This window comes from Cucumis sativus, chromosome 7, assembly GCF_000004075.3.
Source record: "Cucumis sativus cultivar 9930 chromosome 7, Cucumber_9930_V3, whole genome shotgun sequence".
Taxonomy (NCBI): Eukaryota; Viridiplantae; Streptophyta; class Magnoliopsida; order Cucurbitales; family Cucurbitaceae; genus Cucumis; species Cucumis sativus.
The window spans coordinates 15,796,137-15,940,315 of record NC_026661.2 but is presented as its reverse complement, the minus strand read 5'-3'; the positions used below and the strand labels follow the sequence as shown (position 1 = coordinate 15,940,315).

The window sequence follows — 144,179 nt, the reverse complement described above, 5'->3', positions numbered from 1 at the left end:
TCTTTCAACTCTATCGAGGCCATTATGTATGAAGCTTTAGATATAGGAAGAGTACCTGGCTCCAACTCAATCACAAAACCAAATCTACCTTTGAGGAGGCAAACCTAAAAGTTTCCTTGGTAAAACATATGGATAATTTCTCGTCAAGGAAACCTCAGCTCCTCTAATATCCACCAGACTAACCAAGATACTCCAAGTATACTAGTTGAGCAGCTTACTGGCTTTCAAAAGCTGAGATCACTTTGGACAATACCCCTTTATACTTGAAAGGGGTTTCAATATGACATGCTTTTATGTTTTATTTTGAGAACACAACTTGTGTAGATGGACATGTGATGGTATAGATTATAACATATAATTATATTTATTTTAATATAAGCATAACTGAGCACATTTGAAAGTGAAAATTGAAGTAGGTTTAATTTGAAATAAAATCGAGAATGAGTAGATATAAATGAGGTGGTGTATTAGTGATTTTGATTTGATTAGAAGAAGTGAAAAGGGTGGAATAATGGTAAAGTTGAGAGAAATGGAGAGGGAGTGTAGAAGTTTGGAAGAAGGGTGGGGGTTAAAAAAGGAAAAAAAAAAAAGGGAAAAAGGGGGATAGTGGTGGGAGGAGGAAAAGAAGATAAGAGAAGCGTCCCAATCAATGTTGTTTGTTTATAGTAATGAATAGTAATGACTATTTATAGTCATTACTATTATAATGACTATTTATAATAATTACTATAAATAAGTTTTGAATATTATTTATAGTAATGACTATTCATTTATCATCCACGTGTGCCATCTCTACTCGCCGCATTTCTTATCCACTTTTCCTAATTTTATGTCCTTATCCTCTCTTTTCTTTTCTTCTCTTTTCTTTTCTTCTCTCTACTTCTTTCTTTCTTTTCATTTTCAAAACTTAACGCTCTTATCCTACATTCTTCTTCTTTCATTTTACGCCCTTTTCCACGTCCAAGTAGTAACAATTTCATATTACCTTCTGCACCGGACGACATCTTTCAAGCCGACACTACCTACAAATCAAATACTACTCCCTTCCTAATCCTCACACTATAACTTCACCACTAACCCTTTCACCTCTTCCTTTTATTTATATTCTCACATTTACACTTCACTCTCATTCTTATCTAACATTTTTCTACTTACAATCCATACTTTTTTCTTTCTTCCAGGGTGTCTACCCAATACACTAATAACTCATATATCTCTTTCAATTCTTTTCTATTATCTATCTTTTATTGCTTTTTTTAATATTCTTATCACGCTCTTTATTTTAACTCTTCCATTTCAAACCCATGCATACCAATCATGATAAAAAAAACTTGATCATCAACTTTACATTCATAAGGGGTTTTCATTAATTGATACAAAATACTTCCAGCTATATTTTGATAATTTTCAATATGGTAAAAAATAATATCACTTAGAGTATTTTTTTTTTTTTCATTTTAAAAAAATGAAATTTGAGAGGACAATAAATATTTTTAAAATGAAATAACATTAACAATAATAGCGGTACTCTTTCACAGAAATTACAAAATAATGTTACATGGACCCTTCAATTTTTATATATTATCTGTAACGTTAGTTATAATTCTTTATTTTGACCAAAAACAACATTTTTTTAAAAAACTATCTTCAAAGTTCAAAAGTATATTCGGTTTTGCAAAATATTTTAAATTCAAAATAAAAATGAAAACATTTCTAATGTCTTGACCAACTATAATTTGTTTATTCCATATAATTTGACAAAAGTTTGACTGAGCCTTAAATGGAGTTTTTAATATAGATCTAAATAATTTTGTGGATCAATTATGTTAACTAGCTCATTTGGTAACCATTTTAATATTTTTATTATTGAAAACAGTAATTAATTAAAAACAAAAGCTTTCTAAAAATTTAAAACCAAAAACAGAAAATAATAAATTACCAAATAAATCTTTAAATATTTGTAGATTCATGCCTAAGTCTATAGTTGTCCTTTAATGAATTGAAATTACATTCTAATAAAAGGAAAGGTCAAATGCAAAAAAAATATATAATAAAAGTAGAAAAAAATACACTTCTTTAATTGTTAAAAAATAAAAACTAATATTAATTTAATTTAATATTAATTAACATGATCTTTCATTGAAAAAATAATAAGATCAATGGTATGGGTATAGATACATTGGTTTTATCTTTTAGGTTGAACCCTACCTTGGTTAAATTGGAACTCATATTAGAACATATTATTATTATTATTTTGATATTTTCCAAACATTTTAGAACGTGTACACAAATGACTTGAAAGTTCAAAAATTATTTTATAGATGAAGGGATTGCTTAAAAAATTGAAATAAATGGAAGATTGCTTTAAAAAATGAAAATTCTTTCTTATCAAATCTTGGATATGTTCCTTGTTTGGTAGAGCCAATCCCCCTCTGTTTATTTATTTAATTTACCTTTTTTGGAATTTAGGTGTATTTAAAAAAAATAAAAATCATTATATATAAGTAAAAAAAAGAAAAAAGAAAAAGGAAAAGAAAGAAAAACAAAAAAGAAAGGGTTGCTTGTTCACGTTGCTGATTTCCATTTTGCTTTATTCTGATTTATTATCATTTCAATCCTTATCATCTCGTCCGGACAAACAACTGTCGATTCATATTCACGTCTTCAAATCCTACACATCGATACGCCGCGCCGACGCCCTCCGTCGCCCCCGCCCCCGCAAACGACTTTTCCGGAACCGGATTTACTGTCCGACGGTAAGGTCCAAACCATTTGTTCTGTACGTAACGATTCTTCCTCCATGGAGAAACCGACAGATCTCTACTCCGAAGCGATCTCCTCGCTCCATCGCACAAAACTCTCACGATTCTCATCAGTTCCTCCGCCGTACCAACAAAAACTCTCGGCAAACACTGCAACATTCTCGAGTATTGAGCCGTCGGCCTGGCGATCTCAAACTCCGAAACCAAATCCAGTTCAACAAAATACCTAACCTCCACCTTACCACTAATATTGAATCGTACAACATCGATAAACTCATGGTTTCCAGAAGTTAAAGTACCAGAAGAACTCCACTTGGTTTTACAGACCGCAGCATTGTGGCCTAAGTCACGCAGAAACGCCATAACATTTCTCAGAAGCACAGATTTGTTGGATTTAAGAAGAGAGAACTTATGGATCGCATTAGAGATATGGTGGAGAAGTAATTCCCTGTAGGGGTCGACAATGTTGGAATTAAGAGAGCTGATGATTTGGTCAAGAGGTTTTTCACGATCGGGAGTGGAATCGAGGAAATCAGAGTCGGAGTCGTAAGAAGTAGTGGGAGCGTGAGATGGATGATGAGGATGGTGATCATCGTGAAGGAAGCCGTGAACGAGTTCGGATAAACAAGGGGAACCGTGGGGGGAATGCTCACTACCGCTGCTAACATAACTGAGTTGTTGAAAGTGATGGGTGGCGAATAAGCGAGCTTTGGCTTTGTCATCGAGTGGATCAGTGACTCGCTTGGACCTAGAGAAAAGCGCCATGGGAGAAGGAATGGAATGGAATGGAAATGAGGGAGGAGGTGGGGAATATAGAAGGAGGAGGAAAAGGGGTGAGGTGGCAAAGGGGGAAGCATATGCCAGAATATCTGGAGGGATTAAAAGGGAGGAGAGGGGAGGGGAGAGTTGGTCGTCACGTGAAGGCACGTGGGAAGAAGAGTGTTTGGATGTGGAAGGGATTGTGTTGTTATGTGGAGTGCAAAAACTGAAGGGTTTTTAATTGTCTTTTGGTGATTGGAAAGGCTGAGGTCTTTTTTATTGATTTCAATTTTTCTCTATCTACAATGGATAATGTAAGTCTACATTATTCCTTTTCCTTTTTCTTATATATATATATTCTTTGTTATGCAAACACGTTTTTTTACATAATACGTACTTTTTTTATTATAAAAAAAAATACAAAATGGGTTACTTCTACTTATTAGTTGTCTTTAAATATTACATTTTCAATAAATATCTTTGGATTTTGTTCAGCTTAAAGTTCCAAAGTTTGAATTTCTGTTCGCTTACAATTCACTGAAAATCTTTTTCTACTAACAATTTTGTTTCATAACTAAAATTTATTTCATATACACAATTTAATTACTCTCTTTCACTATTTAAGTTTGTAAAACTTGTTTCTATGGCCAAAATTACAAAATTATAATTCTCAATTTTTAAATTATGCAACTGATTTAATCTTCATAATTTATAAACAAATTTGTTTCTTTATCCATTTACCAATTGATCAGCGTCAAAATTTCATTAAATATTAATAATATTTTTCGATTAAACCGATACTACAAATTACATAATAGAGATTCAAAATTATTGATTTTGTAGAAGCTCATTGTCAGAAAAATGAATTTTAACCTTTTCGTTCTACATTTAATTTTATGGTTAACTTTATTGTTTGATAATTAAACACAATGACATGTGTACTTTTTTTTGTTAGATTGAAAGTTGAAACTCTCCTACTCTTGCTTTTAAACTAAAAGATGGTTTGCTTATTTAGTGGAAAGATAAGTTGATAAAGTTAACTTGATGATGCTGTCTTTCGACTCAGGCCGAATTCTATGGTCGAGAAGGCTGTAATAAGAAATTGGCCATGAGAGACCTTTTTCAGTATTGCAAATGTTAAATCCAATAACAAACACATGTTATTCTATAAATCTAAATTTACAAGTGTGCTATCTCATTCCATGTTCTAAAATCAATCACTAAATTCTAATCTAAAACTCACTCCCTTCATGCATAAGATTTAGAGAGACAATAATGTATTACCAAATTTCTTTTGTTGTTCCATTTTTGCCTCGATAAAAATGAAAAAACAAACAAAACCCTAAAACTAGCGAATTACATGCTATTTATGCAAGGATTTGAAGTAGAATTTTATTAAAAGCTGGTGAGTTTTGTTGACAAATTAGAAGAAGTTAAAAAGATTATGAAACAAAAACTTAATGATGACATCAAGGAATATAGAAGAGGATCTTTATATGGCTTATTAGTTTGGTGAATTAAATGGACCAAATTTGTGAAATAGTAATGTAAATGCAATAAGTTATTGAATAATAATAATGGATGTAATTAGAATTTGAGGAGTCAAAAGAGAAGGGCAGACATCTTTGGAGAGAGTAGGGGGCCACGACCCACCCCTTCACATTTCTTCAAAATTTCTATGTTTGGTATCAAATAAATTTAATATCTAATCATATATAAAACTAAAATGAAAAAGGTTCATTTAAATTAATTAAATGTATAATGTATTCTAAAAATAAATAATTAATTAATTAAAGTGATTTTTTTAAAATATAACAAACCAAAAATTTAAGTATTTTTACATTTTTTTTTTTTTGGTATAGTTGTTTCTTAAAGTTAGTCCTATAAATATAAAATTGTTGATTGTTGATCAATCTAACTTGGAATAAAATTTTAATAAATTATGTATGAGTGGATGTGAACCTAGACGTTATTTTTCATTTCATTCATATCTTCTTTTCTTTTATTTTTGGCTTTATTTATTTTTCTCTACTTTTTATTTATTTATCTCATCAATATTTGGCATTTTCTTTTCAAAGGCCACAAGAATTCAGTTACATTATTCTTTGTCATAGGAAAAAACAAAAGCTCCTCTCCTATTCTATGCAAGAGAGAAATTATTCCTACTCACAACTTTAGTTCTAACAATAATCATATTGAAAATGTGATTCGAATCGACACCTATATGATTAAAATACGTGTATGGAGTAGTATTGCTATTCTTTTCCACCACACATTAAGTTTTAGATCGAACAACGTTACACGTGATTAATTTTTGGACCACATTTTCTTTCCTATTACCTTGGAAAATCTATGAAAATCTTACACGAATTTCAAAAACATCAATTCGTAACATATATTTACCTCATACACATATTGCCGTTGAAATATAGAAACTCATTTAAAAATCATATGATTATTCAAATTTTTATACCTAAGCTAACTAAATTAAGTTTAAATATCTTATCCACTCTTAACAGAGTTATACCTTAAGGTTCAACTGGAGGTTTTGATTTTATGAAAATATCAACTTCGATGAAATATCGAGGTCCTAATTTTATGAAAGTTTGATGAAAACAAATAAAAAAAATTAGAGAAGTTTGTTATTACGTAATTTTACCTATTATGTTGATTGATAATATTCTTCACGAGTTTTTTAGGTCATTTTTATAGTACAGTTGTAAGGTTGGAGATCAAGTCTTCAACATCTAAAGAAAAAAGTCAGGTTAACTATTCTCTCGAGCTAAGCTCGAATTGATAGTTTCGAAACCAATAAAATAATTTCGAAAATTTTGACACAAGAATTCAAGATTTTAATTGTTGAAAATTTGGAAGCCATTAGCATACACATACTATTATGAACAAAATGTACATGTTTTTTTATAAATTTTTGTGAGACTAAAAGACTTTAAAGACTTTAAAAGTCTTTATAAAGTCTAGAAAGTGAAATGTTTAACAAATAAGAAATTTACAATAAATGAAACTTACCTGCACTCTTTATCTACAAGTTAGACAACAAATTGTGACCATTTTTTCCACAACCACTTACAGTACTTTTTGTCCTATCAAGTTTTATGAGATTAAATTATCTTATCCACCCAACTTGACTTTCTTTAATTTGTTTTCAAGACATTGTTTGGGTATCAACTAGAAATTGTTGGAGTATGTTACTATAGCTCACACTAATTGCTTCATAAATAATGTCTTTTACTAGCAGATAGAAACCTCCAAAAACACTGTGTTACTAGTAAATTTCAGTAAAAGAAAATAAAGCATAACATTTTTTTTAAAAAAAAAACGTAAGAGAAACAATCAATTACACCTGGAGACCATTATCGACCTCAACAACAACAGCAAGCCATTCTGGCACAGCAGGGTCCCAATTGGAAGACAATGCAAACTTAGCCAACCAGTGGTCTATACACAATTACAAGGTGTAGGAGCAAACTGTACACCCAACATCCCGATTGATTTAATAATAAAGCATAGGCTTCCACATACACCACTCCAAACCAAAACTAACAACTTATTAGTAGCAAGAAATTACTAATGAAAATGAAGAAAAAAGTAAATGGCCTGTCATACTGGTCAATAGTACCTACATTACTAAGTAGTATACTATTAGCTTCTTTTTAATTAAAGAAAAACAAAAAGATTTTCCTTTTAAAAAGGTTAAGATTCTTTACTTTTTTAGAAAGTTATTTAAATTTGGAAAGATTTTTGAATTACTGATCATCTATTTCTTAAACTGCTGGTAGTACTCTCTTTAAGCAATGGAAGAAGAGCCGAGCCAGTTTCCTTTTCCTTGTCCACTTGTATCTTTCTCCGCATCATAAAAGGAGAGGTAATTAGCCAGTATTCTCCGAAGACGTTTTCAGAAGCTCTAAGTTCGTGAAGAATCTTTACAAATGTAAGTTATTACTTTTTTGGAAGATACATAAAGACTGTGAGTTCTTCATAGTTGATTTAAAAGTGTATTATAATTTATGTTCGTTAAACTCAAATACAATACATGTTAGCTGAGTTTAGAATGGAGTTTTTACTCCCAGCATTTTTGTTATAAATTTGGATATCTTTCCAATTCAAATATATAAGAAAAATGCCAAGGTTTTCCATTTTCAACCTTTATTCTTCTTCTTCTTTACACTGTGACAGGTGCAGACTATTTAAATAGTATCTGAACACCGGGGCAAGCAACCATATGTATGAAGTAAAAAGTATGTTTGTGGAGTTTGATGAATGAATGAGTGACAATGTAGCATTTGGCAAGGAATCCAAGGTAGAAGTAAAAGGAAGAGCTAGCATTATCATTCGAATAAAGAATGGTAAGTACCAACTTATTTCAAATGTCTATTATGTGTCAATTACAACTCTTAGAGAGAGGTGATGACATTCGATTAAAAGATAATTGTCTTCGAATAAGAGATAATGCAAGTAATTTGATTGCTAAGATGTCAATGATAAAAAATAGAATGTTTGTGCTCAACATTCAAAATGACATTGCAAAATATCTAAAAATGTGCTACAAAGATGTGTTTTTTTATGTTATATTTCTTGGAGAGTGACCAAGTCATCATCTAGTCCTCAGTTAAAAATACACGTTGTCCCATTCGAGGACCTTTCGTTTGCTAGAAGGTTGTTTAAGGGAATCATTTATCATTCAATAAGATTTTACCAAGTTCCTGTGTGTATAAAAGGGAAGCAAGTGTTTAGTGTTATAGCCACGAGAATTGAAGAGCTCTCTTTGTCAAAATATAAAATCGTGCAAATGGAAGAGTAATGATTGAACTTTGTTGAAGGAGAGCTTAAGTATTAGTTTTGGAGTAGACCCACAAGTTCATCATTTCGACTACATTTTTTCTCCTATTACTTTCTTTCCACAATCTATCGAATCTTAAGGCATCTTACACATTTTTTCTAAACTCTCAATTCCTAAGTTTCACACACTGTACGTATCCAAGATTCCAAACTGTTGGAAGCCATATATATTGAATTCATTTTCTTATTATAGAAAATTAATGTGATTGTTTTTTAGCCTATGTAATTTGAGTTCCATTTCATTTTAGAATTTAGTGGTTTTAGGTTTATTAAATATATTACAAATAGGTTATAGAGTATCAATTTAATTATTACTTTTTCTTCAATAAATTTGAAATTACAAACATTACAATTATTACATACTTAACTTTTGATAGTAATGAATGAAACGACTATAATTAGGATTAATTTCATTAACTAAATTAGAAATTTGAAAGTGAAAAAAAAAAAAAAAAACCTTTACCCTACATTCACTGATCTTGAGCTACGTAATGATAACCCATGGTGTTATGAAATCGATATAGGTTTTGTTTGATCCCAAATCAACTTAGAATTAATCTATTTTATTTTATATTTATCTTATCTTATTCCACCACTCTCATTTTAACTTAGGGTCAAAGTCGAATTTTGTAAAATTAAACTTGACACAACCATCTATCATGTTTTTAAGGCTAAAATTAAAAATAACAGTACATCCACAATTATTAGAATATGTTTGATGTGGATATTTCAATTTTATGAATATATATATATATATATATATATGATATATTGATCCTAAAATATTGGTATTAATAGATATTAATATGTATGGCTCAAAAAATTCAAAAAATTTATTTACATTAACGTGTTTTTTACTACAAAACCAAGTTATTATGCATCGTTATTAATATTTCTATTCATATTAGACTAAATACTTTTTACTTTACATTTTATGATTCAAGAATATTAATGATTACGTTTAATATTGATATTGAACCTTTTAATCTACAAATATGTCTATAGACATTTTCATCAGTGAATCGAGTATGGCATAGATTGTCTCTCTTCCTCTTACCTGCCACGTTTAGGTTGTGAGTATTTTTACCATCGTTACTAAAAGTTGTGTAGAAGGCATTTGAGTTTAAAAAGCATACATTGTTGTGGCTCTCTCCTATTTTTCAATCTTCATTGTTATGCCCACTTTCCTAAACATAAGATATAGTGTTTTTACTATAATATTCTAATGACTGAATGAAATGTGATGAAATCAAAGAGAAGATGAAAAGTAGACAAAAAGATATATATAATTTTGTATAGAGATAGGTCAAAATTTCAAGTTAACATGTGACTTTTACTTGACTTGACTAATTGGTAGGATGAGTTGGAATTAGAAAGTGTGGATGGATTGCTAGTCAGGGACATATGGAGTTTGATCGATGCATAAACATATGCATATGCATATGCGTGCACCATATGGAGAGGAATGGAAAATAATTTTCAGAAAAGCAAATACAATAAGTATGTTTCCAGATTTAAAATTAAAATATTAGTGAATAATAAAAAGAAAAATTGAAAACATAAAGTATAAAAATTAAAATTGAAGATGCAAAATACATGAATAAAAATATTGTTTAAGATGGTATAAAATTGAAAATTTAGAGACTTATTGTTGAAAAAATGGAGTTTGTAGAGTTGGATAATTAAAACTCATACAATAATTTGGTTAAGGCATGGTCCATTAAGCTTGAGCTTTTACGGGTCATGAGCTTTTGGACTTTTATTTATTTGGACCTTTGATCCAATCGACTATGTCATGAAGAAGAGATAGTGCCACTATTATTCGGTTTCCAAAATTTCTATTTTCCTTCCACATTCATCAACTTCTTCCTTAATTTTTGAGAAATGATTTGTTCATTTTTCATTTTGACAATGCTCTAGTTTTTAGATTTAATTTGGTAGTTTGTAATTTCATCCAGCATTCCCATGACTAAATCTGGACAAAAATAAATAAATAAATAAAACATGAATTTGATTCATACATTTTAGTTTTAGTGTTATATTTATTTGGCATTTTCTTAATGTCAATTCATCACAATACCCTACAAGAATTTAAGGATCTCTCAACTTTTAAAAAGGTTGTTGGGATATAACATGGCCGGAGAGAGACCCTATCACCCAAAATGTCCAAAATATAGCGTTAGGAGTAAGACACAACTTCTGATGTTGTATAAAGGCATCGACATCTAAGAACGAAACTTAGAGGAAACTATCAAAAGCCTTATGTGTAAAGCGTAGGGAGAGATAGGGGTAACTCCCAATAGTTTAACTACTCGTCAAAAGTAATAAAGAACTTTCAATGCTTACCGTGCTGCCAAGAGATCTCTTTTAAAATCCCTCTTCAAATATGTATTCAATGGATTCGATAAATTTGATTGATGTTTCTCTTTTGATTTTGGTTGTGATAAATTTTGGGATTATTTTATCTTAGGTTTTTTTGGGAATAATGAGAGTTATAGCAACATTTTTAGGGTCATTTTGAAAAATGGCAAAACCAATTTTTTCTTTTGATTTTCAGTAAATGACATTTTTTTGCACGTGCAGGGTATTTTACAAAATACCAAAATACTCATATTTCTCAACTGTAATTATTTCGTAATTAATTTGGGTTGTGAAATATCACGAACCTTTAATTATTTTTCACCTTCTAAAGATATAACAACTTATATCATAACTTCTTCCTAATATCTCGGGACTCAACTAATTATATAACTTTTTAGCGACCTTTCATTCAATTTAATTTGAATTTCAAAATAACATTTCAAATTATATATTTTTTTAAATTACGTTTCAAATTATATAAAAATTATTGATTTTTTTAGTTGATTAACAAAAAAAAAATTTATTATTTTTTAAAATTGATTAGCATTCAATGAAAATTAGTTGAGATTCCACGTGAAGTTTTAATCATAACCCTTAACTAAATTTCAAAATAACAAAATATCATTAATTATTTTTTTTAGATTAACTTAGCTAGATTATCTCAAAATAACAATAATGGTTTGAATATGAAGATAATCCAATTATTAATTATTTTTTCAAATTAACAAAAGGATATTATTTTTTAAAATTTGAGAATCTAACTTATTTTCTATTTTATATTAAATTAAGATTAATTATTAATTATTTTAAAATTGAGAGAATTTCAACCATTCATTTTGTTTGTAAAGATAATGTTTTAATTTTAACCTTTAATAATTATCAAATAACTTTAATGAAATTTCGAACAATCTCAAATTTAATCTTAATCCTTAAAAAAAGCTACATAAAAAAATAATGTTTTAAAAATAGTTTTCATATTAGAGCCAGCTTCTTTTATATTTTAAATTTGAAATCAACATGTGTTCATCCTCTCCAATAAACTAATTGCCTGTCATGAACCCTAAACTATATAGAGTCATGTTCAATGGTAGATGAGATGAAAACAATAGTTGAACACTGTCTTTCAACCACCTTGTTATTCTAATTCCATCTTCTGAATATTTAATTTCTCAAATTACATTGTATCGTGATGGTTGGAGCAATCCTAATGTCATTAATATTGTTGAAGACAAGAATGTGTTATGGTTATTGTCTCTCATTTCAGATTCCTCTTTTGATCCTGTTTCTGTTGTTGTCGATCATGTTCCATCTTGTTCATCAAATTTTCCTATTTCGGGGTCCCCATCAAGAACTTCCAACTGCACATCTAATGTCGTTGATTTAGTAAATTTGGATTCATGTGCTGTAGACTTCGACATAAAAGAAGGTTTAATTTTTAGTAGCAAAAATGCCTTGAAGAAAGTTTTTTATGACATTGTCAATTATATCGTCTGGATCTTCGACATTCTATTTCATGACATAAGATTATCAAATATCATCGACTGATTTATTTAAACAAGATCATGTTGTATTTTATTACCTCGTGGCTTGTGTTTCTTCCTCCATCCCTTTTTGATTCTTTGTCTTCATTAGGTTGTTCTATTTGTTGGTTGACTAGATTAGGAGTTGTTGTGTGGTGTTGTTTATTTTCATCCCCTTCATCTCCTTCATTTTCATCATATTTTTTTGGTTGAAATTTGTCCACCCCACAAGATGTATTAGCATCTAGGTTTTTTTCATTCACGTCTTCTTCTTTTTCTATACTATCAAGCCTCATTTGAAATTCAGTAGCCGCCTGTTTAGATTTCAAAGGCAATAGTATGTAAATATTTTTATTGAGTAATATATGTAATAGAACATGTAATTAAAATGTAATTATACTACATACCATAAATTGTTGGTCGTTAACTTGTTCCTTTACATTCCATTCTATATTTTCCATCTTATTCACCAATAGATTCGTTTTCTCCATCAGTAGTTCCATTTGCTCTTTCAGTAAGGTTTGAGTCCTCGTAAGAACTCGTTGGTTTTCATTCAACATTTCATTTATCACTTGATTTTTCTCTATTCTTTCTAGCCTTTCCAATATAAGATCATTCTCAACTGAGTAGTACACCCTCATAAGAACTTCTTCCTCTCTTGGTTTCTGCATTTTTGGTTAACAAACTGTGAAAATGTATGAGTTTTTTTTTTCTTCCTCACTCGACGTGGCCAACGTCAGCATCCTCATTTGCTTCAAGTTCCTCTTTCTTCTTCCCACGGACTCTTCCTCAAAGGTAAAACTCAACCTTTTCTTCACTTCATCAAACCACTATGATTTTCTGTGTTTATTTCCTGATTTTTTCAAGTATAATAAAAAAATTTGGTGCAATCAAGGATTCTTGAAATTGGAAGAAGAAAAGGTTATGAAATTGTAAGTTCTTTTCTATTTTACTTGAGAAAATAGGGTGTAATTCATTTACATAGGGGTATTATTGAAATTTTCAAATTTATATATATATATATATATATATATATTTTGCCCTTTGCCATTTTTGAAAGAAAAAACAGATTTAGCCCTTTTCAAAATGACAATTTTAAAATTGCTATTCTTAATTTTGATTGTGATTGAAATTGCTTTAACGTATGAAATCCGTTTACATTGATATGAATTTGGGGTAAAATAAAGTAATTATTTGGCATAAGATTTCAAAATTAATATAGTTTATGGTCAACTTAATAAAAAAAAATTAATTTTGGACGAGGGTAAAACTCTATCAAAATTTTGTTTGAATTTGGAGTGGAATTTGAAGTTATACGATTGAATGAGAAAAAGTAGATGTCGAGTGAACAAGCATAGGATTTCATACGATTATAGAGATGTGATATTGTCAAAAGAAGGACCTTATTTCTAATCTAAATGTCTAAGTTAAAAAGAAAACGTAATAAACAAAAGAAGAAAATAAGACTAAAAGGTGATTGAAATTGGGTTATGTATAGGAAGTCATATTTAAAATTGTAGGAATCATCATCATTGCAAATTAGGACTTTCTAAAAGAAAAAGGGTGTGCTAAACACGAAGTTTCCTTTTCTATTGATGCTTGAAATTAAAAGAAAAAAACAATGATATATATATATATATATATATATATATATATATTTGAGCCTAAGTTTAATATCTTATTTTTGTTAGCTAATTTGGGCATATTTCATTTGGTCCAATTTTATCTAAAAGATAAAAAATTAAGTTATCAATCTTAATCAGTACATGCCTTTTATTATAACAATGTGTGCACTGGAGAAATCGAACATTTGTCTCCATAATTGATAGTATAACTGAATGTCAATTAAGCTATGTTCATTTTAACTTTAATGTATATGTCTTACCTAGTTTAGTTTTGAATAACAATGTTTTTTATCCTAAAGGATAAATTATAACTTTAAAAGAAAATAAACAAGATTGAAAAATAGAATATCTCCAAAAATATATATTTTTTTTTATAGAGAATGAAGAATACCAAGATAAAAAGTGAAATGCAAAGGTAAGCATCAAATTGTATTATAGAGCCAAAATAACACATAAGAAATAGACAATATATTTTAGTGGAAAGGAATAGTTGAAGTTGACGATGGTTGGTAAATGAAGAGATTGATGGTTATTATAAAACAATAAAATATACATAAATGGGAATCTTTAAAAGTGAAAGTCATGTGGAATAAGTTTGGTATTTGCCCATATTGTGTGGCCTCAACCTCACATCTCATTTCATGGTTTGTGGATTCCATTTACAAATATTTTTAAAAAGATATGGTAAAATAGTAATTAATATAGTAAATTCTATCTATCATATCATAAATTTCTGTCAATGATATGATATCACTAATAGTCAGAAATAGAATTTACTATATTTATAAATTTTAAAAAATGTTGTTATATATATACTTAATGATTATTCATACCATTGCTACCTATTATAAATACTAAAATGTCCTCATCTCAAAAATATATATAATGAATATTTGCCTAATTATTTTGACAACTAACCTCCTACATTCTCAATCACAAATCTCTCTTTGACACCAAAATAATAATTATCTTATCACATTGAACCATAAAGTTAGATGTGTGTTTTTAGAGTGTAGAGGGTGCAATTATCATATAACTCCAAAACCCATCTCTTTTAGCTCTCACTATTCTCTAACAAGCATCTATTATACCATAGATTAGAAAATTGGTTTTATTGTTTAAAGGATGGTAACATCTCTATTTTGTTAAAAGCTTCAATCGAGACTTACGTGAGAATCATTTGTCCATTTATCAAATAAAAAAAGCATGATATTTAATATTGTTATCCATTTATTGTTAATGTATCCATGTAAGAATGTTTCCTAAACTTGCCAATTTAAATGTGTAAAGAAAAACAATTGGTTTGTTAGGAACGTTGGTACTCATCTTCACTCCACTCCAATATAATTTTTGTCAATTAAAAAAAGTGGTTGCACAAAAAAATTAGCAAGTTGAAAAGAATCATATAGACAAATACGGAATCTCGTTTAATAAATATTATTGACAGTTTTTATATAAATAATGATTTACTGACAATATACATTATCATCTACCTAAGTTATTTAGGATATCCATCGAAACTTTAGAAATTCTAAACCAAATTTACTTGTAATATTTTGTTTGCTTGAGAAAAATAAAAAATTTAAGTTTGGGGTCTAATATATAGATGTAAAAAAGTGTATGATTATACCATCTATTTTATCTAATAAGAAAAAACTCTTAGTATGATGTTTTGTCCCCAAAAATGGTGTAAAGTGAGTAAACACATGTCTTTGGTATGTTCTTAATTAGTTTTAAGCAAATTGAGAATGATTTGGACCAATTTTACGAGCATTTAAAGTATTGTTTGGATGTTTCTTTTTTTAGGCAATTCAAGTTTTGCTAATAATATTTTGCTCCTAAATTATTTCTTTGATCCTAAAATCAACTAATTAAGGTTTCATGGAGCATGGATTTTGATCAATACTCACCCACATATACTTTAAATAAGGCATTACTCTACTCTCAAGTCATTCTCTTTGTCCCTGAAATCGATTAGGGTTTCATTGGAGCATGGATTTCAGTTAATACCCAACCACATAGACTTTGTATAAGATGATGAAATCATAAAAAAAATAAAGAAGGAAATCATCACCCCTTTGAAGAAAACCCATGAAATTATATATACTTTCTCTCAACAACAAAAAGCTCCTCTTCACATCAGTAGGCTTCTTTAAGTCAACCCTCTCTATGTGACAGTGTGCTGTAGAGTGGGATTTTTCAAAGAAATGATTGAATCCATCTCTAGAGAGCACCTAATTAGTTTGTTGGCTTCATTCAAAACCCTTTGTTTACTATTTTCCAGTTTTTATCAATTTATACTCTTCCTTGTTTTTTTTTCTTATAAAATTTCTATCTTTAACCTAGATTGCTTCGTCCTACTCATGACATTTTATTGAATGAAAGTTTGTTGATTCCTTTTTATAGCTCTCATAAATGATATCTAATACAAGAAATTTTGGCTCTCCTAACATCGGTTTACATCGTCAAAAGAATAGGCATTAAGAGATATGTGGGAGAACTTTTGATGCTTTGGTGGTGGCGTCGGGAGATATCAAAACATAACAAATATCATAGAGGTTCTTCCGACGACTAGGTTTCAACGTTGGGGGTTAGTAGGGTTTTTGCAACATCGTACTAATGGTGTTGTGAAATTTATGGAAACTCTCAAGGATTATCCGTGGTACATCGAGAGTTCCATTATAAAAACCCTCATTAAATGAGTATTTTCCATATCTAAGAAGGGAGAACGAGAGAAGTGAAGAAGATATACGTTGTCATGCCGTTGCCCTTGCCCTCGTCTATGTTGCCCATGCCATACGTTGTCATGCATTTCATTATTGTTGATGATGATGGATCCAAATAATGAAATGCATATGTATGATGAATGCATATCTCTATTGAACATTTATTATGTGATGTTAGTAACATAGAAAAATTTGTTTTGTTGGTTAAAATATTAGGAACCTAGGAAATCTGGATTTGTCAAGAAAAATAGGAAAGCTGGCTTTGTTGGTTCTATTAATGACATAGGAAATTTAGCTTTGTTGGCTACAAACGTATGGGTTGTAATGGTGTTTATAAACTTAATTTTTTTTTATATGGTTCAATATTTTATTACATATTTTCTTAATTATATATGTGTGTGTGTTAAGAAGGTTGAGAAATAACATAAAAGAAGAAAAAATTTGCAAAAATCATATTGTGATATTGTTTTCTTTTAGGATGACCAAGAAGTATGTTCATATATATGTTATAAAGAGAAGAGAAATTTAATAATCAAATCTATGGGCTTTCTCTTTCTAATAATTAATAATCAAATAATCAAATCTATTAATCTTTTAAGTCTTTAATTAACTATGAACAAGGGTTTAATCAAACTTAAAAATAAATTGTTAGTTGAGTATAGAGAGGGAGTGTCACAATTTTTAGAAGTTGCAAAGTTTTTGTTGATTATCACGAACATATTTCTTTTTTTAGATTCAGTTTAGAATGTTTTCGTTTGTTTAATTTTGGTTTTTGTGTCTACACAGGTACTATGACATCATTCTCGAGTAGTTTCCATGAGCCAGATGATTTGTTCGAGGAGTTGAACATATCCCCTCACATGAGATCCTTGGTGGGTCACACTTCAGGTTAGTATCGTTACTTGGATGACACTTTAGGTGAATTTCATAAGTTTACATGATGAGTTGACACTAATAGTATGTTTTTTCTTAGTTGGTTCTGAAACCACTCATAAGACACATGACCACTCCTAAGACATGGAGTTGGAGAAATACGTCTGCAAACATAGAAAAATTTCAATCTCCATCACACCAAGAGGAGAGAAGCCAATCTCTCCATATGATGTTTGAAATGTGTTTTTGAACTAGTTCTTATTAATTTAATATTAAATACGATTGTATAAAAAAAAACAAGCAAATGAGACCTCAAGAACGTTTTAGACTAAACATAAATGAAAACAGAGCAAATAGCAACAAAAGAGGCTAAAAAGACAAAATTACCATTAGGGAGTGATATAGCACTTGAAATATCATATCTTATTTCGCTTAATTTGAGCTTGTTCCATGATTTTACGTTGATAAATAATTAAAGAGGCCAACGGGCCCTTTTTCGGGTTTTGGGGATAGAGGGACTTGAACCCTCACGATTTTAAAAGTCGACGGATTTTCCTCTTACTATAAATTTCATTTTTGTCGGTATTGACATGTAGAATGGGACTCTATCTTTATTCTATTCGATCTGATTAATCAGTTCTTCAAAAGATCTATCAGACTATGTATGATGGAGTAAATGATTTGATCAATGAATATTCGATTCTTTTTTCAACTTGGAGGTCTTGGAATCGATTCATAACAATTCGTTCATTTTTATATATAATTTTATATATCTATATAAATAAAAAAAAATATTTCTTGATTGATTATTTTATAAGTTTTCAGCAATTTAAAGGTAAAATTTGGGCAAATATGAAGTCGAATAGCATCAATCGAGGGAAGCGAGCAAAGAAAAGAAGCTATTATATGCTTCTACCTTGTAGCACCGCGAGACATCCCATGACGCTCTGTGCGGCTCTATAAGGCATAATAGAACGTTTTTGTGAAAAGAACACAGTGTCGCGGCGCAATCCCAAAAAATGTCGCAGTGCTCCTAAGTTTTGTTTGCGCACGTGTTTCCTTTAGCGCCCCAGCGTCATGACAACTTTATGAAAGCTTTATTCCATTGTCAACCATGACCTATTACGAATTCCAGCCGACTTCCACCTTTTTTTCTTATCTTTTTTGTTGGTTTATATTTTCGAATACTCCTTCATCATCTGACATTTGGATGAGAGGCTAAGGTACTCATTCTAGCTTGGGTCATTAGGATTTTTCCTTCTTTCATTGTATTTGTGACTTTTTGAACTAGATGTTCTCCATTGGTTAAATTGAAATCTAATTTAAATGTTTTAATATCATGTTTTCGGACTCTATAAAACCTTCGTTCTAGAGTGAAGAGATTGTGAAGAAGGAAGCTATAAACTTACTAGGTACAACACATTTTGAAGTAAAGGAAGTTATAAAAGTAAGTATAAGAATGATGCGTTTAGAGCTAGGAGCATGTGTTCTGGCAAAGCAACACGAGCAAGGGAGGTACTCATAATAAAGCTATGCAACGCGCTAAGACAAGATAATGCGAGAAGAAAAGAATAGTAAGTGTTTTAAGATAATGAAAAAGAAAGTTGAGAAGGAAAGGCAACAACAAACACTTAACACATTTATCAAAAGATGAGATCGGTTAAATGTTAAACCTGAATGATCAGTCAGCTAAACACGTGTTAAGCATGATTAGAGAAAATATTAAACCTACATGTGTAATGTCCTAAGTTAGGAGTTGACAATTTAAGATGAGTTTAAGGATGACTCATTTGGTTTATGATTAGTATAAATGAGTCTTATGAGTTTAAAGGAGGTGATAAGGAAATTCAATGTGTTGAAACACTACCAAGAAATCACCAAACAAGAAGGAGAAGGAGGAATTAAGAAAGAGGTTAGTATCGGCATGCAAGTAACAGGACTAGTACACGACCAAGCAGGGTGAGGCACATTCCTAGGCCATGCAACATGCGCTCAAGGATGCATGTAACGTGCAAGGCAAGTAGCCATAGGATACATAGCAAGCCAAACAAGAGGTTAACATGCGACCAAGCTTTCTCGTAGGGGTGTACAAATATGGGTTCAACCCAAATAACCCGGACTACCCAACCCATATTATAAGGGTTGGGTTGGGTTAAAAAATTTTGATTTTTTTGGGTTGGGTTAGGTCTCGGGTTGGAGGGTTGAAAAATTCGGTTCAACCCAACCCAACCCAACCTAAATTAATATAATATATGAATAATAAATAAATATATATATTATTTTAATAAAAAACAAATTAGAGGTATATAAATTTTGAATTATGTATGTTTGAAATTTAAATGTAACAATTTCAAAGTTTTATAACCATTAAAAACTAGAAAACGAAAAAAAATGTAAAAAAAAACTATTTATATATACAACCCGGCAACCCAACTCAACCCATATTTTACGGGTTGGGTTGGTTTGAGTTAGAAACTAAATTCGGGTTATTCGGGTTGTCAACCCAAATAACCCGAAAATATGAGTTAGATTAAGAATGTCTTCCAACCCAACCCGATTTCACCCCTACTTTCTCGAGCCTTGTGTGTGGGTTGGCCACCTGGTCACCTGTGCCCTACATGGGCCCTACACATCAGCCATGCCAAAGGGCATTTTTGAGTTGTTATTTATGTTTTTGCCATCTTTGAGTGAAGTTTATATATTTTTTAAGGTAAGAGGGTTAATTAAGGCTTAAATATGATTATTTCAGAACAAGAAGAGCTAAAAGGATTTTTGAGTCAAGGGGTTTAACAATAAGTTTGTGAGTGATAAAATGAATTTCTATGTTTACTTATGAACATGAATTTAAAGCTAATAGTTTCGTTACATGCTTTGAGTTGTTAAATGATATTCCTCTACTAATTTAGTAAATGGTTTGCGAATTATAATTTATAAACTATTTTCAAGCATGTCTCATGTGAGATCTGAAAGATAGTCTCTAACGAGAATTAAAGAAAACATGTTTTTAAGCTATCAAGTAGTGCAAGTAAAGCAGAAGATTAGTCAAGCATGTGTTTAAGCTAAGATTTCAAGTGTTTCATAAATCTATGCTTGTATGTTCTATGTTACTTTCTATAAGTAGTTTATGTGCAAATAGTGATTTTTCGTTACTGATGTGAAGGTTGATGAGCCTATGTTTTTCTTGTACATTTGTGAAGGTATAATTCATTGTGCCTATACGAAGGTTACAAATTGTGCCTATGATAAAAGAATTACGTCATTGACTGTGAGGTGTACTAACACTCATGTTTCATGTTGTGGACGGGTTATAGAGCTATGATCAAGTAAAGTTTATGATATGTATTTACAACGTTGGTATGTTTCAAATTATGTATTTATGAAATGTTATTTAACTATTTGCATGTTTCCAAAAGCTAAAGCTTTATGCATAACTATTTAGAAAAGCATTTTTTTTATAAAATCGTCTTTTTTTTATAATAAGAAATATACAGCAAAATAAATTAACTATTAACCAACAAATTTGATTTTCAGTTATGGAAGATGAAGTGTCTATCAAAATCATAAATACACAATTAGATAATTTGAAACACTAATTAGAATAAAAAGAGTAAATCACAAAATAAGTTAGCTTTCCTTAATACAGGAGAATCAATCCCCCTAAGATTAGTAATTTATGAAATTGGAAAAACAATGACATTCAAAAACTCTAGCACAAGTTAAAAGAGAAGGAATGAACTTACTTACAACATGGGTCCAATTTTACAAAAGAGTGGATGACCACGATTCATAGACAAAGGGAAAGAAGAAGCAACTGAGCAATGATTCAAACTCTTACCACAAATTAATAATGCAAAACCCCTTATCCCTCCCTCTTTAGAACTGAAAGTCTCATTCTTGGGTTATGAATTAAAGTACTCGTCAAATAATTATTACCCCAAACGTGAGCTTTGGTGTCTCCGTCAGCAGTGGGTCGGTGTCATGGGTCACCGTCGATGAGAAGACGTCAAGGAGTGGGCCGACCGAAATGTGAGAGCTTTAGAAAGGTAGCCATCAGAACGTAGATTGCCAAAACGTGGGACGTCGCCGAAATGTGGGTTGTCGTGGGTTAGAGAGGGTGGTCGTTGGTTGCAGTTGGTTGTCGTGAGCCAAAACGTGGCCTGCCGATGAGATGGAGAGAGTTGGGGATTTAGGGTTTTTTTTGTTGTGGAAGATGAAGAGAAATTAGGGCTTTAGATGAAAAAATATATATGTTTAATAAATTGTTAATTGAAAGGTTGGAGGGAGATTTTGGTAGAGATTTTAACAACATTTCCATTTGTTGCTAAAACTATTTAACTTTTAGTCACATTATTTGTTGTGTTACTAATTATTTTAGTGACGCAGATTAAAAATATGTTGCTAATAATAATATTTTGTGACAATTTTTTTTGTGTTACTAAAAGTAACCATTTACTAATAAAAATCACTTACACCACTAAAACTTTGTCACTGAATAATAAATTTTCCGTAGTGCACTAAGTCTTTCGACTTATTCTTTCAAACATTTTCTCACTTTTCAGGTGATGATCATCCTGTCGAGCTTGCCTTATAGTTGTTAATCGTTATTTATGAGTTGAGGTTATTTTATCCTTATAGATAACATGTTTATGTGTTTAGTATGAGTTGCAAGTTGTGGTCGAAGTTAGTAAGTTGTTATTAAGTTTGTCAAGGGTTGGAATTGGTAGTTTAGGTTATTAGTAAATATCGAAAGTAGAGACAAAAAATACTCAAATTTACGTGGAAACCCTAGTACGAAAGAAAAATCACGATATTTTGTTCTTATTATGTTCTAATAATAACAAATGATACAAAGGGGAAATATATAGGCTACGGTAAGGAATAAAAAATGTAAAAGATATTAGGTCAAATCTTCCTTTGGGCCAAACCCAATAAATCTAACACTCCCCCTCAAGTTGGGACTTAGATAAAAATGAGACCCAACTTGCTAACACAAAAGTCAAAGTTTTGTCTAAGAAGTCCCTTGGTGAGGACGTCAACAACCTGTTGGCTTGAAGGAATGTACGAAATGCATTTGCTACGTTGTCCAACCGGTTTTTTTAATGAAGTTTTGATCAATCTCAACATGTTTAGTGATATCATGTTGAACTGGATTGTTGGCGACGTTAATGGCTGCATTGTTATCACAAAAATTTTTTATTGGTATCTCACAATTCTAATGAAGTTCAGACAAAACTTTTTGGAGCCAAATTTTCTCACATATCCCCAAACTCATAGCCCTATACTTAGCCTCAACACTGCTTCTGGCATGACCCCTTGCTTCTTACTCCTCTAAGCTACAAGATTGCCTTATTCAAACATACAATAATCAGAGGTAGATTTCCTGTCAACCCTGTCCAGTTTGAGCTAGTATAAGCCTCAATAGTTTTTGTCCTTCTTTCTGAACATCAATCCTTTTCTAGGAGTCGTTTTTAAGTATCTTAGTATTATGATTACAACCTCCATGTGTTCCTCGTAAGGAGCTTGCATAAACTAGCTCACAACACTTACAAAAAAGGAAATATTTAGTCAAGTTTGGGACAAGTAAATCAACTTACCTACAAGGCGTTGATATTGTTCTTTATCAACAAGAACTTTATCATCAAAATTTCTCAGTTTACAGTTCAATTCAATGGGAGTACCAATAGAACGACACTCCATCATACCTGTCTCAGTCAACAAATCAAAAGTATACTTCCTCTGAGATATGGTGATACCTTCTTTAGGTATGGCTACCTCTATCCCAAGGAAATATTTCATTTTTTTCAAGTCTTTGATTTCAAACTCATCACCAATCCTTTTTTTCAATTGGATGATTTCAGTGTGGTCGTCCCCAAATAGAACGATGTCATTACCATAAATAATCAATACTGCAACCTTCCCAACCTTGGAGACCTTTGTAAACAAAGTATGGTCAGAGTGCCCTTGACTGTACCCTAGAGACTTAAGAAAGGAAGCAAACCTAACAAACCATGCTCTAGGTTGATAGACTAATCTCCTGACACGATTTATACACAATCGAAAGATGGATTTTATCTTCCCACACCTAAGATGACCATCGACAAAAATGTTATCTCCCGATCATTTTCTTTCATTGCCTTTTTTATGTGTCAACGAATGGTTTTTTTCTTGGAGTGTCTAGAGAAAAAATAATTTTTTAGTCCTTAAATCTTGAGTTGAATTTTTATTTGGTCCTTAAATTTTAAAATGTGTTATAGTTTTAATTCTTAAGTTTCAAATTTGTTTTCAATTTATTCTCTAAAGTTCAAAATGTTCTAATTTTACCAATTAAATTTGAATTTTGTTTGAATATAATCTATAAGTCTCAAAATTTACCCACTCAACTTCTTTATTTTTCTTTAAAATAATCACCTTCAATGCATAATCTCTCTTAACTTTATTATGGTTTATTTGTAAATATTTTGAAGAATTTTATGGTCTAGAATAATTTTTTGGAGATGAAATGAGAGATGTGAGTGAAAAATAAAGTTGAAAGAAAACATAAAATTTAGTATACAATTATAACATTTGAATGTAAATGAAATTAACTAAATTTAAAATATGTAAAAAAAGAATATTGAAAGAAAAGAAAGTAACGTTCCTATTATATATATATATTAAAAAAGTTGTAGTTTTATATTAGGAATTGTTGATTATTGGCGCATGTTAAAATTTGGCAATTTCTACTTTCTAGAAGCGAGAAATGGGAAGATTCAGAGAGACCAACATATTGTCCCAATTTTTACATCATCCATAGCGTCATCTTCAACACGCTTCCTGTTCCAAGATCTCGCCACCTCATCCCTAGATCCACGTGGCTTCATCTCATTCCAAAATCTTAAAATACCAAATTACCCTCATGCCCATCACCCCTCATTTTAATACAGTTAAATTTCATTTTCAGGAGTTATAATATTTTGGAATCCTTCGTCCCCAAGCAAATTGCTTTCACGAGTCACAAGGACGAACAAAAATCAAGTATATATTCATCCCCATCCCACATTTCCCCCAGATTCCCTCTGCCGAATGATCTCTATTTTCCGCCATGAACCATGTGAGGGATCAACAACAAGAAATTCCTCAATTACATTTTCAAAATTTGGAAGTCCTCACCGCTCTCGGCCGTGGAGCCAAAGGAGTCGTCTTCTTGGCTCGAGACCCCACGGAGGATCACGGCGAATGGTTGGCCTTGAAGGTGATTTCCAGGGAATTAATCCAGAGGAAGGCCAAGATTGTCAATAACGATGGAGCTGAGTATCGGAGAGTTTGCTTTGAACGAGAAGTCTTGCGGCTTTTCCGGCATCCGCTTTTGCCTCGATTGCAAGGAGTTTTGGATACTCAGAAAGTTGTAGGCTACGCCATTGATTATTGTAATGGTCGAGATCTAAATGCTCTTAGGAAAAAACAGACGGAAAAAATGTTCTCCGATGACGTTATTAGGTATTTATTGATTGACCGATCTCTGTTTTTCTTTTTTTTTTTCTTTTTTTTTTTTTGTGAATAAAATTTGATTGTTTGAATTATTTATTTGTACTGCAATTGATTTGTTTTTTCTGGTAATTTTTGAAGATTTTACGCAGCGGAATTAGTCATGGCCTTGGAGTATGTACACAGTTTAGGAATAGTTTATAGAGATTTGAAGCCGGAGAATGTTATGGTTCAACATAACGGCCATATAATGCTTGTGGATTTTGATCTCTCTACAAGACTCTCTCAAAGATCTCCCAAATCGTCTCCGTCGCCGGCGGCGGAGGTTTTGACGGAATCTAAATTTGTGATAGAAGATAAGAACAGCAAGAAGAGAAAGAAGAAGAAGCGATTCTTTCATTTTCACCGGTTCTGCAACTCCGGCGTATCACCGGAAGAATCCGATCAGCAGGCTACGGCGACGGAGAAACCAAGATCGGAGGTGGAGTCGGAATCGGAGTCGTCAGAGAAGTCGAACTCGTTCGTGGGGACAGAGGACTACGTGGCACCGGAGATCGTAGCCGGGAAGGGACATGACTTCGCGGTGGACTGGTGGTCACTGGGCGTAGTTTTATACGAGATGCTGTACGGAACGACGCCGTTTAGGGGAACGAATCGAAAGGAAACGTTTTACCGGATTCTGACGAAAACGCCGGATCTGTGCGGGGAAGCGACGGCGTTGAGGGATTTGATCAGGATGTTACTGGAGAAAGATCCTGGAAAGAGGATTGAAGTGGAGGAAATAAAAAGGCATGAATTCTTCAAAGGAATAGAGTGGGATATGGTTCTTGAAATTGCGAGGCCGCCGTCGCTGCCGGAAATGGGGGAGGAGGAGAGAAATGGAGAAAAGATAATAGATGTGGAATCATTTGTGGAAAACGTATTTTGCAGCGAAATAGAGAAGAAGAATCAAATTAAGGGTGGTGGTAGTGGTGGTGGTGGTGAAGGAAAAGGGTTAATTCCTAATTATACGGATTCTGACATATTTCATGTATTCTAACCATTTTTTCTAATATATCATTTTTTCTATAAAAATATATATATATATATATTTTTTTTCTTCTTCTTCGAAATATAATAATTAAATTTTGAAAACGAGAAGAGGAAAATTGAAAGTAAAAAGGTGATTGCAGTGGGGAAAAGAGAAAAAACAGCAAAAGGAAATCACGTCTTTGTGAGTGGAACAAAATAATAAAAAAGTAAGGAGAAAAGTGATTAGGTGGAAATGTCCTAATTGGGATGAAAAATGTATGATTCAATTTATTGGAAGGAAAGAAAGATCAATACTTGGTGTACTATCAAACCACTCTTTCCGTACCCCTCCCCTAATTACATAATAAAATAGAGTTCTAATGAAGTATTATTGTTTTAATACACATACAAACTAAATGTGTGTGTTATGTCACAAATATAACTAAGGGAGCTACAAAAACATAAATGCATCTAAACACACTTAATATCCATTTTTTAAGTGAAGAACGGTAATTAAATAGCATTTATATTCATGCATCCTTATGAATTAGATCGTAAAATAAAGTTTAAAAAAGATTTAAGTGAAATTTGGAAGACACATAGATAAATGAAAAAAGATATCATAGATATTGTTAGTTGTCACAAGTGTGAGACAATTTACCTTTTTTTTCTCCTAATTAACTTCCTTATTTACAGGGCTAGGTGGTTGAATTCCTTTTCCTTTAAGATTTTTCCTAGATTCTCACATATTCTCCTTTTCTTTAGAAAGCTCACATGAGCCTACACTCTACATGAAATACACAGTGTAATGGACTTATAAGCCTCAACCACTAACTAAACTGAGTTAAAGACTAAATTAAGAATCTCTTGCACTCTTCCGTTGGAGAAGAAAATTGTCGTTGCTTCCTTAATTATTGTAGTGATGTTAGATGTTATTTTTACGATTTAGGAGAAAGAATCACACGAAAACAACAAATAAATGTTATATGGTAATAAATAAGAAAGAATTAAGAAGTAGAATAAATAGAAATGAAAGTAGTTCACTTGGTAGGAGTGAGATATATAAGAAAACCATAAGCAACCAACCAAGCCAACTAACTAGGGTTGGTGGGCGTGGGCAGGAAGTTAAGGATCCACACCAGAGTCAAAAGACAATTTAGAATTTCAATTTTAAAATATTCAAATTCAAATTTTATTTTTAAAATAAAAAAAAAACATAGAAATTCGATAATGACTTTTATACTTTCTGACTTTTATTTTAAAAGTGTTTCGGTCATAGCCACCAAAGTTCTCTCTCCAAAGCCCCATTAACAACTTTAAAACTATATTGTAAAAGAAGACGTTATATTAAATTATATCTCTCATACTCAAATGCCCGTCGTGGCCTCGTGTTTTCAACTTTGAATACCCCAACCTCTTCTCTTTATTACAATCATAAATTTTATTTCTTCTCTATTATGAATTCCACTATAATGTTTAATCTCTAAACAAAAAGAAAATGCAAGTTAATTTTTAAGCAACATCAAAGTTAACGTATAAAAATATAAACTTTCGACCCTCAAAAGAAATAAGTATAGATTATTACAGTTGATTTCTTTTTTACTTTTCTATTTGTTTGTTTTAGCCTTCAAAGTATTGATACCCTAAAAATATTGCAAATAAATTAGTTCATTAATGATGAAAGTTCATAAACTAATATACTTTTGGCGTGGCTATATATAATTAACATATACATGTGCATGTTGTTTTCATAGAGTGAGATTTGTGTGGTGATTAATTATATTATTTGTAGTACGTACCAACCCATGTCTTGTCCAAAGACTCGTTGATCTGGACCCATCACATCTCACACCTTTAATTCCTTAATCAACTATTTATACTCTCTTATCTCTCTCTATATATATAGTTCATTTTTATTTATTTTATTTCAGATATTAATTACAAATATAATATATATATACACACACATTTTCTTAATATATTTTTTGTCTATGGTAAATAATGCATGGAAGTTGTACGAAGGTATTATTGGTAAAAACTAATTTTGTATAGTTTTTATTTCTTGCGACTGAATAGTTGAATTTCTGACAACTCCATAAATATGAAAAATTATGGATATTTTTAGATAAGTCAAAATTTAAAAACTAACAAAAAAAAAAAAATGTAAAAACAAAATATTGTCTTTTATATAGAATTTTGTAAAGAACTCAAGTGTTTTTTAAAGAAATGTAAAATATGTATAAAAGTGAATAGGAATCAGAATTTTGGGAAGATGAAGGTTGTTGGTGTTTGAAGTTACAAAAATGTTATACTACAAGAAAAAGAAGTTAAGAATTGAAAGGGGTGGACTGAGGTAATGTAAAAGAAAAGGTTAAAATGAAAAAAAAAAAAAATAGAACCGACAGAGGTAAGCAGGAAATAAATGCTAGAATTCCCGGTTTTAGAGGTGAATAAAAGGGAAGTCGTCCTTTGGTGGATGAAAGAGTTAGGTAAGGAATTATACAAAACAGTAAATGGAAAGAAGAAGAACCCCACGTTAGTAACCACCTTACCCTTCTCAAACGGGTAGTTTTGGAAATACATTTTTAAATTCCCAAAACTATTCTGCCTACTAATTTTCATTCTCGAATATGCTAATCCTTTTACGAATATTCTACATCAAACGCACGGTTTCATTTTTATAAAAACACTTCACAATTTTCTTTTTATAAAATATAAAATAAAGGAGGATTCATTATGTAATGTCAAATCATTATTGTTATATATATTGAGTAATTAAATTAGATTTTTTGTTACTTTAAATTTTGGTTGACATTACCATCCTGTAAGTCGTAGCAGTAGTAATAATAATAATAATAATTATTATTATTATTATTATCAATTTAATAATGTGTAATGAAAATTTAGACGCCGGCCATTCAAACAAATTAATGTTCCTACTATGTACATATTTTGCACGTCTATTTTAATCTATAAAAATTAAAATAGAAATTTGTTTTTATTCATTTATCTTGATTCATGATATAAATACTCTTTTTTAATATATTATATCCTATATTTTATGTGAAAATAGTTTAAATCTAAGGAATATACTAATAGTGTTTTTAGTCAACTTTGTAACAAAAATTAATAAATATTAAATTTATGGAAGAAAACCTCTTTTGTTATTAAATCAATAATTTTAAATCAACAGAAATATATTGTTATTTAATTTTTAACTTAAAATTAATATTTCTTTAATAATATCTTTTTGTTTAATGACTCTATAACGCATGTTATTTTTTATTTTATTTTTTTCTATTATAATAAAAAGTTATATTTTTATTTACTATAAACTGTTTCATATTATAAAATTGATAAACCTATTATATTGTAAATCTACAAATATATTATTAACAATCATCGTTATTATAAAAAAAAAATGCTAAGATTTTAAAATTTACCATGGTTTTGGTTTATATATAATTTAATTAAATGATTTTTAGTATTGGTCAAAACATAATTAATAGGATATGTATTATTTTAGTTGGTCAACTATTTTTTTAAGTTTTATCCTATCCTCCCAATCTTAATTATTTATTAGTTTCTTTATATTCTCTTATTATATACTTTATTTTATAACTTTCTTAAAATAAAACCTTCCAAACACTTTTGAGAATGAATGTAATATAAAACTTTATAGCTATTGCAATCAAAAATAAAATTATAAAAACATCTTGACATATAAAATATATCGATATATTATAACTTTTCACATTCCATTCCAATCCGTTAGTGTTTACAGATTTATTAAAATCACATTCTTAATAAATTTCATACAACATTTTGTTTTTCTTAACCTAAATTTAAAAAAAATGCAGTAGTATCATCATTTTGTTTTTTATAGTATATGTTTGTTAGTTAAATTTTCCTATCCAAACTTCTTTAAAGAAATCAATTTTTACTTTTAAACATCTTAGGTGCATGATTTTAATTTTATGATCATAAACTTCATTTTGATATTATGAAAGTGTAATTTAATGAAATAATCACTTAAAAACGAGTAGTACAAATTGGAATGAATATTTGCTATAATTTTATTGAAATTAAAATTTCATAAATTATTAATTTATATATTAATCTAACTTATTGTTATGTAAAATTTAGATTTATTATGATAGACACATTGTGCGTGCCATATTATTTGGAATAAACTTTTCTTAATACAATTTTAAGTACATCATAATAAGTATAACATTTAAACCATTTTATTTACTTCTATAATAAATATAAAATTTTGAACGTAAAATTCAAATTTTTTGTTTATTTCAAATTAGAATATGAGTATAATTGTAATTAATTAAAATATTGAATGATAAAGTTGTCTAAAAATATATATACATATTTTGACTTTATATATATTATAGATATAGGTTATAGATGTATGATGTTATAGGCAGTAAAGTTAAGATCAAATTGACATATTTTTTTAATTAATTAATTCCTAAGTACAACTCTCTTTTATTTAGTTAATACTTGTTTTAAGTGTTGTGAAAAAAAAATTGAAGGACCATATTCTTTTAATATCTAGTCCATATTTATTAATAATGGATTAATTATACTATAGAAAACTTAATTGTGTGTAATTAGCATCCACATAATTATTTGTATTAAATAATAATTATTATTATGAAGACCAAATATTTCCAAGGGTACGCATGGTTTTATTATCACTTAAAGCATTACGATAATTAAAGAATAGGGGAGAAAAGTTAGATTATTAATGACCGAATAATTTTATCAATTATATTTTCTTTAACTTGAATGACTTAATTATACCTTTGAACGACTCATTTTTACATTTCAAGTAAATTAGTTGAAAGTATGTATTTTTATTCTAAAAACGAAGTTTCTTTTTTAGTGTTAAAATGAATAATTAGGTGCAATTTAGTTATACCTAATCTTATGCCTCATTTTATTTGCATAAAGATTTTTTTTAAAAAAATTATTAAAAAATATATCACGTAACATATTTATGTTGAGTGCTAGTTAACCCACAAAAATATTTAGGTTGTGCCCAAACTTTTTACTAATTTTATTGACATATATATATAGGATATGTAATTTCTAAAAATGGATTAGAAGAAATTTTTTTAAATTTTAATTTGAAACATAACATACATACACAGTCAAATGCAATTGGTTGGTTAAATAAATTAATTAACATATTTTTACCATAATTATCGTTTTTGATACATAACAACCCTTTTTATCAAAATATTTAATGCATGTTCATTCAATTGATTAGTTATAATAATAACTAACAACCATTAATTAGAATTTATGCATTGATGTTATTAATTGTAATCACTAACCTACATCTCTTCATTCTCACTATATATCTGTATTTGTAATTATTTTCTACCCATAAATTTTGCAATTTTTAAAAGATAAATGCAACAAAAATGGGAAATATAGATATATTCAATTTTGTTCCCTTTAAGAAACATTGTTTTCAAGAGAAATATCAATTTATATTTTAGTCAAAAAAAGAAGGAAAAAAAGAGAGTAGTTTTCATACTAACATTCATTATTTCTTAGAAAAAAATGCCTCAAAAGTAGTTTTGTGTCCAAATCTGTTGTGGAAGGCTAACAATAAAGATGAAATAATATTAAGTAGGGGATTTGAAAAAAACAGGAAATTTAATTTAATTTTGAGAGTGAGGTTTGATTGAAAAGCAAAATAAATGGAATGAGGAGGCCAAAGAGACACAAAATGTTGGGCATTTCTTTGAATGGTTGTTATTATTATTATTATAATTATTTGAATTTGAATGGTTGTATTGCATTTTGAATTTATTTTTAATTTTAGAATATAGTTTTGAAGACATTATAAATATAATAATGGTTGTCACATGTGGTGGAAATTAATATCAAACTAAAAAAAAAAGGACAATACAGACACACAAGGCAATGACAGGCTACAACCAAAGCCATTTAAACTCTACTTTTTCCATCAACTTAAAGACTGCCAGCCCATTTTCATAATTCGAATATATACTTTTTATTTATTTCTTTAACTATAAAGTAAAATTTGTTACCTAACTACTTTTATTATATATGTGTGTGTGTGTACTATAGTTTTTCTTTTTTTCACACTTATATGTTTTGTGTCAATTTTATCGTCCTCAGTTTGCCACATCCCCTGGTAGTTGGTGTTGGTGCAAAAATATTGGATTAAATTTGTAAGATGAGTAGTGAAGTTTGCTTTTTGGACGAAAATAACTATGCGCCCATGTATTGTTAATTCACACACATTTTGATGCTAAGGAGTCTAATGATAGTTTAGATGGAAGAAGTTTAACTTTGGTTGCATCGTCATGCAATCAATGCCGAGACTTCATATCCTAACAATCACGTTGGAATTCTTGAGCTATTAAGTGCCAAATGAAATGGTTGCAATTGAAGATGTCTAGAAGGTCTTTGGACTATTTGACTTAGCTTATTGAGCCTTGGTTAAATTCTAGGGTGTTTTTATCCTAAACAGTTTCGAAGTAAGAGTAGGAAAGTAGTGAATTATGAATTTCACTCTTTGTTTGGCTCAAGGAGTATGCGGATTTCACCACTAAAAATCATTAATTTTATACATTATAAATTTCTTACATTGTGAGTTCCAACAGTTCTCAACTCTCTAGACTTCATAACTTTATACTTCTCACTATTTAGCTCATTATCCTAAACACTCAAGAGTTCGGCCACTTAAGTCTTGGTGTTGACCTCATCAACCTACTTTAGTGCCCTTGGATTCGTTATAATGGTGAATGTGACCTCAACTTTGGCGTTTGGGTTATATCCTTAGTTACGACCACATCTCAACCTATTGAATTGTCATTATCTAGCTAATTTCACATTTAGTTTTTGTTAAGATGTCCTTTTAAACTATAGAAAAAATAGCTCGGAATACTTTTGTCTTGGCCAACTCAAGATTGGATTTGTGACAATCGATAGACAACTCTCACCAAAATCAAATGGATAAGAGAGAAAACATAACCATGATCGTTGAATATTGTATTATTGTTAGATTTTTTTAGGAGAAAACTTAACTAATATAATTATATCCAAGTTCAAACCAAGATACATATATCTTAATATCTCCAACTATATATATACAAGCAAAATAAATCGGTAAAAATAAGCAACATCCTAAAATAAAATAACCCAAAGATTAACTTTGCAAAATCAAAGGTTATTCTCTTTAATCAACCCAAAAAAACTTCAATCAACCCCCAAAGAAAAACTTCATAAAAAAAACAATTTCAAATCAACCAAAAACAACTTCAATAATAATAAAAAAAGACTTCCCTTTACACACTATAACTTCAATCAACCTAAAACAACTTTCCTCAAATGTAGTGAGGGCAACATAGAGGATTGAAGAGTAACAGGCTTAGATTTCTGAACAATATGTTTGAGCCTTGTTTTGTATGACATCTTCTGATGATAGATCACATCTCTTTATAATTTAAAACAGAAAGGTCTAATATGACATTTTCTACCACAGTAATGGCAAGTCCAGATCCTTGAATTTTTATAAATAGGTTTATTTTTTACTAACTTTGCTAAACTCTCCTCAAAATCTCTCTTAATCTTTGTCGAAACAAGTTGAGTTTTTCTGTTTATCTGCATGTCCCGATGAATTATAACCGAGACTGTGCTTATTTGAACTCAATTTTTTGGTATTGAGGATTTGATTTAGATCATCCGTGCCAGAATTCAACATTTTCACTAATTTGACATGTGTTTATACTCTATTTGTACTTCTTTCAGTTTCAGTTTTAATGAAGATATTAGTCAACAATCGTTGATTTTCATCGAGCAACTCCTGTATCTTCTTCTTCTAAGCAACACGGTCTAATGAACCTTCCTCTCATTGATGTTACAATTGATCATATGACATGATATTTTCTTTATTTAAAATTGAATCTTCAACCCAAGATACAAAATCATCTTTACATAAAATACTGATAAAAGCTTTATTATATTCTTCCTCATTATCATCAGACTTTTCATCTGAGAGAGTAGAACCAACACTTTTCTTCTGTCTCCTAGAAAAATGAGGGCATTCAACTTGATAATGACCATACCCTTCACACTCCCTATATTCAAAAGATCTTATTTCTCTACCACTTGACTTGTCAAACTTTTTTCTTTTATAGTTGTTCTGATCTCTACTATTAGAGCCATAATTATTTGTGTTCCTAAATTTCTTAACAACTGTAGCAGATTGTTTGGTTAACATGGCAATTAACTCATTTATGTTATTGTTCGAGGATTTACTTTTATCAAGATTTACCCCCTCATGAACAAATTGAAAAACAATTTTTTTACCCTATCTAGTAATAGTAGGTGATTCCCAATCGGAGATGACAACTTTCCAGGTTTTACTGTCAATTGATTTGAGAAAAGCTGTCAATTGATTTGCGAAAAGCTATCATATGAGACTTCCAATAAGTAGAATTTGTAATTTTTTTTAAATGTTATATCCTTAAATATTAATCCTAAAATAGACATCAATTATAATTATTCTTGTGATAAACATGTCACTATTAATGCTCATGGAAGAAGCCCATAAAGGAAGAGGAATGCTCAAGTAGACTAGCATATAGAATATGCAATTCAAACACATACAAAATACATTGTTTCAAGCAACACAATTTCATCGATAATTAATCCCACGCAAATTTACCCTCATTTCAATTTTCCAAGCAAGAATCGTTAAATAAAACGCAAGAATCGTTAAATAAAACAAACTTATAAACTCTTCGAGCAGTGAAGATATCTAACAAAATTATCGATTTCTCTAGAAATGAAGCTAAAAAATGTATTTTAAAAAATCATGAGTAAATAAATATAACTTCATACTATTTGTGAAAAATGTTAACGTGCTTAGCACGTATTACCAACTAGTACATTATAAATATGTTAATTACGGATTAATGATCTTTACAACAATCTTCTGATCCACATTACCAAACTTATGAGCTTGACCCTAAATTGTTGAACTCATGTCTAAGAAACTGAATTATTGTTAATAAAAAAAACAACTTATATATTAATGGAAGGCAAAAAATTAAACAAACTACCTAATTAACACAAAATATTTGAAATAATTCTCCAAACTTATTAAACTTTGTTCTCGTCTTCTAAATTTAGTTTTTCCATTAAACATGCATATATAAATACTTCTGATCATTGGAAATAAAAATCCAGGGGGAAAAAACGCTCCAATTTGCTATTGAATCCAAATTATTTAAGACACTTAACCATCAGAATGACAAGAAATCTTAGCCTCATTCAAATCCTTCTCTTAGTATTTGCTTGGCAATGTTGTGCTGTCGTTTTCGATGACATCACCGGCACTCAAAATCGTCTGAAGGGGATCGTACCAACAACAAATGAGCAGTTTCTTCGTCCTGCAGAAGCACCCCGGCGTCTTGGCTTCAGTACTCTTCCCAACATTGGCGGCACGGTGAATGACATTAAGGCAAATGTTGATCTAAATCAGAATGGTGGGTCAGTTTTTGATGTTACAAAACATGGAGCTAAAGCTAATGGAAAAACTGATGATGCACAGGTGAGAAATATCAACACACACCAACTTCAAACCTTTTAATTTGAGTTAATTATCTTTAAATTGATGACTATAGGAAATTGTATATATTTTTTGCTATTAAATTCTACTGTTATATTATTCTAAACCGATGTCAATTTTTCTTCTATTCTATTTTGGTGGATATGGATGGTACAATTATTTCAACATTTTTTTGGCAAAAAGAGTTATAATTTTTTTTTATTTTTCATTTGGCAGGCATTCATGACAACATGGATTGCAGCTTGCCGAAACACAGTCGGTCCGGCCAAGTTCTTGATCCCACAAGGCACATTTTTGGTGGGTCCGGTGACTTTCGCCGGTCCTTGCAAAAGCTTTCCCATCACCCTTGAAAATCAAGGAACTGTAAAGGCCACCACCGATATTAGTGCATATTCTTCTCCAGAATGGTTCTCCATTGAAGATATTACTGGTTTCATCCTCACCGGCTCCGGCGTCTTTGACGGCCAAGGCCTCTCCGTTTGGCCCTACAACGACTGCAAGAAAAACAACTTATGCCAACTTCTTCCAATCGTAACTATATATTTTTGCCTTTCATTTTAAATTACAAGTATTTTACACTCCAAACTTTTTGATTTGTGTCTAACACGTATCTAAAAGAACTTGCGATAGACCAAACATATTTAAAAATGAAAAATTATTTTAAATTACATAAACTATTAAAATTATTTAGAAAATATATAGCAAAATTCCATATATCCTCTCGATAAGAATATGAAATTTTACTTTAAATATTTTTACTTATTATGCGATATTCAAAAATGTCTTTTGAACGATGGTGATTAATTCTTTGATTTTTTTTTTTTTTTTTTTTTGCAGTCGATTAAATTCACGAGATTAAATCACACCATTGTTGATGGGCTCACTTCGGTAAACAGCATGGGCTTTCACACGTCTGTATTCTACTGCTACAATTTCACTGCTACTAACATGAAAATTATAGCTCCGCATAATAGTCCCAACACCGATGGAATGCATCTTAGCACCTCAAAATTGGTCACCATTGCCAATAGTGTCATTGGCACAGGTGATGATTGTGTCTCCATTGGTCACAGTACAGAGAATATAACCGTCACCAATGTCACTTGCGGCCCTGGACATGGCCTTAGGTAAATAGTACACTTTCTAAAAAAGAAGTGAAAGATTAAATAGACACAAAGGAGAACACCTAAAAGCTTTCCATTATTCATCTTTTTCAGTGTGGGCAGCTTGGGCAAGTACTCGAAAGAAAAGGGTGTCTATGACGTTCTAGTAAAGAACTGCACCATTTTCAATGCCACCAATGGTGCCAGAATCAAGACTTGGGCTAGCCCTGTCTCGGGGTTAGCCTCGAGAATTATCTTTGAAGACATTGTAATGTACAACGTAAAAAATCCTATAATTATCGATCAAACCTATGGCACTAAGAAGAAGAAGGTAAATAATAACAATAAAAACTAACCATGTTATTAGTTTAATCCAGTCGAGATGTCAAGAGCATAAACTGAGAGTGTTAAGAAAATGTCAATCGAAAATTGAGATGTGCACTGTCTAATGTTTCTTCTTCTTGTGTATCTTATTAAAAGAAACAGATGATCTTAATCTTTAGAGTTTAATAGTGATTTAACGATAACGTACGTGCTACTAAACTTACATGTGCATGCAGGAATCAAATTGGAAGGTTAGCAACGTACAATTCAAAAACATTCGGGGAACTTCGACAACGAATGTGGCAGTGTTGTTGGAGTGCAGCAAATTGTTTCCATGCGAGGGGGTAGAGTTGAGGGACATTAACTTGAGTTATGGAGGCACCAACTTGAGGAATACAACCATTGTTTCTTCATGTTCGAATGCAAAGATTGCTACTTTTGGGGTTCAAAACCCACCACCTTGTGTTGTATAACATTGGGTATACAGATTTATTCATTATTGGTGATTTATAGAGATTTATGAATTGGGGATTGTATATAAATATTCAACACATTCTATTCTCTGTTTTGAATCATGAATTCAATGTGAAAATTATTGGTTTTTTTTTTTCAATCTTGGCCATCTCAAGCTAGTTAGGATAATCCAAAATTTCTAATCCTTAAACAAATAACTCTTAATTCATCCATCAAATTAATTTAAATCAACTGCTAACTTCTTACATTATCTTAATTTTGGTTCAAAAAACGTAGAGCACTAAGAGAGGTAGTTGGACAGCTTAGGCAGAGGAGGAAGTGCTACCTTTATACCTCTAGGTATCCTCTACATGGAGCAACGTTAGTGGCGAGAAGCAAGAAAGAAGAGGATGATAAGAATTGTCATCCTGTCTACGTCCATACACACACACATATATATATATAATCCCAGACAATCACAATATGCATTCAACATCAAGTCTATGTCAATTCATGTATATATATGTTTCCAGTCATTCACAGTATACATTCAACACCAAGTCTACATCCATACGTATATATATATCGGTGGTGAGTCGAGTAGTAGAGAATCCCTTACCTTAAATTTAGGTAAGCCCCTTAACCACGTTGAGGTCTACGAAAAACGAACCTAAACATTAAGACAATTACTCAATATCTCTCTCCAACGTATCATTCATTTAAAATCAACCCAATGTGATTTTTCACAACTTACCTAAATATTCACGAAATGAGTTCCAACTAAAATCTAATGTTTGTTGCGAACCCAAGTAACTCAAGCGCTACCTTCAATACCTTCAAAAAATCAATTAACAATTTCAACATTAAATCCCAAGAACCACACCTACGATAGCAATGGAACAATCTACAAAATTTCACAATTTTTCACTACCAAATAATCTTACAATAATACAGCGGTAGTGGTTCTGAAGATAATGCAAAAAAAGAAAGTGCAATCGACTTGGGCGTGGGTCGAATTTGGAAATCGCGGCTAGAAGGGAGTCACATGCGGTTGGAAGGAAGGGAAAAACACACGACGGCTTTGCAAAACGGAGGCAGATCGGATCGTAGCGGCGAAGTGGCTCGGGTCTGAAAGACAACCGCTTCCACTAAGTAACGAAGCCGGCGAGAAGACAGAAGCGACCGACGACGTCCCTGTTCGCCTGGAGCGGAAGGCGACAGCTGCTTTGTAAGCGTGAGGACAGTACAGCGACGGCGCTTTGACTCCAACACGGTGGAACGTCTGCGGTTCGGACAAGAGGGGATTTGGGACGGTCGATGTTTGCAAGCAAATAGAGAATAAGAAGGGAGAAAATTTGTAGGGGAACCAAGAACTAGGGCTTGAGGAAGAAACAGAGAAGAAAAAAAAAAACTATAAACTTTCAAATGTATTATACAAATTCATGTTCACCATAAAATCTACAAACTTTCCACGATGCATTAATAACAATAATTTAAATAAGAATTCAATAAACTAGGATAAATCTAAAATTCATCTAACACGTGATTTTTTTTATTATAAAAAAATTCAAGGATTGACATATATACTACAAATGAGTCAATTTAGTATAGAAATGGAAAACTGATTTGCTACGATAGATATGTTACTTTGTTTGGCTACATGGTTGATGGAATTTGAAATATTTGTAACCATTATCTTACTTTTTATTTTTATTTTTTTAGAATAAAGAGACTTATCCAAACTCATTCATTCTCAAATTTTGAATTAACCATAAACCCATAATCATAAATGTCCACCAACAACTTATAAACTTATATCATTTTTTTTATAAAAAATGTTAGATACTAATTACTTACCTAAAACATTTTAAGATAATAAGAAAGTAAAGATAAGATTGTTACTTTTTCGAGAAATTCAGACTATAATTATGTACGACTAATAATAGTGTACTACGAATTAAAGTTTTTTTAAGAATTGGTACAAGTTAGAAAAGTTCATTAGAGTATTGAGATTATTATTGAAAAGAAGCTAAATACATCCCAAGAAAGAACCTTTGTACACTTAACTCAAAATACTAAATCAAAGCATGCACTTATTGCTATAAAAAGAAGTCAGAATTCTTGAACTTAGCTTTCCTAATGACATTGTTTCAATTTTGTATCTCATACATGTGTTCTTCAAGTCTTCCTCCAAAGTATTAACCTATTGCAATTGCAACACAAAAGTATATATCAATATAAACGAATTAATAGAAAAAACAAAACATAGTGAGTAAAAAGATTAAGAAAACAAACCTAAGTAGAAGAGAAAACTCAAATATCTATTGCAATTGCAACACAAAAGTAAATATCAATATAAACGAGACAAAACAAAACATGGTGAGTAAAAAGTCCAAGAAAACAAAACTAAGTAGAAGAGGAAATTCAAATGTTTATAAGAAAGATGGAAGAGAGTTCTTTATATAGTTATAGAAGATAAAAGTTACAAAACCTGTTGGAATCTCATCATTAAAATATATTTATAAATTTTAAAAATTAAATTATAGAAATAAAGAGATAACTTTTCATATTCTAGCCACGCATGAATGTGAGAATTTGGAAAGATTATAATTGGTTAATGATAATTATATTTTTTATATTAATTTAATAATCATAAATGAAAAAAAAACAATAAAATTTGGTTGATAGTATAAAATTAGAATTTAAGAAGGGGTAGAATGATTCAAAAATGATGAGCCACTTTTAATTTCCCAAAAATAACGATAAGGATATATTATTATTATTATTATTATTATTACTTTATTACTATTATTTCTTTTTCCACTAAATATTAAAGGTTATATATTTCCTTAACCCTTCTTTTCCCTTAATTAAATTTTCTCTTTCTTACCAAACTCCAATAAATTAACACCCAAAAATTTAAAATCTTAATAAAATAAGACAAATGGATTTAGAAAATATCTCAAAAAATTGGAATTTGATTACTTTACTTGAATTAATTTACTATCTATTGCAAGGTTGAGATTTTGCAGGATAGGGTTCAATAGAATGATTGGTTATGTGCTCTCAAGTGTTTTTTCACTTAAAAAATTGTGAGTAAACTGATGGCAACCATAATATTGGACATGCCCATTTCATTGTATTTGACAAAGGAAATGGGCAATGTCATCAAAATTCTAGGTTGGTTTAGAAAATAGTAACTTGAAAAAAATGTTGCATTATTTTTAATCTTTCTTCATTCTGTCTATGGTATCTATACATAGAATATAAAATCATTTTTGGTTAACTGACTTATTGTAGGAGCATGATAAGTTCGGTCATAGGTGCTAAGACTTTAATACTTCGTGGGGACATTACAATGGGGTGTAATCCATTATATCGCATGATGTATTAAAATCCGATCCATTATATCCATGAATATGTTATTATATTCTAAATGTCCCTAATCGATTATTATTGTGAGAACAATAATAAACTAAGATTAGTATGAATTTTAATTGATAATCATTGGATGATTATATATGTAGAGACATAAATTATAATTATATTCTCTTATTAGACAATAAGAATTGGACTAAGCCTTTTTTTAGATTTTTACATGGATATGTATCATAAATAATCTCAAATAATTGATTGTTTTTATCTTTGACCTGAGATTATTATAGTGGCAAACATAAGAATTAATCTCTTTTGATGCAATCAAACGTTATCTTTAACCGGATAATTATAAAGGTTGTACTCGAATATGTTATGCATTTTGTAGTGGACAATGATTAATCAAGATGCCCTCTTGTTATGGAGATATATCTTTGGGCCCCTCGATTAAGCGTGACTGTGGAAATGCATGGTCGTGCTATAAATGCATGGTCTTATATTCAATTATAGATATCATGTGATAAAAAGATTAAAGCAATAATTATATTAGGTTATGTTGGATCATCGACTTAATTTAATATGGGTAGCCATAATGTCTTCCTAGAGACTAAGTATTTCTTATGAGCCATCAACAAGTTATGAACTTATTGCCATATTAAATTAACCTAACGAGTCGCACACAAAAGAACTAGGTCGAATTTGTCTTTGAGCTAGATAATTAACAAGCCCAATTGGAGAATTAGAAGCATATTAGGAAATCTTAAGCTTATTAGGAAACCTGGAAAGTCTATAAATAAAACCTTAGGCATCTTATTTCATATACACGCAAAAGACAAAATTTTGTTCTACATCGAGAGTAAAAAATCCCACTATGTGAGGTTCTAGCAGACCCGAATTCAAGAAGTTGAGTTCTCAATTCATGTGTGGATACTACCAGAGAACGCTTGTGATTTCACAGCGTTTTGGTGATACAAATTTGGAGGACCGTTCTTATCGAAACAAAGACAATTCGAATTTGGAACATTGACATAAGGGTATGTTTGTAAGTGATTTAACTATTTATGCACGACATGTTTACATTTTAGGGTTAGAGATTTTTTTATGTTAATTGTGTTGCGTCTAGCCTAGTTCATTTTCCAACATTTTGCTGATTAGTTTTGGAATGTTTCAATTGCATTCGTTGTTATGTTGAAAAATTATTATATGGCTATCACATTTTAATATATTACTCGTTTTTGTGTTTACTTTATCTTTTTGCACAGGAGGGTGAAGTTACTTTTTGTTGAACGATGTTCTGAGTTAACGACCAAAGGATTGGAGTCGATAGTTCTTCAATGGAATGATCTTCGAAGCCTCGAAGTAGCATCATGTAAGAATATAAAAGATAGTTGCATTGTCTCTCCTACTCTTTCTAAATTCTTATCTGTTCTTGAGAATTTGAAATTGAGGTAGGAATTTGGTGGAAGAGCTCTTGACAGCTCCAATGAAAAAAAAAAAAAAAACGGGTATATATGGGCAAAGTAGATAATTTTGTTAGATATCTTCACTGCTTGAAGAGTTTATGCGTTTGTTTTATTTAACAAGATTCTTGCTTGGAAAATTGAAATGAGGGTAAATTTGAGTGGGATGAAATTGTGTTGCTTGAAACATTGCATTTTATATGTGTTTGAATTGCATATTCTATATGCTAGTCTACTTGAGCATTCCTCTTCCTTTACGAGCTTCTTCCATGTGTATTAATAGTACATAACTGCGACATGTTTATCACAATTACGGCTTGCCATCTCTTTGCTATAAAAGTGAAAAAAAAAATTGTACTAAACGTATACTTGACGGTTTTTAGTGTAAAGTAAATGTATACTTGACGGTTTTTTAGTGTCAAGTAAATGTATACTTGATGGTTTTTAAGTGTCAAGTAAACGTATACTTGACGGTTTTTTAGTGTCAAGTAATTTTACTATAATAGACAGCCGATTACTTGACGCTTTAAAAAATGTCAAGTATACGTTTACTTGACACTGTATTACGTCAAGTAAACCAATTTCTGTAGTAGTGTAGTGTTTTTGTTTATCATTTATATGATTTGTCATTGAAGGGCTTGATGGTGAACACTAATGGAGTCCTTAACTCGTGGATGTAGTTGAAATCTCACCCAAGAAAAATCCAAAGCTAGAGAATGGAGCCTTCGACTTGAACCCATCGTGATGAAGGAAAAGAATGGTATGAAGGTTTTGTTGGAACATACTTTTGATGATTATATCAAACATTTTGAATGAATATAGTGCTTTATTTCTTTTGTTTGTTATAAATTTGTAGATTTCCATTATAATTATTATTGTAGATTTTGTTGAAATGTGAATTACATCTTTCTTTCCTAGGCAAATAACTTCCATAAATATGTATATGGTTATAATTTGATTTTACAATGTTATTTGCAAAACAACTTGTAAAATAAAAGAAGTCCATTAACATTAAAATCCATCCTCATTAACATGAATAATGCTAATAAAAATAAGAGACTTTCAATAATGTATCTAAAATAGCTATAGAACATCTTTTATAACTTTTTTTTATTGCTATAAAAAGAATTATAGTACTTTTTAAAAAAATAGAATGGAATGTTTTTATACCATTGACTTAAAGCTATCATTTATCAAGTCTTGAGTAAGAGATCTCTCTAGAAATGATATAACAAATGTATTTTAAAAAATCATGAGTAAATAAATATAACTTCATACTATTTGTGTGAAAAGTTAACGTGCATAGCACGTATTACCAACTAGTACATTATAAATATGTTAATTACGGATTAATGATCTTTACAACAATCTTCTGATCCACATTACCAAACTTATGAGCTTGACCCTAAATTGTTGAACTCATGTCTAAGAAACTGAATTATTGTTAATAAAAAAAAAACAACTTATATATTAATGGAAGGCAAAAAATTAAACAAACTACCTAATTAACACATAATATTTGAAATAATTCTCCAAACTTATTAAACTTTGTTCTCGTCTTCTAAATTTAGTTTTTCCATTAAACATGCATATATAAATACTTCTGATCATTGGAAATAAAAATCCAGGGGGAAAAAACGCTCCAATTTGCTATTGAATCCAAATTATTTAAGACACTTAACCATCAGAATGACAAGAAATCTTAGCCTCATTCAAATCCTTCTCTTAGTATTTGCTTGGCAATGTTGTGCTGTCGTTTTCGATGACATCACCGGCACTCAAAATCGTCTGAAGGGGATCGTACCAACAACAAATGAGCAGTTTCTTCGTCCTGCAGAAGCACCCCGGCGTCTTGGCTTCAGTACTCTTCCCAACATTGGCGGCACGGTGAATGACATTAAGGCAAATGTTGATCTAAATCAGAATGGTGGGTCAGTTTTTGATGTTACAAAACATGGAGCTAAAGCTAATGGAAAAACTGATGATGCACAGGTGAGAAATATCAACACACACCAACTTCAAACCTTTTAATTTGAGTTAATTATCTTTAAATTGATGACTATAGGAAATTGTATATATTTTTTGCTATTAAATTCTACTGTTATATTATTCTAAACCGATGTCAATTTTTCTTCTATTCTATTTTGGTGGATATGGATGGTACAATTATTTCAACATTTTTTTGGCAAAAAGAGTTATAATTTTTTTTTTTATTTTTCATTTGGCAGGCATTCATGACAACATGGATTGCAGCTTGCCGAAACACAGTCGGTCCGGCCAAGTTCTTGATCCCACAAGGCACATTTTTGGTGGGTCCGGTGACTTTCGCCGGTCCTTGCAAAAGCTTTCCCATCACCCTTGAAAATCAAGGAACTGTAAAGGCCACCACCGATATTAGTGCATATTCTTCTCCAGAATGGTTCTCCATTGAAGATATTACTGGTTTCATCCTCACCGGCTCCGGCGTCTTTGACGGCCAAGGCCTCTCCGTTTGGCCCTACAACGACTGCAAGAAAAACAACTTATGCCAACTTCTTCCAATCGTAACTATATATTTTTGCCTTTCATTTTAAATTACAAGTATTTTACACTCCAAACTTTTTGATTTGTGTCTAACACGTATCTAAAAGAACTTGCGATAGACCAAACATATTTAAAAATGAAAAATTATTTTAAATTACATAAACTATTAAAATTATTTAGAAAATATATAGCAAAATTCCATATATCCTCTCGATAAGAATATGAAATTTTACTTTAAATATTTTTACTTATTATGCGATATTCAAAAATGTCTTTTGAACGATGGTGATTAATTCTTTGATCTTTTTTTTTTTTTTTTTTGCAGTCGATTAAATTCACGAGATTAAATCACACCATTGTTGATGGGCTCACTTCGGTAAACAGCATGGGCTTTCACACGTCTGTATTCTACTGCTACAATTTCACTGCTACTAACATGAAAATTATAGCTCCGCATAATAGTCCCAACACCGATGGAATGCATCTTAGCACCTCAAAATTGGTCACCATTGCCAATAGTGTCATTGGCACAGGTGATGATTGTGTCTCCATTGGTCACAGTACAGAGAATATAACCGTCACCAATGTCACTTGCGGCCCTGGACATGGCCTTAGGTAAATAGTACACTTTCTAAAAAAGAAGTGAAAGATTAAATAGACACAAAGGAAAACACCTAAAAGCTTTCCATTATTCATCTTTTTCAGTGTGGGCAGCTTGGGCAAGTACTCGAAAGAAAAGGGTGTCTATGACGTTCTAGTAAAGAACTGCACCATTTTCAATGCCACCAATGGTGCCAGAATCAAGACTTGGGCTAGCCCTGTCTCGGGGTTAGCCTCGAGAATTATCTTTGAAGACATTGTAATGTACAACGTAAAAAATCCTATAATTATCGATCAAACCTATGGCACTAAGAAGAAGAAGGTAAATAATAACAATAAAAACTAACCATGTTATTAGTTTAATCCAGTCGAGATGTCAAGAGCATAAACTCAGAGTGTTAAGAAAATGTCAATCGAAAATTGAGATGTGCACTGTCTAATGTTTCTTCTTCTTGTATATCTTATTAAAAGAAACAGATGATCTTAATCTTTAGAGTTTAATAGTGATTTAACGATAACGTACGTGTTACTAAACTTACATGTGCATGCAGGAATCAAATTGGAAGGTTAGCAACGTACAATTCAAAAACATTCGGGGAACTTCGACAACGAATGTGGCAGTGTTGTTGGAGTGCAGCAAATTGTTTCCATGCGAGGGGGTAGAGTTGAGGGACATTAACTTGAGTTATGGAGGCACCAACTTGAGGAATACAACCATTGTTTCTTCATGTTCGAATGCAAAGATTGCTACTTTTGGGGTTCAAAACCCACCACCTTGTGTTGTATAATGTTGGGTATACAGATTTATTCATTATTGGGGATTTATGAATTGGGGATTGTATATAAATATTCAACACATTGTATTCTCTGTTTTGAATCATGAATTCAATGTGAAAACTATTGTTTTTTTCTTTTTTTTTCAATCTTGGCCATCTCAAGCTAGTTAGGATAATCCAAAATTTCTAATCCTTAAACAAATCACTCTTAATTCATCCATCAAATTAATTTAAATCAATTGCTAACTTCTTACATTATCTTAATTTTGGTTCAAAAAACGTAGAATATAATCATTTGAGATAAAGAAAATTTTATAGATGAAACTATTTACAAAATATAGGATTAAAGAAAAAAAGGAATTGTCAAAAATAAAAAAATTTGACAAAATATTTAGAACATATGAAAATATGGTTTTATCGGTGACATTGATAGATAGTGATAGAAGTCTATCCGTTTCTTTCATTGATAGAATTCGAAATTTTGATATAGTTTCTAAGTATATATTTTAATTTATTTTACTATTTTTAAAAATGTTCCTTAAAAAAAACTTAAATTCACTAAAGAAAATTGTGATATAGTTTTTATCTTTTTTAAATAATTACAATTTTTTAATATATTTTAAAATGCTCCTAAATTAAATTATTCCAAATGTTTAACCTCACCTTCAAATATAGCAAAATAAATCAAAATATTTTGATAATTGATAAAATCTAAATTTTTGCTATAATTTGTAGGTGTGTTATCAACTATTCCATTTTTGTTAAAATTTCCGTTAATAATTTAAATCTACATAAAATACATTATTTTCTCATTTGTTTTAAATTATCTCTGAAATCCAAAAAGTAGACACAAAATTAAACCCATCAATTTTTTTTATAATTAGTCTCATTTTATCTAAAACTCGTGATTTGTTAGTCAAACATTTCATATTACATCTATTTTTTAAAAAAATATATGATATAGGTCAAGTAGGTGCACCATGATATCTCTACTAGGTGAACACCTCCGTAGCACCATCATCATTCTCACTTTATTTATAGATAAAGATATAGTACACTGGAAGCCAGGAATACAAAAACAAGGTCTAGAAGGGAAGCCTAAGAGAAACCCAAAGTCAATACAATTACACAAAAAGCATTGATATTGAGAACTATAGACTTGAAAGTGTAGTTTGAAAATAAAGAAAATCTACTTGTCCACAGTCGCATAAGAGCTTTAATATCTTTCCAAACCTTCGTGAACGACTTTTTCTGACCCTTAAAAATTTTGCTATTTCTTTCAATCCAAACATACCAAAGAGTGGCAATCACTATCATGTTAAAGATGGTAGCTTTTTTTCTATCTCTTTTAAGAGAAAGATAGAACCATATTATTATTGTTTCTATGGTGTTTTTCCTAAGAAGGTTTTCCTCAAAATCATCACTCACTAAGTCCGTTTGACTTACTTTTTAAATGTTTCCCTTCTCAGATTGTTAGGCGTTAAGGTCATGCAAATGTTCATTCTAAGGCTTCATAGCCAAGTTAAGGAAGGAAGGTGGAGTGTCTCCATAGTCCTGTATCGCACATTGGCCGTGGAAATTTTTTATTACAACTAAGGGTTGATTGGTAAGTGAATCGCCTCTTATTGCGAATGACCCAACTTAGAAGGTTGGCGAATGCAAGATCCAAGTTGGTGAGGACTAATCCAGTGAACCAGAGAGCCAAGGGGCTGAGTCAGGGGAAGAGTAGCCCTAACGTAGAGCACTAAGAGAGGTAGTTGGACAACCTAGGCAGAGGAGGAAGTGCTACCTTTAATAGAGGATGACAAGAAGTTGGCTCTGATCTTAAAGAGCAAAAGAGTCAAAGAGTCGGGTAAAAAAAAAGAAGGGTTCACATGACTAAGTAGCTGCCTCAAGAAGCAACATTGGGCAGTGAGCGAGAAAAAATAGAGGCAATAGCCAATGTATCAGTGCCAAGAGAGTTTAAAGAGTTATATTTGTAATTTCTAAACCCTGTAAAGGTGTTAACTTAATAAAGAGAAGTTAAAACTCATTCTGATGTATCATCTTTGTCTGTCGCGTAAATGGCTAAAAAGTGAAAGAGAATGCAGTATCAAGGATACATCTGTAAAAGTTGTAAGTTGTTGTATTTCATTTTCTTATGCAAAAGAAAATAAGGCGTTTAAGTTGTATGAAAAGAGATAAGTTGTTCTACTTACTATACGTTTAGTGTGTTACGCTGAACGCTTGTGATTTCATAGTGTTTGGGTGATACAAATTTGGAGGATCGTTCTTATCGTAACAAAGGCAATTCGAATTTGAAATAGTGACATAAAGGTATGTTTATTCGTGATTTAATTATTTATGCACGGCATGTTTATGTTCTAGGGTTAGAGATTTTTTTATGTTAATTTCGTTGCGTTTAGCCTTAGTTCATTTTCCAACATTTTGTTGATTAGTTATGGGTTGTTTCAATTGCATTCATTGTTATGTTGAAAAATTATTATATAACTATGACATTTTAATATATCACTAGTTTTTGTGTTTACTTTCTCTTTTTGCACAAGAGGGTGAAGTTACTTTTGGTTGAAAGATGTTCGTTGTTAACGACCAAACGATTGGAGTCGATAGTTCTTCATTGGAAGGATCTTCAAAGCCTTGAAGTAGCATCATGTAAGAATATAAAAGATAGTTGCATTGTCTCTCCTACTCTTTCTAAATTCTTCTTTGTTCTTGAGAATTTGAAATTGAGGTAGGAGTTCGGTGGAAGAGCTCTTGATAGCTCCAAAGAAAAAAAAATGGGCATATATAGGCAAAGTAGATAATTTTGTTAGATATCTCTCCTGCTTGAAGAGTTTATGAGTTTGTTTTATTTAACATGATTCTTGCTTGGAAAATTGAAATGAGGGTAAATTTGAGTGGGATGAAATTGTGTTACATGAAACATTGCATTTTGTATGTGTTTGAATTGCATATTCTATATGCTAGTCTACTTGAGTATTCCTCTTCCTTCAAGGGCTTCTTTCAAGAGCATTAATAGTACAGAACTACGACAAGTTTATCACAATTATGGCTTGCCATCTCTTCACTATAAAAGTGAAAAAAAAAATTGTAGTGAACATGCCCAATACAATGTTTATTGTACTTATCCTTTCCATTTTTTTTCAAAAAAAAAATCCTGAATGATCTCAATGATAGGTTTTAGTCTTCAAAATCTTCAACATCTTACACTTACTAATATTTGGGATAAACACTCATCTCGTTGTTGTTTGTTGTAGGCATTAGAGGAGGTTCATTTTTTGCACAACAAGGTTTTTTGAATCAATATTTCAACTTTTGAAGTTTGGTCAAAATATCTATGAACAATCTTAATTACTTTTCTTGCTTTTCTTTTTCCTCTCTTTGTAGATAAGAATCAATCTATTACTTTTATTAGATAATTGAACAACTTTGTTTTCAATTTGGTTAAGTCTAAATGTGTTGATTTATTTTTTGAGGTTCTTTGTGGTTGAAACTTATGGTTTTTGGTCCAAAAAGAGAACAAACGTTGGGAGAGAGTCCAAGGTAGGAACATTAGCATATGTATTCTATTGTTGTTGTTAATGGTTTTATTTTAGGAGGTTGTACTGTTGTCTTTACACTTACAGGAGATTGTGTTAAATTATCTTCAAGATTGTCTTTACAAGCTTGCCAATTCTTTTTGTTCTAGATGTTGACTCATAGTAGAGGCGATCCAACAACAACGATGTCCAATTAGCTAATTTGGACCCTCCAAAGTTGACAACCAACTCTCTCAATATAACTCTTTTTCTACGACAAATGATGATCAATGTAACTTGTTGATAGGTTACTTAGTTAAACTTCTCGCTTTCTTTGTTGTTGGAGTCAGGCTATTGTATATATAAACACAATATTAAGATTTCATTTTGTATGTACACATTTAAAAGAGAAATATTATAGTTTCTAAAAGAATATTAATTTTATTGATTTGTTGGCGTAAGAAAAAATATTTATATATATTTGTTTTATTTTCAATAACAAAATGATCACATACAATATTTTATCAACAATTACTAACAAAAGCATGTGACAAACTAACACAGAAGAAGATCTATAATGTCAATTTAAAACTAACATCAAAGCAAAATTGAAATTGAAAGGCATCTTTAATGTCAGTTTAAAACTGACGTCAAAGCATAAGTGACATTAAAAGCTTTAATAATACGTCCATAGATGTCAGTTTAGAATCGACATCATACCTCTTTAATGTGAGTTTTAAATCAACATTGTTGGTCATTTTAATGTCGGTTTTAAATCGATATCAGAGTTCAACCGACATTAAAGGACCTTAAGAATACAATCATAGATGTCAGTTTCCAACCGACATCGTACCTCTTTAACGTTGGTTTTAAATTGACATTAATGCTCAATTTTCTTCTAGTGATAAGATACCCTGGTTGTTATAGAATGACGATGTGTTGGTTAGGTTAGTACTTAAACATGGTAGTTCACAGACGTTCAATGCAATTGTAATACATCACTGGCTAGGTTCATCGCACGGTTTGTGCTCACATTATCCTTCTATATTGCGTATGCAATTCTAGGTGATATGTCACAGGTCATGATCATAGCATGTGAAATGCTCACTATGTACATTTTTATTGCGTCAAACATAATTCATCATTTAATCCAAGTTTTCCTACTGCTTGCCCAAGTGCAAGCAAAACAGTAGGTTTTCCTGGGTGATTCAGAGTTGAACACGAGGAATTGTTTCAAGACATTAGTTCTAGTGTCTACTTATTTGTTAGGTGTTATGATTGTTGTAGTAAAAGAATGTATATAAAGAATTTAAATTATTTACAATCACCTAGAGACTCATGCATATGGATATAAATTATCGTAAAATGGAGGATTGAGTGAACTAACTTGCGTTAAGAAGGTGGTGAAGGAAGGTTCCATGTTATCATGCGAGCAAGTTCTATGACCACTTCACTGCAATATAACTCATCAAGCTATTCTATGTTTAATGCACGCTCCTCTCGGAGTCGTTGAACGCCACACTTGGTTTCCGCTCAGAATCCAAATGACTAGGATTGGCCAAATGGTTTATATCTAGTAATACTTATATATTTTGCTGAGAGTGCTTCTCATTTAAGGACAACAACTTTTCGGCGTCTTGGTCCACACTTGTTTGCCTGTAAGAATACAAATGAAGAAAGTCCTCTCACAAGGTTGAGAAAACTCTTCCTTACGTGTGTTAGTCATGTCCTTGCTACTCACCCTCTCGAGTTGTTGGCAACATACATTGGCCAAGTGTGACATGTAGCTCAACTAACATGTTAAGCAGTAGAAGTACATGCTACTTAGTGAAAATGCATCATAGAACTAACTACAAATAACATAAAGAAAGATGAATAATAGAGGCGTGGATGGATTGAAAAGTGTATAAATATACATTGTATTCGAGGATAAAGGCCTTCAGCCATTATACAATGTAACGAAATAATCAAATGGTAAGATAAAGAAAGTGAGATACAAGTTAGGGGAATGAGGACGTGACTCTTCCCCACTCAAACTCTAAGCTTGTGCGTTACAGTCTGATCGAAAAAGATGAAGAAGTGTTGTACAATCGGTGGTTAGGCTAATGCTTACCATCGACCCTCTAGGTTTTAGCCCATGCAGGCCTTTCCCGTGTGTGGTGGGGGATGAAGTACTCTGAAACTGTCAGTGTTGACTTCAGTCCTATGCAGTCACATCATACCAACTATCGTTCTTGTCTTCTAGTAAGCCTTTCTCACGTGATGACATGTTTCCGTCTAGAGATGTTATTCGCTAGACGAGTTCCCATTGCATGACTTGTGCATGAGGTATGCTCTGCGATTTGCAACTTCCTTTTTGTCCACTTATCCTGCATTTAAACATGGCAATCGCATAAAACAGGCATGATATCTATGTAAGATGTATTTTTAAATACTTATGTATTTACAACGCAAGTCACACGCTTTGCTCATCTTCTTATGCATTTTGACCTCATTATTATAATAAAAGAGGTTATAATAACGGATATTTATACACGTTATCATACCCCCACTCGCATGTCACCTACATGAATGTATTAAATCATGGCATTTGTATCAAATACAAAGTGAGTCGTATCCATAGTTTTACCATAATAGTACCACTATATGTACTCTTTAAGTTGTATCTTGAACATTGACCACTATATGTTTCTACATACATTTCAAGCTCGTCAAACAACTTAGGATGTTAGTTTATTAAGACAAAACTAATAATCAATAATCAATAATATTTTATTGAAATTATAATAATAACAGTCAACGGATTACATCTAATATCTATGAATTTTAGGACATAAAATCAAATAATAAGTATCTTATTCTTGATACATTTTCAAAAACATGAAAATAAATCAATGGAAGTCTTCAAAAGCAAAAGGAATGGAAAAGTGCTCAAAAAGCTCTCTAGATTGTCTAAATTTTAGTATGTGTCTTGTGTGATTAAACAGCTAGCAAATAGGGTAAATTAACACAAAAACATAACGACATCGCGGCGCCCAAGCATTTGCACGTGCCTCCTTGTCCATCAAAGTCCGAAGCACCTGACACTCAAAGGCAGCACTGCGGCACTTGGCCTTTTACATGAAATTGAAGCTCTTTGCCTTTTGGCCCTGCCTAGCGTCGTGGAGTGTCGCAATGTCAAGGCTCCCACATACCAAACTTTGTTTTCTTGCTCCTTTGATGCTTTAAACCTCCAATTACGTCTAATTAGTTCTGAAATGAACATTAAGACCAAGAATGACCTAAATTAAGCTCAATACCGACAAAAACTATGGAATAGAAATGTAAAATACTAGAACGATCTTGATTTAAGCATGACAAGATTGCGTATTTTGAACGCTATCATAATGTAAGTTGCAAGATAATATGGAATAGGATAAAATGTGAAACTTCTGCCAAAGCTATACACTAGGACCTAATTGAGTCTTAGAAAAGGGAAAGGTTTGGGGCAAACCACCATGCTCTTGCACATGGTCAAGGGTGAGATTGAGCCTATTCTAATGCCACATAAGGTGTGTATGCTCTAACTCAGTGAAACCTAAAACCTCAACCTCAATTCAAAATTTCTAGCTAGCTATAGTACGTTCATTCACATGCAAACTTTTAGTTTGTTGTACTTTTCACCTTTGAATTAACAAACTTTTTATTCTCTCTCAAAATTTCAAATAAATTGACACCAAATGTTTTACGGTTATTTTGACCTATTTCATTCTCTAAGCTTCTATAGGGTATTTCTCTACAAAACTTTGACTCTACAATGTTTAGAATCAAACTTCTAGAATGTTCGTTTTTTTAAGAGTTAATAATTTTTCTAGTTAAGAATCAAACTGTTACAAGTAATCTTTCTATGAGTTAATTTGGATAAATAACGTAACTTTTGAAATTAATTATTGAAATATTTGTAGTTCTCAAAATATTTACAAATATGGGGTAGTTCTGCTGTCTCTCTCCAATGTCTTGGGTTAAAAAAAAAAGTTAATTTTGTTATTGTTTTCTATATGCTTGTTCTCTATCCATTTGTCTTCCTTTTAATATTGTCAAAATTTAAATTTTGTTATTGCCTTTCTCCTTCAAACACGAGAAAATTCAATGAATATTTCTAAATAATTAAATAATTAGATCAAACCATATTCAAATTTCAATTCATTTTTAGGTTATATATTTTGTCTTTCATTCATTTGTCACTAATTTTATGAAATTTTATAATTGTATTTTTAATTATTAAAAAATATGATTCTTGAACTGTTTCTTTAGTAATGACCCTAGTTGAAAAAATTAAATGTAAAATAAAATATTTTTTCATAACCAAATTACACTCATTCAAAAAATAAAAGAAAATCAGTAATATGTTCCACAACTCGGACTTCGTCGATTTCGAGCCAGTTGTCATCGTTGACTCTGAACTTTATGTAGTTCTGGCTCCTCCTGGTTCTTTGGTTCTTGTTGGTACTCTTGTCGACCTGATACCTCTACAGGTGATTCATAGTATAGATATTTGTTATGTTCTTCATGGCCACGTCTGTGTCCATGCATGTAAGAAGTTGATGGACCGACATCCATGTATGAAGTTGATGGACTGACTCTTGAATCATAATATCATGTACCGACTTTAGACTCACAATATCCTGCTCCAAATGTTGACATCATCATCATCGGACTACCATAACTAGTTTGGCTCTATGTCTGTCTTGAGATGCACTTATTCCACATTATGGTAAACTTCATCAAGTTCAACTTCTTCCACTCGGACACGTCCCCCAATGAACTAGTGAAGGTACAATAGGTAGATCATACATATTATGTATCTCCTCCATGTACCTCTCATTGTTATTACATATATCAAGGACTTATTATGGATCATTTGCAACATCACAAAGTCTTGTGTTGTTCAATCTCTACGAATTGTAAAAAAAAATTATAAATATTGATTTGAGTAAATAATCTAAGTAATTATACAATATTTAAATATGTATCAAATGACCCATAGCTGCTTATGGTCGAGTGATGTAGAGCCCTGTAATATTATTATATCAGTGGATGCATTCTTGAGTCACATCTATATATCAAATTGCTCACCCACACCACTCTGATATATTTGTCGTCATCCATCTGTACCTAAATCCGTCGTCATGTGCTTGAGTCTATTGCTCAATATCAATGTTGTCAAAAAAACTCAAACAGTTGATGTTAAGTCGTCTGATGTCTTTAATTGCTTTATTAAATTTTCGAATTTAGAATTGACATCTGACACAATATACATAATTTTTCAGTGTATTAAACTTAAACCTTTTTATTGAAGTTGCTAACAATATAGCATGTAAAACCATAATAATAAAATCATAGATCCACAACTAACATGTACAATCCTAAATAATAATATAATAATACGTGTATAACATAATTTTAATATCAAAATAAAATCATACATCTACTAATAATATGCTTCTAATTAATAATTTTCTTATCATAACATTATATTATAGATGAATGTTAAATGAAAAGAAACTTATAAATTGAATAACAATGGTACTTTTCTTCTTAAATTGAGATGATGATTCTTCCTTTTTTTTTTATATTAATTCAATCAACATAACGAGAAATTTAGTACATAAAATAGTGTTTGATTAGTAAGTTTTACTTTGTATGGAGTAATAAAGGGCCAAGGCCTATCTTTTCTGCGTTTTCTTCTTTTTGGGCTTTTAACATGAAGGACTTTAATATTGGGCCTACCTAGTTTTCCCATTCCCAATGATTGTTAGGGTTGACGAACTTTACTCCAAAACTTCCAAATGATGCATGTTTGGATCATGACTTTATTGAAATATATATATATGTATATTACGTTGATTAACCTATATGACCTTTAATACAATGGAACAATTTGAACGAATGACTCCAAATAAAAATATTACAAAACATAAAACAAAGTAAAACTTACTAATCAAACACTATTTTACAACAGCAGATAATCAATCAAACTTTTGAGGGATTCCTTGTTTTTCTTCTCTTCACTTTGAATGATTGATTACATAAAGTACGTACTGTGTGTGTTTTATTTATCATCAAGCAGTAAAATAGTCAAAAGGGATGAAGTCATTTTGGATGCTATCCTCAATCTCAAACTTCATTTGTTGTATGGTTGAATATTCACGATGATCAACTCCATTTAACTTAAAACCTCCACCTACTTCTTCCACGTTATTACTTATAATGTTGTTTTTCCATGGCAGCTTATTGGTGTCCACTGCAGGCGTAAACTGGATGTAACTCGATGGTGAACACAAGGACGATGAAGCGGAGGCGAGTGGGACCGTCTTGGACACCCGATTGATCTCTGTTATGTCCATGGTAGTCTCGTTATTGCACCTGCTCTTATGAAAAACTTTGCACAAAACCCAGTCCTCCTGTATTTGATGTGAAATTGTTAGGATAAACCTTTCAAATTGACGTTGATTAAAGAAAGAAACCTTCACCTTTTTTCTCTTAGTATCTCTATTTAGTTTCCTAAGCTCTATTTTCAAATTTTAGAACATTTTGACTGTTAAAATAGATAAAACTCAACTAAAATATAGTATATTCATAAACGACTAGTAAAGTTCAAATATTAATAGACGAAAAAGTTAATTACAATAAAAAGAAAAAATCATTTCAGTTTTGGAGTTTCTCATTTCTAGCTATAGGGAGGGTTAAGGTGCTTCCAAAATTTAAAAAAAGAAAAAACATGAATATTGAAGGTGATGATGATTGTCTACAGCTCATCCATATGAGTTTCTTTTCTTTTCTTTTTTTCTCAAACAAGATTGGAATCTAAATTTTAAATTGTAACCCACTGACGAGGTGTTTGGAGTCGAGAGTACGTTATTATATTTGGATTACAATATAGTTTGTATTTGAGTGTTGGATTTCAGTTTAATACGTGTTTGATGTATAAATCATTTTAGTTTAATATAGGAAAATAGTAAGCACTTCAAAAAAAACAAAAATGATGAATATAAAATAGTAAATATTATAACAAACTAACATTTTATAAATAATGTTTACTCTCGCTAAATAAGTTCTTTTAAATGGTATTTACCGTAACAAAATATAGTTATCATAGTATTATATGGTTCTCGACCCAAATGAATTCTTAGCGAAAAGTATATATACGTAAGTCACTTGGACAATGCACGGCTAAATTGACATGTAAACCCAAAAAAGTGAATAAAAGAGCGCTAAGAGACGAAGAGGGATACCTTTGGGGGGAAACGAGGGTTTTGAATACGAAATTCATGCATAATCCAACTAGTTTTGATTCCATAGGGAGCTCTGTTTCTATAAAAGACCAAAGTTTTTCTCATACCCATGACTTCACCACCAAGGTTGGGATTGATAACGATTCTATCTTTTCCAGTTGCTTTCCAGTATCCATGTATTGTTGCACGATTTGCTCTCTCTCCTCTTCCATATTTTCTATCCCTAAAGCTGAAAAAATACCATTCCTTCCCATTTACCTTTGCCACTTCTGCATTATATTAATTATATATATTACTCATCCAACTGATTAAAAACATAATTATCTATGAATTCATATCACAATAATTATATATTATTTGTACGTACTTTGGAGAAATATATATATATATATTATCTTTAACATCTTATATCATGATGGTGGATGAAGTAGGGTAGAGATAATTAACAATTTCATTAAATATAAGCAATGTTTCCTTTTTAAATAAGGGGGTACTGATAGAACTTTTTTGTTCTAATATTTGTATATCAAAATCTATTACTGAATAAAGGAAAAAAAAGTTTAAATAGATTGCTTTATGACATATATTTTTTGATGTGTGGACGCTTTTTGAAATAAAAAGTTCAAAGTACAACACTCTTGTGTTGTTACATAAGTTTTCTACTTAAAAGAAAATCAGCGAAGCTGTTTTGATTATCAACAGCTTGCTTTGCTTATGAAAAGAGACTTTTTTAAAAAAATATTTTTATTTGCTACAAACTAAATTTTATCACTCTTAATCAAACTTTTAGTAAAAGTAACCAATCTGTTTTCCTTTTCCTATTATTATTAATTAGCTTGTGGGTGTTCTTTTAAGAGTAATAACAATTAAACAAAGTATTTGATTTCAAGCCAAAAATTCATTAATTAAAGAACAAAAATCAAAAGCATCCAAAGGTGAATATTTTATCGATTTCATCATTTTTTTTTTTGCAATTCTCCTAAGTTATAATATATATACACACATTACAGACGTCATTTTTTATATGCATTCTTATGGCTTCCCCCGGTTTAAATAGGATTATGGAATTTATTTTTTCTCTCTAAAACCCTAAATACATCGTAAGTTTATTTGATTATGTTATATTTAATAATTAGAGTAACAGAAATAGATAATATTTTGAGTAAGTTTATAATAATACATTTAAAGGAGTGTAAATATAGCAAATATAATATATATTAGCCATAGAGTAATTTATTGGGAGTAGACTCTAGATTTTTATTAACGAGATATGATTTATCCCTAACAAATTCTAAGTATTGACAAATTATTTTGTTATTTTTATAAGTTGTACTATATTTACAAATAGGTTAGACGGCATTTAGATATATTTGTAACGATCTTTTTTAATTATTGCTATGCAATATATATATATATCTTTGGTATATCTAGCCTTAGTTGTCACATACCATTTTATATATAATGAGAAAAAATTTGGTTTGCTTATGCAACCTATCCTTAACCCTTATCCTACTTTTTATAGTTACTTTTAGGATGGAGTAATGCTTGAGCAACTTAATTAAATTACTCTCTTAAGACTATTTATTCATGAGAAAGAGAAAGGTTTTAATGGTATACTTTATCCTTATCCTAATGTCCACAGTTAATTATTACATCATTTTTATTCACAAAAGAGAGAGAGAGAGAGATTGTATATATTAATCAAGCTTCTCCTTAATTCATTATCCTTATCCTAAATTTCTACATTTTTGCCTCATTTATTCATCACATTAAATTACAAGTTTCAATTTTTGATATTGATGAAATCTTTATGAAATTTACTGTCCACTTCATTTTTCTTTATCTTATATATACTTGAAAGATCTTTTGTATGAAAGTTAAATCTAATTAAATTAAAATGGTCCAAATGTTTTTTTCTTAGCACAAATCCCCTTTCTCTTTACATCAACTTCTCGAAAAAAAGAATTAGAATGGTTAGAAGTCAATCCAACAATACTACAATAATGACAATAACAAAATATATATATATATATATATATATATATATATATAACTTAAATTAAACTCTATAGTTACTATTGAAAGAGGAATTTGGATAGAACATGTTTGGTTTAAGGGGTAGAAGTTGAAAGAAGGATGAATATTATGTTGAATTGATCAAAATTACTTGTCATTTTCAAAATAACTTGAAAATTAAGAAAATTGTTTTTTTTTTTTAATTTTTCACATAAGTGGTCACTTTTGAAAGAAATCAATTTAGAAAAATAGATTGAAGTGTATTTTAACTTCTTCTTTTTTGTATGAAAGGAGTTTAAATAGATTGATTTCTTTTTTTAAAAAATATCTCTTTTCCCTAGTTAATAAAATCAGTTTTAATAATATAAGAAATAGATTAGACGTAAAAATAAACATTCAATTGATTTTAAACTTTAATTCTTTTTAATTTTCTCTTCGAAAAGTTTTTGAACTCCAACGATTATATTGAAAAATATCCAAATCGATAATTTAATTAACTCTTTACACATCTTTGAACACATAACCAAACAACACTCGAAACGTAGCTAACTTTTCACTCGTTTTGTCGAAGGAAAAAAAAGTATTTTTCAAAAAGATATTATTTAAATTTTGAAAATTAAGTTGGGAAGGTTTTGAGAAAGAAAACAAAAGGTGATGATTATTAGAAGTTGCTTGGGACATTTGTCCTCAAATAATGGTGGGTGTGGAAAAAGATATATACATGAGAATAATTAATGAGGTTGGTCAAATCCTTAATTAAATTATATTGTTGCATCAAGGTAACATCCTTATTAAAAGAAAACTTTTCATTTAGTACAAAAATATAATTCCATACAATTATTATTTTGCATTTGTTTCTAAGTAGATGAATTATGGTATTGTTAAGTCTCTTTTATATAGTATTAAGAAAATTAAATATGGACATATTCATTTAGATAGAACTTTGCAAAAAGGAAAGAAAAATAAAATGAACCTAGCTATCACATTAAATAACAATACTACATATTATTAGGTTAATTAATATACTATTTTCATATTTGTGTTGATTCTATTTGTTTTTAATTCTTAAACTAATATATACAATACAATTGCAAATCTTCTTTATTATGTTTGTCTCTCCTAACTCTCTAACCTTTCATATCTATGGTTTATTTTTTGTAACTATTAGGTTGTTTTATTATTACTATTCTTTGAATCAAGCCTATATAAACATGGGTAGATTTATTGTGGGGGTAAGAAGCACATGCTCCTTCACCTTTCCGATTTTTGTATTTTAATATTAATTTTGAAGTATTAAATTACGATACATATTAAATAATATTTTATTATTGCTAAAGTTTGCCTCTAGTATAATAGTTGTGCCCCTTTTAAAACCCTGGATTCTTGTCGAATCTCGTCTACTACATCTATTTTTTTACTTTGTATTTTATTCTTTTGAAAATTAAGATATAAACTTTCATCTCAAAATTTTGTGTTTTTATGCTTAAGATTTAACTAAAAATTCAACTCTTTTACTATTAAAAAAGAGAGACTTATGTTTCAAAATTCAAATGGTTACAAATCCCGAGCTAAAAAAATCAATATTTGATTTTAAAATCAATAATTAAGTTACTACATTTAGTTTTGAATATTAATCCATATAAATATTTATTTATCATATACAAATGAGTTTTCTTTTTCTGATTTTTTTTCTTACCAAAAAATACTTCATATTATGATATCTTCTAAAAAACTGTTTAGAGATTCAAATCTCCATTGATAAACATATAAAATATAATAATCTAGCTAATGGTAGAGAATTAGTAAACGCTAAAGTAGCCTTTTTTTTTTTAATGAAAAATTAGTTAACATTGGATTTGAAGGTTTAAAATGTGTATGATTTATAGTAAAAAAAAAAAAGTGAATGATTAATTTGAACTTAATTAATTATTTCAATTCATGGATTTCATATTAACTTTTTAAATCAATGACAATACAAAAAGAGTTGAGTAACAAAACCCAAAATATTTATCGCTTGTATTAACAAAATAAGAAAAGTCCATAACATGCGATCATTTTTTCATAAATTACATATATGTCGTCGTGATTTATATCTTTTTTGCGATTTATTAATCTTGAGTCATCTTGGTGCAATTAAGGCCTAAGATCAAATAACTAAAGGTAGGAGTTTTTCATTTCGGGGCAATGTATGCCCGAGATCAAATAAAATAAAGGCGGAATGTTTTCATCTCCAGATCATCTCGATGTCACTAAGGCTTGAGATCCAATAACTAAAAGAAGAATTCTTTCTCTAAGGGCATCTCGACATATTGGTGCATTGTATACCCAAGATCGAATGAACTAAAGGTGGAGTTCTTTCATCCCGAGACATCTCGATACAACTAAGGCCCAAGATCATGTTTCATGATCTACATGATCATCTAAATTTGAAAGTCATCATTTAAAATGAAGTACAAGATCGTGTATCAAAATCTATACGATCGTATCGTGCGTGTGTTGTCGATTTATCACGTGTTGACTAGAATAATTTTGGTATTTTATATTGTGGACCTTTTGATTTTTTCCGTTTCCAAAATTATTTTATACAATATAAATATTTTATCGATTTGTTATACTTTTTAAAAATTCATTATTAGATTCGATCATCTTTTACTAGGGACAATTTTTCCACAAAATTAGCCCCAATTTTATAGAGCTGATTGCACAACGACAACATATATATAGTTCTAAGCGACTTGGCCAAGCAAACTAATACACATTTTTTTTTATAAAAGCCAAAATAAATTATAAGATTAACATGCAAAAGTATAAAGATAAGTTTGAAAATTATACTATTTTAATTAAAACAATTCAAAAGAATAATTTTATAAAAAATAAGTCCCAACTCAACTTTACACATTATACTTGTATTATCAACCTCAATCTTAATTCAATTCAATAAAAAAGAATCAAAATTAAAGATTTCGAAAGCATTTAGTGCATGCTCTTTTTTCTAAAAATGCTCTTGAAAAAAGCACTTCACTCTACTAATAAAAGTTGGAAGAGGGAGAGAAAAAGGTACCCGGAAGCTGCCATGGCTCACAAGTATGCAAATCAATTTCAACCAAAGTACCCTTCAAAGCTTCTTCTTCATTTGTGATCTTTTTGTACAAATAATAACATACTAACTCCTCATCACTTGGATAAAACCTAAACCCAGGAGGAAGACTTGCTCCAATGTCTCCTAACCCCATTCTCTTAACTTCGCTAGATGATTTCTGTAAAAGAAAAGACCTCAAAAAAACCCTGATTAAACTATATATATATATGGATCATGATGTTGATCTAAAGAAACATATTTATTGGATATGTTTTAAGGATTGTCTTTGGTTTTCTTTACTTGAGATTTTCGAAGTATGTGGTTGTATTTATATATGTATTATTGAGGTGGAGAAATGGGTAAAGTATCTTGAAAATGAAAGAGAATTAATTGAGTTGAAAGTTCATAAGAAACCGTGTCTAAACATAGAGAAGTTGGCATGAAATTTCTAAGTAAAAACAAGAGGTGTTCCAAATTTCTTCTCACATGGGAAATGTCTACTTTAAGCATCAAGAAATTTTTGTACAAAAAAAATATTCTATCCAATCTTTCTAAATTTCTGTTTTTCTTTTTTCTTTTTCTTTTTCCTTTTTAAAAAGATGCTGATCATAGATCAATAGATGCATTAGATTATTTCAACTAGGCTGGTACCATCATAGCAACCGTTCATCATCTCCCATATTTTAAAGAAATATCGTTGATCAATGAAGAAATTACAAAATAATGGTTTTTCAAAGTCCAAAAGTAAATACGCAAATACAGAGAAGCATGATTACATGAAAGGCCGTTATTTACATGGTCTTTCAAAGTTGGTCTTTGGTCTTTGTTGAATGTTGAGTAATATTTATGCATATACATTAATATTCTCCGAAAAAACTTGATTACAAAATATAGGTGATATCTCAACTTATATTGATTCTCCTTCTAAAGAACTACATATTAGAATATTTGCATCAGTGTCGGGTGATAGGTATACCTTTATTAAAAGATTTGATTCTAACATGAATAGGTTTGGCGTGAATGTTAAGTTAAGGATGTGTCATGTGTTAACTAGGACTTAAAAAGAGAATTAACTAGATGTGTGCCTTGATATGGCCCATACCTAACTTGGTTATCCATACCTCACCATCAACTAGTTGGTCGTTATTGTCCTCCATTTTGCCTTTTTGGGCTAACCAATATGAAAATCCTTCTGATTGCTTCCATTGGACCTTGTTTTATCACATATAAGTGTTTGAAATTGAACTCAAAGCAACGATTATTTGTATCGGTACAACATCATTCATGAAAGGGATGGACCATTTTATTAAATTTATACAAATAGACTTTTTTTTATTATTATTGAATCAATAATATATGGGTAAAAGTATTAAACTCTCTAACTAAAACGGATAGACATAACCAAATTTATTTTAGCTCACTTATCTCTTGATCTTATTGATTGATAACAAACTAAAGTTGTTGGAATAAGTATAATCATCCACTAAGAAACATAGTATGGAGTAAAATCTTTAATTAATTAACACAAAACTTTGATTTTAGTTAAAAAAAAAAAAAAAAAAAAAACAAAGAAACAAAGGTATATATATACAAGCATGAAAAATAGCTTATACTAATCCAGTCATTAATGATCCTTTTACAGTGGAAGTTCATTAATCTTATCGTTCTTTTTAATAATAATAAAAAAATTGTTTGAATCAAGAATGTATCTTGATTCAACAACAATCCATTGTAATATAGTTCATATAAGTAAGGTGGGACATGTATGGTTTATTTGTTTTCTAATATATCTCATTAATTGAATTGATTAAGTTGAAGACACATATTATTAGCTTAACAATCTAATTGAGATAAATTTTGTATGTTATTTTATTGTTAGCTCTATTTATTTGTTAATTGTTTTTATTTCCATATCTAAATGAATATGTAACCATATGAAAAGTGAACTATTTAACTTTTTAATGTGTTGATCGAAAATATAATGCATGCACTATTATCTCAATTAATTGAAACTATACTATTTGTTTTTAAAGTGGCATTTTATAAATATAGATCAATATGGGTAATCATAGGTTAAATGGTAGAGTAACCATTAAATATGTATTTTCCTTCCCTCAGAAGGCATAGGATATATAAAATTTCCAACCAATGAAATATTGTAAACAAATAAGAAACGTAATGACAAACACTAATGTCATTGCTGTCACCTTCTCTAGTCTCTTTACACAGCTCACATTCACACTTAGCAATAAGCATGTTGTCAATGTCAGTTTCAAAACCCTTCCATTTATGGAAGAAGCCTAGAACCCCTTGTTGAGTTTTGGAATAATTTGAAATCATTGACCCATTCAACTACGGAGGATAATTATCACCAAAAGAAGATCAAATCGAGAGGCAATCAGTTAAAGAACGAGAAGAATCAGTCATTGTCGATTTATAATTACTAGTTCATGCTTTATCTCTAGAATGTGAGCTAGGGCACATCCAACACATGAAACATTTAAAAACACACCAAATAACATTTTGTGGATCTTATTTTTTATTTAATAATAGGTCAAATTTAATAAAGGGTGATAGATATTTATTAAATGAAAGATTGCAAAAGTTGAAAAGACTTAAATAATTAACATGTTTATTTTAAATTTATAGACGTATTTAATATATTTAATATGGATAGGAAAGATGGTTAGGTAAAACTATAAATATATTTTTAGAGTTAGGTTGAAGAAGAAAACCTTAACCCAAAGTACATTTTTTTTTAATTTTTAAATAAATAAATAAAAATATCCATTAGACATTTTGATTGTCACGTGCACATCCCGTGAGTTTACTCTTTTAAGATTACGTTCCATTTTTTTCTCCCAAGCAAATTACTTTTTTTTTCCCTTTTATTTTATTGAACAATTTCTTTACGAAAATTACTTTTAACTTTAAAATATTGACAAAGAAATTTAATTAAGCATTTTAGTATCATTTTTAAAAACTTTTTAAAAAAATCCAAAACAGAAGCTAAGTTTTAATAACTACTCTTCTTTTTACATAATTTTCAAAAACTTTTGTTTGATTTTTTACTTGGTTATAATGATTCACTATCTTTCATAAATAAAAAGGAATTAGTGTTGAGTTATTAACCAAATTCTAAATTCTAAAGACGCCTTTTCTTTCTTTTTTTTTTTTGGTAATATTGAATTTTGGGTTGATTTTTGAAACCTTGTTATAAATATAGAGGATAAGTTAGGCTTAATTTTTTAAAGTCTAAAAACAAAAAATCAAATAGTTACTAAACGTTCAAATAGAACCAAAATTTCAAATTCTTCTAAAAATTTACATACATAAATATAAAATTAAATGCCAAAACGTTATTAGACATATAAAATTCAAATTTACATGTTCTATCTTATATTTCTAGAAGCTTAAGTTAAAAGTTCAATAACTTATGCTTCATTAGATAACCATTTTTGGTTATTTTGTGTTTTGTTTTTGAAAAATATTTTATTCTTATTTCTTACCACAACTTGCATCATTTAAGGTTTAAATTTTTAGTCAAATTTCAAGAAAAAAACAAGTATTTTTAGTTTTCAAATTTTGATTTGGTTTTTACGGAGATGTTTTTTCTTTGGATTGCGGTTACCTTCGCATTGATGGAAAGGACGCCTTCGGTATCTAGGAGTCGCGGACCGACCATAGAACCCTGTTCAATAAGTGGAACGCATTAGCTGTCTGCTCTCCGGTTGGGCAGTAAGGGTCGGAGAAGGCAATCACTCATTCTTAAAACCAGCATTCTTAAGACCAAAGAGGCGGGCGGAAAGCTCTCCGTTCCTGGTTCTCTTGTAGCTGGATTCTCTTTTCAAACAAATAAATTTGAGAGTAAAAGTAGTATTTATAAGTTTATTGTTTAAAACAGAATAAAATTAAAATTAGTTAACCAATTGAATTTTTTTATAAAAAACAGCAATTTAAAAATCAAAGAAATGACCAAATCAATCCATTTAAATATAACAGTATATTTACTCAACCACGCTTAGATGGTGGCTTTACTTTAGTGAGTCAAATAAGATGGACTTTGATCCTTACATCTCATCTTCATCATCTTCATCTTCTTCACCAAACCTTTGTTGGAAAATACGTTTTCCTCTCTTTTTCTCCAAACAAAAACAAAATATAGGTCAATAATACCACTTTCCACCTCATTTATTTTTACAAATATATTATCATTTTTTTCTATACTATCTTCAACCACTATATCATTACTTTTCATTTCTTCTTGTTGTATTACAACATTTAAGTATGAATAAAACATATAGGAAATCAATCCTTTTGAAAAAATGGTTACCATAGACTTTCTTTTAAAAGAAATTTATGATAACATAAACCACAACACTTCAGACGAAAAGCACACAAGCTACACCCTAGAAAATTTGTGGCTTTACACACAACCAATCGAATCCACTCTGAAAAATCAGAGACAAAAGAAAAGCAACCCACACCGAAGACTCCTCTTTGTAAACAAATGTGCCGCCACATTGCCCGCACACGAAACATGACTAATTTATGCAAAAACAAAGGATCAGTTTAACAACCCCTTGTTGTCTCTAACCAACACTCTAATCTCATCCTCTTTTTTCTCAATTTCCAGCAACACACAGAACCACTTAATGACAGTAAGAGGCAATAACAATCAACCCAACATGATGATCATTAGTGTGGAAAATATTTTATAGATAAATATTCTATCATTTTACATGAAAAGAGTTGAGGATAAATACGATACCTGTACAAGTACTAAACAAGGCAGGAGATGAATATACTCCTAATTTGAATAATTTATATTTATACCCTTCCTCAAACTCAAGGTGACATAGTAGATGTCAACTTGAGTTTGGTAAGTAACTGACTGAAGCGAATAGACGGTAAGACTTTGGTGAAGATATTTGCATTTTGCTTAGTAGTGGAGACAAAGCGTAAATGAGTGTGTTGCTCAACAAAGTGATAGTCATTTTCAATGTGCTTCGTACACTCATGAAAGACATCATTGTGGACAATCTGGATGGCATTATGATTGTCACAACGAAAACGCTATGGAAAGTCTAATACATTCAATAACATTGACTACGACAGCACGTACAAAATGCTACAAAAACACTTTTATAGCGTTCTTTTAATATCATTAAAAATGCTATTGAAATGTTTTGATAGCATTTTACCATCGCAATAAAAAACGTTAACAAAACCTTTTAATAGCGTTTTTTTCACGCTAAGAAAAGTCTTTATAGCAACAAATATATGCTATCGCAACAAAATTTTATAACATTGTAAAAACGCTATGAAAAAGTGTACTTTCAATAACATGGGCTACGAAAGCGTTTCGAAAACGCTATCGAAAGTCTACAATAACATTTTTTTTATGCTATCATAACTGAATTTCTTGTAGTGATATAACAAGTCTTAAGTAAGAGGTCTCTCTAGAAATGAAGCTGAAAAAGGTATTTTCAAAAATCATGAGTAAATAAATAAAACTTCATACTATTTGTGTGAAAAATTAATGTGCATAGCATGTATTACCAACTAATACATTATAAATATGTTAATTACGAATTAATGATCTTTACAACAATCTTTCGATCCACATTATCAAACTTATGAGCTTGACCACAAATTGTTGAACTCATGTCTAAGGAACTAAATTATTGTTGAAAAAAAAACAACTTATAAATTAAATGAAAGACAGGAAATTAAACAAACCAGCTAATTAACACATTATATATTCTATATTTGAAATAATTCTTCAAACTAATTAAACTTTGTTCTAGTCTTCTAAATTTAGTTTTTCCATTAAACATGCATATATAAATACTTCTCATCATAGGAAAGAAAAATCCAGGAAAAAAACACTCCAATTTGCCATTGAATCCAAATTATTTAAGACACTTAACCACGAGAATGACAAGAAATCTTAGTCTCATTCAAATCCTTCTCTTAGTATTTGCTTGGCAATGTTGTGCTGTCGTTTTCGATGACATCACCGGCACTCAAAATCGTCTCAAGGGGATCGTACCAACAACAAATGAGCAGTTTCTTCGTCCTACAGAAGCACCCCGGCGTCTTGGCTTCAATACTCTTTCCAACATTGGCGGCACGGTGAATGACATTAAGGCAAATGTTGATCTAAATGAAAATGGTGTGTCAATTTTTGATGTTACAAAACATGGAGCTAAAGCTAATGGAAAAACTGATGATGCACAGGTGAGAAATATCAACACACACTAACTTCAAACCTTTTAATTTGAGTTAATTATCTGTAAATGGATGACTATAGGGAATTGTATATATTTTTTGCTATTAAATTCTATCGTTATATTATATTTTGGTGGATATTGATGGTACAATTATTTCAACATTTTTTTGGGAAAAAGAGTTATAATTTTTTTATTTTTTTTCCATTTTGAAGGCATTCATGACAACATGGATTGCAGCATGCCGGAACACAGTCGGTCCGGCAAAGTTCTTGATCCCACAAGGCACATTTCTGGTGGGCCCGGTGACTTTCGCTGGTCCTTGCAAAAGCTTTCCGATCACCCTCGAAAATCAAGGAACTGTAAAGGCCACCACCGATATTAGTGCATATTCATCTCCAGAATGGTTCTCCGTTGAAGATATTACTGGTTTCATCCTCACCGGCTCCGGCGTCTTTGACGGCCAAGGCCTCTCTGTTTGGTCTTACAACGACTGCAAGAAAAACAACTTATGCCAACTTCTTCCAATCGTAACTATATATTTTTGCCTTTAATTTAAATTACAAGTGTTTTACACTCTAAACTTTTTGATTTGTGTCTAACACGTATCTAAAAAAAACTTGTGATAGACCAAACATATTTAAAAATGAAAAATTATTTTAAATTACAAAAACTATTAAAATTGTTTAGAAAATATGTAGCAAAATTTCATATATCCTATTGATAAGAATTTGAAATTTTACTTTAAATACTTTTATTTATTATGTTATATTCGAAAATGTCTTTTCAACTATGGTGATTAATTCTTTGATTTTTTTTTTTTTTTTTTGCAGTCGATTAAATTCATGAGATTAAATCACACGACTGTTGATGGGCTCACATCGATAAACAGCATGGGCTTTCACACGTCTGTATTCTACTGCTACAATTTCACTGCTACTAACATGAAAATTATAGCTCCACATAATAGTCCCAACACCGATGGAATGCATCTTAGCACCTCAAAATTGGTCACCATTGCCAATAGTGTCATTGGCACAGGTGATGATTGTGTCTCCATTGGTCACAGTACAGAGAATATAACCGTCACCAATGTCACTTGCGGCCCTGGACATGGCCTTAGGTAAATATTACACTTTCTAAAAAAGAAGTTAAAGATTAAATAGACACGAAGGAAAACACCTAAAAGCTTTCCATTATTCATCTTTTTCAGTGTGGGCAGCTTGGGCAAGTACTCGAAAGAAAAGGGTGTCTATGATGTTCTAGTAAAGAACTGCACCATTTTCAATGCCACCAATGGTGCCAGAATCAAGACTTGGGCTAGCCCTGTCTCGGGGTTAGCCTCGAGAATTATCTTTGAAGACATTGTAATGTACAACGTAAAAAATCCTATAATTATCGATCAAACCTACGGCACTAAGAAGAAGAAGGTAAATAATAACAATAAAAACTAACCATGTTATTAGTTTAATCCAGTCGAGATGTCAAGAGCATAAACTGAGAGTGTTAAGAAAATGTCAATCTAAAATTGAGATGTGCACTGTCTAATGTTTCTTCTTCTTGTATATCTTATTAAAAGAAACAGATGATCTTAATCTTTAGAGTTTAATAGTGATTTAACGATAACGTACGTGTTACTAAACTTAAATGTGCATGCAGGAATCAAATTGGAAGGTTAGCAACGTACAGTTCAAGAACATTCGAGGAACATCGACAACGAATGTGGCAGTGTTGTTGGAATGCAGCAAGTTGTTTCCATGCGAGGGGGTGGAGTTGAGGGACATTAACTTGAGTTATGGAGGCACCAACTTGAGGAATACAACCATTGTTTCTTCATGTTCGAATGCAAAGATTGCTACTTTTGGGGTTAAAAATCCACCACCTTGTGTTGTATAACGTTGGGTATACAAATTTATTCATTATTGGGGATTTATGCATTGGAGATTTATGAATTGGGGATTATATATATTATTCAACACATTGTATTCTCTGTTTTGAATTATGAATTCAATGTGAAAATTATTGGTTTTTTTTTTAATCTTGGTCATCTCAAGCTAGTTAGGATAATCCAAAATTTCTAATCCTTAAACAAATAACTCTTAATTCATCCATCAAATAAATTTAAATCAACTTCTAACTTCTTACATTATCTTAATTTTTGTTTGAAAAACGTTAAATTCAAGAATTTGAGATAAATAAATTTTTATAGAGGAAACTATTTACAAAATATAGGATTAAAGAAAAAAAGGAATTGTCAAAAATAGAAAATTTGACAAAATATTTATAACATATGAAAATATTTCATACTCTATCAATAATAAACATTAGTATGCTTCTATAAGTGACATTGATAGATAGTGATAGAAGTCTATTAGTTTCTATCATTAATAGAACCCAAAATTTTGTTATAGTTTCTAAGTATATATCTTAATTTATTTTACTATTTTTAAAAAATATCCCTTTTAAAAGTGTTCCTTAAAAAAAAGTTAAATTCACTTATGAAAATTATGATATAATTTTTTTATATTTTTTAAATAATTTCAATTTGTTGATATATTTGAAAATGCTCCTAAATTAGATTATTCCAAATGTTTAATAACACCTTCAAATATAGCAAAATAAACCAAAATATTCTGATAATTGATAAAATCTAAATTTTTGCTATAATTTGTAGATGTGTTATCAACTTTTCCAATTTTGTAAAAATTTCCCAATATTTAATAATTTAAATCTACATAAAATTCATTATTTTCTTATTTGTTTTAAATTATCTCTGAAATCCAAAAAGTAGACACAATATTAAACCCATCAATTTATGATAATTAGTCTCATTTTATCTGAAACTCGGGATATGTTAGTCAAGGTTCGAGGAGCAGCCATAAACTGACTAACAATATGAACAACATATGCAATGTTTGGATTAGTCACTGTTAGATAGATGAGAGTGCCAACAAGTTGCTGATACAAACTCACATCTTCAAGAGAAACACCATCAAAATGGGTCAGATGGACATTGGGATCTAACAGTGTCGAAGTTGTGTTGGAGTCGATGATTTTGGAGTGGACTAAAAGATCAAAGGCATTTTTTGCTTGAGACAACAAATACCCGTCTGAGTGTCGAGAGAGACTTCAAGGCTAAGAAAGTAGTTGAGAAATCCAAGGTCTTTCATATCAAAATGTTGACCAAGATAATGTTGGAGGTAAAATATGCCTTATTGATTATTACCAGTAATAATCATATCATCAACATAAAGAAAAAGAAGAACAATATCATGGGGTGTCTGATGTGTAAAGAGCGTAGTGTCATGAGGGCTAGAGGCAAATCTAAGTTGAATAATGTTAAAGCTAAATATGACAAACCAACCTCGTGGAGCCTGTTTCAAACTATATAATGCTCGATGTAGAAAGCACACCTTGTAAAGGAGGAGGAGAAGTACCGATTGTAGCTTTTAGACTTCTTCAGAAATGGTCCCATTAAGGAAAACATATTTAAGATCCATTTAAGGAAGAGGCCATTGCTTGGCAGCAGCAACAGCTAACAGACTTCGAACAGATGTCATTCGAGCCACAAGAAAAAATATTTCTCCATAGTCAATACCATATTCTTGCGAGTATCCTTTTGCAACAAGACGGGTTTTATAACTCTCAATAGTGCCATTAGAGTGAATCTTGATTTTGTTAATCCACTTGTATTTAGTAGGTTTTTTACCGAGAGGTAAATCAACATAGTCCCAAGTATGCGTCTTTTCAAGAGCATGCAATTCATCATTCATCACTTTCTGCCATAAATGATCAACATTGACCTCTTAATAAGAGGTAGGTTCAACAAGTTAAACAATAGTGGAAAAATAGTGATAATCATGGAGATGGATGAGAGGTTCCTTTATCTAAGTAGAACGACGAAGAATAATATATCTGAAGTAGGTTTAGGAACATCATTGGAGACCAACGGTTGGTTCGGGTTTGCAGGAGCAGGTGCAGATTGAGCAAGCTCAGTATCAGGAGTGGACTCTAAGAGAGGAAAGAGTTCAACAGATGTATCAATGAAGAAAGGATGAGGACTTGAGAAGGAGGTGTGGAATGGGACAACCGAGAGAACATAGTACGCTTCCGAAAGGTGACATAGCGAGATATACAAAGCCTATAGGAAAAAGGATCCCAACAACGAAAGCCTTTATGTTTTGTGTTATAGCCAAGAAAGCAACAGAGGAAGGCACATGGTTCAAGTTTAGTGTGTTCGTGAGGATGCAGAAGAACAAAGCACGCACAACAAAAAACTTTAAGGTTAGAGTGGTTGGGAGGAGTACCATATAGTTTGTTGATGGTTTTGATGGTATAGACGAATGTAAGAGCAGTTTTCCTCTAAAATTTCTTAAGACAATAGACATAAAAAATAAGGGCATGTACCGAGTCAAGAATGTAGCAATGTTTGCGCTCAACACTCTCATTTTGTTTAGAGATATAGGGCCAAGAGCGCTGAACAAAAGTATCCTGTTGGGAGAGAAAAGAAAGAAGAGTGAAGTCTTTATACTCCAAGGTATTATTAGTGTGAAGGGTTTTGACAAAACAAGAGAGTTGAGTGTCGATAGATCCACCTTTGTGGATATGGAAGTGAGGGTTGCTTCCTATGGAATTTTAATTAGATAAATTCTCTGAAGCGTCCACTAAACTGAGATATACATGTGAGGCCTTAAAGCACGGGCATTTCAAAACTTCACTCAAATAATGTTGTGTGTGCAATTCTACTAGAGTTACTTTAAAATATTCTAATCATTGTCACTACGTAAAGGTACAAGCCGTAAGACACCTTAAGCACATTATTACACAGATAGACATTGTTCGATGAAAATGTTTTGAAAAAATTTCAAGTGAAGGATTGTTTGTGAAAATTTTAAATATATTTTTATGTTGGGGCAAAAATATGGTATGGATCGGTTCTCCATTTAAAGTCAATATTGGCGACGTAAACTTCTCCTCCTTTTTTGGCCTTTTGAATGTTGAAGCACTTCCGGTTAATTGTGGTCATTCGTTGGATTTTCATTACACTTTTTACTCTTCATCCCTCCACTATAAAAACCCCTTCTCCTCTCTTGTTGACAAAATACAACAACTTCACTTCCTCTCAATTCTCTCTCATTTTTCCTCTTTTTGCACTAAATTTTTTTAGAATTTATTTCTCTATTATTTTTTAGTTTCCAAGTGTAGCGGGTGTTTATTTTGAGTGCTGGTATTTCAATGAGTCTAAGTGTTGTTTTCATCGACGAAGAAGACATTTTTATCCTGGAGATGACAGGACTATAACAATTGTTAGTACCTAGAGTAGAGTTGTGAAACGTCTTAAAGAAAACAAATTCTACAACTCAACCCAACAATTAAAGAGTTTCTATTTTACATGTTTTGTCATTTTAACAAAGTGTTAGAGCGAAAAAGTTGACGAGTAGCATTAACAACCCCTCCACACATTTAAGAAAGAGGATATACCATATGAATTGATAACTATTCACGTTTTTAAATATATATAGATAAAATAATTATCTAAGTGAATTAGGGTTTATTAGAATCAAATATTTTATAATTGATTTTAATTAAAATTACATTATATAACATCACAACAAATCACTAAAGGAGCCAAAATGAATATTTTTTCTCTTTAACCTCTTTTAGAGAGTAGAAAAGATTTTATGTGTTCTTTTATGTAAAAACCACTTTGTTATTTGTATCTTAATTGATAAAATTAATTATGATTCGCTTTATTTAATTTTAATTTCTTTTTATTCATCAATTTTAATCAAAATTATTATTTCAATTTCAATTAACTAAATGCATAACTATTACAATCTTAAATCCGTAAAGATAAATTTTCTATATAAAAACTAATATTATATTTATTTATTATCATAATAATTATAGACACTTGTGTGATTTAGTAAACAATAATTACAAATAGGACAGAACCTATACTGGATGTACAAACTTCATGGTTAATTAAAAGTACTTCTATCAAATTAAAGTTTCTTTGGAGTTATTTTTAATATAAAAAAATTATGATCATAATAATGATGATAATAGCGGTAATAAATAAGTTGTATAATGTTTTTTTTTTCCATTAAAAGGTTATTTCATACATGGAGACATTATTTCAATATTTAATTGTAAATACATATGCAAAATATTTAAAAAATCACCTTTCCTATTTTGAGGTTCGACCATGCATTCATTATGATACAATAAATTGTATGTCTATCATTCATAGTTATACTATTAAATTTGTCATTGATGAAAACCATACGTTATTTACAATTATATATTATATTCAATAGCACATGCCAAACCCAAATAGAATTTCACATTATTTTCATAATTCTCTAATAATTTTCACATAAATTTATGACATCTCAACCTCATTAATAAAACATCAACTATTTTCATTTGCAATTAAAAAACAAAAACTTCTCTTCCTCATCTTTTTCAAAAAAAAGTTGATTATAGAAGATAAAATTAAATAAGTTGACGACCAAAAAAATAGATTATCATATGTATAAAAAATTTGAAATCCTTTAATTTTTAGTTGTGATCCTCAACATCCCCTCAAGATGTTATGGGTTCTTTTGAATTCATTCGAAAATATTGGTTTGTGCCCCTCCCTCTATTTGTAAAGTATATTATACATTATGCAATGATGTTGTCTCATTTTCTTTATTATATCTACTTGTTATTTTAGATTTTAGATTAGGTTGTTGAGATTACTTTTTTTTCTTCAAAGGTATTGTAATAAATGCTGGGTGGGGATTTGAACCAATGACCTCTTGTCCATGGGAACATACAGGTGTCAGTTGAGCTAAACTCATGTTGGTATTGTTAAAATTATTTGGATGTGATATCCAATCATTCTCAAGCGGTTTGGATTGTTATATTCTTAGTGCACGATTCTTTTAGATTATTGAATGATGTTGACATAAAAAGATTATTCTTGATTTTGTGTGGTTGGTGATATATTTTGTCGGGTGGTAAATTTCAATGTAAGTATGCTTTCAAGAAAATATATGTTACGATACTGCATACTGAGTATAAGAGATCGAATGCTTGAAGCTAGGATTGCATGTGAATATTAATTAAGGGAGATTGATCCTATTAATGTTATGACAATATTGTTATTTGTACAGTATAATTCTCATAGTTAAATCAGTTCATGGTCAGCACGATGATCTATATTTAGAGTGTTGTACCCTAGGTCATAATATTGTAATTGTCAATTACTACACGAGCAAAACAATCTTTTGTCATAGGTCTAAGGCCACCCCAATGTAGATGATGTGTCATCGAACTGGATTACCAAAGTTTTATTGTGTTTGTTATGTTTTTTCTATATGTCTTCCTAGTTGTTCTCTTTTAGTTATTAACTCACGGTATAACATATGATACAACTATAACTAAGTGTTTATTTTCGCTCACATTCTTTAAACCTAGCAATAGTGAGGGAAGAAGAATTCATGAGTGATATATGCACTATTAGTGAGGTTTATAAACTGTTTTCATCTAACGTTTGAAACATGTGTTGTATAAATATAATGTTTCCATCTGAATGAGTACAACTGTTTTTCTTTCTTTTTCTTTAGATTATAGCTATGTTTTAAATCGTATGTTACGATGCTTTTAGAGAGCTTCGATAATAAGGGATATTAATTGTGGGACAATAATATTTGTTTTATTCTCATGGATATAAGTTTTGAAGACATAAGAACATAGCCAATAAATTAATTAGGATATAGCAAGGAAATTAATCATAGTTTGTGTAAGAATTGATGTATTAATGGACGAAATTAATTATCAATAACTATTTTATAAGTATATATCAATAATGTTTGAGCTTATTTGATCCAATAATGATCACATATATTAAGAAAGTACTATTTTTTTTTATTTAACGTATTTATTTTGTGTACAAATTTAAGATTTTTATCTTGAAAACACACTCGTGTATATATGTATAAACATAATATTAATAATAATAATAATAATAATTTTTTATTATTATTGTTAAAAGTTTTTTAAAAATATAACACATCGTGAAAATATTTGCACAATTTATAGAACCATTTCAACGATGAAAAAAAGCTCATAAACCCACAAGTCCACATTGTACAAAAAAAAAATGTTTCAATCAACACGTGATTAATTGATCACTCTCGTCCAAAATATTTAGTAGCTATTTTTTTCAAAATTCTTGTGTACTTGATCGTATTTGGCTACATGATTTATCCAAATTTAAAAACAATTACAATTCTTTTTCAATTACCCAAATTTATATATATTTTGTTGTGTTAGTGAAATTAAATACTTTTAGGACAATATAAAATGACTGTCACTAAAGTCATTGTTATGATTCAAAAGCTCGGTCATTTTATATTTACTCAAAAAGGTTAGCAACTAGCTAGTAATTAATATTTTATTAGCTATATATCATTTAACACAATTTATTCGAGTATGAATCGTTAATATAAATGTGTAATAATGTAGACTAATATAAGGCTGGAATTTAACATTAGAATAAACCTTGTGTTTGGGACAATATATTTTTTTAAAACAATAGTTGATGTATGAAGAAGTCCATTTCCTAACAATGAACCAAAAATGATTGAATATATATATGTTGGTTCTATAGTTTATTAAGAGGAAAATTTGTTATCATTGCTTAGTTAAGCCCAAAAAAGTTACTCATGTGCTGGATTCAACATACTTAAAACCAACCTTGGTCGTTTACCTCAATTATTTCTTCCTATAAGATATATATATAGATATAAATAAAAGTATAGGTTTAATTTGAAGTCCATAATTCTACCTCTACCTCTACCTCTACTTCCATCAAATTTGTTAATTAATCTCTTACACATCAATATAAATCCTAATTTTTTTAATTAAAAAGTCAAAAACAGCTCATTTATTACTAATTTAGTTTTGTGGTTAAATGTTAGATAAAAAGGAACAAAAGTAAAAGTGTGTGAATAAAGAAAGGAAGAGAGAGGCCAAAGAATTTAATCACACACCCTCTCTCCACTCTTCAGGGAACAACATCCTCTCCTTCTCTCCTCTAAACACACTTCTCTCTCTCTCTATCCATCTATTAGGGTATTAAATCTTACCTTATAATATATTAAAAATGGGAAACAACTAACATACGTGAATTGAAATTTATAATATTAAAATAACTATAATATAATATATATATATATATATTAATCAAATAACGAAATTAAGAAAATGGAAAATTACAAAATCAATAAAAAAGTTTCCAAATTATTTACAACTATCTTCAAAGTGACGAATATTAAGAGAAACACACACATGTCAAGGATGTTGATGTATCTCTATCATTTGATATTTATAATAGAAATAACTTTTTGGAACAAAAGAAATTGAAATTGGCTACTTCTCAAAAATTGCTATAATTTTTGTTTAATAAAATAATCAAATATTAAATTCTTATAATTAACTAAATCCATTTAATTATAATCTTTACCAATTACGAACATATATTTATAGGAGCGTACTTAAATTTGGACAAATTTCAAATAATATTAATTAAAAGTCTTAAAATATTAAATGGATGAAAAATTAGGATAAAAAAAAATTAAATTGATACAATTTATATTAATACAACTAATAGTTTAAAATTTTTAAATTAACGCAACTATAAAAGTTCTATTGATTTAATTTTGATTTAACTTTATAGAATTCGTATATGAAGATTATGGCAACATTATTTGATTTATAATTAATGAATAATAAAAAAAGAATACATTTTCAAGGGACTTAAACGTAGCCCAATTAAAATAATATAGCATGAACTAGAAAAACAATTAGGGGTTCATAATTTAAATCCTCACTTTACTTCCTTATCTCAACACGTTATATCTGTTTAAAAAAAAATTAAGATAGGAGATAGATGATTCTAGATTATAAAAATGTAATTAAAGAAAAGTATATATTAGTAGAAAAATTATTGAAAATAGATGGAGAATTATTAAGTTAATAAACAAACATTAATGGATGTGTCAACTCAAACAATATTAATGACCCATTAACAATGACAACTCAAAGTCAATGGAAAACATTAAATACCAAATTTATTTGTGTTATCATGAACTGTCATTTTCTTAAATATATATTAAATTGATCGCTACAAGTTAAAAGCATTGACGAAGAACAATATCTCCCATTTCCTTCTTCACGATGCCAAATTTTCTATTAATTTTTACGGTAGATGGATTCCTATTAAAATTAATTTAATCATTGTTTACTTTTTCAATTTAAATAATGTATTAAAGAAAAACTATATATATCAGAAGATTTATATACTTTCCACACAAAAAAAACAATATAAAAGGGTAATTTGACATGGAAAACCTCATATAAAGAAAATATTCTTAAATACATCCTAATATAGATAAAACAATCTAATTACTAATTAATTATTCCAAATGTTCAACTTTATACTTAAAACATACAAAACTATCAAATTTTAAATTAAACAATTTTTACGATATATATATATATTGATTTTCTTTTTCTCTCTTTTCTCCACTTAACCAGGGATTTTGTGTTTATTAGGATCAAATTTCCACGAGACACCTATATCAAAATGTTAACTTGGAAGATTATTTAATAAATAAAACTTATATGATTTATAGATTAAACTAAGAGAAAAAATGAGGTTTTTTTTATAAATATAACGACAAAATGCTTCCGTCAACAAGCGATTAATTTGACACTCACACATGATATATTATTTGCTACAAGATCGTTTAGATCATAGACTTAGAATAGCCGCCAAATCTAAACAATATTAATTCTAAACTATTTTTTTTCAAGGTTGTTCTGATACAATTTAGAATTGCATTGCTTCAAATATAAACGATTTTTTTAAAGATTATTATTTGGTAGTTTAAATTTCTCCTATTTTGAGCTCATTTTTCAAGATTTTTTTTTTGTACCGAACTAATGACGAATTTGAAATATTTATAAAAAAATTGTCAAATTTTCTTGAATATTTTTTTTGGTTTGTTATATTTAAAAAAAAAAAGAGAGCATATGAGAGAAAAAAGATAGATAGAATGTGAAAGCACGATTCTACGTTGTAATTAAGCTTCAAATATTCAAAAGCCATGGCTTAGGGTTTTATTATTAAAATAATAGCAAGTTGGCAGTTTTTCTTCACTTCACATTTCTAAAAATATGCCCATAAAAACCACTCCATTCCACGCCTCTTTTCTCTATCACTCTCTCTCCATACACCCTTAAGCATCGGAGAACAATATTCTCTGGTGTACGACCCACCCTATACCTTGCTTCTAATGGAAGACGTTGTAGATTTCCTGCCGCCCCCGGTAGAACCGATTGCCGGAGATGGGAAGCCACGTGAGAAGCACATGACCAGATCAGGCTCCTCTTCTGATAGCGATGATATGTATTCCGGCGGATCTCCTAAAGGTATTTTTCATTTTCCTCATCACCTACTTCGTCTAACCCCTTGTATGTATGTTTTCTTGAGTTGTATAATCCTTTTGCCAGCTTAGCTCTCCTCCTTTTTAAATTATAGCATTTCTATACTTTTACAACTTACAATTACGTTTTTGTTCATGTCTAACATTTTTTTAAAATTTTCAACAACAAACTTGCAATTCTGTCATCACACACTTACAAGTCATATCTTAAATTTCCTATTAAATGTTATTACCTACCATTCCCATTTTACTTTTAAATTTTCCCCATTTTTTTTTGATACATTTCATTTATATCTTCTTGAGTTATATATAGTAAGATGTTATTGTTTATTAGTAGATAACGATGAAAAACGACACGAATAAAGTCATGAACCAATCACACTGATAGAAAAATATTGTTTTCTATCCCTAATAGATAATTATTTTATTACATTTTATTTTTTTTAAATAATTTTATCATTTATAAGGATTAAGGTTAACTTACATACTTTTTTCCTATTTAGGCAATCAATAACTTTCATTTTTGGGTATTTCCAATTCCTTTGTTGTCTTTTTTTTTTTTTTTTTTTTTTGTTTGTGGTTTCTGAACTATATATGTAGACAAGAAAATACAATACAACAATTTTTAACTTCTTGATGTAGGATCTATATTAGAATATGGACAATATTATTTTTATAAGATAAATACGATATCAAAATTTGTTGATTAATCTCAAAAGTTTGAATACTAATTAAAATACATATTTTGGATGTTTATATTCCATAGTTGGTTGATGTGAAATAGATTTTTCAACTTTGAATTACTTGTCAAATAGTTCCTAAAATTTTTATAATTTATGAAACTTTAGAAAATATTTACTGAGTTCCTCCAACTATATATCTAATTTTATGTGTAAAAAATGTATTGAATATATATTATCAAATTAACCAATAATTTGAGAAGACCTTCAAATACATAATTAGAAGTTTACTATACACACAATTCAATTTTAAGTTTATTAATTAATTTTATAAATTTCAAAGTCTATTAAACAAAGAAATAAGTAAACACGTAATAAACAAACTTGTAAGTTAACGAGCAAAATTTTATTTTGGGCATTTGTAAATGGTAAAATTGTTTGAAATGTTTTAAAATTATATAGTTAAAAGAGATTGTGTGTCCAAGTTTATTTTATAAATTGCAAAATAGAAAATAAGGTATTGAAAGCTAAAGAATGAAACAATGATAAGTAGCAAATAAATTGAGAGAGCAGAATTAAAAGGAAATTAGTTTTGGTTGTCTCAGAGTGATGGTTACATATATAAAATGATCTTGTTTTGGTCATTTCATTCAACTCTATCCACTTCTAAATTCCATCTTATATATATACACCAAAATTCTCTTCCAAAATAACGTCTCTTTCTCTCTCTCTCCACCATCCTAAACAGACAACCTTTCACTTTCTCTCTCTTTTTATTTATTTATTTATTTTCATTTTCATTTTCTGTGTGAAGTAAGAGAATATCTAGTACCTTTTTTGAGATATGGATGAGCTCCTATTTAGAGCATATTCAATGTCTATATATGTATGTATCATATCATTTTTAGTTTTATATAATTCTACAACAAATTTGACTTTCATCATTGTATTTTGAATTTCAACCTGATTTTGATAATACTATTTAGTAAACTTCTTGCATATATCATTTTTATATTTAAAAGATTGTTATACTAATAATTTCTTCTTCTTCTTTTTATGGATTAGAAATATTGAAATCGGGTGGGAAAGCAATTGCTCCAACTGGAGAAGCCGATATCATTTACATTCCACATGTGGTTGACAAAACTCTAATTCTAAATCGCAATAATAGCAACAAAAATATTAATAATAATTTGACGCCTCCTTCCACCGTCTCCCTTCTCGACATCGGCGGCGGCAACACCGTCACTGAAGTTGTATATCGAAAACCATTTGAAGACGGACAGGAACTAGACTTGCAAACTCTCTACAAGTTACCTAACTCCCACAACTTCTTTTGCCCCAACTGCAAATCTTGCATTACAAAAGTCATCATTCTCCGCGACCCTCCATCCTCACCGTCGCGGTCTCCTCAACCGCAGTGGGGCTCGAAGGATAGAGAATATGATCAGCTACCGTCATCGACTAATATACCGCCAGAGATCACGACGCGGGCACGGAGCCCGAGCCCGAGCCCGAGCCCGAGCCCGGGCCCCCGACCGGGTGTCGTCCAACAAACTGGTGCACTGGATGATAATGAGATCATTTCCAGGGAAGAGGGTGGTGGAAGGATCATATGCAGCAATTGCTTTAGTTTTCTTACTCCAATCGGTGAGCTCAACTTCATATTATTTCTTCCTATCATTCATTCATTTTTTTAACTTTTTATTTCCTTTTAATTTTCTAATATTAGATTATTACTATTATTTTAATAGATTAAATAATTAAAACATCATTTTAGACTAATATAACTTTCCTTCTTCTTCTATTCGTTATTATTGTTATTATTATGTAGACTTTTTCTTCATGTCTTTACAACCCAAGCCAGGTTGTCAAGAAATAGAAAACAAATAGTTTTTGTAAGTTTAGTGTAGATTTAGTATATTTATATAAATTCCTTTAAACAAAACAAAAATGAAAAAGACAGTGTTGACAGATACAGTTGAATTATTAATTGTTTCAAAATAAATATCTAAATATTAAACCCTTCGTCACAAATCTACTTCATTAAATGAAAACAAAAAAAAATATTGTTGACATTATTCTCTCTCTATATATATATATCAAATAATCTATTAATTTGTTGTGTTTCTAACCTTTTTTTGTTGCCTGATTATTAAGGTGCTTGGATCTCCTCTCAGCTAGGATTTGGTCCGAAAAAGCCAACCATTCCAGCTGATATAGGTATTATGTACCCAAATAAACTAAAATATTATTGTCTATCAACAATACATGGCTTTACTATACTTTCTATCATCCATAGATACAACGTACGTATATAGTAATTAATCGCATTTTACTATATTCAAAAAATGTTTTGTATAACTCACTTCTTCATCAAATTTTAATGTATAGTATTTAAAAATAGACACAAAAAATTTTAAGGAAGAAGAAGAAACACAATTTATTGAAACTTTGAAATTGCAACGACAGTAGGAGGAATAACTGAAGGTACAAGCCGTGCTGGTCCTAGTATTATTTCTCGTGATGGTCAACCATTCATTGATATCGAAGGTGGTGAGTCGATCGCCTTTACAATTCCTCCGGCCAGCGGGGAAGAAACATTGGGCCAAAGAGGCGGAAGAAGTGTAGAGATAATGAAGAGCATTGTGTATGGAGGTTTAACCGAAGCCATCACAAGTTTGGGCATTGTAACCTCTGCAGCAAGTGCCAGTACTCCAACGGGTAACATTTTAAAACCTCTGATAACTATTTTGAAACATTTGCAACAGTTTTTAAATATTTTGATCAATTTTGTCATTTACATTCATTTTTCTATATTTAGTGATGACCTAATAATTATATAATTTTGGTATGTAAATGGATTGTTTGCAGAGAATATTGTAGCTTTGGCATTGGCAAACTTGATTACGGGTCTTATTGTCATCACAAACAATGTAAGTACAAAAATTACATGGGTTAGAACAATAAATAGTTTAGAGATCGAAAGTCCTAATTAAATAGGTTAATTATTTCCCAGTTGTCTGGACTCAAATCAAACCAACTCAAGAAAGAATCAAACCAAAGTGATGATCGAGCACAAGTAGATCCATACGAAGAAGCTTTAGGAGACAGACACCATTACCTTCTTCACTTCACAACAGCCGTCCTATCATTCTTAATCTTCGGGCTTCTGCCTCCTCTCGTTTACGGTTTCTCGTTCCGCGACACGGATGACGGCGATCTCAAACTCGCAGCCGTGGCAGCTTCCTCTCTTCTGTGCATCGCCCTACTCGCAATCGCGAAAGCTTATGTTCAAAAGGCAAACAATTGGAAAGAGTATGCTAAAACCCTAGTTTATTACGTTACTTTAGGGTTTGGGGCGTCTGGTTTGTCATACTTAGCAGGCAAGGAGGTTAATATCCTTCTTGAGCAACTTGGTTGGTTTAAGAAAGACCAAAGTGTCCCTACTTTGTTGCTCCCTAATATGGACTTGGCAAAACCTACATGGGGATCCATATGAGAATTGAATGGATGGGGATGTAGTTGCAAAAGTTTATAGGGGTTTGCTTTATTTTGCTTTTGCTTTTGCTTTTGCTTTTGTTGAGTGATTAAGGACATTTTTCTATTGGGTGTGTTCTGTGGTTTCATAAGGGTAATTATTAGAAGAGAACATAAGGGGTTTACGTATGTATTGTGTAGTATTTATTTTAATTTAATTTGGGCCTTTTTGTTCTTGACTTTTTTTTTTGACTTCACACTCTTTACTTATTTATATTCTTTAGTGTAATTGTCTGAGAGATGTGATTAACCATTTAGAGATGAGTTCTATATGAAAAATCTTTTTGCACCCTATTCATAAGATATATGTAAATAAAATAAAAAAAAATGTAAATTGATTGATGAGTGAAACACACTCAATTCAATTGCATTGGACAATATGTCATTACAGTTACCACATTATTGTTGCTGTTTCAAAGAGAAAATGTGTAAATTTTAACATTTTCATTGTTAATTATCGTAATTGGTTTGCCCATCGGAAGCAACGATAATAATTAATATAACAAAATTCTTAATTCTAGATAAACAGTATCAAAAGCATCCAAATAGATTTGTAATTAATTGTGTCCGATTAATCTATCAATAATTTATAAACTCGCTGTGTGGTCAGAATTACAAACTCTAAAACAAACCCAATAATCAATATTCATCAAATTTGATTTTCTTTGTAAGGACGTAAACCAATGTCAACTGCATTAACTTTACAACTTCGCCATCTCATTCATCACAACTTTCCCTCCTCAACTCTTTATTAATCTATTTATTACTATCTCCTACTTTCTTGTGACTCTCCTCCGGATATTTAATATTTCTATCTTCAATTTTCTGTCATTAAACTTTTTATCTGATTCTGTTGTGTACGTATTTAAATTTCTAAAAATATATGTGTTTTAATTTCTAAACAACCATATCTTCTTCCATTTTTCGTTAATTCTCTACCAAAATAACGAGGTGATTTTTATATTTTGAACGACTAGATTATCAAATAATCTAGGTTTTTAAGTTTTAATCTAAGATTGGAGGATAAAATTATGTTTATAAATAGAAAAGCTCAAAAAGTTAAATTGACTTCAAGATTATAATCGTCATCATTTTGACATTTTGACGTAGTGTCATTCTACTTTACTTTTTCAACTCGTATGTATTAGTCCCTTAAGTTTGGTATCAATTTTGGGATATTTTATGATTTATTAAGATGTTTTTTCTCTCTCTCATTTGTTTTTCTTTTCTTTTTCTTTTTATGATTCATTGTGAGAATATTTACATGCAATTTCATAAAGTTTATTTTATACGTATTGTACTTATTTTATTTTTCTAGTTTATTTTACCTTATCATAAAACTCAGGACTAATATGTATTAGTTCTATTTTATTTTTTTATTCTACCAATGTAATTCTTCTTATTTGCTTCAAAATTTCAATTTGAATAAATAAATAAAGGGTGAGGAGTTGGGAGAGGATGTGAGATATTTAAGTTTTAAATTTGAATTTGTTTGATTCAAGCAAATGTTGGTTGACCGTGTTTCTCTATTAGTAAAAAATATTTATAAAATAAATTAGTAAGATTTCTTAGTTTAGGAAGTCACGTCATTATTCCATTAAAGAGTTAATAGAATTTTAATGATATGGACCAAAGTAATTTTTTTTTTTCAAAAGTTCAAAAACGAAAACAAGATGATTTTGGGACCAAAATAGATTTTAAAATTATTAATTTCAAAATAAAGAATTATGAAATATAGAAAAACTTTATATAAACTTAATTCGTCGGTCCAAAAAAAAGATAATATTATATATATATATAGGTAATTTGTGATACACACAACTCTTTTTGTGTATAAGTACTAACGATTTAGTATAGATCCAAAAAGTTGGAGCCTTCTAAACTTTTTGCTAGTTAAGTATATAATTAACAAACGGTCCTGAAATACATTAAATTGGTTAAACTTTTTGCTAGTTAAGTATATTTATATTTGTAGATAGGGAGAAGCGTTATTGAAAACATTAAATATAATAAGGAAGTACCAATATATGTGAAAACAAAATTGGTTAAAAATATATTTGTGTGACAGATTGATTTTGTGTAGGGCCAAAGGAGGAGTCCAACACTGAATATTGATCTAGATAAAGTAGGGCAAGTGAGAGACTTAATTTTGGTTGGTGGACCAACAAGTGAGTTTGTCTAAATATAACAAAGTACACATATATATATTCCATTCCTCTGAGGGAAAGAGATATCTTTGTAACCATCCATGTGCATTTAACACTCAAATAATTTCACTTTCAACACATATATCTAAAAGTAAATGCAAACTTGGAAACGTGGGATGCTTATCCTAGAGATGTTGGATTTGTGTAGATTATACTAATGGACCAAAGTCACTTGACTACTTGTTTATTAAGTTTTCATGAGGTTAATTCAATCATGGTTGTTGTGTGCAATAACTCAACTGGTCTATCAAAAGGACGTACACTGTGAGCCCTTCAAAGAAAAGGCTATTGAGCATTGAATCGAACTTATCTCTATTATGACAGCTAATTGTATCACATGACTTTTCTTGTAAGTGAAGATACAAATTTCCACCTCTCACCTTCTGTATGTATACAGAGAGTCAGTGAACACTTTTGACTATTTTCATAAGATAATGCTATTATATTTGGTTGGACACACAGTCCAACAATTATTAACTTTTAATAAATCCACCAATATCATTTAAACTATTCACCATTAAGTTATATAATTTCTATGTTGATGAAAAACTTTTCTAAAACCATTTTTTTTAATAATTAAATGTATATGCTTTCAAGTGGTTGGTTGACGTGTCACTTAAGTGAAGCTTGAGGTAGGACTATTGGTTGACGAGTTACTTATGTGAGGCGTTTAAGTTGGTTATTATTTATTGAGGTGTTATATATTAAACTCATGTTCGTTGAGCTCAAGCTTTATATGAAGGCATCCTAATTTCTCATTTCTAAGATATCGAAAAAATTATCTTTCACAAGTTTTCTCAATCTTCCCCCTCTTCGTTCTTTGTTTTCTTTGAGTAAAATAAATGAGTGTTGGTATTTCAATATGTTTTAGTGGAGTTTCAATTAAGTTTTGTTTGTTTTGTTTTGACGCGATATGACAATATGAAGAACTGATTGCTTGCAAAACGTCTCAAATTCGTGACTCAACCTTTCTCTTCACTAGTTTTTGGACGTATACCCTACGCTACGAACCATGCAACATAATCTAGGTTAGGGGTTTAAACATGTTGGGTTAGGGGACATTCTCAACTCAACCTATATTTTCGTGTTGGTTGGGTTGACAACCTGAATAACCCGAATTGTATTACGAACTCAATCTATTAAATATGGGTTGTATTTGGTTGTCGGATTGTATTATTTTTTTAATTCATTCAATCTTAGGCAAACATTGTCCCGAGATGTACAGGATGAAAGAATTCTTCCTTTAGTTATGGGATCTCGGGCCTTAGTGGCATCAAGATAGCTTGGGATGAAAGAATTATCCTTTATTTATTCGATCTCAGACATACATTGCCCCAAAATGTCCCGAGATATGAAATAATTCTTTCTTTAGTGGCACCGAGATGGCCCCAGATTATATATATATATATATATATATATATATATATTATTAATTCGGGCTGGATTGGGTTGAACCGAAATTTTCAATCCCCAACCTGAAAAAAACCAAAATTTTTAACCCAACCCAACCCACATTTTAAACTAACTAAACTCAACGACCTATATAATATGGGTGAAGTAGTTTGAGTTGTCGGGTTATTCAGGTTGGACTTACACCCCTAATCTCAGTGACGAGGTCTAGATGTTAAGTCTAGGCGACCAATTTACCAGACATTCATATTATCGAACTTTAGATTATATGCGTACACTAATAATTACAAGTTTTTACTAGAAGTGAATATAGTTAAGGTCTAGGAGAGTCTCAACCCTCCTCAACTTTATGCTCTTTATAATATACATATATATATTACAAACTGCCATCAATTAAATATCAAAATTTCTAGTTAGTACAGTGACAATTCTTTCTTCTAGTCCCTTGTAAATCTAGGTTCAAGACTTATTTTTATTTTGAGTTATACTAGTATGTGTTTGAGTGTTTAGGATTATGGGCTAAGGTAGTGTCGTGCTTAGGATTCTTTTTCTATTTCAATGCATTTCTAAGTTTTTGAACTTAATTAAAGTTACGTTATGTTGTTGGATTCAATTCTGTTTATATTAATTATGTTGATTATATTATTGGAGGCTTGGAAACTTATGAATTGTGATTGACTGTATGTTAATTACATGAAATGATAAGTTAGGTTGAATTGCAAATCAAATTAAATAAGGATTGATTTAACCAATCTAGGATTGAATCGATAAAACAATTAGCTAAGCATTTGTAAGTTAATTATTCCACTTAACATGCCCTATATCTTAACACGATTAGAATAATTCAATTATGCAGGTTCATCCAGTCGAATTGAACTAATATGTTATTTAGCACAATTTAATTAAATTGGTTAGGTGTAAGCAACAAACTAAATTTGGTGATGAGAATTGGATGAAAAAAATATTTTGAAAATAGAAATTTTGCATAACTCATACTAAACTTTCTTGCATTGATTTACATCTCTTTATTCTCGATTCATTATTTTATGCAGTAAATCGTTATGTGCATTCAAACACCCCTCGTCGTTTATGCTCGGGCTGAAAACTATATTTCTTAGAAATTATTTTAGCTCCCTATGCTAGCTTGCTTTGGACTTACCACTAATACTAGTTCTTGTGGTGTAATTTGATTAAATTCATTTAATCCAAATTTTTAGACTATGAAATTTGCTCGATAAGAATGTAAAATAGTAAAAATTATAGCAAATTGTGGATTTTGAATAAGTGTTGATTGTAAACTATTGGATGGTACAAAATAATATTTACTATTACAATAAGTGGTTATTATAGTTTTGAATAACTATTGTCCCAAACATTCCCTAATTAGCTAGTGTCAACATTATTTCAAAACCTCAATTTACAATAATAATAATTATTTACTACCACTTTTACTATTTTACATTTATAATTTTTTGTTATTTTACATGGTGTGAACTAAAATTGTTTACATTTCAAATACATATTATTATAATTCAAACTAGAATAATTTACCTTTCAAATTGTAGGAAGAATAATAATTTATGATTATAATAATCAACTCTACCTCCACAACACTCCTTTCTTGAAAATTATTTTCAAGGTAAAAGTGGATAGAAAATAAAAGAACAATGGAGGAGTAAGTTGTGGATCATCTCCCTTTAGGTGGTAGTAAATAATTGATTGAAATTTATGAGGTAAAGCTAATCTTTAAACATAAATAAATAATATGGGCAGATGTAATGAAATAGTTTAGATTTTCAAGTATTAATGTCAACTTTTATTTAATGTCTCTCTCAACAACTATATTTCCCTCCAATAAACATCTTACACGTGTCCTACTCTTTTGAGAATCAGCAACAAAATCTCACTAGAAAGAAATTGCTAATTCCAAAGAGATATATCGTAAAAGGGAAACAAAAGTTCAACAAAATCGGTATTATTTATTATTATATTTGGTATGCGTGTGTGTTAGGTTAGTATTATTAAATTTCAAACAAAACGTTGAGATCGGAAGATTTTCGGTAGTTAAGGATCTATTTGATAACGTTTTTGTTTTTATTTTTATTTTTTTAAAATCAGAGGTATTTAGTGACGTTTTCTATTTTTCGTTTTAAAAAAAGTATAAACGTTTTTCATTTTATAGATTAAAAAATAAAAAAACAGTCTCTCGTGTTCTGTTTTAAAATTATTTTTATTAATTTATTAATTTACTTTTTTTTCAATTATTTTTATTATTTTTTTTCTTTTTCATAATAAATTTTCTTCTTTTCATTTTCCATTTTCGCACTGTGATTTCATTTTTTTCTCTTATTTTCATTTTCTTTCCCAAATAACCACTCTAAGTGCTTTTCTTTTTCTTCCTCTTATCTCCATCATCTTCTCTAAATAATCATCGTTTTTTTCTAAATTAACTATTGTCTTTCTTTTCCTCTCATCCTTTTCGCCATCTTCCTCATCGCCTCTTATTGTCTTTCTTTTTGTCAGATCTGAGTTTTTCTCTTCCTCTTGCATGAATATGAGTTTTCACTGTGGGTTTTCACCCAATTTATGGATTTTCGCCAAACTTGTGTTTTTGCCGTGGGTCTTTGTCTTCCTCTTTCCCGTGGATTCAGGTCTTTCTCTTCGTCATGGGTTTTCGTCCTCCTCGTTGACTCTGTCCTTCAGATCTCAATCTTCATCTTGATCTCCATAAAATTACTATAAGACCTTTCTATCTAAGTTTGATAAAGTGAGTGGTGTAATATTTAATTGAATTAGATGTGAAAAAAATAACATGAATAAAATAAAAAATAAACCTCGAAGAAAATAAGAAACAGTTATTGAACATATTTTCTGTTTCTGTTTTTTTTTTTTCAATAAACAAGAAGCATAAACAGTTATTTCATGTTTCTTGTTCTAAAAAAAGAAGAAACAAGGAACATGAAACAAAAAATAGGAAAAAGAAAACATAAACGTTACCAAACGAGCCATAAAATGTACCAAAATTTATCCCTAATTCATTCATTAATGTGAGCCATCAAAGTCTATTAAGATTTATGAACACAAAATTTACAATGGAAGTGAAAGGAAACTATATAGTATTTTTGTTGGTGTTATCATTTTTTTCTTGACAAGTTGATATGTTAATATCACCTCATTTGGATGAATTTTTAAGTTCGAAAAGAAGAACTACATTTTTTATCGTAGAGTTTAAGGTTTATATAATTTTTCATAATTATAAATATAACAAAATTTTATTTTTTGACGTTAGATTGTATTGACTCTAACAAATATGTAACCCTTTATCAACAATACTATACTTTTTTTAAAAACAAATAATTTATAGTGAACTGATATTTAGCAAGTCTTATAATTTATAAATATTATAAATGAAACACATTTTAAAGTATGATTTATAAATATGAAAAAATTCATATCTTCCATTTCCTACCAAAAGTACTAAATATCAAAAAGTAAAAAATTGGAGGGTAAAATCGTAAAAGATGAACCCATCACTCGTTAACGTTTCTATCTCTTTCTTTCATTTTTCCTTACTTACTTTTGTTCGTATTTAACTTTTCGGATACAAAAGTCTGAAATAAAAACAAAAGTAAAGAAACAAAAATACTGTGTCCGCATTGGTTGCTCAGAAAAAGCCTTTCTACGTACCTTCCTCCTCTGATTCTGTCCTCCCACCGCCCGGACTTCTTCTCTTCCGATGATCGGAGAGAAACATCAGCCGGAGCTGGAACCAGAAATGACACACGAAGAGGAGGAGGCTGAGGATGAAGAGGAGCGAAATGTTTTGCTACGGAAGACATCTCGTCAACACGCCCAATCTAGCATCTCATCATCCACTGACAGCGATGAAATCTTCTCCGGGAATTCCCAGGGTCTTCAATTCATCATTCGAGATCAACAACATCAACAACAAAACCAAGGTATTAGTTTCTGCAAATTAATCATTGCTCTTCCCATTTCTTTCTAATTCACTCCACACGCCATTTGGAAGTGGAATTTGACATTCTGATTCTCCATCACTCTGGAGAAGTCTGGAACAGTCCGCCATTGTTGTGGTACTGTTTCGACGACTAAAACGTCAAAAGACAGTTAAGTTTATTCCTTACTTTGGCGTCTTTATAGCAAAGTACTTTCTAGATTAGAGAATCTACTCGATTACGTTAATTTTAATTTCTCTGATTAGTAAAATAGTCGACTGTAATCCGTAAATCTTGGCGAAGAAGAAGAATGAATGAATTAATGAATGAATGAATTTTACCGAAATAGTGGGTGAGAAGAAACAAGCTTCTTCTTGACGAAGACTACGTGTTCGACGAAAGAAATAAGAGGGCCATGGTTTGGTTTGATTTATTACCTAATTCTAATTCTTTACTAATTCTCTTAATTACGGTATTAACTTTTATGAAAACTTTTCCCCATACCAAAATCATTAACACGTCATCATCGTTCATAGTAATCAATAATTTCTTTTCTTTTGTTTTCCTATACATTTTCATATTAAGAAAGCTCAATTACAATCTTCATTTCCGCCATCGTTATCTTAAAAAAGAATATTAAGAACTTACTGAATACCCACAATTTTTACGTATAGAATTTGTAGTTTTTCTCGGCCAATTTGGACTGGGTCCGGTCTAACGGGACCAACGAGGCGATTTTGCCTTTTTTTTTTTTCAGGAGAAATAAGGACAGTTGAATACCCAGGAATTTAATGAAGCTTTAAAAAAATTGTACTTTTGTGCCATTTCTTTAACAATTTTGTTCTTGATGCTGGTAATTTCTTGCAATAAGCGTAAGAATAATGGAGTTATTGGACGCTTCGGTTTTGAATTTTTACTCGGGTTTTGTAACCACGCAAGAACAGGAACCTTAGTAAATTTTTATCCACCTAAAGCAAATGGAAGTAGATTTTTTAATTTTCTCAATTATGCTGATGTTTAAAGGATTGTTTTTTCCCCCTTGAACATGTTAAGTGGATCTAATTATGTTAACTGGTACTGTTGTTAATGTAAAAAGATCGTAAAGAGTGTGATAAGCAGACCTCCTCCTCCTTTATGAATTGGGACCGACAAATTATTCCAAATCTGGGTATTCAATTGGAAATCCGATTGTACTTCCTATCTCGTACTTTCTTGTTGTTGTTCTTGAATTGGGTGAATATAAACGTGTTTTCATGACTGTGTAACTTCAGGTACTGGATATTCTAATGGATCTTCTCGGTTGGAAATTGATGGTGATCATCCAGTTTACGAAGTAATTCCCTCTGATGAGATCGAAGTTGTAGACACAAGAAAAACAGACGCCCAGAATGGTACCACGATTAAGTTCCAGCGTGATCACAGCCGCTCTTTAGCTTTTGCTAATCCACCGTCCAATGGAGCAATTGAGAACCAAGCTTCATACTATACTTCTCTCGATAATGGGACTAGTGGATATAAAAGAGTGGAATTGAGGACAGAAAATGGAACCGAAGTGACAGATTTATATCTTGAAAGGATATATGAGAAACCCAGCTCACATAATTTCTACTGTCCTAATTGTCAGGCTTGTATTACGAAGGTAATTATACGTGATAGAGAATGGGTAAATAATACTGTGTCTGCACCAGCTCCTACTCAGGTTGATAAATTCAGATGCACCTCTTGCCTCAGTTTCCTCGTCCCTATAGGTGCGTTTCTCATTCTTGGCCTGTTGCAAGTCTCAAGTTACTGTATCTCAAATATCTTTGGCCCGTTCGGTCATCATTTGCTGTGTTTTGGTATTTGAAAATTAAACCTATTTCCTTGTCTCTTTCTTAAGTACAAGATAGAATTCTTAGACAAATTTAAAAAACGATAACAATTAGTTTTCAAATTTTTATTTGGTTTTTGAAAACATTGGAAAAAAATTGATAACAAAACAAGAAATTGAAAAGTGGAAAGAGTGTTTATAGGCTAAATTTTCAAAAGGACAAAATGGTTAACCAGACGACGAATTTGGATTCAAATTCTCATGTCAGTTGTCTGAGATAAATTACGTGTTCTTACTGATACAAATGATCCATTTTTTCATGGTCTAATTTTGTTTCTGAAAGAACAAAATGGTTACCAAAAGGGTACTTAGCTTTTATGTTAAAAATCATCACTGAGCTTATGGAGGGCTACTTGGAATCATCTAACTGTTTCATCCTCGTTCCCAATACATTTCATATAATTTAGCAGTCGGAAGAGACCTTTTGAATATTGTCTAAGCCTTTGGAAACAGTCATGGTTAAATCTTGTTCTGGGTTAATTCATTTCCAGGTATAACATTGCTAATTTTCATAACGATTGTATTTGTTACGTAATAGATGTTTGTATATGTTAAATCAAATGGGTATTATCAGGATTCCTGAGCTAAACCATTTTTCAATGAGCAGGTTCATGGCTCTTTCCTAGATTGGTTTCTCCTGATCCTGAGGAGGAAGTTTCATCTAGACCAGGTATCTGATTTTGCACATATTTGTGGTGCTTTATGTCAATTTTCTTCTTTTATTTAGAACCTTTGAAGTTATCTCATCGACAAGACCTAAAATGCAAATTAGAAAGATCGAATTTTTAACAATACTTGCCGTAGGAATATTGCTAGTTAGTAGTGAATGACCAAATGCTCACGGTGGAGAATAAGGCTGATAAGCGTCTTAATTCATTCATCTAACTGCCTTCCATCCTTAGTTTACTTCTAAATAGTTCAAAACAAAAGAAGAAAGATCTCTCATCATTTGCTTTCACAACTATTGCTCTGATCTCCTCCTTCAAAAGGGTGGAACATTCCTCCATATTTTGATTATATGGATACGGTTAAAGCTATAAATATGGGCAACGTATTGGTTTCTTTATAACTGTCTATATAATATTCTATATGAGGATATATGGCTGGAGGAAGAGTGAAGGCATAGCAGTAAGATATATGACGTGAAGTCAAAGTATTTTCATGGCCGCTTCCTACTAAACATGCATGCAGGAAATAAAGTTGAAAGCTTAGGGATCAGAGCAAAAAGTCAAGTTGAAAGAGCTCCAGTTCCTGCTCGGTCAGATGATTATGGCATAAGTGATAAAAATGAAAATGATCATGCTGCACCCCAGGCCCATTCTTCACTTAAAGCAACAAGCGAATAGGGAATAATTGTAAAAGAGGAAACATTGGCGAGCAAGAACTGTGCAGAAAAGTACATTATTTTGTATCATTTGAAACAAACACTCCAAGAAATAAAAGGGCCGTACTATGAGGGGCAGCTGAAGCCATACTTGCATGATTTGGTTTCTTGAAATGGAAAAGTTACTTTCTCCTGTCTATAGAACTTAAAAGCATAGACTTATGCAGTTATACGGTTGGAGAAATATCAAACTGATAGAACTCTAAAATATATTGAAAGTCAAGATCATAAACTAACTCAAATATGTTGAATGATAAAAGATAACCAAAGTACATTCCTGTCTGTGTTACTAAGAGATATAACTATTGAAAGTGAGACAAAGAATACACAAATTTATGTGGAAACCCTAATACAGGGAGAAAAACCACGGTGCTGAAGATCTTATTATTTTCTAATAATACATAAAGGCACAAAGGGGAAAATTTATAGGCAACACAAGCCTAATTAAAAGAATAAAAAATTAGGGCAAAGTAAATCTTAACTACCCATGAACTTTCATCATGACCTAACTTCATTATTTCTAACAATAATGTTGAGTCAAAGCGTTCTCATGGTATTTTTGTACTAAATATGCATGCAGGAAATAATGTTGAAAACATAGAGTACAGAGAAAGAGAGATATTTCAAGTTCAGGAAACAAGAGATTCTCAAGAAAGTCAAGTTGATAGAGCTCCAGTTCCCAACCAGTCAGTTGATAATGCAGTAGCTGATAAAAATGAAGGTGACCATGCTGTATCTTTGGCTTGTCCTTCATTAAAACAACAAGCAAAGAGGGAATAATTGCACGAGAAAAAACATTGTTTGCCAATGAAACTCTTAGAACATGTTGTACACTTTGTAGTTTCCTTTTTAGTTTCATTTTTAATTTTGGTAACTCTTAGAACATGGACTTACAACGAGGGAATAATTGCACGAGAAAAAACGCACGTCACAATGCGTGGAAAAGTCCTTTATATTGTATTAATTTAGCTAAAAGTTACCAAAATTAACTCAAGACTGTACATTTTGAACAGTCGGGCCTGATCCATCAGTTGGTAATGCAGTAGCTGATCAAACACGAGACATCCATGCTGTATCTGATTCAAAGCCGACTCATCCTTTTCTTAACCCAACAGTTGCCGAGGAAAGGGTTCTGCCGGTTAAGGGAGTGGAAAGCAAACAAGGTAGGGGCAAAGTTTATATGACCTGTAGTAGCTCAAGGCTTCACTGCACTGCCTATTATATATCTATATATATTATATTTTAAGCACTATCATGTGTGGTTACTTTTTTTTAGAACTTGTTTTGCATGATGAGTTATACATATTGATTTACTCGAGTTACTATTCTTTAGATAGACTTACAATCGTTGTCTTCTCCATCTTCTAGCTTTTTCTCTCTTGAATGTTGTACACTTTTTAGTTTCCTTATTTATCTTAGAACATGGACTTACACACGGTGATTTCAAGCGTTTAGTAATATCATGTTTTGAAAGGAAATGTATTCCAAAAAGATAAAAATAGTTGGAGGGATCCCCCCCCACCCCCACCCCACACCCACACCTTTTTTCCCCTTATTTTTCTGGTTATTAAATGATGTCAGTTACTTTCATTATGAGTCAGAGACACTGCAGATGTCTTCAAAATTACATTTTCTTATTTTTTGTCTAGACCAATTTTTTTTTTTAAAAAAAATTTCTTCAGTATTGTATTGATTTTAGAAAAATATAATATTGTATGGGTTAGAAGGGGTAATAATGGAAAATGAGAAGACAGTTTGGAGGACTTTACTCTTTGAACTTGCTACATGGTGAAGAAAACAATTAACAGTTAGGTAGCATTTAATATAACTTTGAAGCAGTTTTGGCCAATTTCTTGTGATTCTTGGTGCAGGAATTCAAGCTGATTCCATTAATAAAACCCAAGTTCCTGATCAGTTGGTTGAATTTGATATGTGGACCAATGACAACACCCTGGAAACTAAAGTAGATTCTCCTGTAGATTCGAGTATACTAGATGGTGCAAAGGACACCAAGAAAGGTAACCATTGGGCTTTACTTTTTATTTATTTTTTTGAGTTTTATATGAGAAACAATAATAAAGAAATAAAAAGAGCCAAGAGGGTTTATGGAAACTGAATTTCTTGGCAATGCTTCAAGATTGAGTAGCGCTTTGCCATCCATCTTTGCTGGGTGCTGATTCTCTGGAGTAAGATAATAAAACCAAAAAAACTAATGGCATTGTTACTACTCATGGAAAAGTTCTATCCCTTTATTTCACCTCCGTTATGAGGTCACAATATTGAACCACCTTTTTACCTGATCAACAGTTAGAGAGAGTATGGGCTTTTCTCGTAGCGATAGATTTACAGTCTCCTTCAATTGATACAATTTTTAGTAGAGTGGTATTCGTAGTGAAAGATCTCCATAAACTAGGCTGGTTATTTATATTTGCTTGCAAAACCTTGGCAAAGTTCATATGTTGGTGATAGCAAGTCAAGGATGAATGCATATCAATGTACATGGACTTTAAGAAGCTGAAACTCATTGAAAGAAGGATATCCATTATTGAAGTGTTATCTATAGTTTTATGGGTGTGTTTATTGTAGGGAAATTGCATCAAATGACCAAAAAGTTCAGAAAAAAAAAATAGCCCATAGCACCTCCTTTTTGCACAGTTTAGATGCTCCATTGACTAGAAGTATGCTTCGTTTTAACAACCTGATTGAGGAATTGGACCTGGTGGATATTCCCTTCCGAAACGGAAGGTTCTCTTGGTCCCGATCAGGGGTCAGGCCCGCTGCTTCAAAGCTCGACAGATTCCTTCTTTCCAAGCCTTGGATGGAGTTCTTTAGAGAAGTAAGTGTGGAAAGACTTCCTCGTACCACATCGGATCACTTTCCGATAATTTTAAAAATGGGGGCTCATTCCTGGGGTCCCACACCTTTTAGATTTGAAAATGCTTGGCTGGATCATCATCTTTTCTTTAAAAATGTTGAGAACTGGTGGGGCAGTTTGGAGGCTGATGGCTGGCCTATATTCTCTTTCATGGAAAAGCTAAAAGGTCTGAAAGCCATACTAAAAAGTTGGAATAAGGAGACTTTTGGTAATATTTTCTCCCAAAAACAGGTGCTGATTGATAAGATTAACTCTTTTGACTCACTTGAAGAGTCAAGCTGTCTCAACGAGGCAAATGTGAAGGAAAGAGAAAACTGTAGAGGGGCTCTGCTTGATTTGATTGTGAAAGAGCAGAAGTTGTGGATTCAGAAGTCGAAGCTTCATTGGCTTAGGGAGGGGGAGGAAAACTCAAGCTTCTTTCACAGATGGGTTTCGGCTCGCAAAAGTAAGAGTATTATTTCCTCCTTGGTTAGTATTGATGGGAAGACTCTTGTCACAGAGAAGGAGATTGTGGATGAGATCCTTAGCTTCTTTTCAATGTTATATGGCACAAGGATCTCCTCGCCGTTTATTTGTGACGGTCTTAATTGGAGAGGCCTTAGCTTACAGGATTCGAATTTACTTGAGGCTCCTTTTACCGAAAAAAGAAATTAGAGAAGCTGTTTTTGATATGGGTTGTCTCAAGTCCCCTGGCCCTGATGGCATGACTGGAGAGTTTTATAAAAAATCATGGAACATTCTGAAGCCCGACCTCGTAAGGGTGTTCCAAGATTTTTTTAAAAACGGAGTTATTAATAGAAGATGTAACGAGACTTATATTTGCCTCATCCCCAAAAAGAAAGAGGCGGGCCGTGTCAGTGACTTCAGACCAATTAGCTTGATTACCTCCTTGTATAAAATTATCTCCAAGGTGCTTGCTTCAAGGCTTAAAAAAGTTCTTCCATCGATAATTAATGACTCTCAAATGGCTTTTGTGGAGGGAAGGCAAATCCTTGATGCTATCTTAACTGCTTCCGAGGCTGTTGACGAATGGTCTTTAAGAGGCAGAAAAGGCGTGCTTTTGAAGCTCGACCTGGAGAAAGCTTATGATAAGGTGGATTGGTCTTTTCTTGATATGATCATGAAACTTAAAGGCTTTGGTAAGAGATGGAGGAAATGGATTTGGGGATGCTTGTCGACAACTAATTTCTCCATAATTGTCAATGGGAGGCCTAGAGGAAAAATTATTGCTAAAAGGGGCATTCGTCAAGGTGATCCTCTTGCTCCTTTTCTTTTTACGATTGTGGGAGATGCTCTTAGTTGCCTTATCCACTACTGTAATGAGAAAAGGAGTTTAAGAGGCTTTCATTTTGAGAACCTGACAGAAGATTTAACCCATCTTCAGTACGCAGACGACACGCTTCTTTTCTCTTCCTGGGAGGATGGAAATCTAGAGAACTGGTGGAAGGTGGTTAATATCTTCCTTATGGGAGCCGGTCTTTCCCTTAACAAAGCTAAAACATCCCTGATTGGCATTAACCTTAGCAATGATGACTTAGCTCCTTTTAGTGAATCTACGGGATGCTCGGTTGATAATCTTCCCTTTAAATATTTGGGCTTCTCTATTGGAAGGGGTCATAATAGAAAAGAGATGTGGAACAATCTTGAAGAGAGATTCAGACACAAATTTGATAGGTGGAGGAATGTATCCCTCTCCAAAGGGGGTAGACTAACTCTGGTGCAATCAGTTCTCAACAGCCTCCCTTGTTATCTCTTCTCCCTTGCTCAAGCTCCAGTTGGCATTATTAATAGATTGGAACAGATGATCAGGAAGTTTGTTTGGACAGGTGGATCTACGAATCCAATTGCTCATCTCGTCAACTGGGAATGCACTTCCGCCCCAACTTGTTACGGTGGTCTTGGGATTGGCTCTTTTAGGCAAAAGAATATTGCTCTTCTCACTAAATGGTTTTGGAGGTTTAGCAAGGAAGAAACCTCTTTATGGAGGCGATTAATTGTGGCCATCTATGGTTTAGAGAGAGAATGGGTGGTCTACCAAAAATCCAAACAGGGGAAAATCTCATAGATTATGGGCTGGTATTTTAAAGCATAAGGAGATATTCTTCAATTTTTCTGCTTTTGTTTTGGGAGAAGGAACAAAAATCAAATTTTGGAAGGATAAATGGTGTGTCGCGGAAACACTTGCAGAAAAATTCCCTAACTTATTCTCTTTGGCGCTGAATAAGGAAGCTTATGTGGCTGATTGCTGGTGTACTGCTACTCATTCTTGGAATTTGGGCCTTAGAAGAAATATGCTCGACAACGAGATTGCCAATGCAGCCTCAGCTTTAGAAATTCTTCACTCGTGGGCCCCCACTGAAAGGAATGATAGTCTTAAATGGATTCCTAACATAAATGGCAACTTCACTACAAAATCTACTTTTCTTAACTTAACTAAGAGATCTCCCAACATTGCCGTTCCCTTGATTCGTCAGATTTGGAAGAATAAAATCCCGAAGAAGGTGAAGTTTTTCTTATGGTCGCTTGCTTACAGAAGCCTCAACACCCATGAGAAACTACAAAAAAAAAATTCAGAACACTTTGCTTAGCCCCTCGATGTGTTGCCTATGCGCTAAAGATGAGGAAACGTTGGATCATTTATTTCTACATTGTCCCTTCACAAGAAAAGCTTGGTACACTCTGTTTGGTATTTTCGATTTGGAGCTTTGCCTTCCTAGCAAGATTGATAGATGGATGATTGAAGGTCTTAACTTTAGAGGTTACAGCCCTAAAGGAAACATCTTATGGAAATGCGCGACGCGTTCCCTTTTGTGGAGCATTTGGAAAGAAAGGAATAGCAGAATCTTTGACGATAGATTTAATTCTTTTGATTCTTTTTGGACTGTGGTTCAACACACAGCCTCTTGGTGGAGTACGAATTACACCAAACACTTTTGTAATTATAGCCTTTCTATGATTTTCAACAATTGGAAGGCCATTATTTCTTAGTTCCTTAGCTTCTTCCGGGGAGGGCCCTCTCATCCCTCGCCCTTAGGTTGTTCTGTTTTGTTATATGAATATACTTGTCTCTTATCAAAAAAAAGTGGATGACCATGTAAGCTTTAATATTGGACTTACGGTACCATTCCTTGTTTCTTGTAAATCTCTCTCTATTTAACATAGATGACTTCTAATCAAGAGTATTTCAGATTATAGTGCATAAACTAAAAGTTCTCTCTTCCTGGCATTTCCTTACTTTGTGCGTTTGATGCAGGAATTACTGTTGAGAATATTGTAGTTGGAATTCCATACACATCACATGAGTCAAATGGATCAGTGCAGGATGATAATCAAACTTCCAGAGTAAACAAAGTGCTAGTTCAGAATCAGTCAAATGGATTTGCAGTATTATCAAAGTCTGAAACTGATACTAGAGCTGATTCAACACCAGGTCATACTGAGAGCGCAACAGATACATTTGATGAAAAAAAGGGTATGGTACAAGCATTTGCATTACATCTTCAAGTGAGGACTGGAAGTTTATTTTAAGGACTATGCTATCAGTCACATTTAAACTACTCTGAAGAATGGTATTGAACGTCTACAATAACTCCTGCTGTTTACTCATACAAAATATGTTTTTGGTAAAATGCATGCAGAAATATTTCTAGAGAAGCATCTCATAAATTTTCTTGGTCAAGGTCAGGTACTAACAAGCTTTATTAGGGGAAGTACTTTTAGATGTTCTAATGAAGTCCTGATTCAGTTAGTATATGAGAGGAACCAGAAGTTTTGGTTCGAGTTGGAGAGTGAGATGTTGATATTGTTGAGTTGATGAGTGATTTAGAATCGCTGGGCTCATGAAAATGCAATCAAAGATTCTAGTAATGCCATTCTAGCTTTCTACCATGGGCACAATTTGGCTTCTTGGGTTGAGGGATATTGATAGGTGTAGGATTCGATTTGTATATGAGAGTAAAGAAATGGACGTGATGTGGAAGGTGGACAGTGAGAACTGAGATTTAAATTAGTTGAGCCTGCAACAAATAAAATTTGGTGAATAGGTCAGAAGTAGGAAGGGATGACAATGGGAGTAACTTGTTCGTGGGAACTTATATATAACTAATCATTAGGAAACACAACTCATTAGATGGTAAGAGAGAAGGAGATAAATTTCTTCTTAGTTATGTATTCTTAAAGTACAACTATGTTCAAACATGAGCTTAACAGTACTTCTTTTAAGATGCCATGGTTTCATATCCGTATTCCCACATGAGATGTACTGTTCTAGAGAAACTAATTTTGAGAGAAATACTAGACCACGTTTATTTATTTTTTCAGTACAATAATTTGGGGTGGGGGATTCGAACCTTTTTAAACTCATGTTCAAGAGTGTGACTTATACCAATTGGTATCCTCATGTTGGCACTAGACCACATTTATTTAATTTCTAATAGATTAAAGTGTACATCTTCCAACTTATTATGGAAAGTCTAATATTACTTGTCATAGTCTAAAAATAAATTAAGTTTATATAATTTTAAAACCAAATACAATAAAATAAAATAGGCTAACAAAGATGTAGTAGAGCCTTGAATGCCTAAAAAGTAGGTCATGATGAGATCCGTGGTTAGACTCTATTGGATAGGCAGTGTGCTCCGAGAAGAGGAGTTAGGTTAGATAGAGCTTGGCGGATGGGATGACTATTTGAGGGGAGGATCATGGTAATTTGTTCGAGGGGAGGAGGATTGTAATTAATGTGGAACTTGTTCGAGGAGAGGATTGTGATTCTGACCAAAGTCACACATCGGTTAGATAAGAGGATGATCTTGGATATATAAGTGAGGGCAATCTCCATTGGTATGAAGCCTTTTGGGATAGTAACAAAAGCAAAGTCACGAGGGTGTATACCCAAAATGGACAATATCGTACCTTTGTGGAGATATTCGGGGGGTTGTTGCCCTAACAAGGATGTTGTAGCAGTACCTTTAATGAAAGTTTGCTTTAAATTGTTATAGTGATTGCATGACACGGCAAAAGTTATTCTATTAAAATGTGATTCTTAAATCTGCACGTGTTAAACTATAAATTTTGTAGTCTTAAACTGAAAACCGAACTGCAAAAATATATAGAATATTTGAATTATTTTTTATTCTCAACTGTTAATTAATTCTTAATTTGGCTTGAAACTTCTAGCAACAACCAGACAAACACTGGAGAGTTTATTTTTCTGCAATTACATTGGAGGTTGATGTGTATAAGCAGTATATCAGATATAATACCATCGTTAAATACCATGTTTACCATGCTATAGAACCAGTTATAGGAGGTTTCTCAATTCTTGAAACCAAAATAAAATAGAAACCTTGGTGACTGATGAATTCTAGAATGATTCGATTTGAGAGAGCTAGATGAAATCAGGACTTGATGATTCCAATATTTAATGTCTAAAGTAAAATTAACTTCAGACTATCTTTGCCGAAAATTCTCATGTCTTACTGTTATGATCTTATCTTACTTTATGCAGGCATTGATGTTGAGAATGTTGTGGTTGGAATTCCATACCCATCCCTAGAGTCAAAGGGAGGACTGCTTGATCGATTTAGGCTACCTGCATTTTTTAACAAAACTCCTGTTCCCGATCAGTCAGCTGCAGTTGCTAAGACAGAGATCCCAAAAACACCAGAATTTGTAGAAGCTACTGAGCCTGATTCTTCTCCATTTTCTCCCTCCCTTGAAGCACCAACTACAGTTGAGAGAGCAACGGACACTGCAGTGGGCAGTCGTGAAGGTATTGTCAGACTCGGATGTTATCTTTCTACTCACACTGGAAGAATTAGGACCACCTGTTTTAAGCTCATTCACATAGCAATAACATCTGAGATATGTACTTGTTACCTTTTCTTTTAAATAAAACATACACTTTTGGTTGTTGAGATTCAACCTAAGTGTTGCTTTAGTCAACAACACCTGTTTATTGAAGTGTGGAAAAATCTTGGCTTTGGTGTCCCTGCTGTTAATTTTCCATTTCTACAATGACATCGAGATTTATTGGATTTTTCCCCTTCTGTTCTTAAGGTGTTTTCTATTAGTTTTGAGACTGATATTGATTTATTAGTTGAAGCAGGACCTGTGGCTATTTCCATTGATGATTCTCTGGATGAACAAATAGAACCTGAACCAAGTAGGTATAACTGGTGGGAAATTGTGAAATGTATAGTTTATGGTGGTTTAGCCGAATCGATTGCAAGCCTCGGTATTGTGACATCTGCAGCAAGTGGCAATACTGGAACACGTACGGTTTAACTTTTTCCATCCTGTTTATGGCATGTTTGATTATCCTTTGATCAATTAGTATGAGATGCTTATTAATAGCTTGTATTAACTTTTTAGTGGAATGATTGTCATCCGTCTATTTTGTTACTCATATTCTCAAAATAGTTGTTAACTGTTAAGATTCCAATCCATTTTTCCTTGTAATCTTCTACCAAACTAACCAACGTCATGAAATGTATAGGATACATAGATTGAATTGATTTTATTCACACTGAATAGGTGGATAGGTCGATTTTCTTCTTTTTTGTTTTTAAACTCAAGCATTTTATATTTTTGGGATTAGAAAACATAAAATTTAATTGCCGGAAAAAGGGTAATATTTTAAAATCTAGTTGTGTGCAACATTTTAGGGTCTTCAAGAAATGCGAAAAAGCGAGTTTTTGAAACAAGTTCCAAATTTGAACTAAATTACTTGTTTCGCCAATTATAAATTTGAGCCTCTAACTTGTTGACATATTAATCTATTTTCATGTTCTTTTTGCAGGGAACATTGTAGTTTTGTCGTTGGCAAACCTGATCAGTGGCCTTTTTATCCTTGGACATAATGTGAGTAACTGAATTTAATATAGACCTCAAAGATGAATGTTAATTTAATTTAGAAAGAATACAAAGAAAGAAAAACGGTAGAAAGGGAATTGGGGAGACTCTTTTACAAAGCCCATTGCATTAAGTTTGTTCAATCACAATCTCTCATTAAACATACACAAAATTTGCAGTTGACAGGACTTAAGAGTGAGCAGTTCAGGACGTCTAATGAAACAGACGATGATGATCGTGTAGACCGATACGAAGTAGTACTTGGAAACCGAGAGAATTACATTCTACATTTTGTGCTTGCTATCTTCTCGTTTGTATTCTTCGGCCTAGTCCCTCCTCTCGTTTACGGTTTCTCATTCACCAAGAGCAATGACAAGGATCTCAAGCTTGCAGCAGTGGCGGGAGCTTCTCTTTTATGCATCATATTACTTGCCCTTGGGAAGGCTTACATTCAGAGACCAAATAGGTGGGATGTGTACATCAAAACAGTAGCATCTTACATCGTTATAGCGGCTGGGGCTGGAGGTTTCTCATACTTGGCCGGTAGTCTGATTGACAAGTGCATCAAGAAATATGGTTGGTTTGAGGAAGAAAACCCTGCATCATTCAATCTCGGTCTGCCCCTTCCAGAGATGAGTTTAGTGAAAGCTGCATGGGGATCCTCTTGAAGTAGGTTCAAATATGAAGGTAGAATATTTAGCTTTTAAACAACTTTCAAATGTTGCCAATTTTCTCTTCAATCTAAATTTCTTGATCCTTATGGTTTCTGTCTCTCCATCTCCTTTTCATATTCTGCCATATCGCATAGAACTGTCTAATGATGAATGGTTTTTATATGGAATAAAATAAATCACATGGAAGAATATGGGAATTTTGTATCTCATTTTCTCAATGCCTATGGGAAAATGTAGTGTAGATATACTCAAACGAAAAAACTTGGGTTCATCTTTGCTTGGCCCTTAGTTTTCTAATCAAACCTATTGTTCTCAAATTTTTTGGACTAACAATAAGCTAGTGTAAGAAACATATCATAGTGACCTATTTGAATCCATTACTTTTGAATGATTCAATAGCGCTATATACTTAATTACTTGGTACCATTCAACGGGTTTTTTATTTCACTTTTTTTTCGAAAAAGGAAACCCTTTCTGGAGAGTAATAAAGAACCTTGATGAATGATTTTCTCTCTAACCTTGGGATAAAATTTATATCTGAAATTCTATAAAGTTCAAAGCTATTTAATATAATTTACAATAAATATAACATTCAAATTTGACCTCCAACAAATATAGCATCCAATCATTTTTTTAAAAAAAAGGTTTACAAATGTATTCAAGATAAAGTAGAATTTTGTGTTATAATTGAATAATAATATTTCGAATTTGTATATAATATATCTACAAATTTGGATAAAAATCAAAGGAGTCGATAATTTATTAAACACAATTTAAAAGTTTTTGAAGACCTATTATTAGACAAACTAATTTGAAATTTGAGAGACCATCGAGAGTGTATGGAAAAGAAAACCCAACGTTCTAAAGTTCGACAACATGCAGAGATCAAAGTATAAGGATTTTAATTAATAATTTAACCCATACGTATACACTAAACAAATACAAAAAAGAACTGTCCAACATGTTGTTTAAAGCACTCAAAGTCTGAAATTAATTCACATATTTGTAGTGAAGTCAAATGAGTTGCATTGACTTCCTGTTTACAGAAGGGGCATCACAAAATGGTGCTTAATTTAGTAGCATAAGCACACCCCAATAAAAGAAAGAAAAAATAATTCCAGACACCTTTCATCTGGTTCTTCTATTCTTTACTCTTTTTTCTCCTCCAATCAAGAATTAATTCAAAATGATTTTACAATTACAATGAAGAATGTAGAAGGAAAATTTTCTTATTCACCTCAAAACGGTCTCTGCACAAGTGAAGAAATGAGTAAGCCGTATCTAAGTTTTAAATAAAATGGGAACCAAATACACTGACAAACCTTTAATATATTTGTTCCCCCTTTTACTTTTTGTGTGGAATGGTAATTCATCAGAACATCCATCTTGGAGAAGAATGAGCAGCAGCTGTGCTTTGCCTTGGTCTGTTAACTTGTTCTGAGCTGTTTCGCTTCTTCATGATCGAGGACACTGTGGGGCTGTAGTAGTCATTGCTTCTGTAAGATGCAGCCCCTTGAGAATACATCTTCCTTCCATTTCTGAAGCTTCTTTGATTCTCTAGCATTGTTCGACGAGCCATTGGATTACTTTGGACTGATCCCCATCTATTGTAGTTTACACAACTCTGACTCCTTCCTACCTGCTGAAAATGGCCTTCTCTAGGACTTGTATAGTTCCGACTCTCTGCAGTTTCTGCAGAGTACATTGTGGTCTCTCCCTCGCTGCTATACTCATCTTGCATTCCTGAAACTTCGACAGGAGATGAACAAGACTGAACTTCACTTAATGCCCCATTTACAGAATTTGTTGAGGCAACCTCTTCTCCGTTTTCGATAGGGTCCGCAATTTTTCTGTCCATGGTTTTCCCTTGTCTCAATTGGTTATGTTGAGAAACATCCTTTGTGGAATTTTCATCGGAGCTGAGTGGTGGGGTTTGTCTGGTAGGATGCGTCATAATCACAGCCGTGGAAATTCTTGGAGGAAAGTTTATATTCAGAAGCTGTGTTGGTGTGGTTTCCCTTTTGCGAACAGGAACTGAAATCAACTTTGGTGATTCATATATTTCTGGAGTAGGAATTCCTTGCACATGGTTCACATGTAGATTATTCATCGGAGCCTCTTCCTTGATGGTGTTTGTGGTAGTGGAATAGCTCGGTCCAGGTAGATCCCTGGTTTTCGAGACTACATTTGATGGTGATGGTGTTTCCTCATCATTCGTTTCCATTGGCTTAAAAACTTGCCTCAATGTGAAGGAAGAAGAATGGTCACTCTTTTGTCCTGAAGACATCAATCTGATGAGTTGTAGCTTTGGTTTGTTAAGTTCATCAAGACTACCTTCCCAATGTTGGTTTAACCAACCACAAATGATTGGTAGAGGAATCCCAAATTGCATAGGAACATCCTTTTTCCAAGACGATGAAGTTGACGAAGAAGTTGATGATGATTTGGTATTTGGAGATGTCGCCAGTTTCATGGGATCACATACCATGAATGCAAGGTTACCTTGTGCATCAAATCCAGCAGACCCAGGACTCCATGTTACCCCATCAGTCGACAATTTTATTAGGTTATCAGTGGCTATAACCACCTTTCCCTCACTAATGATTAATTCGTCTTTCTCAGAATATCCCAAGAGGTAAACGGTGCTACCGAGTTCAAGATTCGGTTTAGAACATATCTTCAAGTGTTGAAGCTGTTGAGAGTTGGAGTCTCCGTCCACTGCATCTAATCCCACTATTGTAAGATCCAAAACGGAACTTGTAACGAAGAACCTACAACCAAAATAAAATTTAAAAATTGTTGTAAACTTCCAAGCAAATCATCGACATAAAATGATTCACATGGTATGTAAAGTTCATGAAAATAAAAGGCCGACAGTCTCAAAGAATACAGAGATTCCACCTACATACAATATGAATCAATTGCTAATTTCTTTAATTAAGAAAAGGTGTATAGAGAGCCCCACTCCTTGTATATTGCTCGTGGCTCACCCTGTTAATCCAAAAAGAGCCACCCAAAGGCCAGTTTTAAATGGCAGCAAAGGGCTTTAAATTATTTGGTTTTCAGCACTTGGTAGAAGACAAGTGTATCTAATTACAGAGTACCTTGGTGATGTCTGAGGATAGTTTTCCACAAAATTCTGTGCATGGAATCATGAGAAAAAATCAAAGCACAAAAGAACACAACTCTTCTCCAGCAAACTTCTTTTAGGTACAGAAAAATTGAAACCTATAACCCTTGAACAGAAAAGAAAAGGAAAGAACGCTCATTTTCATTCTATATGAGGGAACTATTGTGGAGGCTAGAGGGAGTGGAAGTGGCAAATCACTTGTACAAGTTTTCAATGGCTTTTCCTTGCTGAACTTATGGGAAGCTAAATCCAAATTTCACTTTATTTCCCCACCATCATTTTTTCCTCGCCACATACACCAATCAATTTGTCCTCTCAATGCATTTCATCTCCCATTGGTTTGATGGGATCAGCAATCATTTCATCTCTCAAAATTATAGTATCTAAAAAAACAAATCTTCCTCTAAGAATGATGCATTTTGTAGAATCACCAGTAACTAAAGAAAAACTTTCCTCTTCATACTACGAGTAATCGAATCATATACAGCCAAGCCATAGAATCAGTGTTTGCTTCCCTATTCTGTACGAAAAAGAAGTTGGCCTGAAGGCTGAAGGAGGTATGCACACATCTTCATAGACATTAGGGAAAGTTCGTTTTTTCCCCTAAACTAAGCCTAGCAAGTCAATTTTAACCTTAACCTTATACTTTCAATCTCACTAGATTGTATTGTATGTGTATCCAAAATTGAAATAAGTAGTCAAACTACTACATCCTCAAAACTAAAGTAGAAATTTTCTCACATATCAACGATAAATAACAAAACACTCCAAAATCAAACTACAAAGATTGTCAACGTTAACCACGATAATATTTAAACCTAGCTACAAAATCAAGCAAATAGAAAGGAAAATTTAATAAAAACATGCTCGAACCTAGCTAAAAAGCATTATAATGTTGCAAGAGGTATCAACACCCACAAAAAAAAAAAAAAAAAAAAAAAAGTCTCATATAGCTCTATAAGTGCTCACGATTCACATCTAGCCATAAATCTGCAAAATTAGAATTACTGAGCCAAGTATGAGAGTAAAAACTGTTTTTTTCGCTAAATGATTGACATGCCTTTTGATATAACTGCCTGGTATTTTTAGAATTTGTCCCAATACGAACTGAAATAATATAAATATTCCAAGCTGCAAGTGAATACATATTTATTAGGCCTAATTAATGCATATTTATTAGGCCTAATACACCATTTGAGACAAACAATCACTACCCCACAAGCTGCAAGTGACACCACAGCTCTCCCAAGTAGAGAAACAAGAAACCAAGATCCAATGATCACTCGGAAAAGGTAGATGAAAGTTCTACCAAGTGAATTAAGAGATATGTGTAACCTACATGCCTTTAAATCAACAGTAACATGAACAATAATTGCAGATTTTTTTAAGTCTGTCCCATGATTTTGACATTCCAACAGAAATGCAATGTAGACACCATTTCCCAAGCCCTTCAAATCTCCACACAAGAAATGAATCAAACACAAAAGCAATTTTAAATCTGTAATAATCAAAGCAATTGATTGTGAAATTTTAAAAAAGTAAATGAACTATTCTAAAAGTGTATTGGAAGCAAACCAAAAACTCCAACCGTTGAAGTTGCACACAGTCACTTCAGCCATGAATTTCCTCATCCCAACAATTTCCATCAAACAAGAAGAAAAGCAAAAACAATCCCGAACATAAGGCAGCAACTCTTCCTAATCCTAATCTTCAACATTACTTCCACATTTCCTACATTACCCAGAAGAGAAAAAGGCAAGAGAAATCACCTGTGAGGAACAAGGGTGGCAGCGACGCCGTTTTGGAGGCGGATCTCGCAACCCTCAGCAGCAGAAACGGATGGAAGATTGACATGGGTGGTCAAAAGAAGGCTCCGGTGGATCAAAAAAGCGGTGCCGGAGGGTCCATTGGCAGAGATACGAGCCATGGCAGGGCCTTTGGCGGAAAAAATGGTGGCCTTGGTTCTCTCGGACTTGCCGACCCCTTTACAGAAGCACAAAGAATCGCCCAAAACACCCATGATTGGAAATGGTAGGATGTGGAATGTGATGGAATTATGGATCTAGAGGAAGGGGGAGGAGGAAATGGAGCATTTGAGTGAGTGGGAGAATGTAAAGTGTGGAAATGTGAAATGGGTCACCATTTTTGTGTTCTATAGAGAGAATTAGAGAGAGAGAAAAGGGAAAATTTGTCAAAGTTTGATGCTATCAATCCTTACAACATCCATTTGTAATATTATAATACAGAATTCTAACACATACTTCATATTCATACCTAATCATCAACTTTCAATCGATTTTACTTCTAAACTTTCTATTTCATTCATTTAAATCTTCATCTTCATTCTCAAACTCCATACATTCTATCACTTTTATCCAAATACATCTTAATCAATAGTTTAATTAATTGCATACAATCATCCAACTTTACAATTTAAATCCATGAAATACAAAGTTTGAAAATGTAATTTATACATTTTACCAAATTTAATTATTATTATTATTATTCAATTTCAAGAATGAAAATTTAGAGATTTAACTCCATTTAAGATATAAGGCTTAGTTAGGTGAATACCTCATTTACAAGCGCCTAATTAGATGTTCATTTGGTTTAATTCTAAGCGCCTAATGGCTACGAGAATTTCAACCGTTCTTGATTTATTATATTTCATAATATTTTGATTACAAATAGTACATCATATCCCTAAAATAATGGTAAGCATACATAAATGAAGCATTTTCCTATTACTTATATTGAAGTTATTTATAAAAAAAAAATCAGATAATACATATTACATATGATTAATAATAATTTTAAAATAAAGTTTAGTTATGATTATACACTTATTTTTGTTGGTTTTTATTAAAAAAATTAATTTATTATGCCTCTTGTATCGAATAATTATTTTTTTCTGTTTTTTTAATTACGTAAAGATTCATATTTATTTTAATTAGATTTTTTATTTTATATGTTACTGTTTTTGTCGAAACCATCCTTTAACGTAATACTATGTTGGCTTTCTTTACGTTATCTTTTAGCATTATCTGTGATGGCTTTACAACGACTAAAGATTGCAGTGGATGGTAGATGGATTGAATCGTCCCAATATATTGATTACCACATGGTTGATGTATACGTTCTTTTATCAGCTTTGTTTCAAGGTTTAAAGACCGAAATAATCTGATTAGGAAGGAAAGTGCGAAAGAACCTGATTACAAAGTAAATGGATGTGAAGTCGTGCGAAAGTAAATGGCAGGTGAAAAAATAGGTGAAGAAGATGAAGAGATGGGGAACATACACGAAATTAGTGATTTGGCGGTGAAAAAATATATGAAGAAGATGAAGAGTTGAATTTCAAATGGAACGAACGAAGCTAAATCGGTCAAGGTCCAAGAATGATTTAAAACATTTGCAGAGGTTATGTGGAGCTTCTCATTAATGACAATATGTATAATTTTATGTTTTTTGGGGAAATTATATTTTCATAAGGCTTAATTTTATGTGGGATGTGTTATTTAATTACAGGAAATTTGAGTTTTAGGAAACAATTGTATTTAGGACTTAAGTTTTTCAATTGGGTAGGGGCATTTGAAACATTGTTCCATCTATTTTTTTATATATAGATTTTATGTTTTGCTATTCTAACAATTTAAAAATATTTTTGCTATTTTTTCAAAGTATGCCTCCTAATTTGTTATTCTTCTTGTCAACCCTTAATAATATGACAATGGCACCATGACTTATTTTATGTCCCATAAGTCATAATTGGTCTCTAGCAAGACATTATGACTATTCATATTAAATTAAATCAATGATCCAACATAATCTAATATTATTATTGCTTTAATCCTTTTATCATGCGATATCTATAATTGAATATAATGCATGGACAAAGTTACCTTATAATCTAATTCAATTGCTTTCTTAATCAATAAGCATGTACTCTTAATAATTCATTTATAGCACGACCATGCATTTCTACCGTCAAACTTAATTGAGGGATAAATTTCATCTTGATTAATCATTGACAACCACATAATTCATAACTATTCGAGTGATAACGTTTGATTATATCAAACTAGATTAATTCTTATGTTTGACACTATGATAATCTCAGGTCAGAGGATAAAAACAATCAATTATTTGAGATTATTTATGACACATGTCCATGTAATAGTCTAAAAGAATGGTAAGTCAAATTCTAAGAAAATATTATTACAATTTGTCTCTACACATAATCATCCTATGATTATCAATTATAATTCATACTAATATTAATTTATTATTGGTCCCACAATAATAATCGATTAGGGACATTTAGAATATAATGTATTCATGGATATTATTATACCCTAACATGCAATTGCATAATAATGAGAACAATAATTTTTATTAAATAATTAAACAATAAACTAATTATCCATATTATTATAGAGCACAAAAAAAAAAAAAAAAAAACAATAGTATAAAGGTAGACTGACAACAAAAGGCTTTAGACAGAGAGAAAATGTTACACCCCGCTCCACAGACTTTCTTGCTTTTCTTGTGAGATAGAGTGCGACTTGTGCATCTCTGACGCGATTAAACGCCAAAGACACTCATCTTAAATCCTTTACCTTGTTTAGCCTGCCTCGCAGACCTACTTGCTTGTCTTGCACGATAGCGTGTGATAGAAAACATAAACTTTTTTACACATTATCCCCAGTAACTAGAATCATCTTAATTAGAGTGTTGATTTCTATAGTTGTCCTGAACAATCTTTTAGTACATCCAATGGACGTTAAGACTACTTCCTAAATGGTAATTTAGAAAAGAGATCTCTATTTGGAACAACCTGAAGATTTCATAGTTCATGGTCAAGAGTCTAAAGTTTGTAAGCTAGACAAATCTCTGTATGACCTAAAACAAGCTTCTAAGCAATAATGATATAAAAGTTTGATAATCTAATCATGTCTAAGGGATTCAAAGCAAATGGGAGTGATAAATGCAACTACTATAAGTTTGAGAATGGTTTATGCATTATCATATGCTTTTATGTAGATGACATGTTTATCTTTAGATCAAATTTTCACATCATAAATTGTATAAAATCAATTATGTGTGCAAATTTTGACATGAAAGACTTAGAAGAGGCTAATGTAATATTAGGTATCAAAATTACTAGGTTTGAAAAGGGAATTTGTTTAGATCAGTCTCATTACATAGAAAAGGTTCTAAAGAAATATAATTACTTTGATAGGAAAATAACTTGTACACCCTACGATCTTAGTGTTAAACTGTTCAAGAACACCGAAGACACTGTTAACCAATCAGAATATGCGAGCATCATAGGCAACCTTAGATATGCTACTGATTGCACTAGGACATATATAACTTATGTTGTAGGATTACTGTGTAGGTTTATTAGCAAACCTAGTTTAGAACACTGGAACACTGTTGAAAGAGTCATGAGATACCTTAAGGAAACCTAAAAACTAGGATTATATTACCAAAACTTTCTAGTTGTCTTAGAAGGTTACATCAATGCTGACTGAAACTCCCTCTAAGATGACTCAAAGGCTACAAGTGGCTATATCTTCAATATATCAAAAGGGATTGTTGCTTGGAAATACAAAAAACAGACTATTTTAGCCAAGTCTATGATGGAGTCAGAAATGATAGCACTAGCTATTGCTAGTGAAGAAGCAAACTGGCTCCAAAGCTTCCTATCAGAGAGATTCTCGTATGGAAAAGACCTGTACTAGCCATATTGATCTACTGTGATAGTACTGCAACTATCACAAAAGTTTAAAACCATTATTATAATGGCAAATAGATGATAGATATGTTGTAAGCACAATACCATTAGAGAGTTTCTCACTACTAGTGCAACAATAGTGGATCATATATGAACTGATGTTAACTTGATTGACCTTTGACAAAATGATTAACTAGAGAGAAGGTTTTCAAAACCTAAAAGAGAATGGGACTCAAGCCTGTAGAAAACTAGGTCACTTGTAAGGTAAACCCAACTTGAAAAACTGGAGATAAAAAAAAAAAAAAGTTCAATGTGTAATAACTGATTCGAAATGATATGAAAAGAGTCATGCTAGAATAACCAGGAGTAGATGGAAATGGGTACCTAAGTTTTAGAGAGGGTGAGGAGATGGAAAAATGTGTCTTTGTCAATATCTCCACATGTGACGACAGCGACGGGGAGTGGTGTATTAATTAATTTTTGATACCAACATTTTGACCCTTGAACTGTTACCAATGTTTTTCCTCAACTATATATATATTTAACTTTGGTTCTCATTATTTGATATCATTAAATTGAATAAAAAAAAACATTGTAACTTCTATTGACGAACAAATGTTATTTTATCCTGAAGACGACGAGATAATTCCAAAACTATTTGCATACGAAGTAGAGTTGCAAACATCTTAAAAAAAGCGAGATCCATGACCCAACCATAGTACTAACGAGTTCCTATTTTACAAATTTATACTTTTGAAGTATAATTCCATTGAAGTGCACCGATAGCCTATTCATGCTATTCATCTGGTTGAACAAACTTCATTTAAACTCTTCTAACAAAAATCGTTTATAATAAACTTTCAATATTTTTTAAAAAAATTATGTTGAGTACTTTCATACAATTTAATATTTTTTAAAAAAGTTAAACCCAAACGATCTTATTTATACACAATAATTTTTTTTTTTCGGCGTTAGAAATTAAACAATTTTCTTAATGTTTGCGTAGTAGTAAAGATTTTATATACTAACTATATAAATATAAGTTTGTGAGTATGAAACTTTTTCAGTCATTTTCTTCATCATTCTATTGTTTAATTCTAAATTCTAATCCACCTTTTCTTTTTCTCTATTATTTCCCCTCCATATTCTTTCAACTTTTCTTTTTCTTTTTCTATGGATAATCATTTAAGATCAAATATCATTATGCTTTTTTACTTTAATTTAAAACCCATTTTTTCCTTTTTTATTTTCTTATTTTTACCATTGATTTTATTAGTCATAATATAAAATTTTTATTATTTTAAGTGATATTTCTATATTTTCATGAATTTTACATAAATTGTGAATCTCATTGTAAAATAAAAAATAAACGATAAAATGTTAATAACGTGAATATAACCTACCCAACATAAACATTTTAACTTGTTTAAAAACTATAACACAATAAGTTATTGACTTAAATAATTTTTCTTATTATTTTTTTTATGATTCTTCAAAAAGTGTAAATGACATTTGATCAAGATTTGAAACCATATTTAGTACCAAAGATGATTTCAAAATGTTTTCCACTTATGGTGTTAATAGTTTATAGGAGTTTCTCATTCTTTATGTTATTCTTGGGTGTAGTTTGATTTATATATCATAAATGTATTGAGTGAACTTTTTATATATATATATCATTTTTACTTCTCTAATTCACAACTCAAATTGTTTTTGGAAAAAAGTAGAAAGTATAATGGTGAAATGAAAAAGAATGATTTATATGCCAAAGATGTTAATTAAAGTTTAAAGTATATAACTAAAGAAATGAAATAAAGTCCTTTTTTTTAAAAGAAAAAAAAAAGAACTATTACAATCCACTCTTTAATTTGAAATAATTAAGTCTGGAAGATACAATTTCAATGCAACATTCCTTAATTAATATATTTATAATAGTGGGATTATATAATTTTCATTAGTCAATATAAAATTATTGTATGATCTTATTCAGTCATTCTTCTTACTATAAAATTATCAAGTTGAAGCAAATTGAGATAAGTTTGCCTTTTATTCCCAATCATCTAAAAATTTGCAAATATAACACCATTACATCAATAATATAATTAATTTCCAAGAAGAATATTGTTAATGTTTTTGTTGGCAGTACAAATATTCTTTTATTGTATTTTTTTCTGTGTTAAAAATTTTTCTTGTTGCTTTATTTGTGTTAATGGCCAGTTGATTGTTTTTATTTTTTGGTGTGTTAGAGTCTTTCTCTTTTCCTGTAATCAATTTTATAGTTTAGTGAACTCCACCTAACTTCGTAGGTGTATTTCATCAAATTGGATTAATAAGTGATTTGTATTATTTTCTTTTTATTATCTTTCTTTATTAATTTAGTCAATCCCTATTGTTTTTTCATCTATATACACAAACATACATATATCAAGATTTCCACAAGAATCATTATCCTACAAAGAACAAATTAATTAGATATATTATATAAAATTAAAATGGTTACGTAAATATGAATAATTAAAAATTAAAAAGGAAAACTTTGTAACATGAAGAAAAGAAATGGATTGTGATTGTTTAACATTGGTGGTAGAAGTTGATAGTTGCTAGCATTATTTATATAAGAAGCAGACTACATGTTATTGAACAACAGAATATCAATTATCCATCACCAACAGACTGAGGGTAAATTAGATTTCAGAAAAGTTTAAATATAAAAAGAAAAACCAACTAGCCATCTACAACATTTTATAATATCTACAAATATTTGGACAGTTTCATTATTCACTACAATTACTTTTATTTCAGTATACCCTATATTATCTATAATTTTCTGGAAGATATCAATGAAGGAGATCCAAACTTGAAAGTTTAAACACTCACAAGAGACTTTTTCTTTTTCTCTTTCTTTTTAAATACTAAAAATGAGAACCAGTAGAAACTTTATGTTATGAATCTATAATCACGAAAAATATCAATCACTTTATGTAATATAATTATGAAATTGAACAGAAATTTAGCAACATTTATATTGGACAGAGAATTTATATAATACAAGAAAGAGACGTAAAATGCAGAACCTGCAAGAAGAAAAATAAAAATGTCAACTATCAGCTCTCTTATTTATTATTGTTAGTCTCTGCCATATTGTACAAAAAAAAAAGAAAAAAAGGCAAAAAAAACTTCAGATCCTTTCTTCCTTGATCAATGGGAAAAAAAGAATGTCTCAAGGATCCTTTTTGTTTAATTGACCAAGGGCCCTCTGTGCGTAGAGTTGTTGCTCTCGAGCTTGTTTAGCAGCTAAGGCTTCCTCATCAAGAACTTGAATAGGAGACCATTCTGGTAATTTCATCCAGCTACTACTTCCTTCAATTATTGACTCTTTGTAGCTTCTTAACGTGGGTTTTAGTTTGAGTGTTGCATAATCTACTGTTGTCCCAACAATGGTGAACATCAATGAGTATCGAACAGAGCCGAGCCGACCACCTAGCAAGTCCAAGAGAATTTAATTGTTTACAGTAGAGTCACAATATTTGAACTTTGGCAACACTACACAGATCACAATTTATTAGGAGCATTTTCATTTCTACTTGTTTTTGTACAACCTATAACTTTGAGAAGCATGATCTCTTCACTTGTGGTCAAGTATCCGAAGGCTCTCCCTCTAAATCTTGGTCACTCAGGTGTATAGAAAAAAATCTCAAATTATATAACATCCTTTTATTTACCTTTTCTCTGACTCATTCCTGTCCATGAATCTGATTCATAATAGACAGAACGAAAAATAACCACAGGACTTGTGTCATAACTAATCCAGAAACTTTCCACAAGGCACAATTTCAAGTTATCAAAAATGATGATTTACAATAGAATCATAGAAAAAGGTTCAAAACAGAAGTTAGGTCCTAGATAATAAGTCTTGCTTCTTTTTATGGGAGTGAGGAATGTGAAGTATGTTCACCTTGAAGGCGTCCGAGAAGAGCTCCAGTTCCAAAACCTGCTATTGCAGAGTTCATAAGATCATCAGGTTCTGACCTTCGAGAAACTCTAACAAACTCACGTGCACCTGTTCAATTTGTGAAGTGTTAATGACAAAAAGTACTGTGTAAAGAACTTTTAGCATCCATGATGGAAAGAACGCTATGGTATAAATAAATATACACCCATCATAATCTTCATAACTTTCCTTGAAATACAAAATCACATCATTCGTTTCCTTTTCAAAAAAAAAAAAAAAACAAATTCACATGAAGTTCCACCCCGGTTTAACTTGAATCTTGGAGTCTCAATTCAAGAAAATCTTCTCTAGAAGTAACTAATTCATGATAATAGAAATATGCTTACTGGACAGTTTATGTTCCAATCTCAACTCAAACTAGTACTTAGACATGAGTTAAAGAAGAGACAAATTTAATGGATTGTGGTTAAAGTGGAATAACTCAAAACACAAAAGAACTTCATCTAACTACAACTTGGGGATTGACAAGTAAAGATCACATTGGCAAGGGCAGGAGTATCTAATATATTTGGAGGTCTTCTGAATAGAATTGAATGGCTGTATGACATGATACGTTTCAGATTCACAGTATGAAAAAGATCACCACAATGGTCTACAATGAATAGCAGATATATATTGTGGCTGACCCTACTTTTCTAGGAGAAAGGTGAAAAGGTGCTCTAACAAAAGTTAGCAAACGATGTCTCTCAATCCACAGGAGGTTGGATCAATCCATGCACAGTTTGAATAAATCTATACATTGAAAAATTGTGGAATATCCCAAAAATCTAAATGACATTTATCTCAATTAACAAGTCATAACAAGAAGATTTATGCAAGTATCTACATTTTGGCTCACCTGATAAAAATAAATTAACCCAACTCCACAACATTTTTAGTGTTCCTTTGAATAGAATCCTTTCCTCAATTTAGGAAAAGAATTTATCATTGAATGAATGCCCAAACTCCAACCCCTCCATTTATCCCGTTCTCTCATGTGTTGATGAATTGAATGAAGTCACCCAACGATGTCAAGTAGCAACATTCATGATCTTTCTTTCATTCTTCAAGAGAATGAAACTTAACCAATCTGATACAATTGAATTGAAACTTCCCATTTTGATCCAACTACCAGAGTATCCATCATCAGCAAAAGAACAAACAAACCCAACCCAAGCCAACAAAATTTTCAAATTGTCATCACTAATTATTGTAAATGACCTTATTTTCCTTTGATTAGCTAAAGACTTCACAATTTCCTAATTATAACAACATCCAACAAATCCAATCACAAGAGAAGCTTCAATAAGCAAAAAAATTATGAGCATTAGAAAAAAAAGAAAAGAATTACCGCAGTAGCAAGCAGCGACAATGGACAAATTGGTGGCATAAGTCGCAGAAATGTTAGCGAGGCCATGAACTTTTCTATACTTGGACAGTAGCCCAGCTCCACCCCCAACAATTCCTGTAGAAACGAGAGTATATGTAAATAGTTTTTAGTTTGTTCTTGAGAGAAACAAGTAACGACGCAATCTATAGAGACGAGTTAAAAAAAATTAACGATAGATCCAACTCCAAGACAATGGAAGGTTAACGGAGGAGAAGATGAAATAAATAGAGACCTGCGAGAAGTGTGGGATAGAAGATACGTTCCTTCCAACCGCCATAATCTGAAGAAGTAGAAGAAGAAAAAGGAGGAGTGTCAGAATTTGGGGTTTTTGGATCCGGTGAATCCATTCCAGCTTTAGAGAGCTTCCGTCGCCGATTGCTATGATCGAACAAATAAATATCAAAATAATTGGAAAAATTGCCAAAAATTGGCCAACTGCGGAGGGATTATGACTTTTAAGATAGGTTTGAAAAACAATTGAGATTTAGAACAAATTCAAAATGAAAAGTTAATTTTGCCCTAAAACAATTTATTCCTAAACAATTTTGCCATTTCATACAATAATTAGCTCAAGTTCTTGGGGTATCCGGTAAGTTTTTAGGTTTTTTATTTTTTGCTATTTTTTTTCCTTTGAATTGTGTTATATAAAGGTTTTTATCTAATTTTTAATTGTTACAAATTGATTTAAAGTTGTTTCGAATATATTAACAAGTTATTTGTTATTTTTTTTCATCGAGTAAACATCTACTTTTGAAGTTCGAATGTTTAATCTCAAATGAATTAGACGTTTGTGCTATGTGGTTTAGAGTGCTTTTATATATGTTTAGGAAGTTTTTAGCTATTGGTTTTTTGCATATCGCAACTTTCAAACATTAAATGCACAATGTCGAATGAGTTATATACTTATTTAGGATGCGACTATGCATGTTTTGTTTATTTTTTAGCTACTGATTTTTAATCTCGCAAATAAGTCATACACTTGTTTTAGTGATATGTCAATTTCTAAGTTCAAATCAATTTCTGCAGGAACTAAAAAGTTTGTGGTTTAAGGATGTCACATGTTCGGATTTAAGTGCATTATGGTAGTGTATGGGATGAGGGACGAAGAAAATACGAATGAAGCATGTTAAAAGGCACTGCTATTAGTAAAGAAATAACACAAAGATTTACGGGTTGAATAATATGGTCTTACAGAAGTTAAAACCCTATAGAGTTCCACATAAAGATATATATGAGATAAATGTGGAAAATGAAGCTCCTCCATTGAGTTAAGCAATGACCACGATTTGAAGTTTTATATATTGTTAGTGAAAATCCACTTGAGGTCCCTCTATACGTCTCATTTCAGCCTAAAAGCAATCAAAGCAAGAAATGGTTAAATATTTGTTACAATTCTGTATCTGAGAGCAACCAAGTTCATAACTTAAACTTTCATCCTCAAATTGCAATGGATACATTAGATGAGAATGAAGTTCAAATTGATGAAGTTTAGGTTGGCTTGTGTGATAACATGATAGGGACCACTTTGGTTATATGGAAATCATATGAGTCGTATGATTCAAAAGATGATACTTTTACATGGGACCCAGTTGAGATGAACAATGAATTATTTGACATCCCACAACAAGGAGATGCTCGTACAAAAGATTGAAAGGAAAAGCTAAAGTTCACTATGACTTCACTCGTCGAAAGTTGAAAGCAAAGAAAAAGTGTTTGGTTCGAAGAAAACTCTATAAGTGAGGAGTTGGACGTAGGACAAATATTTTTTTGTAAGAACGAATTATCAATGAGATTAAGTGTCATGACAATGAATAAAGTTTTCAGTTTGTAGTAAAAAAAAGTCTATAAAATAGGTTCTTTTTATAATTAGATGCATTGATAATAAGTGTGGTTGGAGATTGTGAGCGGCGAGATTGAAGGATTCATATATATTCAAGATTAAAAAGTATGTCAAAGCTCATTCATGTTCTCTTGAGTTTTTGAATCGTGACCGCACGTAAGCAAAATCTTGGATTGTTGGAGAATTAATAATGTCCAAATTCAAGGGAGTCGATCGCCTATACAAACCACACGATATCATAGAAGACATGAGGTAAGACTATGACATAAATATGAGTTATGAAAAAGCATGGCGTGCTAGAGAAAATGCATATGAATGAGTGTAAGGGTCTCTTGAAGAGTCATATAATCTATTACTTAGATATGGTGAAGTACTCAAACTCACAAATCCATGTACAATATTTCACATGAAACTTGAAGATATCGCTTCTTCAAATATTTTTTATGCCTGTTGGTTCATGTGTTTGAGGATTCTTAAATTGCATTAGATCGGTTATATCATGGATGAAATATTCCTTAAGAACAAATATTTGGGTCAATTGATAGTTGATATTTTCTTAGATAGTAACAATCAAGTTTATCCTCTTACCTTTAGAGTAAAGTTGATAGAGAAATAGTTGCCTCAATATAGTGGTTCTTAGAAAAATTGAAAGAAGTAATAGGGAAGGTGTCTAATCTCAACTTCGTGACAAATTGGAGAACATGCTTCTCCAAGGGTATTTCGTCGGTTTTCGTCTCCACATTCCATGGCCTTTGTGTTCAACATTTAACTCAAAATTTGAATGATAAGTATAAGAATGACAAGATAGCAACTTTGTTTTACAATGCACCGAGAACACATATATCGTGAATCAACGTTTGTAGAAATGTGTGGAGAAGTATTCTTGCATTTTCTAATGGTTTAGAAAAATATTTAATTAACGATGCTGGAATAGCACGGTGGTCTCGTGTTCACTTCCCATGAAATGTGCGAGATGTGTGAGATAATACACAAGTATCTAAAAAACTTACTAAGCATGCATAAAAACACTCTAAATGACTTAAGATGGGTAGAAATTTGATTGTGAAATGCATAGGAAAAGTTTGAAATGTGCGAGATGTGTGCGAGATGATACATAAGTACCTAAAAGACTTCCTCAACATGCATAAAACATGTTCAAAGCTTCCTAAAACAACTCAACTATTCCATATTCCACGATAAGAATAAGTAGACAACAATAGAAATAATCTACACACAATCCAAATCAGTAAAGAAAAGTACATAATTGATTTCAACAAACAAATAAGTAGACAATCAAAGGGTAGAAAGTTTCCAAATAGGCTAAGAAATGCCCCACGATCATGAATACAACCGCTCCACAAATTTATATAAATTTATTTGTACAACGGTAAAAAAAAATAGATACAACAAGAAATTGAGAGTGATCACCTATGGGGATTTGGCGAAGAAATTGAATAATGAAACCACAGAAGGAACAGAGTTTAGAAGAAAGGCAAACCGAACAAAGGCAATTGAAAGACATGCTTCGACGGTCACCGTTGCCTCACCGTCGTTCACCGGAGGAAAGGTTTTCAATGAGTCCTGAAGAAAAATAAAGACGAGAAACAATTTACACCGACTCTTTGGCCGCCACTGAAGAAAGGCGTGTTTCGACGTCCTAAGGCAATGGAAAGGCGTGCTTCAACGTTCACCGTTGCCTCAACGAAATTCACTAGAGGAGAAGATGAATACAACTTTGAGAAGAAATAGCGAGCGGGAAATGTCATTTTTTTTTTACTTTTACGTGAGTGAAGAAATTGCGAGAAGAAGAGAACTGTTAATTTTTTTTAGGTAGAATTTTATTTAGGGCAAAATTGACTTTTCACTGTCAATTTGCCCTAAATCTCAATGTTTTTCAAACCCAATCCAAAATTGGCCTATTTTTGGCAAATTTTCAAATAATGGAGAAATTTCCAACACTTAAAGATTAGTAAATAAACATTTTATTATTTTTTGAATGTCTATTTTATATATATATATGAAAGAATAAAAACTTATGACAAGAAGATTTATATACATTTTATTATTTTTTAAATGTCTATTATATATATATATACATGTATATATCATTTTTATCAAATTAATATTTCTGATATCAACTATTAGTAATAGCTTTTAATGTAAAAAAATATAAAGAAAAAATATAAAGAAGTGTGCGATACAGTAATTGGGTGTAAGCCTTATAGTCTTTTATTAATTTATTCAATTATTTTAAATATTATTACAACTAACAGATTATTATAACTACTAAAATAGTTTTCAACCTGGAACACAGGCAACTATATATAAACTATTATATCTAAAACTTTTAGTTGATGTATGATTATTTAAAGAAGTTATATTTTTATATTTATATCATGAAGAACAAGTAGAAGTAGAATATCCTTAAAACTATTATTGAATAGCCTTGCCTTAGTATTTTAATTTCAACAAAAGATAAGAAGAAGAAAGGGGTAGTACTTTGTTGAGGTCCACTATTGACTTTGGAGAAAGGTAATGAATTCCTTCTTTTTGGAACAAGTTTTGTTTGTTTGGTCCAAAATAAAGCCACCCAATCTTGGTACAATGTTTTGAAGGCACCCAAAAGTGGCAAATTTGTGAACTATTTTGTCTAATCATTGAAACATTTAAGCAAAAAGCAATATATTTGTTCTACATTTTGGAAGTATCTTTGGCATGGTCAAAAGCATTGTAGGTATTCAACATCATCATGTGTAGAGTGTTGTTAGCTCAAATCATTAGTTGTAAAGTATTTAAATGCACTTTATATCGTGTTGAATCAAACATCAAAATTACTTGTTCATAATTTTTTAATGGAGAATAATGTGATGGTAATGGAAGGGATTCATGTGTTCAGGATGTTAGATTTATTGAAAAAGTGGTCAATTCCTCTCAGCTTTGTCATGTTTCCTAAGAGAACAAAGTGGCTGTGGCTCATATTTTTGTTGCATTCAATTTTTCTCTAGGTTTCTCTTTGGTCTGGAAATACGTTTTTTCAAATAGTATCATACCATCATACTTGATGAGGAGATTAGGTTGTTATCTTTCTTTTCCTATACAGAAATTTACACTATCAATTAAAACTATTTTGTTTACTTCAATCATGTGGATAACTTTAAATATTTAATCTTTTGATCTGCAAATTTTAACTATAAAAATAATTGGTAAAACTTCTTCAGAAAGCAAAAATGTTTAAAGTTAATTACAATGGTAATGCATCATGCATACCAACTTTAAAATTCATTTTAACACAAACAATTTGATATTTGAAGTGTTATAGAAATAAGCGTAATGAAAATAATTACAAACTTCTGTGTTCAGTTGGATATGGATTCAATTCAATATGCTTCTGCTAAAAAGAAATTAACATTATATTGAAACATATTACAAGCTTCAATTGAAGAAGAAAACAAAAATGAATTTACCCACATGAAGGAAGCAATGTATTCTAGCCTAAAAGCACATTTACTTGGGAGGGAGGAATTTGAATGGAGGATCAAGCAACTTGGAACTAGAAAGTTTTACCATTTTCTTGAGTTATAAACTAGCTCAAGTGAAGTTAATGTCTTCTGGCAGTGGAGCCTCGTTAAATCTGTGCTTCAATTCGGTGTTGTCGATTTGCAGCGACGAAGCTCCAAGCTTCTTTGGTGATGATCCCGCGCTAACACTAAGTCTCTTGTGCTCTGAAACACATTACAACTAATAACGAACTGAATCTAATGTATGAAAACACGATAACAGAAGCTTTTGAGAGTAAAAGTTGACTACTTTTGTTTGTAATTGCGTGTCGAGTCATAGCAAGGAAGTCTTCCCATTTGAACTTTTGGAGTTCTTGTTTCTCTTCCTCAGAGAGTTCGAAATTCGGTTCCCTTCCACACACGAAAGCAGCTCTGCAAAATCAAAAGACTGGTGAGTTCATTGTACCTCATACCGACACAAAACTGAAGGGATGCTCATCAATGTGAATCGAGCTCAAGCTGGTTACTGCTCACTTAATGACTTAATAGATAAATGGACAAAATGATACACAGCAGTAACGTAAGTTCAATGCTATACCACACACTGATGCGCATCATATCTTGGTGAGCTCGTACATGTTAATTGGTGTAGTATGTATATGTTATGCACGTTTATGTACAAATCTATGTGTTTATGTATATGATTAAAGTTTCATACATGAACAATGTCTTATCTCTGATTTCCTCTCATATGCAGAACACTGTACCAATTAGCACTTCTACAAATGTATCTTTTCTTGTCTACAATTGGTTTCTTAATCCTTATAGAATAAAACGAGTAGTGCATCAGTTAATTTGGTTGAGAATTCGGTACATGAAATTCTGTTTTGTAACTTATTGATTCTTTCTTTCAGTGACAGATTTGTAGAAACTTGAATCACTGCAAGGAAATTTTCTAGCCATCCTCGTATTGGTGCTCTATGATGATCATTTCGACAAAAAGAAATATATCTTAGCCTTAGCCTGCATATAAATGCTGTTTTTTAAGGTTAAAAGTGAAATAAGAAATGATTCGGAAAATGAATACCTGTCGTACAAATGTGCAGCCTCTTCTTGTGAACCGAACGTTCCCAAATGTATCTGTTTCTTGTCAACCTTAATTGCAGCCTGCCATTTCATGTTCTTGAAGTAGACACCCCTCATGATTGATAGTTCTTGATTATGAGAGTTCTTTCTCCTATGTCTCTTTCTATGCTTTAGTGGATGCCCTACCAACACAAGTCCATGTATTAAGAGAGATGAAATGCAGGTAGTCAAATTTGAACATCGTACACATTGACTTAGGGGAAGACTGACAATTACAATAGTTGTGCTAATAATGCGCTTGTGCATAAAACAAGTGTCTTATGCCGTGGCATTTATAAACTGATGCCCCAACCGTGCAATTGGTTGCAAGGAACTACGATAAGATCAATCTCTAACTTCTAAATTACAACAAACAAATATTAAACGACATATATAAGATTTCCATTTCAAGGAACAAAAACTAATGGCCAAAGTTAATATTAAACAAAAATGAGCATCACAAAAACTTTATATCTACTCACAAACAAACAATGACCGTCTACTATGATTGCAATAAACACGGTTCTTAATCAGACAACCTGAAATAGGCTGATTAGACTGTTCATTCAGTGAGGTCCATTCCAAAGCATTTCTGAAACTGGATTCCATATTTACAATAGAGCTCTGTAACAAAAGACCAAATTTGGAAAATAACTGTCAGATTATAAGCCATCATCCTCAAAAAGCAGATATAATGAACTCACAAAATTTAAATTACACCCAATATATAAGAATTGTATATAGACCCATATTTTTGGAAGGCAGTGAAATAAATCAAATAGTGATAGAACTATGTATTCATTGAATAGATCCTCTGAACGATAGCACTCAGTAAAATCAAGTCAGGCACATGAATTCTTTAAACCTGCGTCCTTAAAATGTGTATTTGAAGAGTCGAACGAAATAGAAAATTGAGGATTTAACTTCCATCAGTTACTGAAGTTTAATCCATCCCTCCATAGTTATGGGTTCAAGTTCGAAAGCCCGAGATCTTCACAGGCTTTTGTAGAGAAAGAGAAAATTCAATGTATATATTGACAACATTTTCTATTCAGTCAGATTAATTTACATTGTAGTTGTATTGCAGATTCATCTAACTTGTAGAAGCAAGAGCATTTAAAGAACTCAGACCGATCCTCCTGAATTTTGGCAGCCTATTTAAAAGGTAGAAAAATTTTACCCAAGATAAAGCTTAAAAACATGGTGTTTTAGAATATTCTTAGCCAATTCAGAATCAAAGCATTTAGTAAGAAAATGTGAAGCAATCATAGATCTCCATATGGTACGGAATAAGATTTCAGAACAACTATTTAAAGTAACATGTAAAGAATGAAATGCATAAATCGTTTTACCGACTTTTATAAGCAAAATCTAGGAAGCTTAACTGATCTTCCAATATCAATATTCTTGGAAGAAACAAGAATAGATATTAAAGGTATCAACTTGCATGTGGGAGTAACTTCATATAAACTTTATCACTGTTACGTGTACGTGCCAAATTGTCAGAAAAGGTTTCAAGCTTGTAACCTTACCCTATCTTTGATGTTAACATCATCAGAAGACTTTGGATGCAAAGTGATGAGTATGTTACTTGGACTAGGATTTTCGGTAGCGGTTTCGTGATCTGAAAACTTAGGAAGTGGAGCTACAAATGAACTTTTCCCTGAAATGTCTCAGAAAGTTTCAACGAACAATTTTAATAAATTGAATTGTGAACTTTTTGAGCTAGGAAAGAAAGACAACATACAAACTTTCTAGAAAGTATCACCAAAGAAAAATTAAAGGTGATTCCTTATTCAACAAACAATCATTTATATCACAAGAATATTTAAATTTACCTGAGCATAGTCCTAACAGCCTGCGTCTTCTTAAGCTCACCATAGTTGATGTCTATCTTTACGTCGTGCACAATGTATGCAACGAATTGTTTATCATGAATCTGTCCCCCCTTGGATTCAAAGGAGAGGCATTTACGGTCAAGTTTTGAATGTAACCTCTGGTGTTATACAGAAAATATTAAACATCGTCGTGAACAAGAAGACTCGAAAGAAATCGAAAAGGCTGGAAAATAAGGATATTGAGCAAAACAAGAGGAGTTTGATGTTATACAGAAAATATTAAACATTGTCGTGAACATGAAGACTCAAAAGAAAGCGAAAAAGCTGGAAAATAAGGATGCTGAGCAAAACAAGAGGTTCTGATGCTATACAGAAAATACTAAACATCGTCATGAACACGAAGACTCAAAAAAATGATAAAGCTGGAAAATAAAGATACTGAGGAAAACAAGAGGACCAATTCACCAAGGATGGAAGCTCATTAATAATAACTTGAGAGATACTGAATACTTTAAAAGTTTCTAGTTTAGGTGCATCAACCTAAATATGGAAACATAATCTCTAAGGCATTTATGTCGATGCTTGAAGCTGAATCCAATTACCCGAAAATAACATGATTTTCGCCTTTCCTTTTATAAAAAAACTCATTAAAAGATGGTGGATTGAAGGACTCCATTTATAAAGCTTAGCATCCAAAGAACCCAAGGAAAATATGTTTATCAGAGAAAGAATAATAAGGAAGATATTTAGAGAGGACAAAATGGTACAGAGAAGACATTTTTCGCTTACATATTCGTGGCAGTTACAAATAAAAATCATCAAGTTAGCATCATGACTGGAGGCCAAAACCATTTAACCAGCTTCTACAGTTAATGCAAATTGATGAAAAGAAGGGATCTATCCACGAGGTATACGATCTCAAAAACTAGTAAACCAAATTTAACTCCCATATCTTAAAACAAACCTTAATAGAAAACTCAAAAGAAGCAGCTTTTCATTTTACTTAAAAGATACTAATTCAAGAGTCTCATAAAAATCCTATTAAATTTTCAAGAACCCAGCGTTGGATTCTGCATAAACAACTCAGTTGCAAACAAAAAAGAAAAACACAGCAATATACAATCATCTGAGTTCCAACATAATGAACAACAAGAACTCCAAGCTCTAGAAAAGAAAAAATCACAAAAAGGAAAAAGGGGAATGACAGCAAACATGGGCATCTATCAAATTTGTATGTTACTAATCCAAAACCAAATATAAAAAAAAAAAACAGAGAAAAAACCCAAGAGGGTTCTTAATCTCTTTTTCTCTCTCTTGAGAAATAAGTCAACCCAATATCCCATCAACCAACCACCACCTTTTCTTCTAGGAGAGGCCAAAAATAAAAGGAACCCACAAATGCCCCAAAATGCAAAACCAAAGACCAAAAAAGAGAGAGACCCAGAAAGGAAAAAGCAGAGAAAAATAGAATAGCCATATAAAAAAAAGAAAGAAAAGGTAAAATGGGGGAGCCATGGAAGCTCCAAGGAAAGGGGAAGCCATTGGAGAAGAAAGTGAGTGAAATGTGTAGAATAGTACCTGAAAAAACAGCAAACATGGGGAATAAACAACCTAAAGAAACAGAGATTTCACAGAATCAAAACCCAATTGGGAGAATTGAAGAGAGAAAACAAAAGAAGAAGGTTGGTGAATGTGCAAGAAAAAAGGGGGGGTAGTGAGTGAAAAACATGCATCTAGAAGTACAATAAAACCAAGTTTTGGGAATTGTATATGTAATTGGTGGCATTTTTAGGTGTGTTTTTTGGGTTGAGAGTTGAGAGAAGGTGGTGAACTGGTGACATAGTGGTGTTGTTGCTGAAAGAGAAGAAAAGAGAGAGGCTGTGGCTTTGGAAAAAGAAAAAAATAAAGAGTTGGTTTGGTTGAATTTTTGAGCGAATGAAAGGCTAATGCCTCTTGCCTCTACACGAACTTTTTATTCCTAAAATGCCCTTTTTCCATTTTCCAATTTTACCTTTTAAAAAAAATTGCTCAAAGTTGAGAGAGAGAGAGTCATTTGTTGAATACAACATAGCTTATCTTCGCAAATTATAAGAGCTCCAACTTTTATATATTATTATTATTATTATTACTATTATTATTATTATAATATTGTTTTAAGGGTTTTTTTTATAAAACAAATATAACAATTCCACCGTATATTTACAATATATAAAACAATTTCGAAAATGAAAAAAAAAAAGCCAACAAGCCCTATTTTTTTTATACAAGATCATTTAGATTTGGCAAGATAATTTGGTATTTAGACTTGTTCAAGATCTTTGTTAGATTTGGTCGTAGTCAACTCTAAACATCGTGTATCAATATTTCAACCATCTTTATTCAAGATCTTTTATATTTGGTACACGAACTTGAACCAAATAATATTTTGAAAATAAAACGATACAAGATTTATCAAACAATGATCATGATTTCAAAAATATATATATATATGAAAAAAATTGGAGAAAAAAATGATAGAAAGAAAAAGAATAATTGCAGAAGAAAAAAGATAGAAAAGAAGAACGAACTTGGAATATTTTTAAAAAAATTGTTGGCTTCCTAAGTTTTTTTTTTTATTTTGTTACACCCATCCCAAATATTTTGGTGTTTTGTTATGTTTATGAAAATTATAAATTCTATAATTTTTATAAATCCTTTTAGCCGTTTTGTCATTTCAAATAACTTCTCTTATTATACTATTTTTTAAAAGTAACATTTTCTTTTTAGGAGTTTAGATGTTTAAGTAAACTACATAATTTTCTTAACCAAGGACCTTGCTAACTTAATATGTTGCCGTTGATAGAATCTCTAATTTCTTTGTCGATGATACAAGTCTTGACCATTTTATTCTTGCTATGGTGGTGACTACATCGATGGTAAAGGAAATGGGTCAAACCATTCTATCCATATCCCAACCGAGTTAGACTAGCGTCTTCTTGTCCCAACTTATAGGAAGTTGAATACCTATGTATCTTGGAACCCTACTATTAACTCAAGCGGTTTTGATTGAGTGCTACTTTATCGCTTGGTTCGTGTTTTCAACCGGCCTTAGGTTTGTCTCCATTTGTCAGAACATGATGATCCTTGAAGCTATGGCGATTTGTTTTGGACTTGAAACATTGACTTCTATATGTGTTTCAAACATGTTCGTGGAGTTTGATTGCTTGGTGGCGTTATTAATCTGAATGGCGATGCTGTAGATTTTTCTAAAGTTTCCTTGTTTAGTGAGAAAGTTAAGATTAGAGATGAAAAGCTTAGTGTTGTTTTGTTTTCTCATGCTCGTTATAATTAGAATGCTTTGGCACATTCTGTTGCACATATAACACTTTGGAGGATCCAAAGTCTTAAATTCTTTATGCTCCTTAAGTGGTTTATTTTGGCTTCTAAATGTAATTTATTTTGTAGGTTTGACTGATTAAATTATGTTAAAGTTGACTAAAACATGAGAAAAAATAGTTTAATTTCTTACCTTTTAACATTTTCTTTAAGGATTGACTAATTAGGTGAAATAGTTTAAATATTATAACTCTTTGACAAGAATGTGAGAAGTTATAATTTTCACTCGTACATATCGTTGAATATACAAAAAAAAAAAATGTTTAACTTTTGTTATCGATAAACTCGGGAGTAGACAATGAATCATATATGGGAGAAAATTATGATCTAAATTGTTACAAGTAATTTTATTAAAATAAAAGAGTAAAAGCCATATGGTTGTTAATGATATATATTATTGTAGATTTGAAGTTGTTATGAAATGTTGTCACGTATGCAAAAGAATATTTTCTCTTATATTATAAGATTGTGAAATGACATTTTCCTTTATCTCTAATTAGCTTCTTCATTTCTTTCGGTGCCAACAAAAGTAGAGTGATGAATGATTTTTTTTTCTTCTTTCCTTTTTTTGAAAAGGAGACGCACTCTTCTCCTTCCCCAATTCTGTTACCGTTTTTCTTTCTCCAAATAACTTAAGGATCATTCCTCAAATGTAATTGCTTTAGTTAAGAAAGCAATTACACTAATTTATAATTTTTCTTTCTAAATTAGTAAATGTGTTCCCTTAATTAATTAAAATTGGCTTTATAGAATTTGCTCTATTTTCCAATATAATAATGATTTTTGGGGTTGTATTATCATTATTATTATCATCATCATATATATATATATATATATATGAATGGCTATATATATAATTGATTACTAAGAAAACAAATAAACACAAATTTGAGCAAATGATGACTTGCCTACATTTATGACATAAAGTTTGAAGACATCTTCTATTGATTTTTTGTCCTTTTTTGTTTTTCTTTTAAAAAGATGATGGTACATAAGCAACAAAATAAAACAAATCACCTATTACGTTTTTGTTTTGTGCACAAACTAAAAAAAGGTATTTTTCAACTAAAAATATTTCTTTAAGTTTTATTGGATAATAAAATTAGTTTATTATTATGTGGATGTAAAGATTTTGATTCATTTTATTATATAAAAAAAAATTAAAACATTTAAATTAACAAACAAACCAAATTCTTAATTAAGTTGGAATTAGTGTTCACAATATTTCTTATTTTTAAAGGTATTTCATGATGGGTGATTTTCTATCCAAATGAGTTTTAGTATATATAGAAATTCAAAGTTCAATTAGCACTCAACATGTGTCGGAAAAATATTCACATAATTTATCTTATCGATTTTAATTATTACAAGAATGCCACAACATTTAAAAGCTGTCAGATTTAAAATTCTTAACAGTTTTTTCGAGTTTTTATATCGATTGTAAGGTATGATCATCTATAACATAGTGAAAAACTATTACAATAAGTATTTTCATGACGGAAAATAAATGTCACATATTCAGTAGTATTGACAAATAATGAATGTCATTATTTTATATCTTGTGACAGTTAGTTATTGTCATTAGTTCACACATATTCAAATAATTATCTGTAATTTTTTTTGCATATTAACAACTGTTATGAAATGTTTTGTCTGTCAAGAACATGTCCAACACGACTTCCATCGAATGTCAAGAACATGCCTAACATGACTATCATTGAATGTCAATAACATGCTTAACATGACTATAATTGAATGTTAAGAATATCTTTACCTTCACAGTCTTTTAGAAAAATCAAATGTCATATACTCTTGTATTACCATATTTTTTCTTACAAGAAAATACATTAATCGAAGGTCGTTATTTCTTGCAGCTCTATTATTACACAGACCAGTTCAATTACAAAGTACTTATAATTACTTACTCATATGGAAACAAATATTCAATACTTTAGTATAGATATGTTATCATACATTTTTATAATATTTGTACAAAAAGATTGACTAATAACCATTTTTGGTAAAGGGTTTACAAGAATATACATATAGCAAAGTATGATAGGTACATCACAATCTAAGTTATAAATCCTACATAGGGAATAATAGAGTTTAACATAATGAGAGTATAACACATGACTTCATTACTCCTATAGATTCTTGCAAAAACTGATAAGAAAACAAAGGGTTACCATACAATTCACACTATACATAAACGTTATCAATAATAGAGATACAACATGTATGCTTACCTTTTAATTAGTTATCAAAGTCATCGATCTTTCCAAAAAGAAAAATTGATGTCATAATGCACATAAAAAACTATGAGTACCTACGATGTTGATTGAGTGGTTGTTTTAGTTGATTTCAAAACATTAACTTACTAACCTATATCCATATTAGTCTCACGAAAGTTTATCTACACAACTCAAAACATACACTATAACTATTTTGAGTTAAATGATACCATACATGCAAATAATGAAGACAACATATAACAATACATATTGTACGTCATAAGTTCGAGATTTTTTTTTTTTTTTTGTAGTCATCGATTTTTTCTTTGTCTTTTCTTTTTTTTGGGATGTTAGAAACAATTTTCATGTAGAAAAATCACGTACCTATTTGCTACCACAAAGTTTGCTTGACCCCCCTCCCCCCAAAAAAAGTTCTTTCAACCTAGACTTATACTTCAACAAGGATGGGGTCTTCCTAAGATAAAATATAAATACACACATTAATCTCCAATATATCACTGCAGTACAAATATATAAATGTTAGACAAGAACTAAGAACTTTCCACTGTGTTCTTTTAGTTTCTCCAAAAAAATACGTGAATTGATCATTATATATGTATCATTCATCTTCAAAAGATAACTTACACAAAAATAGGTAACAAAATAGTTCAAAAAAGTATTTTGGTAACAAAATAGTTCAAAAAAGTAATAAGTGTATGATGCTAAGCAAAATATACGTGCGAGCCTACAAACTTAGCCAATTCAGACCTCACACAATCAATGTCGTCTTATGTGTAACCTATGAGATCAACCTTTCATCTGTAGACAACAAAGTTGGTTCTAAATAAGTGTCAATCTTAATAAATTACATGATGATAGTTTTAAAATCGTTATGCTTACTACTTCGATAATCGAAGTACTCTTTAAGAAAATTATATTATGCAAAAACCACCTGACATAATAACCGCATTCAACTGCTCCTAATTGCTTAGCACAATGTGCATTCACATACAAAAATCTTATGTATGTTAAAAATAATAAATAATTTAAAACTACCCTAACATCGATATTCACATATCTTCACGAACTTCCAACTTGGTTTTTTCTTCTTTGAGATGTTGAAAGACATACAAAAGAATATTGGAATGTTATCTACTTAAAGTAATGGCATACACAAGAAAGAAATTAACAAAATAAGTAAGCATCGTTACATACATTTCAACTACTTTAATTGTATCTTGGTTGATACGATTTTTCAAAGGGTTGATCCAAAAAACAACACCCTTTGTGTGATTTATGACCATGAAACTCCGATGATTGCTATATGTGTGTGTGAAAATGTAGGGGTTGCATATTAGACTAGTGCAATCAAAATTTGAATCCTCTATTTTAGGTCATTCACGTATCCATAATTGTAAGAAAACATTACAAGTTGATTATAATCCGCTCCAAGTAATCTAGCATTCGATAGGTGTGCATGTGATTCTTTATAATTTGAAAGTGAGATGGATCCAACGTCCAAAAACTTATACAAACTCACAATTTTGCCTTTTATTAATAAATTTGTATAGATATCTATAATTATAACGAGAAGAAAATAAAAATTCAAATGTAATTAGTAGACACTATTTTTGTAATAACATATCTTACATCATATATGCATCGAGACAAGCAGTAGATATTTGATGCATAGAATAGAAATCATATCTTACATCATAATCACATACCATATTTATATAGGATATCTAGTAAATGCAAATCTTAATCACATGCAATGGTCCACTTTCCTTATTTACTTTTTCTATTTTTTTTAATATATTATTAATAATAAAGATGGACAATTTGGTTTTTTGTGCTCTACATTTGGCAACATTAAGTTCAACTTGTAATAAGGCATCCCTATTTAGGCTATAATAGTTAGAACCTGTATATTTTATACATTGTTGCTCCTATCAATTTTGTAGATACATACATATACATGCATGCATGCATACTTACATACATACATCTTTATAGATAGTGCACCTCATGAAAAAAAACTTGCGCCTTCGTGCGTCTAAGCTTCAGAGGGGCACAAAAATAAAATCTGAAAATGGATTGACAAACAGAGTAACCACTAAACTATTTACAAATATTACTGATATGTCTATTCTCCTGACATAAAATTCTCATAGTTTTACTTTTGGTTTCACTCAAAATGTCTCATAAGTCATACTATGGGTGAAAATTGTCATTTCTTATATAACATGTTCACCCCCTTGATCTAGTCAATGTGGAGCTTTAATTACATTTTTAGTCTTGTAAACTCTAATCACCTACAATTTGGCATCAAATATCATAAAATGTCATAATAAATCTTTTGATTATCTACATTTTTTTTGTTGTTGTTGTGCGTGCATATTACACTCATAAATTCCAGTAATGTAAAAGTATATATTGTAATTTTATTATTATACCCAAAGTTGTAAAATATATGTGAAGGTTTTAAGGTGATACATGAACTGTGTCTTAAAATTTAGGGAAAATATGTATGCAATTAAAAGGGTAAAAAAAAGTAAAGATGAAACCCTAATTTTCAAAAACTCCCACTAAAACATGTATGTACTTCCTAGAAAAGATAAAATGAAAACCACAAGAAAAATTGTATAATTACTAAATAAAAATACCCATTAGAATTATAGTACACCATTTAAATTGCAGTAGACTTCAACAATGAATTGAGCACCCAGTTGAAGTAGTTAAAGTAAATTAGGTATGCAGTAAAAGATTAGATGTATTGTTGAAGTAAAAGAATGAAAATGTAAAAATATGAATTAGGAGAAACAAAAAATATATTAGGATTTGAAGCTCCATCCTAAACACATGTGAATTAGAATGAAAGAATAGAATACAGATTAGGTTTTGGTTTGGTGATGCAGAGCTAAGTTGGGAGCTATCATTTATAATATGAAAGTGAAAGAAGCATTGATTGGATTTTAGTATTTAGGTTGGCGTGTGGAAGGAGAAGCAAGCAAAGGCAGAGAATTCAATAGGAATAAGAGAAAATTGAGAAAGGGTAAAAATGGAAATTGGTAAAGAAAATAATTATAGATGGAGTTGGGTTGGTATGGGGAACCTAACTGCGGTGCACCGACGAAATCGTGATTGGATAGATGACCTGTCATTCATGGTTAACCATCTCATTTTAACAACTCTTCTTTTTCTTTTTTCATTCTTACAAATATACATATTAACATTTGTGAATTCCATGTTTTTCTCAATCTTATATTATGATCAATTCTAAAGTTTCAAAACTAAATTCCACCAAATCAACTCAATTCTTTTAAATATGAAGCACATGTTAAGTCTTCCATCCTTTCAATTTCATTTCTTTCTCTTTTTTAAATTTTAATTTTCCTTATTATAAAATTATTAGATTAAATTATAAGTTTAATTCTTCCATTTTTATTCCTACAATCCGGTTTTAAAAGTGTCTTTCTTATGTATGTCAAGTAATCCTATAATATATTTTAAAATTTCATCAGTCAACTAAGCGGTTAGATATAAATTTGAATTTGGTGTCTAATGAAATCTTAAACTTTCAATTTTGTTTCAAGTAGATACAAATTTTAAATATCAAATAGCGACTTATAAGATATACAGTAAAAAGGCATGTATTTATTTAAAAAATAAAAATTAAAAGATTGCATAGACACATTTATTATTTTCAAAATTTCATACACTTGTGCAAACAAAATTGAAAAAGTCTTAATAACAAAATTGAATGGTACAATTCTGCTTAAATAAGTGCAGGTCGATGTTTGAATTTTCAATTTTGTATTTAATAAATTTTTAGAAGTTTCAATCAAATATATCTCTCAACTCAAATACACACTTTCAAGTGGTTAACTTAACAAAGTCATTTTGAAAAAAGATTTAGATGTTCGACCTACTCAAAATAAAATTTGAAAAATTAGTTTATAAAATAAACACTTCAAACGAATTATGAATACAATGGTTAATCTCTTCCTAATTTGAGAACTCCAACCACAACCTTCCACAAATCATTACTCATCAACCTCTTGCCACTATTTTTGGTAGCCACCATGGAAAATTTTGATGATCACCTTCCACGACCTCTCCACAACAAACGTTTGATCACCATTTCTAACGATTGTCATTCGCTTCAAACACCATTTTCGACACGTGGTCCTTTAGAAAAAATGAATTTGTATCAAGAGCTATATGATGAAATTTATGATATGTTTTTTATTTTTCTAATATAAGTCTAAAAATATAATTTCATTTTTCTAATATAAGTCTAAAAATATAATTTCACGAATAAAAGAAGAGAAGAAAAAAACCAATTTTCCATTCGTCTTACTAAAAAAAGATCACTCATTTGGGCCGGGTATTCGATCAAACCGGCGGCCCAATATGATTCTATGAATTTAAAGCCTTCATCTCCAACGACAAGTCTCAACGTTTACGATTTGACGTCTTCAGAAAGCTTGGGACCGCACCGGATTAGGGTTTCGTTTTGATTTGTGAAAGCTCAATATCCATCACCGTCCACCGATAATGATTTACGACGTTAACTCCCCTCTCTTCCGCTCCTTCCTCAGCCAGAAAGGAGGCCCTTCTGACAAAAGGTATTCTCTATCTTAACAATTTCCTATGAAGTTATGAATTAATTTTAAGTTAGTAGATTAGGATTTTAATGCATATATCTAATATTCTTTATCAAATGTCATAGAGATTTTGAGACGTTACCCATTTGGGAGCTTATCTATGCACTTTAAGAAATTTGAAATTATGTTGAACACTCCTTAATTTGTAACGCAAAGGCTTCTTAAACTTTTAGTGATATAATGGCCTTTGTGAATATCATTTCTGTTGTGAAAATTTTCAGCAGATGTCTAACCAGGTGGTAATTAAATTTAATCTGTTTCAATGAAGTATGAAAGATTGGAGAGGGCATTTCAAATTTTGCACAATTTGTTCCAAAAGAATTTTTTGGGGCGGGGGGCTTTAGCTACCCCAGTTTAGAATTGAAGTTTTTGTTTTTTGAATTTAACTACAACTTCAGGTGTTTCTTTTAACTTGATTGAAAACCATAGTTGTTGGAGAGAACTTTCTAATTATTTATTTTATAAGTTTTCTGATCACCTTCAGCCTTGTTAGTATTAGAAAATCAACAAAAAGAAAAAAGTTTTTTTGGCTACTTGCTGAACGAAATTAAGAGTTGAAACATCTGTTGTTGATCCTTTGTAATCTTATAACCTTCTTCCAACTTTTGTTTCTTTATTTCCCTTGCTGTACTCTAATTTTTCTTGCGCTACCAAACCTAGGAAGTGGTAATTTTTCTTTTGTTTTCACGTTTCTTTTGCCTTGTAAGCTTCATTGTGAAACCTGATGAGGGAAGAAGGGAGAAGAAGGGTTAAGGGTTTTTGATATTATTCAGTGTTTAATCTTGCGAATGAACTGAATGTTTCCTTTAGGAAAACGGAGGAGCAGAAACCAAAAGAACAGAGACCAAAAGCCAGTGAGAATAAGCCCGTTATGACTGAATGAGAATGCTTTGGATTGAGTTTGTTTTGTTCTGTTTTGTTTTGAAATTGGCCAATATTATGGACAAGCTTTGAATTGTGTATCCAAACCGTGAATCGTTTTAAATTGTACCGAATTCTTATAAACTTGCAATGAAGATCATATTGAATGTGGTGGGATAATCTATTCCTCTACCATGGATAAGCCTTTAAGTACTAGCTGCAATATATTCTGCTTTTGTTCCATGTTTGATTGTAAGTGTTAGCATTATCATGTTTTTCTGGTACTGAAGTTATAATTGACAGGGGTTTCGTTCTGTTTGGGGAAACTTTACAGTTAAACCATCAGCAGTATTTTAATGTTGTATTTATATGAGTTTCATATTAAGGAATAAGTTTTCTCTAGATTTTCATTCTTGTTGGCTGGTGAATGTTTTAGAATGACTTAACTTTGGGTTTTAAGAGCAGATTGCTGCCAACTATATTAAGTGGCCAGGCAGCCATGAGTCATTAATACCATTCTTTCATTAGGTGGCTATGGCCATAAAACTTAAAACAAAAATATATGTTGCATGACCTCGGTTAAAGCAAGTTATAAGTTTACAATCAAAACGAGATTGCTAGTCTTAATAGTGTTGGTTTTGTTTCTAAAAGTCAACTAATAATTCTTCTAAAAGTCAACTAATAATTCAACTATTGTATTTAAGAACAATGTAATCATCTAAAACATGGAAAGACAGTAGACTTAATATAAAAACAAAATGAAATGGTTACCAAATCCAGTATGTGTTACAAGTTTAATAATTGAAATCTTAGGCTTCTATCCATTTGGTTTGAGCTTCATTTTCATGTTTCAAACTCGTTCAATAATTTGATCCTTGGATCAATTGTGATAGCATTTCTTTTTACAAAATTAGTTCACAATTCTTTTTACAAAATTAGTTATGACCAATTGTGATAGCATTTCTTTTTACAAAACTAATTATGACGATGGTGTTAAATTTTGTCTCACAAGAGGTAAAAAATCATCAACTTCGTGAGACAAAAAAGCATCACCCCAAAACCATAACTTATGGTGGCATGAAAGATGAATGATCAATCCCAAATCTAAAATTCAAGAATCTATTACACAGGTTTAAAGTTTAAGAATTAATCAAATATAAACTTAAAAGTTCAAGAACCAAGCTTGAAAAATAAAGGATTACTTGCTTTTTTGATGGGGAATCCTCAAGCAATGTGTGGGCTCACATGCTAAACACGATGATGCTCCATTTCTATTTTCCACTATTTTTGAGGTTTTTTTGTTTTGTTGTAGAAAAGGAGGAAAGAGAAATTTAGTTGAGTTTGATGGAGGAAGGGGGAAGAGAAGAGAAATAGAATAATGAGTGGGTTGATAATAGAAGGTAGAGTAAAATAGTGGGAATGAATGATGAATATTGGGTTCATATATAATTTGGGTACACACAACCACTCTAGCCCTTTTATTGTCTTCCAACTTTTAGAAAACCAATTGGCCTGCCCTCTGCCCTCTGCCCTCTTGTGTTTGTTCATTTCACTTGTTATTATTGCCTTTCCTCTCTTTTTAAAGTTCTTCTTCAACCTCTCTCAATAGTTGTGTAATAAAAATGTCCCTTTCGATTCTGACAAATTATACACTGTTTTCCCATATCCTTCTAAGCTCACATCCTTTCAACACTAAAACACCTCAAACCATACCAAGTACATCTCTTTCCCAATCGATATTATCCAAATCTTTATTGTTTTATACACATTCTTTGCTTTTTATTTGTTTCTTTTGAGTACAATAAACCAATGTTTACAATTGTGCAATGAAAACGGATACTCAAAATTGATGTAATCTTAATCGAAGTTCAATTATAATGAACCACGATGAAATTTTATTTAGATTGATAATTTTGATTTGTATTTACCTAAAATTATAAATTCTGTCAAATTTACTGTTACCGTTATTCACCTTTACCTCGATAGGTTTAGGGTTTAGGGTATAGTAAACATCTTGTAGTAAAAAGATAGAGTATTTAGTTTTGTTATAAAATGACTTTCAAATTTTAAAATTTGATTTTTGATCATCTAAAAGTTAGCTTCTCCCTTTTATGTATCTTATGCATCGATATCTCTTTTTAACAAAGTTTATAATGTGTCAATGTCAATATGAGGATATAGTTTCTTTTTTCATTTTAAAAAATAATTTAAAACGAGTCTACCTAATTGATATATAAATATATGTATGTATTAGTGAGGAAAAAAAAGTTATGTTAAATGAAAATAGAAGAGTAATTGAACCTAGAATAATAATTTTCTAAAGCAACTAAAATTCTTAAAACAATAAATTTCCTTAGATGTGTTCCTATTCTTAATAAAGAAAATAAAATGTTAGTATACTTAGATGAAAAGGAAGGTGTGTAGGAGATGATGGTGGTGTGCATGCATTGGTGTGAGGGCAGTGGGCTACCATTTGTTAGTGTACTCAGGCGAGTATATGTTGACACGCGTGAGCAAGCACATTGACCCATGGGGTGTCATCCAACAAGGTCAAAAAGAAAAATGTCATATATGATGTTATCATCTGTAACATTCCAATATGGGGTGTGTGAGAAAGTTGAGTTAAAAGCAAATAATTACAAAAAAGTAGAGTTATCAGTGAAATTAACGAATGACATGCTTATAAGACAAGATAGATCCCTTGGGCTAACAGCATTAGAAGCCAAGCTTGCATCGTGAGTCTTATGAGAAACATTTTGAAGTTATGTGCATGTGAGATTGATGCAGTACTTCTGTGAAGCTAATCATCGCAGTAAGAAAACCTGATAAAACAAAGACACATTAATAAACGTGAGAGGAGAGGTGAGTATCTATAGTGGATGGAGGAGCTACCAACAGTGGGTATTAATGACGATAAAAAATGGTATGTCCAATATTATGACGGTAAAAAAGCAATCCAATGGTCGGTTCAACGAAATTAAATCAATGGTTGGAAACAACCAATATGTAATTAAATCCAAATTTTCCCGCCTTGCTTTCTAAATTTTTTCTGAGAAGTAGGTAAATTCATCATATTTTGTATCCATCAAAGTTCAAATAAATACTTTATACATAGAAATGATCCTTAGTTGTTTGTGATGAGACAATTAGAATTGCCTTAAATTTTATTATAAAGGAGATATGGTGTTGATTTTATACCACCCCTATACGCTTTTGATGTCTAATTAAGCAAGCTAGGTCACGACATATGCATATGTCATGTGGTATGAGCGGCCGTTTTAAGATGAGTCTCATACAATTGGATCACATGTGTGAAGATGAAAAACTTATCTATAACGATGTGGGACATGAGTGTTAGTATTACATATAATCCCAAGTGTTAATAACAAAGACTCTCAAATTATCTCCACAATAGTATGATATATATTGTCCACTTTGAGATAAACCCTCATGGTATTAGAGTCATTAATATTCATCAATTTTTCTAACTTCTATCTAGGTTTACTCCTTCTCACTAGAGCACACCACCTATCTACCCCATATGACTTTACTTTTAGTTTCACCCCAAAAGGCTTCACACCATTATATTGTGGAGATATTTGAAGGATCTTTGTCACTAACAAGTGGTATTAGAGTCATGCCCTTGACTTAGTTTTGTTGTTTTGTTTGGTAGCATGTTCAGGTGTCAAACAAAAGATTCAGTATAAAGAAGCTTAAGAAGTAGATCATTCGTGTTATCCGTAGTTAACCTTTATCAGATATAGGTGCGGTGTGCTCTAGTTAAGAGTAGTTAGTCTAGATAGAAGTTAGAAAGATGGATGACTATTTGAGGGGAGGCTCATGGTATTTTATTCAAGGGAGGTTGTACGAATGTGGCCCACAAATCTCACATAATTGGTTAGATAAGGAAATGATCATGAACATATATAAGTGAGGACAACTATCTCCATCGACATGAGATCTTTTAGGAGTGAAACCGAAAGCAAAGCCATGCGATTTTATGCTAAAATAGGCAATATCATACAACTATGAAGATATGTGGAGAGTTTTCACAACCACCAAGGTCGTTGAAGATATGATTGTTCATAATTTGGTCAAAGTTTTGATTTTGGTAACTATTTTTTACGAATGACCACTCGTTTTCTTTGTTTCTTTTCCTTGTCTGTCCATCTATACAATATTAGATTTTATAGTTTCTTTCATTTACTTTCCATAATCTAGGTTAAATGGGGACGAGATTTAGAAATCAAAAGAGAAGCACACAAAAATTGAAAAAAGTAAAACATGTGAGAGAAAAGAAAAGGCACAGTGGATATAATAGGCAAGCAGACACTTTTGAAAGTAGCTTTTTTTCCTTTCTAAATGTTAGTTAGATTAGACCCCCCTCAATTTCTAAAATCCAACACACACTTTCACAAACTGATTCACACCAAAACTTCCCTATTGAAAATCTTTTCTTTCTCCTACAAGATTCCATAGAAAAAAAGAAAAATAGGGGAGAAAATGAGTACTGAAGAAGAAAAACTCTCCCCTTCATCTATATTCCTCTCTCAAATCTCCCAATTTTGTTCCTTAATTATCTCACACCCTCTCTATTTCTCTTACTTCCTCTTCTTTTCCCCTTACATCCTCAAAGTCCTCTCCTTTTTCTCCCCACTTTTGTCCGTTACTTTTCTTCTCCTTCTTCTACCATTTCTCTTCACATTCTTCTCTCATTCCCACCAAAATCAAGATCATGACCAATTGTTCCTTCTCGATGAGTGGTACAACAATTTCTTCAACATCATCCAATTCCCGCTACTTGAAGAAGCTCAAGAACCTGAAATCAAGAAAGAAATCAACCAAGAAGAAACCAAAGATCGTCATGATCATCATTGTGATATTATTGAAAATGGGATCAGTACAAGAAATATCTCAAAAGAAGAAAAAGTGGGAACAAATTGCAGTATTGTTAAGAGTGTTATGGAGTGCAAAGTGTTTGAAGATGAAGAGAAAATGGATTTGCTTTGGGAAAAGTATGAGGACAAAGAATTGGTAGTAGTTATTAAAGAAGAGGTGAATAAGAAGAATAGATGCATTTCAAAGAAGAAGGATTTGAGGAGTTTGGTGAATCAACAAAAGGAAATGGAAGAATTAGAAGATCAGGAAGAAGAAGAAGAAGAAAATGGGAAGATTTGTTGCTTACAAGCATTGAAATTTTCCACTTCAAAAATGAGATT

General features: G+C 31.2%; 12 protein-coding genes and 1 long non-coding RNA gene across 20 annotated transcripts; 8 read left to right on the top strand and 5 right to left on the bottom strand.

Moving 5' to 3' along the window:
- Positions 1–2,363: 2,363 nt before the first annotated feature.
- LOC105436152 lies at positions 2,364–3,739 on the bottom strand. Its single transcript, XM_011660901.2, has one exon. It carries the CDS (start codon positions 3,525–3,527, stop codon positions 2,622–2,624), a length of 906 nt encoding a protein of 301 aa, XP_011659203.1. The 5' UTR covers positions 3,528–3,739; the 3' UTR covers positions 2,364–2,621.
- Positions 3,740–7,180: 3,441 nt separating this feature from the next.
- Positions 7,181–8,256, top strand: LOC116405221. Its single transcript, XR_004218382.1, has 2 exons — positions 7,181–7,470; positions 7,716–8,256. It is a non-coding gene; the product is annotated as an uncharacterized LOC116405221 (long non-coding RNA).
- Positions 8,257–24,432: 16,176 nt separating this feature from the next.
- Positions 24,433–26,289, top strand: LOC101223223 (serine/threonine-protein kinase OXI1). Its single transcript, XM_004150998.3, has 2 exons — positions 24,433–24,959; positions 25,089–26,289. Exons 1-2 carry the CDS (start codon positions 24,565–24,567, stop codon positions 25,984–25,986), a joined length of 1,293 nt encoding a protein of 430 aa, XP_004151046.2. The 5' UTR covers positions 24,433–24,564; the 3' UTR covers positions 25,987–26,289.
- An 8,979-nt stretch (positions 26,290–35,268) lies between these two features.
- LOC116405262 (exopolygalacturonase-like) lies at positions 35,269–38,701 on the top strand. Its single transcript, XM_031889235.1, has 5 exons — positions 35,269–35,571; positions 35,806–36,120; positions 36,427–36,716; positions 36,807–37,023; positions 38,504–38,701. The coding sequence occupies exons 1-5, from the start codon at positions 35,269–35,271 to the stop codon at positions 38,699–38,701; spliced, it is 1,323 nt and encodes a 440-aa protein (XP_031745095.1).
- A 5,292-nt stretch (positions 38,702–43,993) lies between these two features.
- On the top strand, positions 43,994–46,215 carry LOC116405261 (exopolygalacturonase-like). Its single transcript, XM_031889234.1, has 5 exons — positions 43,994–44,296; positions 44,533–44,847; positions 45,153–45,442; positions 45,533–45,749; positions 45,979–46,215. Exons 1-5 carry the CDS (start codon positions 43,994–43,996, stop codon positions 46,213–46,215), a joined length of 1,362 nt encoding a protein of 453 aa, XP_031745094.1.
- Positions 46,216–55,543: 9,328 nt separating this feature from the next.
- Positions 55,544–62,404, bottom strand: LOC105436151 (NAC domain-containing protein 21/22). The gene is made up of 3 exons (XM_011660900.2): positions 62,073–62,404; positions 56,996–57,264; positions 55,544–56,164 (listed from the first exon to the last, which is right to left on the bottom strand). Exons 1-3 carry the CDS (start codon positions 62,242–62,244, stop codon positions 55,823–55,825), a joined length of 783 nt encoding a protein of 260 aa, XP_011659202.1. The 5' UTR covers positions 62,245–62,404; the 3' UTR covers positions 55,544–55,822.
- A 6,812-nt stretch (positions 62,405–69,216) lies between these two features.
- LOC116405260 (polygalacturonase-like) lies at positions 69,217–70,219 on the top strand. The gene is made up of 3 exons (XM_031889233.1): positions 69,217–69,446; positions 69,537–69,753; positions 69,983–70,219. The coding sequence occupies exons 1-3, from the start codon at positions 69,217–69,219 to the stop codon at positions 70,217–70,219; spliced, it is 684 nt and encodes a 227-aa protein (XP_031745093.1).
- Positions 70,220–79,530: 9,311 nt separating this feature from the next.
- LOC101211699 (membrane protein of ER body 2) lies at positions 79,531–84,227 on the top strand. Its single transcript, XM_004149735.3, has 6 exons — positions 79,531–79,810; positions 81,570–82,154; positions 82,665–82,727; positions 82,977–83,228; positions 83,379–83,440; positions 83,524–84,227. The coding sequence occupies exons 1-6, from the start codon at positions 79,675–79,677 to the stop codon at positions 84,004–84,006; spliced, it is 1,581 nt and encodes a 526-aa protein (XP_004149783.2). The 5' UTR covers positions 79,531–79,674; the 3' UTR covers positions 84,007–84,227.
- A 7,027-nt stretch (positions 84,228–91,254) lies between these two features.
- On the top strand, positions 91,255–105,476 carry LOC101210214 (membrane protein of ER body-like protein). 5 transcript variants are annotated; one of them, XM_031888676.1, is made up of 11 exons: positions 91,256–91,620; positions 92,889–93,365; positions 94,095–94,157; positions 95,452–95,592; positions 95,915–96,034; positions 96,743–96,889; positions 101,000–101,218; positions 103,253–103,516; positions 103,844–104,020; positions 104,546–104,607; positions 104,778–105,476. In XM_031888676.1, the coding sequence occupies exons 1-11, from the start codon at positions 91,398–91,400 to the stop codon at positions 105,264–105,266; spliced, it is 2,382 nt and encodes a 793-aa protein (XP_031744536.1). In that variant the 5' UTR covers positions 91,256–91,397; the 3' UTR covers positions 105,267–105,476. The 5 variants fall into 5 exon arrangements, with proteins under 5 accessions (XP_011659201.1, XP_031744536.1, XP_004149777.1 ...); XM_004149729.3 differs by having other exon boundaries at positions 91,257–91,620; positions 95,885–96,034; XM_011660897.2 differs by having other exon boundaries at positions 91,258–91,620; positions 95,885–96,034; positions 103,853–104,020.
- A 736-nt stretch (positions 105,477–106,212) lies between these two features.
- LOC101211454 lies at positions 106,213–110,662 on the bottom strand. Its single transcript, XM_004149734.3, has 2 exons — positions 110,172–110,662; positions 106,213–108,043 (listed from the first exon to the last, which is right to left on the bottom strand). The coding sequence occupies exons 1-2, from the start codon at positions 110,420–110,422 to the stop codon at positions 106,645–106,647; spliced, it is 1,650 nt and encodes a 549-aa protein (XP_004149782.1). The 5' UTR covers positions 110,423–110,662; the 3' UTR covers positions 106,213–106,644.
- A 6,457-nt stretch (positions 110,663–117,119) lies between these two features.
- Positions 117,120–120,063, bottom strand: LOC101211202. The gene is made up of 4 exons (XM_004149733.3): positions 119,753–120,063; positions 119,482–119,595; positions 118,095–118,199; positions 117,120–117,619 (listed from the first exon to the last, which is right to left on the bottom strand). Exons 1-4 carry the CDS (start codon positions 119,865–119,867, stop codon positions 117,360–117,362), a joined length of 594 nt encoding a protein of 197 aa, XP_004149781.1. The 5' UTR covers positions 119,868–120,063; the 3' UTR covers positions 117,120–117,359.
- Positions 120,064–124,657: 4,594 nt separating this feature from the next.
- LOC101210954 (ethylene-responsive transcription factor-like protein At4g13040) lies at positions 124,658–129,752 on the bottom strand. Of its 4 annotated transcripts, none has more exons than XM_004149732.3 (7): positions 129,399–129,752; positions 127,821–127,978; positions 127,515–127,645; positions 126,522–126,606; positions 125,945–126,125; positions 125,168–125,289; positions 124,658–125,082 (listed from the first exon to the last, which is right to left on the bottom strand). In XM_004149732.3, exons 2-7 carry the CDS (start codon positions 127,861–127,863, stop codon positions 124,949–124,951), a joined length of 696 nt encoding a protein of 231 aa, XP_004149780.1. In that variant the 5' UTR covers positions 127,864–127,978; positions 129,399–129,752; the 3' UTR covers positions 124,658–124,948. The 4 variants fall into 4 exon arrangements, with proteins under 4 accessions (XP_004149780.1, XP_031745207.1, XP_031745208.1 ...); XM_031889347.1 differs by having other exon boundaries at positions 127,821–127,930; XM_031889348.1 differs by lacking the exon at positions 129,399–129,752 and adding an exon at positions 128,610–129,384 and having other exon boundaries at positions 127,821–127,930.
- An 8,122-nt stretch (positions 129,753–137,874) lies between these two features.
- LOC101209806 (wound-induced basic protein) lies at positions 137,875–139,170 on the top strand. The gene is made up of 2 exons (XM_004149727.3): positions 137,875–138,060; positions 138,910–139,170. Exons 1-2 carry the CDS (start codon positions 137,990–137,992, stop codon positions 138,980–138,982), a joined length of 144 nt encoding a protein of 47 aa, XP_004149775.1. The 5' UTR covers positions 137,875–137,989; the 3' UTR covers positions 138,983–139,170.
- The last annotated feature ends 5,009 nt before the right edge of the window (positions 139,171–144,179 follow it).

Excerpts from the sequence above, each read along its gene's own strand:
- LOC101210954 (XM_004149732.3), bottom strand. The coding sequence starts at position 127,863 with ATGGTGAGCTTAAGAAGACGCAGGCTGTTAGGACTATGCTCAG. Across the intron at positions 127,646-127,820 it reads GCTGTTAGGACTATGCTCAG|GGAAAAGTTCATTTGTAGCT; the intron begins GTAAATTTAAAT and ends GAGACATTTCAG. Across the intron at positions 125,290-125,944 it reads GCTGCACATTTGTACGACAG|AGCTGCTTTCGTGTGTGGAA; the intron begins GTATTCATTTTC and ends TTGATTTTGCAG.
- LOC105436151 (XM_011660900.2), bottom strand. The coding sequence starts at position 62,244 with ATGGGGTTAGGAGACATTGGAGCAAGTCTTCCTCCTGGGTTTAGGTTT. Across the intron at positions 57,265-62,072 it reads TGAGCCATGGCAGCTTCCGG|AAGTGGCAAAGGTAAATGGG; the intron begins GTACCTTTTTCT and ends AATATAATGCAG. Across the intron at positions 56,165-56,995 it reads ACCCTCGTTTCCCCCCAAAG|GAGGACTGGGTTTTGTGCAA; the intron begins GTATCCCTCTTC and ends CATCAAATACAG.
- LOC101211699 (XM_004149735.3), top strand. The coding sequence starts at position 79,675 with ATGGAAGACGTTGTAGATTTCCTGCCGCCCCCGGTAGAACCGATTGCC. Across the intron at positions 82,155-82,664 it reads TAGTTTTCTTACTCCAATCG|GTGCTTGGATCTCCTCTCAG; the intron begins GTGAGCTCAACT and ends CTGATTATTAAG. Across the intron at positions 83,229-83,378 it reads AAGTGCCAGTACTCCAACGG|AGAATATTGTAGCTTTGGCA; the intron begins GTAACATTTTAA and ends GATTGTTTGCAG.
- LOC116405261 (XM_031889234.1), top strand. The coding sequence starts at position 43,994 with ATGACAAGAAATCTTAGCCTCATTCAAATCCTTCTCTTAGTATTTGCT. Across the intron at positions 45,443-45,532 it reads GGCCCTGGACATGGCCTTAG|TGTGGGCAGCTTGGGCAAGT; the intron begins GTAAATAGTACA and ends CATCTTTTTCAG. Across the intron at positions 45,750-45,978 it reads ATGGCACTAAGAAGAAGAAG|GAATCAAATTGGAAGGTTAG; the intron begins GTAAATAATAAC and ends ATGTGCATGCAG.
- LOC101210214 (XM_004149729.3), top strand. The coding sequence starts at position 91,398 with ATGATCGGAGAGAAACATCAGCCGGAGCTGGAACCAGAAATGACACAC. Across the intron at positions 91,621-92,888 it reads ACATCAACAACAAAACCAAG|GTACTGGATATTCTAATGGA; the intron begins GTATTAGTTTCT and ends GTGTAACTTCAG. Across the intron at positions 94,158-95,451 it reads GGAAGTTTCATCTAGACCAG|GAAATAATGTTGAAAACATA; the intron begins GTATCTGATTTT and ends ATATGCATGCAG.
- LOC101211454 (XM_004149734.3), bottom strand. The coding sequence starts at position 110,422 with ATGGGTGTTTTGGGCGATTCTTTGTGCTTCTGTAAAGGGGTCGGCAAG. Across the intron at positions 108,044-110,171 it reads GCCACCCTTGTTCCTCACAG|GTTCTTCGTTACAAGTTCCG; the intron begins GTGATTTCTCTT and ends TTTTGGTTGTAG.
- LOC101209806 (XM_004149727.3), top strand. The coding sequence starts at position 137,990 with ATGATTTACGACGTTAACTCCCCTCTCTTCCGCTCCTTCCTCAGCCAG. Across the intron at positions 138,061-138,909 it reads GGAGGCCCTTCTGACAAAAG|GAAAACGGAGGAGCAGAAAC; the intron begins GTATTCTCTATC and ends TGTTTCCTTTAG.
- LOC116405262 (XM_031889235.1), top strand. The coding sequence starts at position 35,269 with ATGACAAGAAATCTTAGCCTCATTCAAATCCTTCTCTTAGTATTTGCT. Across the intron at positions 35,572-35,805 it reads GAAAAACTGATGATGCACAG|GCATTCATGACAACATGGAT; the intron begins GTGAGAAATATC and ends TTCATTTGGCAG. Across the intron at positions 36,121-36,426 it reads TATGCCAACTTCTTCCAATC|TCGATTAAATTCACGAGATT; the intron begins GTAACTATATAT and ends TTTTTTTTGCAG.
- LOC101223223 (XM_004150998.3), top strand. The coding sequence starts at position 24,565 with ATGAACCATGTGAGGGATCAACAACAAGAAATTCCTCAATTACATTTT. Across the intron at positions 24,960-25,088 it reads TTCTCCGATGACGTTATTAG|ATTTTACGCAGCGGAATTAG; the intron begins GTATTTATTGAT and ends TAATTTTTGAAG.
- LOC105436152 (XM_011660901.2), bottom strand. The coding sequence starts at position 3,527 with ATGGCGCTTTTCTCTAGGTCCAAGCGAGTCACTGATCCACTCGATGAC.
- LOC116405260 (XM_031889233.1), top strand. The coding sequence starts at position 69,217 with ATGGGCTTTCACACGTCTGTATTCTACTGCTACAATTTCACTGCTACT. Across the intron at positions 69,447-69,536 it reads GGCCCTGGACATGGCCTTAG|TGTGGGCAGCTTGGGCAAGT; the intron begins GTAAATATTACA and ends CATCTTTTTCAG. Across the intron at positions 69,754-69,982 it reads ACGGCACTAAGAAGAAGAAG|GAATCAAATTGGAAGGTTAG; the intron begins GTAAATAATAAC and ends ATGTGCATGCAG.
- LOC101211202 (XM_004149733.3), bottom strand. The coding sequence starts at position 119,867 with ATGGATTCACCGGATCCAAAAACCCCAAATTCTGACACTCCTCCTTTT. Across the intron at positions 118,200-119,481 it reads TGTCGCTGCTTGCTACTGCG|GTGCACGTGAGTTTGTTAGA; the intron begins GTAATTCTTTTC and ends CAAATTGAACAG. Across the intron at positions 117,620-118,094 it reads TCTTCTCGGACGCCTTCAAG|GTGGTCGGCTCGGCTCTGTT; the intron begins GTGAACATACTT and ends TGGACTTGCTAG.